This window comes from Gopherus flavomarginatus, chromosome 11 (genome assembly GCF_025201925.1).
Source record: "Gopherus flavomarginatus isolate rGopFla2 chromosome 11, rGopFla2.mat.asm, whole genome shotgun sequence".
Taxonomy (NCBI): domain Eukaryota; kingdom Metazoa; phylum Chordata; order Testudines; family Testudinidae; genus Gopherus; species Gopherus flavomarginatus.
This window is the reverse complement of record NC_066627.1, coordinates 35,507,904-35,652,082: the sequence shown is the minus strand read 5'-3', so window position 1 is coordinate 35,652,082 and position 144,179 is coordinate 35,507,904. Positions and strand designations below refer to the sequence as shown.

Here is a 144,179-nt window from a genome sequence, read left to right as displayed (position 1 = left end):
ATCAAGTGTAACCAATGCAGTGGTTCTTGCATCTACAGATGGCCTGAAATAACATCTGAGAGAGATGTCAGCTACGCCTTTACCTCAACAGGGGGATGACTCTTAAGTCTATCACAAAAGCCAAGTTTTCCTATCATTTAGATGTGCAGCTGTTTATGCATTTGTCGCCATTGTGTGCACAAATTAGGCAACTGCATGTGCCCACAGATAAATAAACAAAGGGCAGAGACAGTGGTGACCCTGAAAATGCCTGCGACTGTTTTTCTCATTGAGTGATTCTAACAAAGTTTCCTTATATCTAAGGGTCATGCTCTCTCCTCTTTAAGTGCAAGCCTCCCATTACCACTGGGGGAGCTCAGGACCAAAATCACAAGCTTCCACCACCTTTGAGCTAAAGGAGTAACTTTGAAAGTACGTATGTAGCAGGCTGTTAACGTTGGGGCCAGCCACACCATGGAAATATGATCATATACGCCAAGTCAAATGTATATAATATACCTGCTGTAGGCTACCTAGTGGGTACCAATGTGCAGCATCTGTTCTGTAGAATAGCTACCGGGAAATGAGTTGCAAAAAAACTCCATACAGTCAATCAGGACCAACAGGCAAAACTCACGCATTGTACAACGTCACCACCACCCTGGCTGAGTGGAATGAGAATAGCTCTTGCCCTTCATCCATGGATCTCAAAGTCCATCCCTCACACTCATTAAGCCCTCTACCCCATACTACAGCTAAGTATTATTGTGCCTACTTATACAATAAAAAAAAGTGACCCTCCTGCCAAATGCAGCAACACTGAGAGTCTAGAACAGTGGTTCTCAACCCGAGTTCTGGGACCCCTGGCGGGCTGCAAACAGGTCACAGGGCGTCTGCCAAGCAGGGCCAGCATTAGACTCACTGGGGCCTAGGGGAGAAAGCCAAAGCCCCACTGCATGGGGCTCAAGCCCTGGGCTCTGAGCCTCACCACTTGGGGCTGAAGTCTAAGAAATGCAGCTTCCTGGGGGCCCCTGTGGTGTGGGGCCTTGAGCAATTGCTCTGCTTGCTACCCACTAATGCTGGCACTGGCTTTTATATGCAGAAAAGCAGTTGTGACACAGGTGGGTCACACAGTGTTTATAGCATGTTGGTGGGGGGTGGGCCTCAGAAAGAAAAAGGTTGAGAACCCCTAGTCTAGAAAACTCTTCAGCTCGGGTCATCTTTGCACAGTCACCCCTGGGAAAGCAGGTGCAAAGTAAGGAAATGAGGACAACTCCTGGCTTTAATAATACGTGTTTGGAGAAAAGACTCAAGACATTGATCTTATTCTCAGCAGTTCAGGGAAGACTTCAAGGTGACCCAAAGGAGTGTTTGGAATTATGCAGAACAAGAATGACAAGCACAGTGAAAAGGCCAGATGCCCCCAGGAGACACTGAAATAGAACAGGAAAGAAAGAACAAATGATTCAGTGGAGAACTCTCAGGCCCAGAGCCTGATCTTGGTTACTCCAAAGTGACCACAATGAAGCTAATGGAGTTACTCCAGATTTACAGCAAGATCAGAGTCTGGCTCATAAGGTGGCTTTTTTAATTATCGCCATTGAAGCAAAACTCCAGTGAAACAGAGACAGCCTATGAATTAGTTTATGAAAAATCAGTTCTGTGGGGGCCAGATGATCAGCCCTTTGCACCAGCTCTCCAGTCAGGAGGTGGCCCTATGTCCCTGAGGAATGACTCCCCTCCCTTAGCATCTCTCTATCACCAGTTACCTGGGCTGGAGGGAGGGGTGGGTGTGGTCCCTATAGCTTAGGATCTGTGCATTACGTACAAAGAGATACTATAACTCAAGGTTATTGCAGCCCTCTTTTCAGGAACTGAGAATCTTTTCCCCGATGGATATTTGGAGATAAGGATGTATTTTTTCTTGCTGGTAGATCTAGGGCAGGGGGTCTCAAACTTCATTGCATCACGACCCCCTTCTGACAACAAAAATTACTACACAACCCCAAGGAGGGAGGACCGAAGCCTGAGCTCTCCCAAGCCCCACTGTCCCAGGCAGGGGCCCAAAGCCAAAGCCCGAGAGCTTCAGCCTCGGGCGGGAGGCCTGTAGCCTGAGCCTCGCTGCCCCTCGGGCTTCAACAAGTCTAAGCCAGCCTTGGTGACCCCATTAAAACAGGGTCATGACCTACTTTGGGGTCCCAACCCACAGTTTGAGAGCCACTGATCTAGGGCCTACTGGTGAGAATCCCTTAACATTTTCCTTTCAAAACCCAGCTAATCACTGTTCAAAATGAAGAGAATTAAGTCTTTGTATAAGAAGGATGGTAATGGTCTGTGGATCCTTTCACTTGTGTCACTGGAGCAAATCCAGCCCAGTTCAGAAGTGATCAGCAACTGCTACAATCTGATAGTTGCTGGACGACCTATGGCAGTCGTTTTCAGCCAGCGGTATGCTTATCCCTGGGGGTACGCAGAGGTCTTTCAGGGGGTTGGTACATCAACTCATCCAGATATTTACCAAGTTTTACAATGGGCTACAGAAAAAGCACTAGCAAAGTCAGTACAAACTAAAATTTCATACAATGACTTGTTTATACTGCTCTATATACATACACTGAAATGTGTAAACAATATTTATATTTCAGTTGATTTATATGGTAAAAATGAGAAAGTCGGCAATTTGTCAGTAACAGTGGCTGTGACACTTTTGTATTTTTGATGTAGTTTTTAAGGGAGGTGAAACTCAGGGTATGCAAGACAAATCTGACTCCTGAAAAGGGTACAGTAGTCTAGAAGGTTTAGAGCCACTGCTCTATGGCATGTGACATTAGGATAGTGGACTCAACCCTGTTCCCAGTCTCCACATCATGATATGCAATTATGATCCACTCCAATCAATGGAAAGACTAATGGGAGTTGGATCAGGCCCTAACTGGCCCTTCGTTGGTCGCTTCAGCAAAGAGGCAGATGCAGAGAAGCTTTAATTTTTGTTGCCTGGGCTCTGTGAATAAAGTGAGCGTAACAGTCTCCTGGCCATCTAGCTGACACTTCTCACCAGTGTTTCATTCCCTATAAAGCATTTTAAAAGACACTGGCACTGGGCCTTGATGGGCATCCTGTGCTAAAAGGGAGAGTCTTCTCACAGTGGTACAAGCTAGGTTGTAAACACCAGCAGAAAGCTACAAAATACTTCGGGCACCTCTACCTTCCCTCCAGCCCACTCACCTACCCATCCATCCGTCCGTCCCTCACCTTTGCTCCCTCCACACCTGCACTCTGAGGCACGAGCACCTGCAACCACAGATTATTTCACATGCAAGGCCCATTTGTCCCAATGAGGGGATGATGCCCAGGAAACACTACCACATGCATTTGCCACTGTTTGAATCTGCCAAAGGTGCACATACAGGTGTTGTGCACAGAAGTGTTTGCAGGTGTAAAATCGCATGCATGCAGGTAGCAGCTGGTATGAAGGAAGGGAAAAATGGAAAGTGGACATGGGGCACAAATGTTTGTACAGCGCATCGCACGATGGAGCCTCCGTCCCTATTTGGGAACCCTGAAGTGCTACTCAAACTCGTAATAAAAACATAGGCCCAAAGCTTTGTTTAAAAGCAAAGACATCAGAAAATTCAGCCCCAAAGATGTATTTTAAAAGGATCCTGATTCCTGTAGCCCACAAGAAAGCATTTACAGTTCTTCGTTGTATGGATAAACGGTTGACACAAAACCAACATTAACACATTTCCATGGCAAAGGGAAAATGAAACTTACCACGTACAGCCTCCAGAGCAGCCATCTAACCATTTTTCAGTTTAAAAGAATCAACTGAGCAGCAAGGAAAGGAAGAGGCAAGTCATCACCATCAGGTAATTTATCAGTTGATCAGCCGAAAACCAACAAGATGTTATGACAGTCAAAAGCATTTGTTGATTGCATTGTGCTCCACAATCAGAAGCCCTAGATCTCTTAGAGCAATCACAAACTATTATTGCCTCGAATACAGTCTGGCCTGTCAACACAACTGATGTATCAGAAGCTGATAACTATTCAATTTATCACTCTCAGATTAGAGATGGAGCTGGGGGGTGGGGAGCGGGGGAGAGAAACAGCAATGAATAAATATCAAGTATCAGAGGGTAGCCGTGGGTATTCACCCACGAAAGCTCATGCTCCAAAACCTCTGTTAGTCTATAAGGTGCCACAGGATTCTTTGCTGCTTTTAATGAATAAATAGTTCATGCTAACCCATCAGCTAATGCTGCTGCACAGCAGAGCTAGGATAGGCTCTAAAAAATAATATTATAATCAGCATATGGCCAGAAAGATTACTGGGTCTTTGGGAAAATAAAGGTTAAACCACTCATGGTGTATGAGGGAAAAAGTAAATATATTAAAAGCAACATCAGACAGAGAAATAATCTGTGCTTATTTCTGGCCCCCCAGACCCTATCCCCTAAAGGCACCAAGAAACAGACCTGTTTGAGAAAAGTAAACATCTGTTTAAAAATAGGAACCAAGTGAGAGACTCCAGATTTTTTTTTTTTAAAGTTATGTAAATATGTATGGAATTGTCTGTTCCTGCAGTAACTGATAAGGCAAAGCAGAGAGAAAATCCACTCAGTTCCCAGCATTCATTCTCTGCTCCTGCTACTTCACATGGCCACAGGGCTGGATGCAGCGCTAACCCACTGGAACCTTCCTTAAACTGCCTCTGGGTTGGGGCTCTCAGTTAAAAGGGGAATTTGAATAAATCCCTGGTCAACTTCATTCCAAAAATGTTATTTCTGCCATCAGCTGGTGCTCCAAAAACATGCAGTGATTATCACACGCGCTGGCTTTTTCTGGGCCCCGGGGGTATTCTATATCCCCTTTCTGTCCCAGGCTCCGCTCCCCTACCCCTTCCCCCAAGCCTCCACCCTTGTCCCACCTCTTCCTGCCCCTGCTTTACCCCACCCCACCTCCTCCCACCCAGTTCCCCCCTGTCCCCTGAGCACACCCGATTCCCCAGCCCTGGAGCGCCCAGGGAGTCAGCGCCAATGGTGGTTATACCAGGGAATTGGCTGGTCCCCGCTAGAAGCTGACAGATGTTTCAGTAACATGAAGCACAGCTCAGACCCAGCCAGAGAAAGAATTCAGACTTCACTTGCTGAGCGTTAGAGCTGAGGTAATTCCCCTCTCCCATTTATTAAAGCAATAGGTTAAGGCCAAGATTTTCAAATATGGGTGCTCCTACATCCTTCCCTAGCCTGGAGAGGAAAGCTGGGCCAATGTTTCAATCACTAGCCTAAGGCATGGGTTCAACTCCCAGCTCTGCCAGATTCCCTGGGTGACCTCAAGCAGGCCACTTTGGTCCAGGTCCTAAAAGGTATCTTGGTGCCTAACTCTCATTGAGATCACAATGGGAGTTGGGGGCCTCAATCCTTTTGAGGATCTGGGCCATAAACTGTCTATGCCTCTGTTCTCCCCCTGTAAAACGGATGAGCATAAATTCCCCACCTCACAGGGGTGTTGTAAGACTAAATACATTAAAGGATTGTGAAGTATTTAGATACAATTCTGCTGGGGGGCATCTAGGTACCTTAGATAGTTATTTAGGCCCAGATTTTTAAAAGTATTTAGGCATTGCTGTGCTCAGCATCACAATGCCTAACTGCTTTAGAAGCCTCTACTTAATTTTTAAAGCGATTTAGGTGCTTGGGAGTCTAAATCCCATTGACATAGTTAAAAGTACTTAGGTGTTGCTGTGCTTCAGCAATCTGAGCTTTCAGAGACAGATTTTTCAAGGGCTGAGAATTCAGCAGCTCCCATTTACTTAGAAGCCCCATTTTTGAACACCTCTTTTTGAAAATCTTATCCTTAGGCTTCTGTGTATTTGAATAAGTGCCAAGAACTCCAACAGAAGCAAATCTCAGGAAACTGACCAGAATTGGCTAACACAAAACTTTGTAAGATACACTTACTAAACCAGGCTTTTGCTACAGCATAGGAAAACTGCATTCTGTCTAGGCTTTGTGCCTCTCAGCAACAGCACAAAAAAAACCCCCTCATCTAACCATCTCTCCCAGCATGAGGGCTGTGTGATTTACTTAGGAGCTGTTTCTGAGAGGGCTGTGTGTCAAATCTGTTTCACTTCTCTGTTGCAGGAAAAAAAAAAAAGTCAAGGACTTCTTTGAGCTAGAGGTTCCCAATTTATTTATTACACTAATCAAGCGACAAGGAGAAAGCACCAAAACACAGAAACACAAAGAGGTGATGACTTGGCAGATCAAACAACCCCCTGTAACTCAAACAGATGGGAGTATTAGACAGAGAATTCCACCTGACCCATACAAAACCTTGGCAAATGTATGCACACAGCACCCCCTGCAGATCCATAATTACCTGCAAATCTCTGGATTTAGTTCTCAAGAATCTGTATCTGATTTCCCCACCCACATCTATTCTACCCCTGCACAGGAGACACTCACATCCAGAATTGCTGGCATTCACATGGATGTCCAATCCATTGTGAGCAAATCAGCAGTAGCCAGAGGTAGATTTTAAGCTGCGTTCCCATACACATGCAGAGCAACCCCATGAGACAGAGCAGAAATCTGGACCCATTATTCTTGGAGAGAAGAAACAGAGAAAAAAAGGCAAAGAGAAAATTCCATCCCAGCTGGTCCCTCTCAGACTGGCTAACCAGTTTCCTATTGGACTCCCGTGGAACCAGCAGGGCTCAGCTGCCTTCAATCCCTATTATAAAGGATGTGTCTGCTAAACAGACTTAAATTATTAACATTGTCTATACCAGAAGCATTTTAGCTCCTGCATCAATATGCTCTAGTTCAAGAGATTATTCTGCTTGGAGTAGCTAAATAAGAAAAATCACTACCCAGATTAATGGAAAACTGCTTTAAATTATGAGAGTCAATTTTCCACTCTCACTGTCTTGTGACTATATATGCTAAAGGCAGCTGTTAGCTCAGCCACCCTTTCTCCTCCCTTCACCATAGAAACTGTCATTTATGGTTCTAAATAGCCGTAATGCTCTACAAATATGCAATGCCCTCCCAACCTGGTAATGATTTATGGTAATGTTAGAGTATTAATTAGGCTCTTGCTATTGGGCATTGAACTAATGAATCCATATTTTAAATGCTGCAGGAAATTATTGCTTAAATATTTCCTCTGCCTAGTTGACTGCTATTTGCTGAAGAAGCATGAGGAATTGCTGCTGTTGCCACTAACTAGCTTGAAGCAGTGATTAAGAGCTGTAACTATTTTACTCCTGAGGGAATTCTGCACCACTGCACAATGCAGGATTTTGCAGAAGTTAACGTGTGCACAGAATATCCTTTTATCCCCACAGAAATGGGCTGCAGAAATGTTGGCTGCCACAAGGTGCTGCTGGACCCAGCTGAGCCCAGCTCAGAAATAGAAAACAAGGCCGGGGGAAGGAAGTGGAGGGTTCCCAGCACACCCTGAAGGAAGACGGTGGTGACATACAGGAAATTCCATGCAAGCCCAGAACCCAGCATCAGGCATTTCTCGCCCAGGATCCCTGAGCTGTACGTGGGTAGGGGTGAAAGTAACTTAAAGGACTTACTAGTATGCAGGGTGGCTGGGGTCCTGGCAAAGTGTGGGGGGCAGCACTGAAGGGGTGGGGCTCGGGCCAGACTCCCCTAGCCATTCCTTCAGCATTGCCTGGCCTATGCCTCCTAGGGCTCCATTGGTCATTTAAGGGGCCCAGGGCTGGGGCTGCTGCCAGGAGGTCCAGGGCAGCTGCCCCCTTTGCCCCCTCACCAGCAGCCCTGCTCATAGGGTCGGCTGTGTACCGGCGGCCACATTCTTACCAGTATACCGTTACCAGACCGGCTTACTTTCACCTCTGGTAGGGAGTGAGTGTCTGGGACCGGGAGGGCCCCATGGCTGAACTCAGGGGGTAGGATCAGAAGAGTGTCTGAGCATCTGGCTAGGCTGGGGGCAAACAGGAACTGGACTGCTGATGGGGTTTCTTTAACTCTCTACTCCAGGGGGATTTTTTTATGGATCTGTATTGTTACAGACATACTTGCTGACAGGTATTTTGAAATAAATTAATAAAATAATTGACACTGATGCAATTATTTAGTTATTTTGACATACAATTTGCAGAATTTTTTTATTTTTTAGCACAGAATTCCTCCAGGAGTACTATTTGCCCCCAGGCAAATACAGCTCACTTAATCGTTCATACATACTTAATACAATGAACTAGTTACAGGTTTGCACTGGCCAGGACATTGCAGACATGTTACCTTACAGCTGTGGAAAGGTAAGCCTGCTCCTTTGGGTTCTAATGAATATGGAATAAGAATTGTTTTTAGAAACACTCACCTCTAATGTACACACCTGCTGCATTACTCCCCTACTCTAGCACATCAATAGCAGCTATTTTCCTCAAGGCTGCAGTTGAATGGAGTCCTAACACTCTAGACACTGCTAGGTAATGAACACATTCCAGGTCTTAGTATCAGCTCTGAAGATGCATGTGCATTGTGGCAGGAATGCAGAAGTGCTACCAGCTTATTTATCCACACATACCCAAACCCTGGTGGAGTCATCAATTCAAACAATGCCAGGGCTGACCCCAGCTACCCTAACAGAGCTGCTTCTGGCTTGCAGCTAAACATCACTCAGCCACGATTATTCTGCGGCACATAGCAATCATGCCAGATGGAGAATAGCTGTCACCTTCCTAAAGGAACAACACAGCAGCCTCACCTGAGACTCTGCTTCATCGCTCAGGGCAAAGTAGTTAGGATTTTTGTATCCTGTGGTAAATCATTGCACACTAGAACAGGCTGACAGCAGTTAAGAGGAGAAACAAAAACAGATTTTTACTACTGCTTAATATAATCAATGGTATCAGAATATGTAAATTAGATGTACAGGAGAGCTGCCAGATATCCCATGGCTCTAACTGCCACCCTGACTGTGACTTTTTCCTGCTTTAGCGATTTCCTGTTAGTATGCACTATATGCTTCTGTATTAAAGGTAGCCTGGGAGGTCTGAGACAAATGTCTGCAAGATGGAGGTAGAAAGCTGCAGCATTTAAGTGCCTCCATTTCACTAAAGAAATGGTTCTACAAGCCAGAACTGGCAAATGCAATCACCAAATAGAGTGAAACCCTGCTATAACACAATGATTGGGGTCCAAAAATTCGATCGTGATAAATGCGGGGTCGTGGTATAGCAAGGTTTACCATTTCAAGCTGGTCAGTTTCTCTTGGGCAGTAAATGACTTGTGTTTGTGAACTGCCCATAACAGTAACTGAAAGGATGCAGCTCCAGCAGTGGGGGCTCTCAGCCATGAAACTAGAGGGAAACACTTAGGGGAGTAGGGGAGACATGCAAGGGGCAGAGGAAGAGCGGGAGCAGCTGGGGAGAACAGCTCTTCTCACCAAAAGGGTAAGTGGTGCAGCTCCAGCAGTGGGGGCTCTCAGCCATGCAGCGAGACACGGAAATACTTGAGGAGAGTAGGGGAGACTTGCAAGGGGCAGAGGAAGAGCAAGGAGCAGTTGGGGAGAACGGCTCTTCTCACCAAAAGAAGCAGCGGGGGTAGGGGAGAAGAGGCAGTGGGGAAGGCACGTTCCATTTTTCCCCCTTACCCTTGGGCAGTGCTCCAGCCTTTTTTTTTCCCCCACTTTTTTGCGCTTCTGCATTGCTCCCGCCACTTTTTTTTTTTTTTTTTTTTTTTGCTTGGGGCAGCTGGAGCCACCTTATCATCGTGTTATAGCTGAATTCATGTTATTGTGGGGCATGTTATAGCAGGGCTTCCCTGTATGTTGTCACCTTCCTCCTGTCAGGATCAGCAGAGGCAACAGAGCTAGGTTCCCCTTGATTTATGAGGGGGCTGACCCTAGACCTTTCTCTGAAGGGCTTTGGATTTCAGAACAAGTTTTTCCTCAGTTCTGAAGTCACCTGGCTGCATCTACAGAACAGAGCTCTTAAGGGGGAATGGGATTTAGGCAGAGTTGTGTAGGCTTATTACTTTTGTTTAGTGATTTATAGCAGCAGCTATTAGCCTTAAAGGGACCTAGTTTTATTTCTGTACAAGTCAAAAGAAATGAGGGAAGAGTGCAGCAACTGCTTAGAATGCCTTCAGGCTAGCTTCTCCACTCCAGCTCAAGGGGTAGAGATACAAACAAATCCAGCTAAAAAAGGGAGACTGGCACTGTTCTCTTCTGAGACACTCCAGGAGTTGAATGGGAAGACAGACCAGTGTGGAGAGGAAAAGCCGGCAACAGGTGCTCTGCAGTATGCCCACCCTTACTAAGCCCTATCTGCTCTGAGGCTTAGGGCTTGGCTACACTCGAAACTTCAAAGTGCTGCCATGGGAGTGCTGCCACAGCAGCGGTTTGAAGTGTGAGTGTGGTCACAGCGCCTGCGCTGGGAGAGAGCTCTCCCAGCACTGCACATACTCCATCTCCTTGTGATTAGCTTGCAGCCGCACTCCCAGCACTGCAGCACTGTTTACACTGGCGCTTTACAGCGCTGTATCTTGCAGCGCTCAGAGGGGTGTTTTTTTCACACCCGAGTGAGAAAGTTGCAGCGCTGTAAAGTGCCAGTGTAGCCAAGGCCTTAGTCTACACATGGAAGTTCTATCAGCATAGCTACACTGGTCAGGGAAGTGAAAAAACTACATGAGATGTTATAGCTGCCCACATTCAGGGAGGTGTTATTACAGCAACAGAAAAACCCTTTGCCAACATAATTACATACCCTTAACCAATACCATATGTCAGAAGCAGGGAGATGAGGGAGCCAAGACACTAAGAACACAAGGCTTCACCACAAGTCTGGCTACAACAGCAGCCCCAAAGCATGCAAACCACCTGATGCTTTAAAAACAAGGAGTCCAGTGGCACCTTAAAGACTAAGATTTATTTGGGCATAAGCTTTTATGGGTTTGAAAACCTCACTTCTTCAGAGGCATCTGTTAATCTTTAAGGTGCCCCCAGACTCATTTTTGTGGATACAGACTAACACGGCTACCCCTCGATACCGGTGCAGGATGAATTACCAGCTCTAAGGCAGTACATACTGACTAGGCCCCAGAACCTTGTTCTTTAGTTTTTTACAGCAACTGAGGCTCTGGCTCTCCTTAAGTTGCCAGTAAGCAACACCTACTTTCCCAGGTGCATGTATTTGATGACCATCCAGATCTGTAAAATAGCCCGACAAAACCTAAATACCTTTTAGAGCACCCAACCACCATGTCAGAATCTCATGCAAAGTAGGTTTTAAGAAAGGTGTCTCCAAGGAGGATGATTGAGGGGTAGTTTTATTTGTCTGAAAACAAGCTGAGAGTTGGGTATTTTTCCCCAATTTAACCATTTAAAAAGCTTCTCAAGATACTGGCATCACCTTATGCCTGGGGTCTGCATTCACCCATGTCTAGAACAGGCGATTGAGGTATTTTGTCATCTCCACAACTGTGGTATTGAGCACCTCAAACACTAATGGATTTTTCTTGACAACATAGGGAAGCATAATCCCCATTTTACACATGGGGTGCTGAGGCTGGGAGATCAAATGACTTGGCTAAGATCCAACAGGAAATCTGCTTAGCACAGCTCAGATTTGAACCGTGTCTAGAGACCCAGGCTCTGCTTAACCACATGACCTTCCCATTCATATACAGAAGCACACACTTCAATCCATTTAAGAAGTTACCTCAGTACTTTGAATGATTTTTAGTACATTATCTTCCACATTACAGCAGCAGGTTGAACCCAGCTTGCATGGAGGTGAACACAGCTATTATGGACACAAACACTTGACGTAGTATGTTACTGCATAAAAAGACATCAAGATCCATAGATGGTCAATCCCTTCCAACGAAATGGCTCATGAGTTTTGAGGCAATACATTTTATTAAAGGAAATGTTTGAAATGAAATACACACAGGCTGAGAGGGAAGGTATTGTACATCTGGGGTCAGGCTTGGGTTATGGGTGGGGGTTACAGATACCGTTTGCAAGGATGAAAAAAATACATACATCTCATAACCAGCACAGACCCAGATTGGGGTGCAAGGGTTTTTTAAAGTATCAGTAAATAAGTAGGCTCGGGTTCACCACCCATGGAATGAATAAGGAGTCCAAGTCAGTATCGGTGGAGCGGATAAAGCCCCTAGGCATCTGTTAAGGAGGCAGGACATGCAGTATTTCTTACTCCACACAGAAAGAGGGAAGCTTGACCATGAAGTCATTGCAGAGCAATGTGGACACAACAGCTTAGACTTGGGATATTTTACTGTCACTTTGGTGAATGTTTGCAATAGTAACAGGAGAACTTTCTGCTACTTCACAGTGCAACTTCTGCTTCCTGCTGACATTGACAACTCCTTCACCTGTCAAGGGAAAGTCAAGATTTAGTCATATGACGTCTGCCTATTTTACAGACTGTTAAAAGCAGTTCTTGTCACTTTGCACTTCTAGAGTGACACATGGGAGTCTGAACCAGGACTCAACCTTGTGTTTGTGTTCTCCACAAGCTAGAATAAGGAACAGCTACTTCTCCCTCCCTATCAGAGCATTTTAAGACCCAATGCAGCTACAGCAGTATATGCAAACTTAGTACAGCAAGACACCCACATAAATCTGCTTTTTCAGTTCATTATGTTTAAAGCTTTTGGAAAAATTAAGACAACTGTTTGCTTCTTCACAACAGACTGAACTTTTCAGTCCCCTGTTTTAAGATACTGTTGTTTCCCAAGATAAAAACAAGAAAAGCAGGGCCATTTCCTGGGCTTGATGTATAAAGGAGGCAAACACCTCGAATGAAGAGTTGAGGCGCACAATACTAATCTTCAACAAAAGCTCTTTTTACTCACTAAAGTTAAAGTTGCTGTTAAGACCAGTTTCAAAGTAATTTTGACTAAATATCATCCTTTTCCCCTCTTAATTGAGCTTTCCACCCACAAGTCCTGTGACATGAGCACTAATCACTAAAGAGGATTTAAATCAAGAGCATCGAGATGCCTAATTCCCATTGAAATCAATGGAGAATTAAGTAGCAGGTGCTTTGGAAAATTTCACTAGGCACGTCTCTGCATCTTCAAGCATTTAATACCTTTTTAAAACCTGACTCATCTTCAGCCTTTCAGGCTGGATGGGACCTTAAGTACTAACAAGTCTGCTGATGACCCACCCACAAACACATCAACAAGTGAAAAGAGCAGAAACCCCAGCCACAGCCCTCCCCCCAAAATAAATTCAGTCACTTTTAACACAGCAGTAATAGCACACAAGCTATTTTTACAGTCAGCTATGCCAATGATCTACATTTTGTTTTAGACTAGTACAGCAGTCTCTGCAGGGCCCATAAAAACATGGATTGTGGTCAATAATGATCAGTTAGAATCACAGAATATCAGGGTTGGAAGGGACCTCAGGAGGTCATCTAGTCCAACCCCCTGCTCAAAGCAGGACCAATCCCCAATCATGTCCAGGTTTGGGTTCCCCCCCCATAACCTTTCTTCAGATATCAGGTTTTCAAAACTTTTTATCATTTTTGTTGCTCTCCTCTGGACTCTCTCCAATTTGTCCATCTCTTTGGACAAAATATTAGCTTTTTTTTTTTTACACAACCACATCCTATTGCTGACTCATATGCAATTTGTGATCCCCTAGACCCCCTGCCTAGCCAGTTATTCCCCACTTTGTAGTTGTGCAGTTGATTTTTCTCTTAAGTGTAGTACTTTGTGCTTGTCTTTACTAAGTTTCATCTTGTTTGATTTGCACCAATTCTCCAATTTGTCAAAGCTGATTTGAATTCTAATCCTGTCCTCCAAACTGCTAGCAACCCTTCCCAGCTTGGTGTCATCCACAAATTTTATAAGCATAACCTCCACTCAGTTATCCAAGTCATCCATAAAAACGTTTACTACTGGACCCAGGACTGTTACCCACAGGATCCACTAGATATCTCCTCCCAGTCTGATAGCAAACCATTGATAACTGTTCCGAGTACAGTCTTTCAACCAGTTTTGCATCCAGTTTATACTAATGTCACATAGAATACATTTTCCTAATTTGCTTACAAGACTCATGTGAGACGTTGTCAACAGCCTTACTAAAAATCATGATAGTTTATATATAGTCACCAACATGTGTAACAATCTTCGAGCATTGAGATGTGAGCAAAAAGCACCCTCAATTGCTGCCTGCCTTCAAAGTAGTCTACATTTATGTGCAATCGTTTTGGGCATGAAACACTGTATATATGTAATTGGTATTTACACAGCAACATGAACAGGAAAAGCATCTCTGCATCTGTGGAATCAGACAGCCTGGCTAAAATGCAAGTTTTGGTCAGCACTGCCGATCTGATGGGGAAAAAAGTTTCAAGTCATCACATTCCACAGAATGACATGCCTTTCAGATTGTCAAACACTTTTTTCCCCCAGAAAAATTAAAGCCCAGTTTACCTTAAGAAGATCCTCAAGTCTACGTCTACGGACAACGTAATAGTCCCTGCAGGAGAGAGATGTTGTACAGGAGAATTAATTGACTTTCCAGGGCTGCTGGCATTTAAAATATTCAGTCTGCATCTTATAAAGGTTATGATCTACAGAGCAGCAAGTGGGTGCATTTGATTGACAAAGGATTTTATAGTCCACATTGAGTGCCACTAGTTCTTAGCAATTCAGTTAGATTGCAAGTATCAAATTATGAAACAACTTTAACAGCAATACAGGAGAGAAGACTTACTGTTTTATGCCATCAATAAATCCACTCAATGAATTATCTACTTATTATTTGAACAAAACCTTCCTATTAGGACTTCATGTACTCTGTAGTGTACACATTTGTGATCTCTTTATGCACACGGCACACCTCCACGCTGCAAAATTTGCCTTCATGCTATATACAGATGCACTAGCTATCACATGCCCTGGCTGTCTGTACAGCCACAATGGCCCTAAAAGTTCTGTACCTGGCACCACCATCATCATAAGTCTGGTTCCGTAAACTGTTATGCAATGCTGGTAACTAGGCCACACAGTTTACTCTACCTAAACCTGGGAAGCTCACATTGGCTTTGCTGTTCACTTTTATTTATAGACTTGGACAGAGCTACTATGGAGCTATTTGGGCATAAGCTTTCATAGGCATAAAAAAACCCTCTTCGAGTGCATGGATCTGAAGAAGTGGGGTCTACCCATGAGAGCTTATACCCAAATGAATCTGTCTTTAAGGTGCCACTGGACTCCTCCAAGCTTCACAGAGCTCTTCAGGTCTCCACAGAAGACACCACCTATCAGAGGCCATTTTGACTGGCCTGCATTTCATGGGTCGTGCATCTGCAGACATTTCTCAGTGCTCCCAGACTTCCACAAATGTTCCTCACTCATGGACCATTTGCAAAGCTTAATGACCCCCCAATCAATAATGTGCCCGCTGCCATCCAGCAACCTGAGCAATTGTGGATTGGCTGGGCCCTGGCTTTTTGTGTTCCTCACCACTGGACATGCACTGCTGTTTACTTGCAGTATTTGCCGCCTATGTGTAAGGCTGGCCGACCTGGTCAGCAACAGACATTTGTGGGCAATGGAGGGACAAGATATTTCTTCAGAAAGGATGCATCCAAAGTGAAAGGGCTTTTTTTTTTTTTTTTAAATGATACCTCAACAGAATGTTTAAAAGCAAAGGCTGCAGTCACTCCTACTTGGGAGGTGCTATGCACAAACTTCTAGCCCGAGAGGCAGATAGATTAAATATCTGCCTTGTCTATTACAGCGTAAACTCTTCAGGGCAGCATCTGTCTACTGTTGTTTGTACAGGGACTAGCATAATGGGGCCCCATTCTCAACTGGCCCTTATGCATTACCGTAATTAATAATAAGTAAGTGGGATGCATGACTGGGTTTAAAGCCAGTCTCTCCTTTCTACGGAGAAGTTATTTGAGATTGCTGTCAGATACTGAAAGATGTTTATTCAGAAACTTACCACTCTCTCCTATTAATGGCTCACAAGTGGCTTGTTAACCAGGGCAGTGGCCTCTCTTTCCAAGTCTGCTTCAGGTCACCATGTCACCTTTCTCTCAGTGAGCCAGGTCACCCAGGCTCATGCTGCTCCACCTTGCTGCCATGGACCTAAAAAGTACAAAGCCATGGGGTGGGATTAATGGGGCGGGATTAATGGGGCAGGGAGGGGAGAGGAGAGGAGGAGGAGAAAGAGGACAGGCCATTCCCTGATGGTGTATCAGACTGAATCTGGCTAAAGCAATGAAAAATCAACACTGTCGCTCTGATGGGGAAAAAAGTTTAGTCATCATGTACACCAGTGAGATCTCAAATGAGGTAGAGGAGGGAAGTGCCAGGGCAGCATGCAAATGACACCCTAGTTTGCATGCAGTTTCAGCAAGACAGACACGTGACCTATGTCGCTGACTGGTTATCTGCACATTAGGTTGGCATGCAACTGTACAAATACACTTTAACAAGTTACCCTAAAGAGTACCAGTTACATGTTTCAGCCAGAAAACAGTGAGTACGTAGCACCCATCTAAATTAGAGACTACAACACCTTAGATGTTACAGTGGTAGGTGCTATGCAAGCTTAAGATAGAGGAGCCAGTTGTTTGGTCACATGTGGGGAAGGGAAAAAAACATGCTGAGAAACAAGGGGAAGAAATGAAACAGCAGCATTATAGGAGCAAGAGAGACAAGGTGGGTGAGGTAAGATAAGAGACGGGCTGGTGAAAGAGCGGCACTTTAAAGATGAGAGCCTAAGATAGCAAAGAGAGACTAGGATATTGGACAGAGAAAGTGGCAAAAAGGATGCAAAATACGAGTGGCTTACATCTGTTGGCTGGGGCAATGCTGGTTTGAGGTGTGACAGTTTACCATGGAGGAGGCCATATAGAGTATTAAGCTACTTAGACTGTAAACTCTTTGGGGCAAGACCATTTTTGTTCTGTCTGTACAATGACTGCTTAGTCCACCTAGCTAGCTCGCTACAGCCACCCACACCTGGGCTGCCCTAAGCAAAGCCTCATGCAGTATTTACATGCAGACACCAAGAAACAATCGTATAAAACAGCAGCTAAGGGTATTTATTCCTAGACAGACTTACCGCTGCCTCCTCCACGAGGGGCAATGGACACAGTGGGTTCATAACTAGAGCAGCGGTGCTTCCTGCTGGTTCTCTCCTGGGGCCGCGCCTGGCCTTGCGCTACCAGGCCAGGTCTCCAGCACATGTTGCTCGCTCCTGCTTGCTGGACCTGAGAAGTAAAAGACCGAAGAGGCGAAAGAGATTTAGCCTCGCTGATCAGCTGGCGGGAGCAAAGCAAAGGCCGCCTCCCCGGGCTGGTGCATCAGACAGAATCTGGCTTAGAGTAGCGAAATCAACACTGTCGCTCTGATGGGGAAAAAAGCTTTAGTCATCACGTGCACCAGCGAGACCCCGGGCTGCGGGCGCACCCCTGGCTGGGGAGCAGAGAGCGGCCAACCCGCTCAGCGGCCACACGCTCCCGGGCCCTCTTCCAGGGGGAGCGACAGTCCGCTGGGGGACGGGGGTGGCGGCCAGCGCGAGGGCAGCCTGCAGCAGCAGAGGCAGCCGCTAGCGAAGGACTCCCCCAGGCAGCGGGGCGCACCCCGAAGTGCAGCCGGCTCCCCGCCGCCCCTCCAGAGGAACACCCATCAATACAGGCCGAGTGCAGCAGTAGGGGCTGCGAGGCGCTGTTGGAGCTAGACAGGGGGAACCCACAGGCGCGGATGGCCGCAGATGACACTGGATTGTACACCCCCCCCCGCACAAGCCACTCACCTCTCCTCTCAGTGAAGAGCACGAGAAAGGGAGGGTCTTCCCGCGCAACGCCCTTATATAGCGGACAGTGTTTGACTGCGCATGCTCCACGCATGTGTACCTGGGAAACGTAGTCCCAGAGGAGCATCTGTGTCCGGCCATGCTCGTTTCACCACGCCAGGGCGCACCGGTCTGGGCTCTCCCTAATCGGGCTCCCTCCCCGCTGGCCAGTGAGATACAGAAAGGCTGAGCGGTTGTGCAAGCCACGACCGCCTGCTCACGGTTTGTAGGAGCAGGAGTAGGAGATGGGCCTGGGGTTAAAGGGTCTGGGTTGTCCCTTCTCTACTGCAGCCACACACCAGGATGGGTCTGGGTTGCTAAAGCCCTATCAAGCAGGTCCTGTGCCAAGGTGGGCCTGAGACCACCGGGCAGGAGTCTGGGCAAAGAGAAAGTGGAACAGGTCCTGGAAAGCAGTGTACCTGTTTCGTTCCAGGCCAGTGCTTTGCACCAATGGCAGTTTTCACGTCAAAAGCACGGAGGACTCTGACATTTAGCACATCAGTAGTTTCTGGGCAGCAACTGGGGCACTCAAGAGTTCAAGCTTGTGCAATGTTTCATAAATGAAACGCTCCCCAACTGTTACACATTCAGTAAATCACTGAGCTGCAAATCTAAGGCCTGATCCTACTGCAAACTGCTGAGTACTCTCAATTCCTGCTGAAGTAAATGAGAATGGAGGGCAGTTTGCACGTTGCAGGATCAGGCTCCTAATGAGATGATTGACAGGCAGAGTGCCCTTGTGCATCGGGCACAGGCTTGGAAGAAAGCCCTGGTTTCGGTTCCTTACTCTGCCTCTGACCTGCTGTCTGACCCTAGAGAAGTCACTTTACCTCCCTGTGCCTCTTTCGCTTATCTATTTATGCTCGTTATTAGAGACAAGGTGGGTGAGAATGTTTTTTATTGGATCAATTTCTGTTAGTGAAAGAGACAAGCTCTTCCTCTGGGCTGCTCTTTGTGACTGAGACTGACTCTTACTTCTCACCCTCCAGCACATCCTGAAGGCAACCAATGTGGCTGATTTTAGACCAACGGCAGAAGTGAATTAGAGTGCAGAGCAGAGGGAGATGCAGCAGGGCCCCCCTACTTGGGAATTCACCCCCCCCCTTTATCCCAAAAGGCCAAAGTCTTGCCCTTCAGGACATGCTGGAGCAGAACCCATCCATTTGTTCAGGGATTTGGGATAGGGTAGGTTCCCTATATTTGGGTGCTGTTGATTCACTGTCTGACTTTGGGTAGTGGGGTGTTTCAAGGAGAAGGGGTGGCCTAGGGTGGTAGGCTGAGGGGAAGGGGCAACACATTGCGTGCTGCTCCCAGGGGTTTGTGAGTGATAGCAGCAGGAGGGCATTGCATCACAATGGGGTGGAGAGGTGGGGCGCTGGAGCCTGCCCACTCCAGGCCCCACAGTGGGGACACTGTCACTGTCCAAGAGACCCGAGCTGCTTGACAGGAAGCAGTGCGACAAGTGAGTGCCCCCCAGCCATTGACCATTGGTCCCGAGCGCACTGCACCACGCAGGCTGCCCGAGCCAGATGCCACAGGACAGGCACTGCTGGTGATTAGAGCCCTGTATGAGTGTATCCGCATCCGATCCATTATCTGCAAAAATGGTCCATGGATATCCATAGATTTGCAGGGCTCTATAACTCATAGCATCCAGTTAGACCTTGAAGTGGACACATCTGTTGAGACAAGCATCAGAAGGGGGATATTTACCACAATCTCTGCCTTCTAAATGGGTCCTGGCATCACATGGGCAGTTTAACATTTGAAATATTAGTTCTTTCTTAACCTTTTTTGAAGACAGGTTGAGATTCCCTTTTCATTAGGAAGACCCCTCTACTCACTGCTAGAATTCAATATTTTGCAATACAAGAAATTCCAAATGTATGAGTCAAGATTATCAATAGATCTCAAAGCACTTTGCAAAGTTGGATGAGCATCATTATCTCTGTTACAGAAGGGAAAATGTAAGGTTCAGAGAAGTTAAGTGACTTGTCCAAGGGCATACAAATGCAGTGAAAAACCTGGGACTAGAATCCAACTATTCAAGTCCTGTACCCGATCCAATCTAGATCGCACTAGCAACTGTATTCCTTCAAGTCTGTATATTGTCTCGTTTTTAGACTAGGTGGTTATACAATTTGTCATTTTATTAGTCCAAGATGAAATTTAGCATAAAAATTACATTTGGAGCAGCTATCCCCTAGCTAAAATTAAAAGCAATGGCAATCAGTCATTGTACTCCAAGGCTTGATAAGGTCACCAACAGAGAACAGAGATAACACCCATTGATAAGTATTACTAGTTTGGTACCTACTGTGGTAGGTTTATACCTTCCTCTGAAGCATCCTGCCCTGGTTATTGAGAGAGAGCAAGCGAGCGCACGCGCAGATACAATGCGGCAAGCTTCTCATGCTCGTATTTTCTGAACCAAAACATTAGAAAATCAGAGCATTGGATCCAAACCCAGTAAATTATCACAACCCTTCCTACATGTGAGAATAGACTCTGTAATCATTTATGATCAAATATTTTACAGTTTACACTATGCAGAACCTCAGGGTCCCACGGAACACAGTTCAGGAGCGGATTGATTTTTCTATTTTGGGTTCTCGCCAAGGATTGTTATTAATTATTTGTGTTATAGTAACATGTAGGAAGTCCAGTCTTGGACCAGGAGCCCCTTAGCAGCTGGACAAACAGAATAAAAAATACAGTCCCTGATTCATTCATTACAAACTCTCAAACTCACTTTAAGCAGAGTCCAGGCAAAAATAAATAAAAAATATTCCAGTTTTCCAAATCGATAAAACCAAAATTTTGAATTAGTTTTACTCAACATAAAAGTATTAATTTATGGCCAAAGATTAAGTCAGATTGAATTTCCCAGGCTTTGAAGTCTTGATAAGATCCCTTTAAATATTTCTCCATTAAATAACGACTCTTCCAAAGAGAAAGGCATCTGTCTCGAATGAGAACAATCTGTCTCATAAATGGCACACTCAGACATGGCTGCATCAGTGATTTTATATCCATGGAGTCACCTTAGCCATGAGAACTGAATGGTCATCCCTCTGTTGCAGAAGTACTTTGACAGAGAGGGCCACATGGCATCTGTGAAAATACACTGAAGGTATTTCTCAGGCTGCATTGCTTGGGCAGTGCAAGCACAGCTGTTCATGTTTAGAAAGGTCAGCCAAGCAGAGTGTTCCCATCCCTGTGATAACACATACATGATAGGGTGGTTTCCAAGGTAGAACTGTGAGTTGCTTCCCAGAATTTCCCTGGTGAATGAAACCTCCTCTGGTGGCCAGGCTAAGATCAACAACAAAAGAGGTGGTGTTGAAGGGATAGTGCAACACAGCACAGCAAGGGGGAAAGCTGAGGAACCCTCCCCATTCATGTTTTGGCTTCCCGTCTATGAGCTTTGAGAAGCAGAGTGATCTACTGGAACAAACAAAGGATTAGGAAGTGAGCAGTCCTGGGTTTCACATCCCATTCTGCTGATGACTCCCTCTATAGCTCTTACTTATGTAACCACTCTGTGCCTCAGTTTCTCTCTGTGTAAAATGAACATTGGTTCTGCTGAGTAACCAAATATAGCCATTTGGATGCTCAGATCTACCAAGTTACAGGAAGCTTTAGCACAATTTGACTTGCCACACTGGTTTTTCAACCAACCAATCAGCCTGTTTCATAACTGAGATTCTCGTGACAGCAGCCAAATCAAAACCAAGCTGAAGGAAAGTCTGTCCCGAAAGCCTAGTGGATGGAGAGGATGGTTTAAGGATGTTATTTAAAATCTGACAAGAGTGCAAGAAGACATCCTGCAAATGTGCGAACTAGGATATGAAAATATACCAATTCTCTCTACAGAGCTAGCCAGAGGAGAAACCCACATGAGGTATTCTGTGCTCGCTCCCTCAGAGACAACCTAACTTACGTGGTTTCACCCATCTCCTTATCTAGGGGGATCACATGGAGATAAAGTGCTGAGTGCATATAGGTGTTATGCAAAATGTTATATTATAAAAATGCCCATTTAAATTCTGGTAACAATTATTGTTCAGTATGACTTCTGTCTGTAGGCAGCTGATTCTGGAAAGTAGCTTATCAGCCAGGACTTGGGGAATGAAGTCTGGATCCCATTAATCCTGGTTTCACAGCACTGAAAGATGAAAAGACAATCAGAGGAAGGACATTTTAAGAGGATTGCAGTGAAAACTAATCTTGTTACACGGCAAAACCGTCTCACATGTGCAACTGAAAAGGAACTTTAAATGGGCATCAGTGTTTCCTAAATTGGCAGGATAGGGAAAGTGGGAGGGGCTAGGATAATCAAACACATGAGACACAGCTACATTGGCTGGATTTACTTGATCTCCCTGGGTAACATTCAAATATTTTCATAGAAATCTCTTTGGCTGGAGCAGCGTTTAAATATGGTTTCTTAACTCGCTTTGGGTTGATTGTAGCAGGGCCCTTAGGAGGCAGAGTAAAGTTTGTAAGTGCATGATAAATGGTCAGAACCCACCTCCGCTCCCATTGTTTTTCACTTTTGAATGCAGACAGAGCTCCTCTCAGAGATTCACTGGCTTCCAGCCAGCTTATGAAAGCTTTGCTGGAGTCCAGCCATTTACCAGTGCATTACCCAACAGAACTCATCTCCCAAGTGACGGCAGCACGGTTGCCAGAGTGCTCACTCAAGGTAAAGATGCTTCTGGGCTGCGTCTGCATTTAGCATTTTAGCTTTGTCTACATTAGAGGTGGTTGTTCTCCTGCCAGTGTGTCTCCACCAGTGGGAGCAATGATAGGAGTGGCTGCTGGCATTGAAACCACTATTTCTAAGCCTGCACAGAGCGGCTCTAGCCAACGGGATGGTTACAAGGCTGCTGGCGGCCTAAATTACACTGATGCTCTCAGTGCTCTACAACAGTGGTTCTACAACACAAGAGGCCTTCAGGGGGTGCACATCAACTCATCTAGATATTTGCCTTGTTTTACAACAGGCTACATAAAAAGCACTAGCAAAGTCAGTACAAACTAAAATTTCATACTATGACTTTATACTGCTCTAATATACTATAAATACTGTACTTACATTTCAGTGTATATTCCAATAGATTTATTTTATAATATGGTAACAAGGAGAAAGCAATTTGTCAGTAACAGTGGTTGTGACACTTTTGTATTTTTATGTCTGATTTTGTAAAGCAAGTAGTTAAGTGAGGTGAAACTTGGGGGTACACAAGACAAATCCGACTCCTGAAAGGGGTACAGTAGTCCAGAAAGGTTGAGAGCCACTACTCTACAATCTGGAAAATCTTCATTTGCAGCTGAACATTAAAAGGATGCGTTTTCAACAACCGCTAAATGTGAACGCCCTGTACTGGCAGACTGTCATTCTTTTGCTCAAGTGCCCAAATTAAGTTTAATACAACAAGAGAAATGTCTGAGTTGCCAAAACTGACCACATTGGTTTCTTTGGGATTCTTAAGTGTTTAGCATGTAAATGGCCAACTGCTAGATATGGGCTTGAATCAGAACCTTGGATCTGAACTATCCCAAACTTGGATGGAGTTGAGATCAAAACAGCAGCTTTGGCCTCTGTGTAATACAAGAAGCTAAACCAAAACCACAGAGCCAAACACCCCCAAACATTGGGCAAGTTCCAATCCAGGTTGTAATTTTACAGCTCAAGCCCATCTCTCCTAGCTGCCTCATGTTAAATCACATGCATTGTTGACTTGAAAGCCATGAAAAATCTCTCATCTGAAAGCAGCAGTGTTGCTAAGGGGCTGCGTGGAATGTTCATAAAAATACACCCGTCAGCATCTTTACTGCACGTTGGGAAAATCTCCATGCAGCTGCCAAATCAGAAACATTGATCATTCAGAATAAGGAAATTGCAAATGCCTAAAAATCATCTACTCCACATAATGGAATAAGGGCAAGTAAAAGAAGCTGCTTCTCTGCAGTAATACTTGAGCCATGAGTCTTTTAAGCTGAAGCTAAGAATAGAAATAAAAGTGTGTCCTAGCAGCACATCAGCAAAACAGACCTTGGAGTTTTGTACCCACTCTTAGATGTGCAAGTATAATAAGCGAATGGTGCACATGAATAAGCTTTCTTCCTTCTGTCCATACGGACTGTCAAGGCTTTCCTTCCCAAAATGATGGAGATGGACCATGGTCACATTGTGACGATAGCAGGATCCTTGGGCCTCTTTGCAACAGCTTGTATGGCGGTCAGTAGCTATGGATCACCAAAGTGTGTGCTTTCCTTTTACCCCTCCTCCCCCTGGCCGCTGGTGCTGCAGGCCCCCCTAGATTCAATCAGGGGTATTTATGGTATAAGTAATGAAAAGGTCAAGTACTGTCATTTTTTGTTTCTTGCCCATGACCTGTCCATGACTTTTACTACAAAACACCCGTGATTAAATCGTAGCCTTACTTTTCCGTTGTAATTAATTTCATGGGTGTTCCTCCCCACCAAATGCAGTTGATAAAACAGAAGGCATCACTCGGGAGGAATGTAGGTTAGTGGCCCAAGCACGGCACTCCTGAGTTCTAATACCACCTCTGACACTGATTCTGGGGGGCCTTGGGCAAGCTACTTAATCCTTTCCAGCTTCAGTTTCCTTATAGCTAAAAGGCAAAACGTAATCATTACCTCCATCACAGGCACGTGGGAAGTGCTATGTCAGTATGGAGTTTCTTGTGGATTTCTAGATGTATAGTCCTGTATTCTCAAATCTCAGCACCTCATTTTCCCCCTTCTTTAAGATGGAGATAACAATGCATATCTACCTTTAAAGCACTTTGGAACAGTCAGAATGAAACGTAAATGTTATAACCTAAGGCACCCAAATCCCATTGAAATTTAGTAGCATTTGGGCACCTAGCTTTATTGGTCTCCTTTGAAAACCTCAGACATAGTTTGCTGCATTGTTTTCCTGAGAAGGGGATGACCTTTGTTAAAGAGCTGGCAAGCATATGAAAATTCAATGTCAGCAATTGTCAGCTTTGGCAAGCACCCCAATTATTTCCCCAGGATGTTTAAATGTGTGTGTTGTGGAGGACAGTCTATTATCCATATTAAAAACGTGGAGGAAGGGTTATTGAGAGATCCACTTATCAGAATAGCTTATTGGTGCTAAAACCTCTAAACAGGTTCTCAGGTTCTGAGGAGAAGGCAAGTCCAATGAGAAAGAAAATTACCTGGAATGTACAGTAAAAATACGATATTAGATGCTAATAGAAAGGTTGTCAGAAGCAATCTGACAGCCCAAACAAGGTAAACGATGGAAAATGAGGTACTTGAAATTAAGAAAAACCAACAGGTGATTTTCCTTCATTATGGGGTTTTTATGCATCCGTTTTAAGTGCAATGACAATATTTATTAGGCATCTGCAGAGTGTTACAGGAGCAGTATTAATGCAGAGGCTGGATTTTAAAAAGCTAGAACGATGGTGTAAATGCACCTCACTTCTCAGGTCTGCACTGACCTGATTTGTATGGGGAAGTGAGGCTCACAACTGTGCACACTTTTTGCAAGCAAAACTGCATGTCTAAGCACTAGGAAAACCTGGCTCTGAGTTGGATCCAAGCCAACGGAAAGACTCCCATTGGGTTTTAGATCACGTCCTTAGTTCACTGGCACCTGCAGTTTATCAGCAGGCACTGCTAGTAAAAGGCATTTATCCAGGGGCAAAGTAAAGACATTATCCTGGATCAAAGAGATGAAGGAGATTATAGAACAATATGGTGAATCAGAAAGGAGTTTAAATCTGAGGTAAAAAGGAAAAATGGTTTGAGCAGAGCCTAACTCACTGAAACATGAGACAGCTTCTTTGTGTCCCATTTACTTGGGACCATCATTTGGCTCAGAATATTGTTACCTCTTTTTGACCTGAGTAACAAGCCAAAGCTCAGGCCCAGAGGATGTTCCAGCTGGGAGCAGAAATTGATGTTGGAGTCTGGTACTTTCTTTGATGCTTTTTAAAAAATAATAATCAAGGAGTGTATAAAGTCCTGTTGCTCCTAACACAAGAGGAACCAAAAAACGGGATAGCTTCTTTGTTTACAGCCTCAAGCTTCTTTATCCAGCACCAGACCCAGAAGTCCCCTCTCTAGTTTCTTCCAGGGTCATACACCATGCTTGTCCAGGCTCTCGCTCTCTCCCAGTATGTCTTGCTTCAGTTCCTGTGCTTCAGTCTCTCTATGCGTTCTCAGTTTCTGTCTGCACTTGTTTGTCCCACCCACTCATGTTTAAACATTACCCAGTTAACCCCCTGCCATCCACAGCTGCCAGCTTCCTCCTTTCCCAAGGGGGCTCAACCCCTGCCCAGTCCCAGGCCCCACCCCTACTCCAGCTCTTCCCCCAAGCTCCAGCCCTGCCTCTTCTGGCCCAGTTCCACCTCTCCCCCTGAGCACAGCATATCCCCGCTCCTCCCCTCAGCACCTCCTGCATGCTGCAGAAGAGCTGATTGCAGTGGGCAGGAGGTGCTGGGAGGGAGAAGGAGCAGCTGATTGGCAGGGCCGCAAGTGGATAGGAGGCACTGGGGAGAATTGGGGGGAGCTGGCTGCAGGTGGGTGCTAAGCACCCACTAATTTCCCATATGGTGGTAGTTTTGGGGCAGACTCCATTATGCCTTGTTTTAGGTGGGGCCTCTTAGCTGTTTCTTAAAGCTATCTTAAGGGTGCGTCGCACTCATCACAGTTTCAATAAGGTTTTTACCCAACCCATAACAATATTGAAAGGAGGCATGTGGAAAACTAAGCAGGTCACAAGAGTCTCCATTTTCAGCATGTGTTCAAGGGAATGTTTTGGTTCAATGAGCAAAAGTACTCTGTGCGGAGGAGCCAGCCAGCCTCCAGCACTCCTGTAGCTAAGCTAGCAATTGCCATCTAATACCTGGGAGTGTTTCCAGGAGGAACAAGCCTCTTCCCCCACCTATCACTAGCCAAAGCCTCTCATTTTCTGCAGGATTACTGTGCGAGCAAGTTCACAGCAGTTGGATTCCATGAAGCTCTTAGCCATCAGCGGAAAGCCAAGCAAATCAATGGAGTGAAGACTACCCTGGTGTGCCCCTATCTTGCAGGCATGTTCACTGGATGTAGAATCAGGTAAAACCATTTACATTCAATTCATTCGCAGACATATCACACCTGTCCAGCTGCAACCAGGGTCAGTTCCTGTTGTTAGGGAACCTGAAAGAACATCTCCAGTTGACTTTGTAGACAACTAGAATCAGCAGACACCCCCCAACGTTTAGCCTTGCAGCAACTCTGCCCTGTTTCAACCGCTCAGAAAATGGAGCAATTAAATTCTCCTTTAATTAGCCTAGCATTCTTGTCCCTTAATATTACTGAATCATAGCAGTTTGGATCACTAGTGTAGAACACTGACGTGTTTTTAAGGAAGGGCAGACAGCAAAATCAGAAGGTAAAGCTGGCATCTCTTGATAAAAGTAAAGAGAACTTGTAAAATCCTTACCTTTCTCTGAGGGGTGGTTGCAAATGTAAGCGTAGGTGAGAAGAATCAGGCTAGAAATGGATTGTCTAGAACAGGCCTGCACAACTCGTAAAGCGGCGAGGGCCACATTACTCCAAAAAAAAAAAAACAGCTGAGGGCCGAAAACCCCCGGCCCGCGGAAACAGCTCCCAGCACTGCCTGGCTCCGTGGAAACACCCCGCCCCAGCGCCACTCGGCCCTGTGAAAACAAACCCTCCTTCCCCAGCGCCGCCCCACCAAAACAGCTGTGGGCCAAAAAGGAAGGTGTGGGGGGGTGATACTTTAAGAATTTTTCAATTAAATCAAACCATTAAAAAATTTTTTTTTTATGAATCATGGAAAAATGAAAAACACCTGTTCCGTTGAAAGAACATTTGTACTTTTCATAATTACCTTGCAGCCACAGGGAATCCTGAGCCCTTTAAATTCCAGCTCCAGCCCGGCCGCCGGAGCCGCGGCTGGGATTCCTGCGGGCAGCCCAGAGCCCTTTAAAGCCCTGGAAGCCCGTGTCCCACTGGGGAGGGGGCCGGCAGCATGCCTGAAAGCCCCACCCCTGCAGCTCTGATTGGGCAGGACTCAGCCACTCGCATTGCTGGCTCCTGCCAGCTGGTAGGCACATCACCGGGAGCTGCCCCAGGAAGTGCCGCCACGCCAGCCCTGGGACTTTGGTGGTGATGGTGAGCGAGTGTGTTTTTTCCTGTGCGTGCAGGATTTAGAATCCCCCCCCGGGCTGCACAGTGAGCCTCCACAGGCCGCATGTTGTGCAGGCCTGGTCTAGAATGATTGGACATGACTAAGAAACCAGGGGGAATCTTAGCAAACTTTGGCAATTCCAAATTGCAGGAGCTGTCAGTACTCACATGTTCCCTCATTAACAAAACACTTCAAACTAGAATGAACCTACTGGATAAGGATACACTAGCATGAAAATAAAGAGTTCCTTCCTGTAAGAGAGGGAGGAACCCTATACCGAAATAGATTTCATTTTTAAGATCAGATCCACATTATAGCACAGGAGGAGCAGACAGGATGCCCTTCTTGTATTACTGACTCTACCACTTTGAGACCTTGGACAAGTCACTTAGCTTCAAGTTTACCTATTTGCACAATCACAGGAGCATTAATTGCAAAGCACCTGGAGGCCCCTGGATGCAAAGTGCTAATTCTGTGCAAAGATTTTTTATTAATGAAGTAGCCTGTATAGAATTTACAAAGAATGCATGATTCTCTGACCAGGGGATTGGGCCTGAATATCGCAGGATATGAGAATAAAAAATTCCAAGTGATGAAACACTACAGGGTATATAGTATTCCCCCCCTTACCCGCCGAAGTAATGTCATAAGCCAAAAGGTGACATACCTTAAGTGTTTTGCAGGGTTGGGGCTGGAGGTTGGCCTTCCCTCTCCAGCCATGCTCACATATAACTGAATTTTAATGCTGAGCTCCCAGTTCATCTGTCCAAAGAGGACAAGCTCCTAGTAGACCAGAACTCAACTAATGTGGAGATGTTCAAAACGAACTACAGCTTGGGTACGAGACCCTCACGTATGGCTTGTCTGCAAAACAAGCGCTATAGTGGTACAGGTGCAGCTAAGCCACTGTCGTGTAAGACACTTGTTACCATGATGGGTTTTTTCCGTTGCTGGAGTAAATCTACTATCTCAAGATGCAGTAGCTAGGGTGATGGAATAATTCTTCTGTCGACCTAGTGGTGTCTATGCCGGGGTTTAGGGCAGCTTAATTCCATCTCATGGGTCATTTGCAGGTTTAAAGTAGTGTAAATGGTGACTTCTCTATAACCTGAAGTCTTTAAACCATGATTTGAGGACTTCAGTAACTCAGCCAGAAGTTAGGGGTCTATTTCAGGAGTGTTCTGTGGCCTGCCATGTGCAGGAGGTCAGACTAGATGATCACAATAGTCCCTTCTGACCTTAAAGTCTATGAATCTATCTCAGGGGAGTGAATTCTCACCCCCCTGAGCGACATAGCTAGGTCAATCTAAGTTTCAGGTGTAGACCACACCTCAGATAGTAAACCTGTATTCATGACTATGGAGAACTACTCTCAAATGTGCACTGTGCTTAATGTTGGTCATTAAATTAAAACTAAACTGACTTTGGATAAACAACTTATAAAAGGACCAGATTCAGCATGCAGCACAATTCCATTAAAAAAAAATCAATGACATTGCAATTGAGAGAGTTGCAATCAACTCCTGCATTTGGCTCAGTTTGTCAGGTGTATCACTTTAGGTAAATCAGGCAACTCTCTCTCTTGCCTGAATGAAGGCAGACTCCCAGAACAGTGCAGATTTGGTCTGCAGAAGCAATGCTTCATTAAAAAAGAGATCACATGACATTGTTCTATTTGAGAGTCAGCACCTACAACACTTTGAATGGAACTAGCATTATTACACAAATTTAAAGGCTCATTAAAAATGACAGTTACCTTTGATGTTAGCATAATATAAAGAACTCCACAATTATTGCTAGTAATCCTCACCAGGAGCCAGAATTGTTTAAATTCATTTAAACCAAGAGCACCTGATGATGTACATCACCCATAAGGGTGATATCTGAGCTAATGCATTGTTATCCGGCATATTGGGGGAATGGGAGTGCCAGTTAGTGAAAAATTCTAGTTAATTAAGAGTTATACTTACCAGTGGAATACCAATTTTCAATGAATTAGAATACAATAAAATGAATAAAATATAAAATAGTATACAGGTACTCACCAATCCAGTAGTTGTACTGCACTGCAGAGTGGTTGGTTTCTTATGACACTACATATCACTATGGGCAGCGCATGGCATACACCCATATCACTAAAAATACACTTAACAATTTAAACTTTGGTGATTCAGAAGGCACTTCAGGATCTTGCAGTGCCTCAGTCATCATCATCAACATCAATCCTCATCGTAGATGTAGGTGTGTAGGAGATTGGGCTGAATCTGTAATGATTCTGATACACCCTGGAAGTGGCTTTTTTGAATAAACCCCCTGATATCAACTTGCTTATGTGTCTTGTGCCTCTTTTGCATAAAAATAGAGTGCAGAATGTGCAATTGCATAATCTCCTGGGCAGTATTACTAGATTGAAGATTTGTATTGGGAGAGATCAGAAATGCCAGTTAACAGAGCTTTCCGGATGATAAAGTGCAGGATAACACAGCTTTTACTGTAATTAGAATAGGTTGACAGGTGTTTATGAACACCTTGGTTTATGAACTCCCCTGGATCTACCTAATATGGTTTAAAAGGAAAGGCTGACACTTTTCCTTTATGCAGTGGTGGTTTCAGAAGGGTTATACAGAATCTAATTTTCCCCAAATTACTGATTATTTCTCTCTTAATGAAACATTTACCAATTGTTTTTCTAGGTGAGAGCTGGATGCTCTTCTCTCTCCCTTAAAACCAGATGACTGTGTGAAGACAGCAATGAAAGGAATACTGAATAATCAGCCCATAATATGTATCCCTAGAATAATGTACTTTGCAGTAGTTTTAAAACAGTAAGTATTTCCACTCAGGGAATTGCAGCTATGTTAATTCATTTTGATGGTACTGTTTCAAGATGCAGTTAAAAGTGAAATAATTGGCTGTAGTGTTATCTGACTATCCCAAAAGGGCTAGAACATTCAGATTTAATAGAAAAGCGTATCAGAAGGTTCTTGGCCTCAACCTAGGGCCAGGGTCTGCTACTTCAGAAACCATGTTCTTCCTGCTGCAAAAAGATTGTTTTAAATATGCAAGACACTGCACCTACATCTTATGTTTGAAACAGCAAAGACAATGGAGGTAAAATACTCTGTCAAAGGCTTCTTCAGATTGTCAGCTACATTACATTTAATGTTCAACATATCTATTAGCAATTTGCAGAATATGTCCTGAGATCTGACAGGGAGAAGATGGATTGTTTAACACTGTTATAGCTTTTACATTTCTAACCTTATAAATTTTTAATATATTAGAATAGTGTTAGTAACATACAAGATTTTTTCTTTCGATGGAGAAGGTAGCATAGATATCCTCTCACGTAAGTTTTGTTCACTTTTTAATACATTTAGATTTAATCCACAGATTCAATCAAGGCCCTAAAAATTAAATGAATGATTTGAGAAAATTAACATCTTTTCCTAATTACTGAAACTTTATTTCCAGCCTCTTCCACGGGATGTTCCAGTTCTTGTTCACAAGTTTTTGGGTATTGATAAGTGCATGCACCCATTCATTAGACAAAGGGAAGCGAAACGCCATCTCATAGCAAAAGGAAGATGAAGATTGGTACTTGCATGGATTTATTAACAGTTTCTGGAACACTTTCTTAATCTAAACTCAACTGGGAAAACCTGGTGAATAAACTCACTTCAATGTAGAAGCACTTAAGGTAGCATCTTATACTGATCCATACTTTATCTTTTGGTCTATGTCTACAGGCTTTCAGGAGAATTCTGATGACACCAAGCATTTATGTAATAGCTACTACACACAAGGGGAGGGCTAGATGAAGGATATAAATACATGCATTAGCACTTGATGCTTAGTTTCTTCACGGCACATAGGCGCTTCTGAAAATCCCATCCTTTAGTCTTTATGCATTAGAGCAGGAAGAGATCAGGTCTTTGACATTGCTCCACAAGCTGGAGTACTATTTTGACCCAAAGTCCCAGGAGATAGCAAGGAGATGAGGAGAATAAGTCTTTCCAGGATTTTTTTTTTTTAATTTATTGTTTTCTAGACTTCTTGGCCACCACATTATAAAGAAGGGGAGAGGTCATGTATTTTCAAACATGCTTCTCTTAGCTGCTTTTGGATGGGAAGTTTTATGCTGTATCTTCTCAGCTGGGGAATATGACTAGGGGGCATTGAAAAAAATCCCCTCATGGAGCTGGATGACTTTTTTTGAATTTTAAAAGTTATGAGAAACAGGCAAATTTCAAAAAAATGATTTCCCTCCACCCTGTTTTTCATCAGCTGTATCCCCTTGGTTGTGGGGATATTCCATTAAAATACTGGGAGAATCTTACAGGATGGCTTCTTGAATGCCCATTTTAGGACTTTATAGGAATACCTTAGTCTAATTGGGACCCAGGGTCCTTGTCAGTTAAAGCTAGGTGTCTGGTAAATACATGCTATGCACATGCTTGTTTTGTGATGTGGATAGATGCTGTGCTAGGGGAAGATCCTCCCGTCTCCAAGACAGTCCCTTTCCCTGGGAACAGACTAGACAATTCTATTTTAGTTGCTGCCTGGACAGGCACTTCACAGATGGGACATTTGTTTACATGCTCCACATCCTGCTGCTGTGAGACAGGGAGAGCCGACAGTTCCAGACATCACTGGTCTGCTCTGAAGTTTGGAGGAAGGGACTCTAATCTAAAGCTGCTCCCATCCCGGTAGGATTTGTGCCTAAAGGCAATGGCTGAAGAGGGAGTGCTTGCCTCAGCTCGAGGCAGACCACTTGGTGACAAGAAGAGGAGACATAGTTGAGCAGATAGATCATCTCAGTTCCACTGCACAGGAGGCAAACCAGTGCTGCGGATACGAGTATGAAACAGATGCCATTTATAAATGTTAGAAGACTCAGTGTGAAGCTTGCCTTAAGAGTGTGTGTTGATTTCGATGCTGAAAGCTGGCATAAATTGAACTCTCTCACCCACCTCACAGGGATGTTGTGAGGATTGGTGTCTATACAGTGCTAAGAACATGTAAAGTGCTATATAAATGCTATTACTACTATGCGAGAGAAAGCAAAGACTGAAAAGAAAGATCACTGTCTCAACTGCTGTTAGTGTAATTGTTAAGAGTCTGATTGGTAGAACAGGACTAGATATTTTAAATGTTAGATTTTCCTTACACTCAGTCGAGATTTGAAAGGCAAACTCAGTACAATAGAATCTGTTATGAACACCAACGTTCAGATCTGACCAGTCAGCACACACCTCATTTGGAACCAGAAGTACACAATCACGCAGCAGCAAAGACGAAAAAAGCAAATACAGTACAGTGCTGTGTTAAATGTAAGCTACTAAAAAAATAAAGGGAAAGCAGCATTTTTCTTCTGCATAGTAAAGTTTCAAAGCTGTATGAAGTCAATGTTCAACTGTAAACTTTTGAAAGAACTACCATAAGGTTTTGTTCAGAGTTACACACATTTCAGAGTTATGAACAACCTTCATTACTGAGACGTTTGTAACTCGGAGGTTCTACTGTATGACTAAATTGAATGACTTTTTGGTCTGCAAAGCTTATCCCCTTGTTGAACGTTTGTTAGGTTCTGGGACACTGATATTGTTATAGTCAGTAACCCTAAACTTAGACAAAAAGATAAACCCAGGAAGATTATCCATTTGCTAGACTGTTTGATTAATGAGAGCAGAAAAGGCTCCTGGACTGGTTCGACTGTTTGTCAAAATCTCCCATTGCGTGAAAAAATTACTAAAACCAATTAAGCCAAGAGTCTGATTCAAAGGCATGTTTTTAGAACTTTAAATCTTGCAGTCTGCTTATATGAGGCTTATTAGCCAAAATAAGACTTACCAGAATTATAGACTTGCAGTGGGATTTTGACTTCAGTGGGTGGAGTTTGGCCAGTGGTGAACACTGTACATTTTAGTCACATCCACGCACGTTTTTAGAGATCTAAGAGGATCAAAGCAATAAGAGTTTAGCATAGAGAAAAGTCAGTGGCAGTGTTTCCTAGTGGATACTGGACAGGGATTCAGAAAACTTGGGTTCTATTTTCAGGTCTGCTACTAGCCTGCTGGGTGATGTTGGGCAAGTCACTTCACCGCCAAGTACCTCAGTTTCACCATCTGTAAAATGGGGATAATGATATGGCTTCCTTCGTAAAGCATTTTGAGATCTACTAATGGAAAATACTATATAAGAGCTAGGTATTTATTATACACTTGTCCTATCCTATTCTGCATCAAGAGTAGGCTAAATAGACATAAAACCCAAGCAATAACATAACAAAGCAGCTCAAGTGAGTACAGCTCCAGGTGAAAAAAATAAAATGCTCTCCGTTTGCACATTCTTGGCCCCACCTACCACCCACCTCCCCAATAATTTGATCTCCTGTTATCTGGCTTTGACTCCAGGCTACTTGGGCCAGGGATCTTATCCTGTGTCTAATGTACCACATACAACTATGGTGCAAGTGCCTCTAGGAAGGGATTAGGTATTTGATAGTATAGACATTTGATATTTTTATGCAGTTTTGTTAAAAGTTCATGTGTTAAAAGTTCACTGTAATACCTCAACAGCTACACAAGCCAAGACAGCCAGAACTGTAGGCTGCCCTGTTCAGATTAGTGAGAAGAGAGTTAACCAACTACATAGTAGAGACTTATGGTGACCACCTGCACCATCATTCAGGTTTTCCATTATAAACGATTTTCCAGGGAATTTCTAAGTTGGTTGTAAGAATTTGCAATACAGAGTCTCAGCCTAGCAAGTCTTTTTTTTTAATTTTTAAATTTACAGCATTTTAGTTCTACAAATGTAAAAAAACTTTACAATGCTTTTTGCACTTATAATGATCAAAAACAACTTTGATTTAATAAAAATTTGGTAAGGAGTTAGTATGGCCCAATTGCTTAATAATGTGAACAAAATAAGGTTTAATATGGCCGAGACATTTAACTTTGAATAAACAGCATGTGCAGTAACTGCTTTTCAGAAGAACATTTACTTCACATACTGCATGTAGATATTTAGGAAGAGCTGCTACAGGTTACCAGTTAAATATACATTCACGGTAATTCACATCCAAATGTTACATTGTTGTGTGTCAGTCTATGGTGCCAATTCTTGCTGCTAGAGGGAAGGTTTGGGGTGTTTAAGTAGTACCCCCAAACAATTACTCTGTGCAAAGCTAAGATTATGACACAAATTACAAGCAAGCAAGAAAACTTAAAAGTAGAGATCTAAGTATTGATATCATTTCAACCTGCTATGCCATGTTGCTTTTCAAAATCATGTTATAATTTTGTAAGACTCCCATTAATGTATTTAAGCTAGACATTGTGGCACCAAAGACAGAATGTACCCATATTACTTTTGAATTTTCTTGACCTAGCCAGTTTGTCAACCTCCACATTACTAAAAAGTACTTATTTATAGGTTATTGATTAACCATTGTACAGTTACTTCATAGTTTTACATTACAGCCCGTACTATATCACAAGCATTACAAATCCTATCAAAAAGGAGCCCCAGTAATGGCATTCAAGAATAAATTAACCAAAATTTTTTTAGTATTACCATTTATTTGAGACAAACACTACGTTTTACTTACATTCCATGGGGAGAAAAAATTCCAGCGTAAACAATGAACTGAAGCAGTACTTAACTTGCAAGGCTATCGTGCTTTACCTGGACCATATGCAAAAAACTTATTGCACACAGAATTGTGCGCAATAACACAACATCAAAAGCAACACAGTTTATATATAAACATAGGTAATTTTTTTCAGCCCTACATGGAGATGTAATTAAACAGTATAAAGCACTCAAGGAAAATCAATCTGCAGTTTTATATGCACTACATTGAGATCATATCCTGTAATGCAGTGAGTTGTGTGCCACTATATATATGTATGTATACACACACATATATATATACATACAAATACACAAACACACAATCTTTAAAAGATAGATCAGAGATTATTTAAACTCCTGTTGCATTCGGGTCCCCCCCATCCCCCTCAAGAAAACTAGAAATTAACCAAAAATCAAAGTTTAAAATTCCTAAAATGTTTAATTCATACAACCGTTGGAGAATTAAGTTAAGTCTGCCAAAGTCCTTGACTTTTTTTTTTTTTTTTTTAAATTGAGGGCACACAATTTGTTTCCAATGAAACTTTGCTATTTCAATAAAAACAAAATAACCACATACATGGATATGATCTTCCCAAGTTAGTTCACAGATAACATCAGTCTCAGAAGACGAAGTTTCTAAACTGTGCTATTGTTCTAGATACAATTAAGAAACTTTTAAATGAAAAATTTATAGTGTCATTTCAATCAAAACAGTATAATGAAACTAAAAATTTATCACTTTGAAGAAAAAGCAACGGTTATGATTTAGATACTACAGTAGGTCGGAAAGACTGTAGCACTCTAAAACAGTTAGGTTACATTAATAGGAAGCATTTGATTTTCTCTGGTGCTTTCAGTTTGGGTCCAGTCAAAAGCCTTTTCAGGCAGTGCTGTCCAGTGTTTGTCCCAAAGTGTTTGAGTTAGCCGGTTTGAGGAGAGGGTCACTTTCCATTTCTTGTTTCACACATCTAGAAATGAGAAACACCATGTTACTCAGAGGATCCTCCTGTAATGCTGTTTTCACTAATATTAACTGTCTCTACAGAGGATGTTATATTCACAAAAAAAATAATTCACGTGAACTAACAGGCAGCCATAATGTTTTTTCTAAATTGATAGAAAGTGTGCTGCCAGTGCCACAATTTAATTAGCTCAAACTTCTTGCAAAAGAACGTTACTTTGATCAGCAAAGGAAATTCATTTACAGTTCCATAAGGGTGACAATTTACATGACAGTAAGCTGGCTAACCTGGATAGTCTGTTTATGGTTACATATTCAGAAGACTTTCTGAAAAAAGGAACTACTAAACATTTGTTAAAGCAAGTGGGTAAGAGTAATTGATTCATGGTGCAAAAGACCAAAAGAGACAGATGATCTAGTTAGACTATCTGTATATATCACGAGCCATGACATTTCACCCAATTACCCCATATCGAGCCCAATAAATTTTCTTTGGCCTGTCATAAAAATGTCCAAGCTTAGTCATTAAACTTGCTCTCTCGCCCTTACCAAGATGATATAGTTTGATATTTTAACTTTCCTGGCCAAAAAAACCAAAGACCAACCAACCATACAACATTTTATTTGCCTGAGGTAAGACTGCCCTTAAAAGCTCAAAGCTGCTTTTACTTTACTGCAAGGGAAAAATATTGGCCAGAATTAATTTCTTCCACTCACACTGACATTGGTCCATTTCCTTGTCGTGGCATCTCTGTACTTTGTTGGTCCAACTCAGACAGCAACTTTAAAATGTTCAGTGCAGCCTAAAGAAAAGAGAGACAGCATTTAGTGTTTTTAATGTGTCATTTCTTTTAGTTCATTTGGGGGAAAACAGGACTAAAAGCCAACCTGAATCTGGGTATCAAAGTAAAGCCAAGTCTAATTTTTTTCCTCCAGTGTAGTTAGTAGTGAGGAAGGATGAAGGTTTCAACTTCTAAAAGTATCTTGTAGCACTATACAGTAGCGGGATGCTGTGGCTTTGGATTTCCTACTGCATTTGTTCTTGGGGGATGGGACAATGGATCCAACAGTGCCAAACATGGCCACCACCACCGGCCTGCTACTCATGTCATTAAAGAGGTTATTACCAATTATTTATTTCTAATCATATTGACACTTGGCACAGATGGTTAAAATGAACAGAATTAAAAAATGCTTTGCAGGAAAAGTGAGCTACTAAGTTACATTTGGATGAAAATATGGATACAAATATAGGTACAGTGTGATTACTATTTAACAGACTATGCGTATTTTGTCACTATGACAAACAGGTCATCTTCTGGGCTGAACTGAAAAGGATTTTACAGTAATTTGATTAGGATCAGACTTGGACTATTCTCATTTTTTAAATCATTGTTTTTTGGTTTAATATTAACCTTAAAGGTTAGTTATGTCGTATGCATAAATTAAAGAAATATATGAACATGTGCAAGAGACATACAATTATTTCGTAAGGCTGGTCTCAAAGTTTCTTCCCCAAATTTACAGTTTTTCCTGTAACATCTGTTTTATGCCTAATCTTATATACATTCTTTGAACAAGATGGGTAAATATCTATGAATACTCCAAAGTGAGGACATAAATCAGGTTAAAAAGAAATCTCTAGAAAAATTTAAGAGATTATAAAATCACTATATAGAATCCAAGTATAAAGATAAATATAATTTAAATCACACAAAAATATATTTTAAGAGTTAAAAAGCTGCCATGCTAACAGTCTGAGGCTGCCAGTTAGAACACAATTCACCACTGAACAGCCCAAGAATGACAAACTTTTTCAAAGTTGTAATGGACTAGATGCATGTTACCAACAATATAAGCACTTTTCAGACTGGTACAAAGACGAGGTCCCTCCCTCAAAGTTTACAGTCTAGGAGAGTCATCCTTTTGTAAGGAACCATTGTTCAAAACCATTGTTAACGATCTCCTTTTAAAACTGAATAGATTTGAGTGTGTCTTGTGCTATCTAATGGGAATGACATTGCTTCCATCTTGGTTTACTTCCTAGCAGGAAGTCTAGCCTGAAGAAATATTATAGAATCAGATATAAGCGTATTTCAGTTCCCAATGAGAAAATATTGATAGGCATTTATGTTCTGAAAGTTCACTGTATACATTTTCTTTATTAAATGATCATGTAAGCTAACTAACCACAGCAAGATAAGAAAGCAAGTACATTTTTATAGGCCAAAATGGTGAGCATGTATTTAGCATTTTAAATGTCAATTCTACACCTGAAGTACATCATCAGTATAGTGTAAATCAATTTAAGTGCTTCTGAGGCTTGCAACATGTCAGACAAAAATTAACCAGACAATTACACAGCACAGATATTTGGCTGTGAAATGACAATCAATTGCACCCCTTGCTCAATGCAGACCAAAGAAGACAGTATATCAGTGATAGTCATCATACCATATCATGGCAAGATTCTACATCCTTTCCAATTCCATGGCTGATCAGTGGTGGCTGAGAGGAACAGTTTATAAGAGATACAAACTCGTTCTTGTTATTTTTTGGAAAGTCTTTGTATTCCACCTAAGGAAAAAGAAAAATGCTTCAGTTATTCTCAATGAACTGTGAAAAAAGAGTCAATGTATTATCTGCCTTCACCATGAAACCATATTCACTCTAACTGAGCAATGATTCTTATAAAAGTTAGTAAAATCACTTATTCTGAAACCTAACTTTGAACCTGTAATAGTTCCTGAACACGTATAAGAGCTCCTAGATGAAAGGTGCTGTATAAAAGTTATTACTGCTGTCTTTATTCCAACCATGGATACTTGCCATTTTAAATTCTTCATAATATAATTTATCCATGAAATTCTGTGTGTATTAATGCAATGCAGTAATTGAAATGTAAATTCCGATTAAAGAGAATATGGAAGATGAATAATTTGTAGCCTACAGCAAGTGTCGAAGTACCCAGGGCTTTTTCAGAAACTTAAATTTGGATCAGCCAGTATTGGTTGGCTGTACATTCTCACATTAAGGAAACACTTTATAAAATGGAACTTCATTCCATTTCTTAAAAATAGACTTCGTAGTAGCACACAGTTAAGGTAGAACATGCATCATAGTAGCACTCAATTAAGGTAGAAGATGCATCAAAGAAATGCATATTTCAGATACTAAAACCTTAAAATTCAAAAGGTTTTCCAGCTGAAGAGAAATATTAATAGGAAGCTGAGGGCAACTTAAGTACTCAAAATCAGAAGCAATTCGCAGAGAGTATTTTATTAAATAATGGTCTAATCTAGTAGGGTAAACCCTATGTAATATTTTTCCAGATATACCTCAGATTGAACAATTACCTGGATTCCCTGAACACTGGAAAGATAGTCCAATTGTTCAGAGGGCCTAGTGAGTGGTCCGTGGGGTACGTGGCCTGATGAGTTGTTATTCTTCAATATGGTCTCAGCAGTAGGAGATGTACCACCATATAACAGCTCTCTAGCAATCATGGCTGTTACTGTAGCCTTGGCAGGATTAGGGGCTGCCCTGTTGAACTCTTTGGTGTGGTGTCCTTGATTGACTCCTACAGCTTGTGCAACCTCTGGGACCATGGGAAGAATTCCAGCAGGAAGCTGCTGATGGCTGAGATAAGGCATCCTAAACTCCTCATCTCTATTAGCTGAAGAGACAGAGGTAATATTAAATAGATTCTAGCCATTTATAAAGGAGCCTTGTCAGCATGCATATAACAATTTATAAATCTCTAAACATCTACAAGTTTTTATTGTATTCCAAAAGTAGTCACACTTACTGAGCTTGATTCATCCCCACTGTTTAAGAAGGGTGGAGCTGCACCCCAGGTAGTATTTGCAATGCTGTGTTGAATGAATTATTCAATGCAATGGCTGTTCCTGCCAAAGGTGCCCCTTTATCCCTAAGTGCCCTGACCACAGCCTCTCCAGTGGGGTGATCTTGCATTGCTGCAGCTAGACTCCAGGTGGCCTTTGACATCAAGGTCTCTTATTTTACTACGTTACTTGAATCACAGTAGCAGCATAGGGAACCACACAATGACCAGACTTCACTGTGCTTAGCACTGTACAGGCAGTAAAAAGGATCCTGGACCAAGAAAGCTTACAGTCTAGGTTATGACAAGACACAGCAAGCTGAGGAGAACACGAGGAGGAACACGAGGTTTGTAAGCAAGCGTGTCAGACAATAAGCAGAAGTCACAGCTCACCGCCTGCCTAACTGCTGTCAACCAATAGTTATTTGTAGGCACCATGGCAGAAGTTAGATTTAAGAAGAGATTTCAAAGAGGATAAGGTAGTGATCTTTTGCAGGAGTTCAGTCCCCCTATCCCCTGACAGAGGCCAATACGGAGTACCATGGGAGAATGTGAGGAGGTGTATTTGAAGGGTAGGTACAGTGGCAGATCAAAGGCAGGGGTCAGCAGCCTGGCAGAACAGATAAATCAGGTAGGGCAGGACTACAGGATGAACAGTAGAAATGGATGAGGGAAGGGGTGACAAAGTCACAGCACAAGCCACGAAAATGATCTTGGAAGCAAATGAGGTTTCATAGCTGGAAGATGGATGTTACTTGGGGCAGAATCAAGCCCCTCTATTAATAAACTTTAAGGACTAATGCACATAAATCCATGCTCATTCATCTGAGACCTCACTAGCAGAACCAGAACCATTTGCAATAAGGCTCATCTAGTACTCCATACACGCAGCAGGCTAAGTGCAGCAATCAAATCAAGAAACAAACATGTCTTGCAAACATACACCTATAATAAAATAAAGGACCAAATTAATTTCAGTAATTTCACTTACTAGCTGAAGTTTCTTCAGTGCCTGGTTCAAAGAAGGTTACTTTTCTTCCATCACCTGGTTTCTTTACTGGCGTCTAAAAAACCCAAAACACCAATAACTTTTCCTTAAAGATTTCAAGATCAAAGTGATTCAATTGTCACAAAACTTTAGAAAAGGATTCCAGTTGCATACCCAGAACTTAATCTTTACATAACCATGCAAGAACAAAATAAATTAAGTGAATCATACACACACTAGGTAGGCAAGACTACATTTAGTCTATGAGTAAGTACCACTGAAAATCATTGTAGCTCAGAACTGGATACTCTGGGTTGGTACTGTTAAACCGAGTGGGCTAAAGTGAATCTAGGCTGAAGATAATAAAGCTTAGTCTGAATCTTTAAAGCTGACTGCACAGCCATAAGAGAGTTGCCTGGGATTACTATGCCTTCTCAAATGGAAATATTATGGTACTGTATCAATTGTAACTGAAAGGATTTGTTAAAAAGCTATCCATTAATTCATGGTTTCAAATTAAGCCAAGTTTTGACCCTGTCCATTTTACAAATCTTGGAAGAGTTCACCACTCCCACCCAAGACATCAAATGCCAAAGTTGTTTGTGTAGGGTTTACATGCAAACAGCTTACTGAAGTACAGCCAGTTAAATGAACATTAGTTATCACTAAGGCTACATTTATGTCACAGAGGTCATGGAATCTGTAATTTCTAGAGGCCTCCGTGACATTTTCTGCTTCAGCCCCTGGGGTTGCGGGACTGGAGCTGGCAGCCAGTGGGGCCCCTGCAGGTTTCCAGCAACAGGTGACAGCCTCCTCAGGGTGCCCTCCTCGGGGTTCCAGCAACCAGGGACAGCCTTGCGGGGGGGGGGGGGGGGGGAGGAGGAGAGAAAACCTGCAGCTCCCAGCCACCGCGGAGGCAAGGGAGACCATAGAGTCGCAGCAGCAAAAGTCACAGACAGGTCATGGCTTCTGTGAATTTTTGTTTATTGCCTGTGACCTTTACTAAAAATAACCATGACAAAATTTTAACCTTATTTATCACTGTCCCTAGAGCAGTAATGATAGACGACACTGGAGTACAAAGGGAGAAAAATAATATCTTGTTAATTTCAAGCCTCATTGTGAAGTATGCTAAGTCAGTAGAAGTCAAACTTTTAAGGTATCAACCAAGGGAAAAACTGTTCAATTGTTTTAAGTACCCCACAGTACCACTATTAAGCTACATAAAAATAATGTTATAATGAGGTCTGATATAAGCCTGCTGAAGCCTAGGTCCTCAGACCAATGACTTTAAATATCTCAGGTTCTGACCCATTCTGTGAAGAGACGGTCCTCCGGCAACATTATGCTTGCATAAGTCAGGAGCAGATCTAGTACTGCCAAGACCCAGGAAGATCTGTATTATATGTGCCCCAACACTACTCTGCACCCAGTGGCTAGTGCATAGGACCATGATTATACCCTTGTTCAGAAACTCACTGGGGCTTTGATACCAACAGGCAGTACTAACAGGCACTCCCTTTCACTCAGTGCATTGTAGCTGGATCACTGCTGCCTCTTGTCAAGTGTGCTGCAGTGGGAAGTATGAACTTGATATACCCTTGCCCCCTGTCAGTCAACATTTCACTCAACGTTTGCTGAAATACCAAGTGGTAGTAAATTAAAAATGTGTTACCTTCTCTTCTGTCTTTAGCGCTGGCTTTGGGGGTTGAGGTTGGGGGACTTTGAAACCTAAAAGCTCCAGCATGTTTTCAGCCGCATTGCGTTTAGCCACTTTCTTGTTCGTACCCATTCCTTCAGTTGTGTGCATGCCAACTTTCACCTGGAAGAAACAGTGACAAAGAAAAAGCAAACAAATCCTTATAAAAGTAAAACCAGTATATGCTCATTAGTGGCCCATTTGTCTCAAATATGGTCTGAGTGATCAGAGAATCAGTTGAACTGATTTATTGTCCCAACCAAGTTTGCCTTTTGATATAACTGATCATGAGCCCCACAGCATAAAGCCGCATACAAATAGAATGATCAGCTGTATTTCATTATCTCACTTTGGCATTGGCTTAAATGCTCTGTCAAGCCAGGAAATTTATATTCAACAAGTCACCAAGTTAAAGTAATTGGTTCTGAATTATGCAGCTTTCTTGGTGCAATGCAAGTGCAGTAAGAATTCACATCCTTCTACATAGTGGTAGTTTTCTGCCTTGCTCAGCATAAAAGACAGAGGGTGGGAAAGCATTTAAGCATTTTAACTACCAAGGGACAGTAGTTAATCAACCACGAATCAGCAGAATACCTACTATCACAAATACTACCAAATTACTGGAATTTGAAATGCAAAGTGAGATTTTGGACCACAGCACTTTTAACGGGAGAAGGAAACTAGTGAAAAAAGTCAAGGGATTCTCAGAGCTATATTTCAATGAAGCCCACATTTTAGACATATGAAGCACCTATCATCATATTCAGCAGCACTCTGTTATTCACGTTAGTTTTATTTGTGCTAAAAAAGAAAATTAGAGCCTGATGCAGGTATGAGAGAGTCTTCCAGCAACCTATCCAGTGTTTTAACAGGACTCAAGATAGGAGAGATTTGCTGTCTTGAGTCCTTATCCTGCTCCAGTGGAGTCAGAGGAAATATTTCCTAACGAGTTCAGTGGAATGAAGGGTGCAATCCTGCTAACTACATTTATCAATGTTGTAAAGTCTGGTAACCCTAAGCTTTAAAAAAAATAAAATAAAATAAAAATAATAAAAAAAAAAATCAAAGCCAGGCAACCAGAGATCTGAAATCAATATACAAACCTGCATAACAAACTCCCTGCGCCTTGGAAGACCACGTTCTGTGATGAGCATGTACTCTGGCTCCTTCTCTTTTTTGGCCTGCTGTATCTGAGCAAGTCTGCTAATGGGATTCATTCCTTGGCCATATTCTGGGCTTGTTTGCAGCTAAGGTGGAAATAACGTTGAAGAAATAAGCTGACACTTGTGAATATTTGAGTACAGTAATCCCAAATGTAGTGTGCCAATTCATTCATTCAACTCTAGGCTTTAGCTTTTCTAAGAAACCACCAAAACCTGCTTTATGAAACACTACAAAGAGCAATACCAATAGCCAAACAGAAGTAGCCAACTTAGTTCTTCGATAACCTGCCACCAGAAAGTGTCACAAGTTCAGCTTATTTTGAATGTTAGGAGACTAGTGCTGAAAGTGCAGTCTCTGAGGGAGGTGGCACCACTAAAACTAAATCGACAAACTGCAGTATCTGTAGATGCTTGAAAATAAGATAAAACTAGTAGTTTATAGGGTAAACATTCTTCCATGTGTTTTCTCATTGCTCTCAAAGCTAACAATTCCTCGTTAGTGCAACACTGAGGCCAGATCTCCATTAACAGTGGATGCAGGTTAACTAACATCTCAGTTGCAGCTTGGGACTGCTAGTTTAGGTGCAGCATTTGAAAAGGTGATTTATAATCAGCTTGGGAATATCCCTCACCCTATGACATTTTACAATAGTTAAATTTGGGTCCACCATAAAGTATTTTTTTTACCTTCACTATTGATTTTGTTTTCTTTTTGATTCGTGGCTTCATTTTCTCAACCATAGGAAGGGGTGGCAGTTTTTTCAGTTCCTCTAGGACCGCTATTGCAGCATTTTTCTTTGAGATCTTCTTGCTCTTTCCTTCACCTTCACCCATAAATTCTCCAACGAACACCTTGGTTACAAAGCTCTTCATATGGGGAGGACCACTTTCCTTTGTCACCTGTTTCAGAGGGAAAAACTGAGTGAAAGCGTGATAAACACTTATTAAAAATGGCAGGGCACACTGGTTATAACAAACTTCACTCACAAAAACTCTCAAATGCAGAACACTCAGATGGAATAGCATTCCTGAAACAATCCAGGTAGTGGCTGTTTAAATGCATTATCACTAAGTATAATGGATATTACCCACCCATCCATAATTTGCTAAGATACTTATATCTGAAAAAGTTTATGCACAGCAAGCTGTAAGTAGACTTTACATCCTACAGACATCATTTAATTTACTGTTTTTACCTTTCAACAGGAAACACAAGTGTTCCTTTTCTGGTATATATTTCCACCCAACTAACATCACCCCATTAAATGGCTCATATTACAATAATTTGAGCAGTAAAAAGTAATTTTTTCGGATCTAGATTCTACTGTGATTTTAGTTCAAAGAAACAGAGCATACTGCAGAAACATGAGGTACTGTTGCCTATAACTTACTAGGTCTTTGAACAGACACTCTCTATTTCCACTCACGCTTTAAAGACACCAAATGCCTATAGATTGACAGTAAAGAGCTCAAAAATAAATAAAAATTTCAACTCAAGTGTGTGACAAGCAGAGGATTGAAAATGTAACAAATCTGTCATTAATCTAGTGTTTCACACAGCAGATTAAAAGCAATTCAGTGATATGCAATTGTATTTTATCTCATAAGAACTCAGGTGTTTGTGTGAAGAATCACTATGTCTTCTCCACATCACAGCAATACGATAAATTAAAGTTTTAGTGCAACAAGATGTTCCTCTGGCAGATATTCATTTAAGATAACAAATAGCTGTGAGAAAGATGGACAAGGAGGTAACTAAGACAGTGAGAAGCAGCAGGACAGTTTATGCATATGAGGCCAAAGATTCTGCAGTTCTTGATGCCAGGAGGGCAATTTTAAGTAACAGTAAACTCATGATGAGTCTTTGAGGATTAGGGTAATATGGAATGGGAACCCCCACCTTGTTTGTTGTTCACATCAGTGCACAAATAAGCAAATGCTTCTGTAACCTGCCTTTAAAGGGAGACTTTAAACTTCCCCTTAACTCTGCTTTTATTGTTCTAACTACAGATGTTATTTTAAAAAAAGTTTAGTGGAAGACCCTTTCAGAATTCATCTTCAAAAAGCATGATATGGGGCCTATCCCACAACAGTACTGCTCACATGTGATGTAATTAGCATAGGGTGTCAATTCTGGGGTGGCAGAATTTTTTTTTTTTTAATGATATTAAAGATTAATATAAATAATCATTAAGATAAAAGCATATTCAGAACTAACGTGAAGTTTTAAAGGTCTGTTGTATTTGTCTAAAACAGAGCCACTTTCTGTAATTTTAGCTTAGTATCCTAACTCTAATATTCTAAAGAATAACTCTAGAGCTTGTAAAATAAACATACCTCAAAATTCACAGGCAAGTTCCTTTTAAGTGCAATCTCAAACACTTGACTTATTTCAGATTTATTGAGATTTTCATCATCTGGTTCTTTTCCATTAACCTAAAAGAAGCATAATCACTTAAATAAAGATCCCCCTAATTGAATTGTCAGCAAACCAGTTTATGCAACTCATAAATCTTTAAGTTGTCTAAACCTTTACTGTCACTTTTGATGAGAATGTACAATACACCAGACGTAGTACAGACACTTAAGCTTAAGAACCTTGTTTAATGAAGAACATGTTTTATGTAAAAGCCTGATAAGATTCACAAGTGTTCACTGAAGGAAGGAAAAAAAATACACCACAAAGGACAATAAACTTCAAAACTATTTTTGGAAGTGTTAAGAAACTCAAGTGTTAAATGACCTGGCTTCCAAATTGAAGTACAACTTGTGAAACACTGTAGTCTCATAAGCTGATTTGACATTTGTAAGACTATCAGATGAGAGAGGCAGGAGAAATTTGAATTACATATGGGACTCTTATGAGTGATGGTTAATTAGTTTCTGGGGTAGTAACATGTTCTCCACATGCTTCTGTTTAATCATTTGCTCTGCAGATGTTTCTAACAGGAGAAATAAAAAAAATTACTACAATGCATCACTCGGAAAATGCCTAAAAATCAAATGACTGAGTTTAAGATTATGCACCTTCCACTAGGAGAGCAATACTACCTTGAGCACATCACAAATTACTGTTTCAAAAGTTTGTTATGGCCTTACTGGACTCGTGTTCTGCACAAGGTACAAAGGTGAATTTGATAGGTAGAATATCAATGACTAAGGAACTCTAGGACTTGAGCTGTCACGCACTGATGTGGAAGGGACCACGGTGGAGAGGAATAGTGTCAATTTACAAATCACTTCAGTTCATAACACCATACGGAAAATGGGTCAGTTTTTTTCAATTGGAAAAATATACTCTGAAGAGGCCTTGTCAGGTTAAAAATAGCTCTAATTAAAAAACAGTTTCCTTACTTGAGTTACTACCATCTTAGATTAAGACATTAAGCATTTAGAAATCTAGTTTACTCCTCACCATTTATGGTCCTACCTGCTATCCCAAGTGAAATATGAGTAAACACTAAAATACTTACCATTTTCATTTGTTTTCAGTCAGTTTTACTTTCTCTCTCTCATTCACTAATACTTAGTGTTTGAGTTACAAACACTCCAGAGGGATGTGTAAATCTCAACATGCTTTTCATAATAAAAACATCCAATATTTTTGGTTCTCTCAGTACTATGTACATCATACTGGCTTCCAGTCTTCCAAGTTCAAACTACATACAGGCATGCAGGTATGGACTCTATGTTCGCAAAGCCTGGTCCACACAATGGCACAACTGGTAGAGAACTGAGAAATGTACTGTGTGCCATAGCATCTGACAGCTGTTTAGGCAGTATCAGTACTAGTGCTAGAAGGTTCATCTCTTGGAGTGCACCCCAGGAGAAGATGTAGTTAAGACATTTGACATTTCAGATTGACAGCAGTACTCAAAAGGATTTTACATCAGGTTTAACACTTTTCTGATTTCAGATTCATTCATTTTGAGTCTACCATGGTGTGATAGAACCGAAAGGAAAGGACATAGAATGACCATTTCAGGTCTTAACCCATGCCCCTAAAATAGTGCAATGTGTTCCACTTCAAACCCCTTAAGTGTAATAATTAGTTCACCAGTGCCACCTCTATTGATGCTGTTTCAGTGACTTCACCTTTTAGTTTCAAAATATAAATTAGCATAATAGTTTTAACCTCTAGTTTCAGATGCATTGAAGCATTCCCTGCTCATAATTTTGAAACTTTACAAACTTTTCCTTGTTAAGAGGACCAGATTTTTATTTATTGGACTAACTTTTCTCCTATTTTGAACTGCCAACAGAGGACAAGCAAAGAAATATCCCGTAACTTATTTAATTGGTAACTATGTTATTGTTTGTAGTTTAGAAGTGTTCAAATGATTGAATACATAAGAAGAACGTAAAGAACAGTTTACACTTCATGAATATAGTGAAAAACAAAATTAATGAAAAATGTACAGAAACAATTCTGCCTTAGTATTTGCTATCTATTAAGGCAGACATACGCAGGTAAATTGGTATTTCTCTAAGTCTAGTACTAAAAACCAAACCAATGCGTTGTCATCTGTGGCCTTGTATACTACAAGCTAATTCATTCCGGCCCCTAGATTCTTGCTTCCAGTCCATACAGAAAACATAGCTTAAATCTCTCTTATCTCAGTCATGTCACTCAGTTCAAACCACACTGGATTCTCCCTCCAAACCAAGTTAAAGCATTTCTTCCTCACCTTTGAAGCCCTGCACATATCTGTTCTTTTTTAAAATATATATTACGCATACACTGTTGCTCTGGGTACTTAATATACAAGTTTAAGCATAAACATTTCCCCAAGGCATACCTAGCAATGCGCCCCACAGCAACACACCCACACCTCTTCCATACATCTTCCATCCAATTCCTTAATCTCCCAACAGCCTCCCTTTCTTCTAAACCAGGGGTCAGCAACCTTTCAGAAGTGGTGTGCCAAATCTTCATTTATTCACTCTAATTTAAGGTTTCGCGTGCGAGTAATACATTTTAACGTTTTTCAGAATGTCTCTCTCTATAAGTCTATATATTATATAACTAAACTAGTGTTGTACTGTAAAATAAACAGAGTTTTCAAAATGTTTAAGAAGCTTCATTTAAAATGAAATTAAAATGTTGATCTTACGCTGCCGGCCCGCTCAGCCCGCTGCTGGTCTGGGGTTCTGTTCACCTAGGCCGGCAGCGGGCTGAGCGTGGCCTGCGGCTGGGACCCCGGCTGGCAAGGGTCCGTCAGCCAGAACCCCAGACCAGCAGCGGGCTGTGCGGGGCTGGCGACCAGGACCCAGAGGGCTGGAGACTGGGCATGTGGGGGGTGTAGGTGTCAGGGCAGAGGGGGTGCTGGGTATGGGTGGGGGTGCCAGAGTCAGGGCTAGGGTTGCGGGGGGGGGGCGGGGGAATGAAGGAGTCAAGCACAGGGCTGGGTATGTATGAGGGAGGTACAGGGCTCAGGGCAGGGGCCTAGGGGATGTGTGGGATCAGGGCAGAGGACATGGGGGGGCAGGGGTCAGGGCTCAAGGGAGAGTGCTGGGTGACTGCCCCCCTAAAAAAAACTCTCAACTCCGCTGCTCCTTGTCCCCTCACTACCCCCCCTCCTGGGACCCCAGCCCCTCTCTAAGCCTCCCTGTTCCTTGTCCCCAGACTGGACTCTACCTCCTACCTGTCCCCTGACTGCCCCGACCCTTATCCACACCCCTGCCCCAGCCAGACACCTGGGACTCCCATGCCTATCCAACCACTCCCTGCCCCCAGACAGGACACCCAGAACTCCCAACTCATCCAACCACCCCGATGCCCTGCCTGCCCAAACCCCTTTCCACACCCCGGCCTCCTGAAAGGACCCAGAACTCCCAACTCATACACCACCCCTTTCAGAGACCCCCCATCCTAACTGCCCCCCCCAGGACCTCCTTGCTCCCGGTCCCCTGACTCCTATCCACCCCCTGCCCCCTCACAAACCCCGGAACTCCCATGCCCCATCCAACCCTCCCCCCCCACCCCTAGCCACCCCCGCCCCCCAGGATTTCACCCCCCCCATCCAACCCACCCTGCTCTGTCCCCTAACTGCCCCCACCCCTTATCCAACCCCCCCAGCCCTGGGCCCCTTACCATGAGGTTCCACACAGAGCTAGATACGCTGCTCTGCGGGAGCACACAGCCCTGCCCCTCCGGTTGAACAGGGAGTGTGTCTGCCTGTCCGCGGAGCTCAACGCTGCCCTCGGGAGCATGCAGCCCCAACCCCCAGAGCTCTGCCCATGGCGGCATGGCTCCAGGGGAGGGGAGAAGGTGGAGGAGGGGCCGGCAGCTTGCTGCACGCGGCCTGGCGCTTGGGCCTGGGAGTGCGGACCCCGTGGCTTACCGTGCTGGGAGAGTGTGGCCATTTGCCTACCCCGTGCGCACGACTATGCTTCTGCTCCCTGCCCCTGCAGGGGAAGTGGAGGGCAAGGAGAGCGCACCAGGCTGGGCAGGATTTTTAGTGGCATGCTGGAGTCCCGGCAGGCTCCAGCGTGCCATTAAAAATTGGCACGCGTGCCATAGGTTGCCAACCCCTGGCTCTAAACCTTTTCAAAATTCTACAGTGTATATCCACACTCCTGGCAAAACTCCTACATCATGTTAAACTCATACTGACACTATGTACTAGAGGCATCTGAACTAAGCTGCAAGTCGCATGTGAGAGAGCTCTCTCGCCATAGGTTTGTACAGCACCAAGCACACTGTCAGTTAAATATTAGCAGTTTATCTGTTCCTGCTGCCTATCTCCCATCAGGGATCAATCTACTGGTGACAATGCTACAGGAATTTTGACAGCACAAAGCAATGAATATGACCTCATACAGGGAAACTCTGATTGTGTAGATGTAGTTCTATTTGTCCTATAAGTGGTTCCATTAGATACAAGCATTAAGCCATTAAAATTAAGTCTTCCAAGAAGTGCAGTTGCTTTTTAAACTAGCAAAGAATATTTAAAACTGCATTTCAACTTCTAAGGTACCACAATTAACTTCAGACATTTTCAGGTTAATTCCTACCTCTGGTTTCTCAGGCAGGGGCTCATTTTGCAGAATTTTCAGTGCTTTAGCAGCTGCATCATGCTTAGCAGCCTGTCTTGTTCTTCCTTTCCCATGAAACTGCTGTCCTCCAATAGAGAGCTCAACTTGATAAAGTAAGGGTCCAACAGGAAATGGATAAAAGTACCTAAAATTAGAAAGGCAAGTTTGCCTGATTAAAAATTGCTGGTAAGCTACAAAGTCAAGATTTAGGGTTAAACATCATATATTAATGAGTCTCAGAAACTGAAGCTCAACAATAAACTCCTATAGTAGAGAGCCAATTTGAATATATTAACTGTTAGCTCTGAATGACTTCAATGTAGGATTTATTACATTGTAAAACTTACAAAATCTAAACTGTAAGACAAGGAAAAGTTCAAAAGTATTAGAAATGTGTTTAAGCACAGAATGATAGCATAGTAAATTAAGTTTTTATAGATTTGACAAATTACTAAGCAAGGAACAATGGATTTTTATACTCAAGTATTTTAGACCAAAGTCAATACTTAAAGGCACACAGCCAACTTCAGAATAAAACATGTCTAAAAATGTTTTCCCTATTTTTCCTCAGACCTAACATTATAACTTAGAGGAAATTTTTTCAGTTTATTTAGTGAAACAATGAATATGTTCTCAACTGCACAATTTCACTGTTTAGCTCCTCCCCCGTCCCTCTGGATTTTTTCCACACAGTAAAGAGAAAAATTTAAAGAAAATATGATAGAAAAAACAAACTTGCAGAGGTACTTGGGGCAGGAGAGTTCCTGAATAACATACTGGCTAAAGTTGAGTGTCCTTTTAAGGCACGTTTTATTTTCAGAGATATTTAAAAAAAGTCTCAGCAGCAATGCATGCACATTAAAGAAAGGAACTCAAGAGTATGGGATTGATTACAAAACTGAAAAACTGTAGTACATACCGTGGAGGATAAGCACCACCTCTCATATTATAGTTGTAAGTAGATCTCATCCCTGTGTAAGGGTCAATAGGTTTGTACATAGGTTTCTTTCCCAGCTTCATGCAAAGAGCATTTAGCTCCACTGTGGGGGTTACACTATCTAGATAAATAGAAATATAGAATATAGCTGTCCAAGTGTCAAGGCAGAGTAAAATCAGGCAAACTCTCAAACCAGGACAGGCTGGCACTAGATTCTTGGTGCACACATCAAAATAATCAGTAGTGAATTTGTGAATATGAATATGAGTGAAAGCATGTACAAAAAGTTTACCATATATATAAAAAATGGATTCCAGAGCAATCTAGTACTGCTATTGGACTGGCGAGTCTTGTTACAATCAATTGAGCTTTCTAGGTTCTGATAAACTGTGAGAATACTTCCTTTATTTTTCCCAAACAGTATGGGAAACCACACAAAAAAAGCTGGTTTCTTTCCCCATGAGGTACCTTTTTATATTAACAAACAGCTGTATAATTTTACCTTTGGCATTTGACTGGAAAGAGATATTTGGAGATTATGAATAAGCTAAGGAGGGCCTTTACAGTTCTCCATTTCCAAACAATGCAGTTGGTTTATCTGGAAGGGACGTATAATGGCATTAAGAGGCACAACTGTTTGCTTCCAGGTGGGTCCGGCCAGGTTGAAGATTTGCTACATTATCTTGCAATGTTTATTGCCATTTAAGAAATAAATGGCTCTCTAATTTTGGACCCAGTGAAACAAAGCGTTTGGGCAAAAACTAGAAGACAAAGATAATTCCCTTATACTAACAGCAGGTTTTTCCAGATGCGTGGTCTCTATCTCTATTCCACTGTGCAAATGTATGCACTCCATATGTCTGGAGCCAGAGAATTTTGAAAGCAGCATCCCTTCATCCGCACATGTGCTCTTGTTCACCTTATGCCTCCAACCAAGGAGATACAAGGTCAAGACAGTTATCCTCTCTCCAATTCATTCTCCATTGCAAACGAAAAGATGATCCAAAGCAGAGGTGGGAGGAGGTAGCAGAATACAAACAGGGACCACACATCCAATTACTACAAGGTAATTTCTCTTCAAGTGCTGGTCCCTACATGTATTCCACTGTGGGCGATTGACATGCAAGAGGACAGTTAAAGATGCAGATGGCGGAGCCAAAGGAGCACTACTCCTAAGGATGCATTAGAGGAGTCCTGAACCAAAGCACAACGTCTCAGAAATGTGTGGCTAGAACTCCATGTAACTGCTTTGCAAGTATCAAGTAGAGGCACTTCCTGAAGTGATGCCATAGATGTCACTTGCACTCTTGTGCAATGAGCCCTTACCTCATGGAGGGAGGGAGGGAGAAATTAGACAACTGACAGAGCAAAATACAATCTGAGATCCATTGACAGATTCTTTGAGAGGCTATAGCCTGACCCTGAACGTTTTCCACTATGGCGACAAACAGTCTGGGAGACTGATTGTTTTTGTCCCTTGCAGGCCAAGGCTCACCAAATGCAAAGGGAATGGAGCCTTCTTTCCTCTAAGGATGCATGAAGTTTTGGAAAGAATACAAGTAAGTGAATTGACTGGCTCAGGTGAAACTCTGAAACTATTCTGGGGATTAATTTAGGACATAAGGGTAATGAAACTTTGTCCCTATGGAATATAGCATAAGGAGCTCCACCATCAGTGCTCCAAGTTCACCAACCCTCTTGGGTCAGGTGATGGCTACCAGGAATGCAACCTTCATGGATAGAAGAGACATGGAAACAAGAAACTAATGGTTTGAGTAATGAAAGAACAAGTTTTAAATCTGATTAAGTAGGCTTTTTTTTTTTTTTTAAACACACACACAGGTTCTAATTATGCCTTTCCAGGGTTTGCTAGTCAGTGGATGCATGATGATCGAGTAACACGTGAAGGTGGATAGTATGCACTAACTGCTGCCAAGTGGACCCATAAGGAGTTAAGACAAATCTGGTGTCTTTAAGGAAAGAATATAATCAAAGATAGGAGGAACAGCCGCTGCTTCTGAGGGCAGACATTGTCAGTGTGCCCACACAGAAAAACACCTCCACTTGGCTAGATGACATTTTCTAGTGAACTCCTTTCTACTACTAGAAAGATGCTCTGTACTTCTCCACAACATGATCATTCTATGGATGATGCCCATCCAAAAACTACACCGAGGTGAAGCGGACGGGTTGGGATGCTTGCTCTTGCTGTTTCCTTGGGTCAGGAGATTGGAAAATGTCATAATAATCAGTGCCCAAGATGAAATGCACAGGAGGCTCGTAAACCAAAACCATCTGGGCCAGTTGGGGGCAATGATGATAACTCATGCCCTGTCCTACCAAATCTCCTGAAGACCAGAGGTAGGAGTGGTAGTGGAGGGAAGGCATAGTTCAGATGGTCTGATCTCAGAAGAAGTGGAGTGTCGCCCTGTGAGCGGCAACCTAAGCTTCTGGAGCAGTATATTTCGTTCTTCCTGTTCATTTGGTAGGTGGACAGGCCCCTAGTGGGGGTCTTGTAGAGAGCAAAAATATGGTTCAACCCACAGTTGTGTGGCACCAATTTGTGACCAACAGCAAAATGTCTGCTGAAAGAGTCCTCTAGCACATTCTGATTTCCCAGCGGGTAGACTGCCCACAGGGTGATCTGACTGCTGATGCATCAGTTCCACAAACTAACAAGTTCTGCTCGCTGCTGGACAGGATTTTGCTCCCCGCATTTGTTGATGCAAGATAGTCATGATGTTGTCCTACACTGAAGGTACGGTGACCTTGAACGAATGGGAGAAAGGCTTCACAAGTCTTTCAAACTGCTCACAATTCCAGAACATTGATGTGCATCCTGGATGCTCGCAATGCCTAAGTGCTCTGTCCTATATGGTTGTCCATGTAAGCTCCTCAACTCAACAGGGAGGCACTTGTAAGGATTGTCCTTGTCTAAAGGAGAGACAAGAAAGGAAATACCCACACATACCTGAAGGGGATTCTTCCACCACAGTCGGGATGATATTTTGGTGGGAACAGTCACTATGGAACTATGATTGGTGGTTTGATGAGTACACGGTTAGAAGCCTGCAGGTAATGAAGGTAGAGTGTGGCAAACAGCATGATCTAAGCACATCAAGTCATGTGACCAAGGAATGAGAAATCATGACAAGTGCTCAAAGGATCGCTTATGACCTGGTCTCTCAGATCATTTGTAATCTGAAACCTGTCCATCGGCAGGTAAGCCCTTGCCACAATCAAGTTTAAGGATGCACTGATAAAGCCTAAAGTTTGCACTGGGGTGATGGACTTTTCAAAGTTTACACTGAGTCCCAATAAGGAGAGGGGTTGAAGCATTGCCAAAGTCAATGCACAGGCTTCTTGGCATATAGGCTGTGTGTCTGATATAGGCTGCCACTATAGAGAATACCTTGATAAAGACCCTGGGGGCAGAAGCAATGCCAAAAGGGAGTACTTCATATAGAAAGTGGTTGCAGCCCACCATGAATCTGAGAAAACGTTTGAGCAGGGTAGATGTCTATGTGAAAACAGGCATCCTTCATATCAAGAGCTGAAAGCCACATTCTCTTTTCCAGGGATGGGATTATAGATGTCAATGTGACCATGCGATTCTTGAGTCTGCAAATAAAACTGTTGAGATGGCGAAGATCGAGAATGGGTCTCCGATCACTCTTCTTTTTGGGTACAAGGAAGTATGTCCAGTAAAAACGTGGTACTGAAGAGGAACCTGCTCTGTCACTCTTCACTCTAAGATGAATTCTACTTCTTGTTTGAGAATCTTCTCATGACAGAGGCTTCTGAAAAGAGGTAGGGAATGGGGTGCACAGGGTAGACACAAACTATCATACAGCCAGAATTGACAATGTCAATACATTGACAATGACAATATCATACAGCACCCATTTGTTCATTATTGCACTCCAGGTGTGGAAAAAGAGACAACCCCCAAAGAGTACGTGGGGATTAACAGGTGTTGGATTTAATGGTTTGCAGCTCTTGAGCGCCCATCACAAACAACACTCAAAGACATATAACTGGGAGGAAGAACCTGCTGAGGAAGGTGTGGGGAAGTACGGCTTTTGAACCCACTGCCTCTTATGGGATGGCTCAAAAGGTAACTGGTGGCAGAGTTGTTGAGCCATCAGTCTAGACTTGTATGACTGCCTACAAAATTTTCATTTTGGGACAGGAGTATATATTCCCAGGGAGCAGAGGGTGGCCCTAGAATCCTTCTCATCTATCTTCTGCTCAAATACATGAGTCTCACCATAGGGAAGGTCCCCAATGGTGTTCTAAACCTCCCTGGGAAACCTCAAAGCATGAAGCTACAATTCCCTGTATATTAAAATGGCAGTAGCCATTGTCCTTGAACATGCATCAGCTGCATCTATTGCTAATTGAGGAGCAGTCCTGTCAACCATTTTGTCTTCTTTTGCAAGAGCCTGGAAATGAGTTCTGTCCTGCTGCAGTAGCTTATCAGCAAAGTTGGCAATTTTTAACCAATTCAGGAAATCGTGCGTAGTAGCGGGCTATCCTGAACAGAAACCTAGAAGATGAAAAGACCTTCCCCCTCCCAAAAAGTTGAGATGCTTACCCTTCCTATCAGTTGGGGTAGTTCAAGGGAGTTGCTCTCTAGATCTTTGTGGTGACCTGGACCACTGAATAGTTTGAGGCAGGATGAGAACACAAATTCTGCCCCTTTGGCTGGGACATAGTAACAGTTCTCTGCCCTCTTAGGAGTAGGCGCACAAGGGCAAGACTGCTCTAGCTGGCTCTAGGATGGCTTCATTAACAGGTAGAGCTATTCAACTGGAATCTGAAGACTGCAGGATATCCAGAAGTTTATGCTGAGGATCCTGAACTTCCTCAAGAAGAATACGCAGCAACCCTGCATTTTTGAGGAGTTCTTGGAACAGCTTATGCTCATGGGGGAGGAGGGGAGAGAAAGGATGAAGACAGAGCCACAGCCTCATCTGAGGACAAAGATACAAGCTTATTGATTCCGGAAGAACTGCTGAATCAGGCATGTACTACTCCTCTTCAATTGGATCTGGAGGCAACTCCGGTTGCCCTCTTAGAGGGGAGGGATGAGACGATTCCTTAACAGAAGGGACCAACTCTGCTGCCGTCACTACGGCTAATAGGATAGACTGAATGAGGGTTGTGGAGGTCCCCATGGCATAGGCTAACAGTGGCTCAAAGGCAGGTGATGAAGTGCAGGCTGATCCCAAGCTGGTCCAGGCCTCCTGTCTGGGAAGACATCTTGGAGGATGAAATAGCACTTCATCATGCAGTTCAGAATCTCCCAAGGAAGAGAAAGCCAATTCCAGATCCAATGGCAGTATCCATGGTGCTGGTGGAGGGAAGTCATAACCCAAACATGGAATGGGAGACAGACTCCTCCCAAAAATTGGCTCATGACTGGATCTTTCTTGAGAAAGAGGAACTTGATGGAGCAGGAGACATCAGATCTGGGAGAGCAAAGACCCTTCAGGAGAAGCACAGGACTTGGCTTTTCCTGGAGTTAGAACATAAGAACGGCCGTACCAGGTCAGACCAAATGTCCATCCAGCCCAGTATCTGTCTACCGACAGTGGCCAATGCCAGGTGCCCCAGAGGGAGTGAAGCTACCAGGCAATGATCAAGTGATCTCTCTCCTGCCATCCATCTCCATCCTCTGATGAACAGAGGCTAGGGACACCATTCTTTACCCTTCCTGGCTAATAGCCATTCATGGTGGCTAAGCCCATAAATTTATCCAGTTCCCTTTTAAACATTGTTATAGTCCCAGCCTTCACAACCTCCTCAGGTAAGGAGTTCCACAAGTTGACTGTGCGCTGTGTGAAAAAGAACTTCCTTTTATTTGTTTTAAACCTGCTACCTATTAATTTCATTTGGTGACCCCTAGTTCTTGTAGTATGGGAATAAGTAAATAACTTTTCCTTATCCACTTTCTCCACATCACTCATGATTTTATATAACTATCATATTCCCCCCCCCCCGCCCCCGTCTCCTCTTTTCCAAGCTGAAGAGGCCTAGCCTCTTTAATCTTTCCTCGTATGGGACCCTCTTCAGACCCCTAATCATTTCAGTTGTCCTTTTCTAGTGCTAGAATCTCTTTTTTGAGGTGAGGAGACCACATCTATACACAGTATTCGAGATGTGGGCGTACCATGGATTTATATAAGGGCAATAATATATTCTCAGTCTTATTCTCTATCCCCTTTTTAATGATTCCTAACATCCTGTTTGCTTTTTTGACCGCCTCTGCGCACTGCGTGGACATCTTCAGAGAACTATCCACGATGACGCCAAGATCTTTTTCCTGACTCGTTGTAGCTAAATTAGCCCCCATTATATTGTATGTATAGTTGGGGTTATTTTTTCCAATGTGCATTACTTTACATTTATCCACATGAAATTTCATTTGCCATTTTGTTGCCTAATCACTTAGTTTTGTGAGATCTTTTTGAAGTTCTTCACAATCTGCTTTGGTCTTAACTATCTTGAGTAGTTTAGTATCATCTGCAAACTTTGCCACCTCACTGTTTACCCCTTTCTCCAGATCATTTATGAATAAAATTGAATAGAACTGGTCCTAGGACTGACCCTTGGGGAACACCACTAGTTACCCCTCTCCATTCTGAGAATTTACCATTAATTCCTACCCTTTGTTCCCCGTCTTTTAACCAGTTCTCAATCCATGAAAGGACCTTCCCTTTTATCTCATGACTGCTTAATTTACATAAGAGCCTTTGGTGAGGGACCTTGTCAAAGGCTTTCTGGAAATCTAAGTACACTATGTCCACTAGATTCCCCTTGTCCACGTTTGTGGACCCCTTCAAAGAACTCTAATAGATCAGTAAGACACGATTTCCTTTTACAGAAACCATGTTGACTATTGCTCAACAGTTTATGTTTTTGTACGTGTCTGACAATTTTATTCTTAACTATTGTTTCGACTAATTTGCCCGGTACCAATGTTAGACTTACCGGTCTGTAATTGACAGGATCACCTCTAGAGCCCTTTGTAAATATTGGCGTTACATTAGCTAACTTCCAGTCATTGGGTACCGAAGCCGATTTAAAGGACAGGTTACAAACCTTGGTTAATAGTTCCGCAACTTCACATTTGAGTTCTTTCAGAACTCTTGGGTGAATGCCATCTGGTCCCGGTGACTTGTTAATGTTGAGTTTATCAATTAATTCCAAAACCTCCCCTAGTGACACTTCAATCTGTGACAGTTCCTCAGATTTGTCACCTACAAAAGCCGGCTCAGGTTTGGGACTCTCCCTAATATCCTCAGCTGTGAAGACTGAAGCAAAGAATCCCTTTGGTTTCTCTGCAATGACTTCATCGTCTTTAAGCGCTCCTTTTGTATCTCGATCGTCATGGGGCCCCACTGGTTGTTTAGCAGGCTGCCTGCTTCTGATGTACTTAAACATTTTGTTATTACCTTTGGAGTTTTTGGCTAGCTGTTCTTCAAACTCCTCTTTGGCTTTTCTTATTACACTCTTGCACTTAAGCTGGCAGTGTTTGTGCTCCTTTCTATTTGCCTCACTAGGCTTTGACTTGCACTTTTTAAAGGAAGTCTTTGTCTCTCATCGCTTCTTTTACATGGTTGTTAAGCCACGGTGGCTCTTTTTTAGTTCTTTTACTGTGTTTCTTAATTTGGGGTATACATTGAAGTTGGGCCTCTATTATGGTGTCTTTAAAAAGGGCCCATGTAACTTGCAGGGATTTCACTTTAGTCACTGTACCTTTTAACTTTTGTTTAACTAACCCCTTCATTTTTGTATAGTTCCCTCTTTTGAAATTAAATGCCACAGTGTTGGGCTGTTGAGGTGTTCTTCCCCCCACAGGGATTTTGAATGCTATTGTATTATGGTCACTATTTCCAAGCGGTCCTGCTATAGTTACCTCTTCGACCAGCTCCTGCGCTCCACTCAGGATTAAATCTAGAGTTGCCTCTCCCCTTGTGGGTTCCTGTACCAGCTGCTCCATGATGCAGTCATTTAAAGTACCGAGAAATTTTATCTCTGCATTTCATCCTGAAGTGAAATGTTCCCAGTCAATATGGGGATAATTGAAAACCCCCACTATTATTGGGTTCTTAATTTTGATAGCCTCTCTGATTTCCCTTAGCATTTCATCATCACTATTACTGTCCTGGTCAGGTGGTCGATAATAGATCTCTAATGTTCTATTTTTATTAGAGCGTGAAATTTCTATCCATAGCAATTCTATGGAACATGTGGATTCGCTTAAGATTTTTACTTCATTTGGATCTACATTTTCTTTCACATATAGTGCCACTTCCCCTCCCGCCGCACGACCTGTTCTGTCCTTCCGATATATTTTGTACCCCGGAATGATTGTGTCCCATTGATTGCTCTCAGTCCACCAGCTTTCTGTGATGCCTATTATATCCATATTTTCCTTTATCACAAGGCACTCTAGTTCACCTATCTTATTATTTCAACTTCTAGCATTTGTGTACAAGCACTTTAAAAACTTGTCCCTGTTTATTTGTCTGCACTTTTCTGATGTGCCAGATTCTTTTTTATGTGACTGTTTATCATCTGATCCGACCCTTACACTATCCTCTTCCGTCCTCTGTTCCTGACTATAACCTGGAGATTCCCTATCATCAGACTCTCCCCTAAGAGAAGTCTGTGTCCGATCCACATGCTTCTCTGCACCAGTCGGCTTTCCCCCATCTCCTAGTTTAAAAACTGCTCTACAACCTTTTTAATGTTTAGTGCCAGCAGTCTGGTTCCACTTTGGTTTAGGTGGAGCCCAGTTCTCCTATATAGGCTCCTCCCATCCCAAAAGTTTCCCCAGTTCCTAATGAACGTAAACCCCTCCTCTCTACACCATCGTCTCATCCACGCATTGAGACTCTGAAGCTCTGCCTGCCTACCTGGCCCTGCGCGTGGAACTGGGAGCATTTCGGAGAATGCCACCATAGAGGTCCTGGATTTCAGTCTCTTCCCTAGCAGCCTAAATTTGGCTTCCAGGACATCTCTCCTACCCTTCCCTACATCACTGGTACCTACATGTACCACGACCACTGGCTCCTCCCCAGCACTACACATAAGTCTGTCTAGATGCCTCGAGAGATCCACAACCTTCGCACCAAGCAGGTGAGTCACCATACAGTTCTCCCAGTCATCACAAACCCAGCTATCTATGTTTCTAATGATCAAATCTCCCATTCGATCATTAGAACAGAGCTGCAGTAAGGACAGTTTGTGCCACAGCCATGGAAGACAAAGTTGGCACCATGGCTAGCCAAAGGTCTCAGTGATCACTCTTCATCAGTGCCAGCACACCCCAGGTTTGTGCTGGGCGATATTGAAGGCACCACTGCTGCCAAATCATAATCTGGTGCCAATGGAGCCTTGGACTTGTGGGCTTTCTGGTCATGCCCCTGAGACTTAGGACATCCTAACTTCTCTTGGACTGATCTTAGATACTTTCATCGGTTTAGGCAGAATCCTACTTCGCCTCCAAATCCAATTAGGATTTGCTCTCATGCTTATAAGAATGCTCCCTGCTCTCCTGATCAGACCCTGAGGACGGATCTGTAGGGGTAGACTCCTTGGCTCCTGAGCTAGACTTTGTGGCAAAAGGCATGTTCTTTGCTCAACTGGAACTATGTCTGGTGGGTTTGCTGGTCTGGGTCCAATTGCGGTCTTAGGGACCTCTCCATGAGGTGCTTCTTAACACAAAATTGATGCCCTTCCTGGGTACAACTGGGAAATGAATGGCAGATACTACACCTTGCTGCGATGAGGGTTTCCCTGAGGCAGTACAAGCAGCGTTGGTGGTCATCGTTGACCAAGAAGGAGTGGGGGCAGGAAGCATAAATTTTGAAGCCGGAGTCCTGCACATAGTCCAGTATGCAAAACAGGGCATGGGGGTTGGGAGGGTTCCCCATGTCAGGGAGGCTTACTAAAAAATGCTAAAACTATCGGATAAAGCTTTAAACTCTAACTTTGAAAACGATGTACAGATCCATATTCACAGATTAAGGCTAAACCAAAGCTTTGGACACTGGAGGTTCTGACCTGGACTGTACGAGGTCAGAAGGAACTGTAGAGGCAGGGTCCACTGCATCCTTTATCTCTTCAGTCAAAGGCTCAGGAAGCATGAGTGGATGGATATTGCTTTCAAAATTCTCTGGCTTCGGGCACATGTGTACCCACAGTGAAATACACAAACACTCAGGGAAGAATATTTATTAGGTAGTGATAATGTGTTGGTTATATGAGCAGTTGCCCTATTTGCATAGGCAGTGACAAATACAAGGAAAGAGCTGTGTGAAATTCATCTTCTTTATGGGCTAAATGACTCAACTTATTCATGAGTTTTATCCTTTCATTATAGTTTGTAGAGCCCAGCACAGATACAAAATTTATATCCATGGATGCGGATATCTGCAGAGTGCTGTACCAGGAACCGCAGCATGTTGATCCATCGCTTGCAGGAGTCAGCGCCCAGCCCGGGCAGCTGCAGCGTGGCTGTACCATCTCAAGCCCTGCCCACTGAGGCAGCCAGCAGGCTCATTGGAGCTGTCCCTGGTCATGCTGGTGTGTGCAAGAGCCTCGCATGTTCCCAGGTAGGAGTCCCTTCCATGCAGCGGTGCGAGTCTCTTGTTTGGGAGCATGCAAGGCACTTGTGCACACCAGCATGACCAGGGACAGCATGACCAGCTGGATGCTGGCTCCTGTGACGGACGGTTCGACATGCTACTGTTGCCGCTGCAGTTCCTGATACAGCACTGATGCTCCACTGATATCCGCTTTATATCCACAGATATAAATTCTGTATCCACACAGGACTCTAATTGTTTTATAGAGTGTTTTAAAAGAAGGGTTGAATATTTTTTATCTTTTGTATTGTGATTTTAAAATCTGTACTAATGTTGTTGATTAATCATCAAGATGTTACACTAATATATTAATCTGACTGGAAAGCCTTGGATACAGAATACATAGAAAATAAAGCTAAGTCAAGAGCATGCAGTAAAAGATAAGATTATTCAGCTTCATTTTACCAATTACAAAAAGTTCTTACTACAGAAGCCTAGTGAAATCAGAACATTTTTATTTTCAAACACACAGGTCCCAATTAAATGCTGACTTTGCAATTTGAAACCTTTTAACTGAAATGCCAACTACAATAATTTTACATCCAGTACTACAAATTTTATGCATGTATTCTGATTATATTTGGAAGTCCTCATAAAATCCTTCAAAATGTACCTGATAGAAAATGTTGTAGAAAACAAAACTAAGAAAAACTACTATGTAGCTGCAAAAATCAGGCTTTCAGGATTACCAGATGTTTATCTGCCCAAGCAAAAAGTCTTATTACTTACCCTCACCATAATTCAATTACAGTAAAAAAATTCTATCCATGGGCAAGTCAATCTTTACAAGGATACTCTAACTGAAGAGTTTGATGGCAATACACAAAACAGTAAACTTGAAACTGAAGTTTCTTTAAACTTACTACAATGCATATCTAGGTGTAGGGAACAAATTACACTTCAGAATAGCCTCTCGTGGTCAGAGGCATTTGAACAATTCCACATTGCATACAGGTGACCTTTAGATTAAGATGAAGATCTCACGTATTTTGACAGTTGCCACTGACTGTACAGAATGTCACTTCAAGATCACCAAGCAAGCACAATCTTAAGCAACTTATACATACCAAGTTCAGATGTGGGTATCCTATACACATTTTTAAAGAGCCTGTCCTGGCAAATACCTGGATTCTTTCCTTCACTACGAGACGGGCGAGCTGTAGGTTTAGGAAATTTTGTCCCTTCCAAAGCTTTGGCAGCTGCCGCATGTTGAGCTTTTTTAATACTAGTTCCTTCAGCTTCCCAGTGCTGGTCCCCAAGAGTCAGCTGCACTGTAAATACCTACAAACAAGAAGTGCAAGTTCTTTATTATAGCCAACACCACCATTTCACATTATTTGTTAGGATTTCTTATGTGTTTAATATGCCTTCTGCTACAATCCGAAAGGTTTTTTATTACTAAGTACAACTTAAATAAAGCCTTGTCAACACAGTAACTGAAGTTACGCTTTTGGTTTCCTGGGCTATTGAATGCAGGGACTAACAAAAAGTATTATAACAGTACTAACCAAACAGCTCCCCACTGCAAGACATTTGGGGAGTTTGCATTGAAGGATGTGCACATAAGTTACTGCGAGAAATTTGTGTGATTTTAATGTTTATAATGTCAACATGATTCTCCTAAATCTTCTCAAAATGCAGACTGCTTATGCAGAATTACATTTTTATATTGGATAAGTCAGGGGTCCCCAAAGTGTGGTACATGTACCCCCAGGGTACACGAGACACCTCTGGGGAATGCAGGAAAAACTGTGTAAGGGTGGATTTTATTTACTGAATTTTCATAATAAGCTATTCCAACGAAACTTTACAACTCTGTGTGGGAAATTGTTATATAAAATACGGTAGTTAGTTGACTTCAAGATATACCAATAAGAACACAGTTGCTGACATACAGAGCCCTCACCCCCAATCACTATACAGTGTGGGTTCAGTTGCCCAGCAACTGCCTAGTCTAACTGAGCTCAGAACTTACTCAGGGTTGTGGGGGGTGGGTTCGGTTGTATGTGTGTCACAGTAACTGTATCTGTAGGTAACTGAAATATGGACAGATGGCTAAAGATAGGTAGTGTTAGGAAGAACAAAGTATTAGTGAAACTTTGGGGTACACGGGCAGCTGGTAGATCTGGAAGGGGATATGCAGTAACAAAATACTTTGGGAACCTCTGGTATAAGTCATTCACTTGTTACTTTAAACTTTCAATTAGGTTACATTTTTCAGAGGTCACAACAAAGATATGTGAGGCACTAAGGCATAACAGTTCTTTGTTGTCATAGGTCAGTGATTCCCAAAGTGTGGGGCATGCCCCCGAGGGGGAACATGGAGGAATGTTTGGGGGGTGACACACGGTGGGGCCCAGGCCAGGCCCTGACTAGAGGAGGGGGAAGGAGCACCACCCAGTCCCGGCTCCAGCCTCAGCTCCCAGCTGCAGCCCCAGGTGAACAGGTTCCATTATGGGTAATGGGGGGCCGGGGGGAGTATAGAAAAGGTTTTGGGGAATCACTGTCATAGGTGCATAGTTTTTCAGACCCGTATGGTGATAAAAGTTATTTTACACAAGTGTAACAACTACAGAAACTTTGTAATACGTCACCGTAAGTGAAGTGGCGTAAGGACAGACCTATTAGCTTAATTTTCACAAGAGAAACAAATCCACAGTAGGTTAAGTAAGTTTAATTTTGATCACAACAACAGTGCAAAGAGTATATGCCTTGATTATTCTTCCAAATACTCATTTTTAAAAAATGTAACTCTTTCCTGCTCTGCACATGGAATCTTTGGCTTAAGACACTAGATAAAAATTAATGGAACTGTCTTTATCTTGGAACAAAATCAAATTTAATATGTTTTAAAAATAATCACACCTAAGCATATTCTCCTAGGGCAGTGGTTTTCAACCTATTTTCTTTTGCAGATTCCTAAAAAGTTTCAAATGGAGATGCAGACCCCTTTGGAAATCTTAGACACAGTTTGCAGGCCGCCTAGGGGTCCACGGACCACAAGTTGAAAACAACTGTTCTAGTGTGCATATGACATTCACAATCACTACTACAGCATAGGCCTCTTGCCTGAAGCACCTTAAACAGATAAAAACATTCCACTAGATTTTCCCTGTAGGTCTTAGCCTCAGGATCCACGCAATGCAGAGCTTTACTAAGGAAAAAAAGTTTAATTTTCTAACTTTTCCTTACACTCCCTTTGCAACATCAGAAGCCTCCTGTATATTTTCTACAACCTTTTAAGGTAGGCATTTGAATGCTAACAGCACACAAGAAACAAAAGTATTTACTACAACCTGCCAAAATTATGCTAGAATATTATGGCACAGAAAGTACACAAAAGGATCCATGCGAGCACCACTAATTCCATAAGGCACTGAAGACATTAATACTAAAGTAATTTATTTCAAAAGTGGATTAATGCCCTATGAGATTTCACTATATTGTGTATTTGCAGTTAAGTGAAAGTTACTAAACTCTTGCTCTCAACCTTCTAGAAAGCAGGGTTCTAGTAAATTGCACTTCAAGGTCAGTTACAACAGGGTACAGTAACTCCTCACTTAAGGTACTCCTGGTTAAAAATGTTTCTGATCAATTAGAGAACATGCTTGTTTAAAGTTGTGCAATGCTACCTTATAATTTTGTTTGGCAGTTGCCTGTTTTATCCACTGCTTGCAGGAAGAGCAGCCCGTTGGAGGTAGCTGGCAGGGGCTTGGAACCAGGATGGGCCAGCAGCCCCCCTATCAGCTCCCCACTCCCTTAAGTTCTCTGTGTGGCAGCTGCCCAGCAGGCTATCAATTGCTTGGCAGTTCAGCTGTCCCTCACCACACTGCAGTGTGCTGCTCCTGCCCTCTACCTTGGAGCTGCTCTGGGGAAGTCTCCTGCTTGCTGTGCAGAAGGCGGGGAGGGGGGAAGAGGGGTGCTTGTCAGGTTGTCCCCCACCCCTTTTCCTGTAACCCCCCTCCACAGAGCAGGGGGTGGGGGTGGGACACAACAGGGCTCAGGAGGGAGGGAGCTTGCTGGCAGCAGCTGCTGTCTCAACTTGCTGCTCTACTTACAAAAGGCAGTATACTTAGAGTGGGATCAGCCTACTTAAAGGGGCAATGTGCGTGTCTCTCTCTCACACACATGGTGTGTGTGTCTGTTTCTCTGTGCCATGCTGTCACACCTCCCTCCATTTGTGCTGCCTTGTAGAGAGTGAGGCTACATTAACAACAATGGGTTAACCCTTGAGGGCTCAGCCGAATGCTTGTTCATCATTTAGTAGTAAAAGCAGCAAAGAATCCTGTGGCACCTTATAGACTAACAGACGTTTTGAAGCATGAGCTTTCGTGAGTGAATACCCACTTTGTGGGATGCATGTAGTGGAAATTTCCAGGGGCAGGTATATATAAGCAAGCAAGCTAGAGATAACGAGGTTAGTTCAATTAGGGAGGATAATGCCCTATTCTAGCAGTTGAGATCTGAAAACCAAGGGAGGAGAAACTGGTTTTGTAGTTGGCAAACCATTCACAGTCTTTGTTTAATCCTGAGCTGATGGTGTCAAATTTGCAGATGAACTGAAGCTCAGCAGTTTCTCTTTGAAGTCTGGTCCTGAAGTTTTTTTGCTGCAGGATGGTCACCTTAAGATCTGCTATAGTGTGGCCAGGGAGGTTGAAGTGTTCTCCTACAGGTTTTTGTATATTGCCATTCCTAATATCTGATTTGTGTCCATTTATCCTTCTCCATAGAGACCTTCCAGAAAACACCATCCTAGCCACCATGGATGTAGAGGCTCTCTACACAAACATCCCCCACACAGATGGAATACAAGCTGTCAGGAACAGTATCCCTGATGATGCCATAGCACAACTGATTGCTGAGTTCTGTGCCTTTATCCTCACACACAACTATTTCAAATTTGATGACAATATATATCTCCAGATCAGTGGCACCGCTATGGGCACCCACATGGCCCCACAATATGCCAATATTTTTATGGCCGATCTGGAACAACGCTTCCTCAGCTCTCGTCCACTCACGCCCCTTCTCTACCTATGCTACATTGATGACATCATCATCTGGACCCATGGGAAGGGGATTCTGGAAAAATTCCACCATGATTTCAACAGCTTCCACCCCACCATCAACCTCAGCCTGGACCAATCTACACGGGAGGTCCACTTCCTAGACACCACGGTGCAAATAAGTGATGGTCACATTAACACCACCCTATACCGAAAACATACCAACCGCTATGCCTACCTTCATGCCTCCAGCTTCCATCCCGGGCACACCACACGATCCATTGTCCACAGCCAAGCCCTGAGGTACAACCGCATCTGCTCTAACCCCTCAGACAGAGACCAACACCTACAAAATCTCCACCAAGCATTTTTAAAACTACAATACCCGCACGAGGAAATAAGGAAACAGATCAACAGAGCCAGACATGTACGCAGAAGCCTCCTACTGCAAGACAAACCCAAGGAAGAAACCAACAGGACTCCACTGGCCATCACATACAGTCCCCAGCTAAAACCTCTCCAACGCATCATCAGGGATCTACAACCCATCCTGGACAATGATCCCACACTTTCACAGGCCTTGGGTGGCAGGCCAGTCCTCGCCCACAGAACCTGCCAACCTGAAACATTCTCACCAGTGATTGAACACCGCACCATAGTAACTCTAGCTCAGAAACCAATCCATGCAACAAACCTTGATGCCAACTCTGCCCACATATCTACACCAGCGACACCATCACAGGACCTAACCAGATCAGCCACACCATCACCAGTTCATTCACCTGCACGTCCACCAATGTAATATACGCCATCATATGCCAGCAGTGCCCCTCTGCTATGTACATCGGCCAAACTGGACAAGAATAAATGGACAAATCAGATATTAGGAATGGCAATATACAAAAACCTGTAGGAGAACACTTCAACCTCTCTGGCCACACAATAGCAGATCTTAAGGAGGCCATCCTGCAGCAAAAAAACTTCAGGACCAGACTTCAAAGAGAAACTGCTGAGCTTCAGTTCATCTGCAAATTTGACACCATCAGCTCAGGATTAAACAAAGACTGTGAATGGCTTGCCAACTACAAAACCAGTTTCTCCTCCCTTGGTTTTCACACCTCAACTGCTAGAACAGGGCCTCATCCTCCCTGATTGAACTAACCTCGTTATCTCTAGCTTGCTTGCTTATATATACCTGCCCCTGGAAATTTCCACTACATGCATCCCATGAAGTGGGTATTCGCCCACGAAAGCTCATGCTCCAAAACGTCTGTTAGTCTATAAGGTGCCACAGGATTCTTTGCTGTTTTTACAGATCCAGACTAACATGGCTACCCCTCTGATATTTAGTAGTAAGGCATTCCATGGGAAATATCCCACCCTCTTATTTCACCACCTCAACTAAGCCTCACAATGATAATTGCTGTGTACAGCATTACATTGTTTGTTTAAAACTTTTACAGTGTGTGTGTGGTCTTGTCTGGCAAAAAAAATCCCCTGGAACTTAACCCCCCATTCACATTCATTCTTATGGGGAAATTGGATTTGCTTAATACCGTTTCACTTAAAGTAGCATTTTTCAGGAACATAACTACAACGTTAAGCGAGGAGTTACTGTAGCTGCAAATAAATGAAATGTGGGAGAGCCACTCAAAAACGCAAATCTGAACATCAAGTGCCTTTAGGCATTATTTCAGACTGTTTAATGCTTGAGAATAGACTATTAAAAGCTGTCACAGCACTTCTAATGCACTGCATTACCTGTGATAAAGGTGAAGTGATCTGTAGAAAGCAAGCATTGGAAAGGCACTACCTTAAATGAATATTGACACTTTGCAGAATGCAGCAAAAATTCTAGGGACCCCATGGGTCTCTCCCCATAATTCTTTCCAATTCTAATTTTCTGGAAAGCTTTGCAAAGATTCAGTTCAGACAATTCTTCGAGATTAAACTGTTCGTGCAGAAGTAGCACAATCTGGTCAATGAAAATGCGCAGTTATGTGCAAGGGACTGTTTTTACTTCTAAAATTCTAAGTAGCCAACTGAATATTCCCAGAAGTGATTTTCCTATTAACGTACTATTCCCATACTGAACAAATGTACTTGAGTTCTCATTAAGGACTACTTTTCCAAAGGGGGGGGGGGGGATGACAATACATTTCAGCCATCTTTACTGCATCTGAAGGTAGTGTTTTGCAGAATGGAATTTAGCTCAAACTTCAAAATAAAATCACTGTCAAGCAGGGAGAGCATGGGAAATTTCAGCACAAAAACATATTTGTAACAATTCAAAGTTGGGTATTATAATAGAAACTGATTGCTAACACGTTCTCCATTAAACACTGTATGTTAAGGCCATGACCACAATGCAGACAATGGAAAAAGTAAGTAGTGTACAGTTAAGGATAAGTCTCAAACAATATGTTATGCATCTCCTGCAACAACAATCACAAGCAGCTTTAAAAACAATTAATTAGCATTGGAAAAGTTTTAACCCCTGGGATAACATCCCCAGCTCAGCCTTAATATGCTTCATCCATACTCAATCGGGCTGTACTAAAGAAGCTGGACAGCAACTGGAAACCACTTAAGGCTTTAAATTGTTTTCAGTGTCCCATTAAACTACCCATAACTCTATTACTGTAGATTATTTTGCACAAGAGCTAGACATTTTGCCTTTCAACTCACAAAGTTACTTGTCAATATAAATGCATACATGATATGAGCAATATTTACCTTAGAGTGAGCTGGACCTTGCTCGCTCAAAAGCTTATACTCAGGCTGAATCTTGTTGAAACGGGCTAACTCATTCACAAGACACATTGGGGTTTTCTCTTTGGGGTTTGCCATGTTAGAAGGAGCTGAATAAGGCAAAAATCACAAATTATTAGATCATAATTAAGACGACTGATATTCCAAAATTTAAAAAGTTACCAAAGATTCAACAATTAATTTTCTGTATCTTTATGGAAGTACTGATAGCTTGCAATCCATGCTGGTTCAGGGGGAAGACGCTACTTTACCGTCAGTTATTTTCTGAGATAGAGACCTTTAACCATGTCTCAAACCAGTGAAGCTGTGGATGTGGAGATCTCTAACCACTGTGTGTAGAATGGAAAGTATTTAAATTCGAGATCCAAGAGCAAATGCCATAATTGTGGCAGAAACTAAGAGGAAGGATCAAATGGCAATTTGCTTTCAGACATCTATCCAGGTACATGTCAATGTGGTTTAAAGTTTAGGAGGCTGAGGCCTCAAGTCTGACCTACGCAACATACATTAGATGTTCTCTAACTGTGCATCGTCATGTTCATTTGTTTGAAAGATCAGTTCTTATTTATAAGCTTTTCTGTTTCTGCCCTTGGGAATCTATTTTCCTATGTTACTCTGGTCTGTATTCATTCATTTTTCCTCCATGCAAACTCCATATTAATTTTAACCTACATATGCTATGCATTTAAACAAAATCAGGATAAGTTCTCTAGCATTTAATTTAGTTCCCTAGCCATATCACCCTTTCTACTTCAGGTCTGTTCCCACTTTTTCAGGAAAACCCTTGTTAAGTAGCTCCCCTTTTTCAAAAAGTCTGATCATTATGCTATTCATTATCCAAGTGCAATGAACTCCATTTATGAAGAAGGAAAAAAAAATCAAATGTACAATTACAAAATGGGGAATAGCTGGTAGGGAGTCGCACTACTGAAAAGGATCAGGGAGTTATAGGGGATCACAAATTGAATGATTTATACTACAATGCAGTTGCAAAAAAGGCTAACATTCTGGGGTGTATTAACAGAAGTGTTTGTAAGACACAGGAAGTAATTGTCCCACTCTACTCAGCACTGGTGGGGCCTCAGCCAGAAGTTTGTGTCCAATTCTGGGTGCCACATTTTAGGAAGAATGTGGACTAAGGTTTAGAAAACCTGACTTATGAGAAAAAGTTAAAAAACTGGGTATGCTTAGTCTTGAGAAAGGAAGACTAAGGTGGGGACCTGAGAACAGTCTTTAAACATGTTACGGGCATGTATAAAGAGGATGGTGATCATTAGTTTTCCATGTCTACTGAAAGGAGACAAGAAGTAATGGGCTTAATCTGCAGCAAGGGAGATACAAGTTAGATATTTGGGGGGAGAAACCTTTCTAAACATAAGGATAGTTAAACACTGGAATAGTCTTTCAAGGGGGAGTGCAGAATTCTCATTAACCTGTTCTTAAAGACCTCCAGTAAACAAACACCTGTCAGGGATGGTCTAAGGTCCAGGTCTTTGCTCACACACCAATCCTCCTGCTGTTATGTGTGAATTGAAGACATGCTGTCAGTTTAAAATGTGCTTCAAGTGAAATAGACTGTTGTAAAGAACACTGATTGAAATGTTGCTGTCAATTCCTTCAACAAAATCTAGTTATTATAACTTTAGATATTTTTAATTCCTTCTCAAAACTTTTGAAAGCTATTTTTTGATCTGTTTAAAACAATTTCACTTAAAACTATGATCTTAAAACAGGGATAAAACATGGAAGCCAACTCAGGTGGCAAATGTAATGTTTGTAAAACAGTTCCTATATGTCTGCAACCTGCTGTATCAGACCACAGAACAAGGCTGAGAAGTACAGACATTCATTAACATGCTTACCTGCAGCTGCACTGGTGGATGTAACAGATGCAGAAGGTAAAGCAGAGTTTTGAAGAGGTCTACCTGCATTTTCAGATGGCAGAGAACTACTGGTAGAAGGAATACTCAAAGGCTGCGAAAGAGATTGGTTCTTATTCAATATTTGGCTCCCTGAGAGAGCAGCAGATGGATTCTGAATTTGAACTTGAGACATGTTCACTTGCAACCAAAGCGAATTGCTGCAGGTAGACAGCTTTGAATGCAGGTTAATTCAGTGTGATGGAGCCTAATGGTCTACCTAAAAGTTGTAAGGAAGAAAATAAAGATTATACCAAATATTTAAGTTCCAATAATTCACAAACATGATTGTAACATCAGTTTGTATAAGAAGTTTATAACTGGAAAGCATCTATTAGATTTATTTCTCTATTATTAAAAAGGAGTCCAAACATTCGTCAAGCACCCCACTGTTTCCATTTTGTACACAAAAACTCGTCTGCATCCCAACAATTTTAACAAAATATTTCCAAGTGCATAAGCTTCACATTGGTTTAGTTTACAAAACAGAAAAGGACTGTAGTTGCATTTATTCTTGCTCATTTAAAATTACCTAACCGCCCATCTCTTTTTTAACATCATTGTTGAATCCACTTTCAAAGCAAATCCAGTTACCCGAGTTGTTGCTAGCATACAAAACAGAACTTTCAAAATTATATTACATTTCAGATTTCTTGCTACACTTCTACCCAGATAACATGCTGTCCTTGGGAGCCAAAAAAATCTTCCTGCATTATATCAAACTTGCTTTGATCCGCCAGAGTGCGCAGCCCTCTCCCGCCCCCCGAGCGCTGCTTTACCAAGTTATATTGGGTCACATTATATCAGGGTAGAGGTGTATTTGGAATTAGTCTATTCTCAAAAAGATAACCAATAATGTGGTCTTTTAAAAAGAACAGTTGCTCAAAGCAAGTACATGCCATCACAACCATATACATCTCTACCTCGATATAACACGAATTCGGATATAATGCGGTAAAGCAGTGCTAATGTATTGTACACACACACTTCCCAGCTGTAGATTTCTATAAAACCTAACTTGCTGGCAAAGGTTTATGTCTCTATAACTTTAAGATGAAGAATACAAGTGAAACTGCTCACCCAGAATCCACCAAGGTGCTATTACTAGCAATACAACTATCCACATGTTCCGCAGGCTTCAAATTCTGAGCCTGTGAAGAGACTTCCAAATGTAGGAAGGAAAGGGGGATGACTCAAAGGGTATGTCTATACTGCAAACCACTGGAGGTGGCATGTACTGTCTGAGTAGCTACATGTCACAGTGAAAAGCAAGTTGCATTCATGCAGCAGCATGCATGTAGCTAAACGTGTCAGTGAAAGACTCTGGTAGGGGGGAGGCAGCAGGGAAAGGTTTTGGCAGCAGGGAGCTGCCAGAGCCTTTCCCTGCATTGAGGAGGAAGTGGGACAGACACTACATGGCTAAGAAGAGCAGTAAGTGAGAACTTGTATTCATGAATATACAAACACTGATTATTTTTTTTTAAAAAACAATTGAGGAAAGAAACTTCTAGAAGGCAAAGTGATAATTTTGCAAACTAATTTCCATTACCAATCCAGTAGACAAAGTTGTATATTTCAATACTTCTATTTGGTGGCATTTTTGATAAATGGATCTCAACTGGAGGTTTTTGGTCTACTAAACTCACTGATCTGGATGCTCCTCTTCATATTCCTAAACTTTTTTGTTGCATTTCCATTAAGTCTCTCTTAAATACTCTTGATTCCGATTCCATGCCTCAACAAAGGTAGTCATTTTTTCTTATCTACAATTGATCATGAATGAATTAGGTTTAGACAACGAGAAGTAACATCTTACTTAAGTATGCATCTTTCCTTATGTTAGTAAAGGTTACTCTGGCAAGAAGGAAATTTCCTCTTTTCAGATCCAAGTATCAAGATTTTTGTTTATTTTCTACTGAAGTGGGAACATTCAGTCTCACCTGAATGACTTAATATAGTTTTCATATTTGTTAAGAATGGAACTTTGAAAACTATCATACTGTTAAAAAGCTTGTGTGGAATTTCTTTCTGGGATTAATAGTTAGCTTTCCTGTTATGATTTATGTACTCCCCATGTGTGTCTGAGGATTTTCTACAAGACTGCTTGTGTCTGATGCAAATTACTTGCCTGCATATTTTCACCTTGTTTTGTAGTAGTACACAGTTACATTTCTTTAATATTTACAGATACACACAGTGAACGATAAAAAGGTTCCAATTTCCATTATTTTAAAAATGGAAATACTAGCAAGCATAACAGGGACCTTATGGCACTTTATAAATATTCAAAGCAGTTTAAATTCTGAGGGTATGGCTACACTTGAAACTTTAAAGCGCTGCCGCAGTAGCACTTTGAAGTGCGAGTGTGGTCACAGCACCAGTGCTGGGAGAGAGCTCTCCCAGCGCTGCACGTACTCCACATCCTCTACGGGTGTAGCTTGCAGTATAGCCATGCTCCCAGCGCTGCAGCACTGTTTACACTGAGGCTTTACAGCGCTATATCTTGCAGCGCTCATGGGGGGTGTTTTTTTCACACTCCTGAGCATGAAAGTTGCAGCGCTGTAAAGCGCCAGGGTAGCCATGGCCTGAATCTCTGAAGCACACTTCTCCCTCATGTTCTGAGGGCTAAAAAAAGGATTTTCCTGCTAATTCAACCTCACTTTAAAAGTTGCCAGCATAAACTCGAAAATGCTATGAGTGATTCATTCTAAATGCTTTAGCTCGCAGAAGAGAAAATTAGTTCAGAGAGACTAGTTTTTCATATATGCAGCAAATGGTCTTAAATATCTGAGAGCAAGCGCTGTATGCGCCTATCAAACTTAAAGAATTTCCACATTCGGTACACCACAACTGTAGTCAATAACTTGTCAGTGTTTATAAAGAAGGACCTGGAGGTTGAGAGAAGGCAAGATGCAGTAAATTTAGAAGGTGGCTCCAGAGTAATGACATTATAACCCTTCATCTAATTACAAAGAGTTTCGGCGCTTTCAGATATATAAAGACTTGACTTTAAATGAAAAAATAATTGGCAGAGTGAAACGAGATCCCAAGCTTAACACAACTAAAGAGTAACATCTTACAGATAGAAATTATTGAATCTTCTCTTCCTTTGGTCTTCCTGAAGTAATACCATGCCCCTTAAAACAACAATTTACACCACTTTTCTGAAAAGATAAAAGTAGAAACCAAGTTCTAAAGTGCAGTTCCTTCACTGAAAACTCTGCCCACAGCTCCCATATGTTTAAACCAGTGCACTATTTTTCAGTTGAACTTCACTACTGTGGTACCAAATAGGAAGAGGGAATCTCAGGTAGCTAAGCTGCAAAACGAACACTATATAGTACTTTGAATTAAGCTAGAAGCAGTGCAGAAAATAGAAAAAAATTAATTCCTGTGGGTAACTGCTAACTAAGGTTATGTCTACACTAAAGATTTTTTCACACCCCAAGTGACGTAAGTTATGCTGACAAAAGTGCTAGTGTAGACATCGCTTAGGCGAGCCACCAAATTCATCTCTAGCGGCTGTTTCCAAAAGGTCTTCAAGGGTAAAGCACAGTCCTGTAGCAGGTACTTCACTATCTAAAATGTAACTAAGCTCTGATTTTTTTTTTCCTTTAATGATTTTTCTGCTTGGTTATTGTACTGCAAATACACTAGATGCTCAAAAAAACAAACTGAAATGCTGGTGTTCTGAAGACCTTTCGGCTTGCATTGTCACAGTAACAAATACTGTTAGCACATAAATACTAATGAGGTACAATAGTTAATTTAATTAGGAAGTAACCAAAGCACACTCCATGCTTTTATCAAGGGCAGACTGCCTTCCATAATTCCCCTCATGGCTTGCTATTTAGTCTATTTTGCTCAATGGATGATGACTAGAGTTTAATTTTATAAGCCTATTTCTAAACTTTTACACTGCTCATTAAATATTTCATAGGTTTTCAAGTCAGCATTAAGATCGACCAATGAGCATAATTTAAGATTTCAAAGAGACTGGCTAGCTAAATTCCACAAGTATAAAAACTAACCTATTCAGATGTTTTGTATGTCCCCAAAATTACTGGTTTAAAAACACCATGCGATTAAGTACTGCAAGAATGCACTACATGCTGTAACCCCAAAGATTATAGCAGCTTACTAAAATGGAGTTTATTTTTAAGCAGATTATGAAACAATATTTTATAGAAATGACGGCATCTTTCAGCCTAAAGAACGTTCATACCAGCACAAACGCTGATTGCAACTTTTCTGGACAGATTCTCAGTCCTTGCAGCAAAAGAGAAAGTTTGACTTTTCTTTTTACAAATGTTAAAATATACATCACTAACACATTCCTCTCTGTAACAAATGTGGCTTGTTAGATGTTTGTGGATGCCAAATCTAAAATTTGGTGACATTTTATTTTTAGTTATACAAACTTAAGACTAGAAAAAATAATGAAATTAAATCACGTCAATACGTACATTGATCACACTTACACTTTCAAAGCAACCCAATGGCTCAAAAGTTAAATTTTTCTAGAAATAGGAGATATTTAGGCAAAAGCTGCTGAAATTTGTACCAACTTCCTGCCATGCATTCACAGCGCCATTCAACACCACCCAGATTTCTTTTTCTAGGTGGTCATTCTTGAACAATTTCATAGGTTACTTGGTATAAGCCTCTGGGGGTAATAGCAACACAAGCCTGTTACTTCCTAAATTACTGCCTGGTTCAGAATATTGTTAATCACTGCCATGCTAAAAGCGCTGATCCATCTGGGTGCAACCAAGATAAAAATACAGCAGAATGCTACTTTAATTCTGTGTACATCATGATCTACTGGGATCAGTACTTCCCCAATCAATACACTTTTGATAGTCAGCGACATCCATTAGCAGCCGCACTGCCTCAAAAGTCAGCATGTACTTAACAGGATTAGCCAAAGTTTTCATTTGACTTATTATGTCCGAGTTCTCCCCATGTTTCGTGGTTTAGCTTAGAATGTTATGGCTCTACTTCTCCATACATTTATTCCTGTTCTCTTCTGCTCCTTTCATCCACAAGGTGCTCACTACTTAGATCTTCCAAAACTGCCCTAGTATTTTTTGCAGGGAAGCAAGTCTCTGAGTAGGATACTAGTTATTTTCTATAATTACTGTGGAGGACAAAGGGATGGAGTGTCACACACAATCATAGCTCAAACTAAGTTCTACGTGGATCAGTCTCCATCAAGAGTCAGACGACAATATTAAGCCCGAAAAAGCTTCCCTAGAGAGAACAATGCTTAAGACAGAGAATTCAGCCATTATCCTAAAATTCTAGAGAAACTCCAGCACATGACCTAGGACTTAAAGCAATAAGATTTTAGAAAGTAATCCAAACGTGAACAAATTTCAGCTCTTCACATTCCAGAACCAGACAATAAAATCACTGTAGACACGTTCATAGGGTCATAACTTGCTGCTTCTTTTCACCCAACGAACCAACTGCTCAAGTTTTAGACAAAGGCCTGGCAGAGTTTACGAAATGGCTGCTGAAAGTTTACCTCTTTGCTTGGAACAACGTTATGTAGTTTACCTCCCCTCGGTGCACCCCAACATCCACTCTCTCAACTTTCAAATAAATAACTTGAAAGAGCTCAGCCTTTGTTTATGCTCTGGGAATCTGACATGAGATTTCCAGCCTCAGAAGAAACCAAGTAACGGCATTTAAATTAAATGGAACCACACAGCATTTTTCTGTGCCTCAATTTCCATATCTGTAAAATAAGAACAATACCATCCAATCTTCCTTTGTAAAGTGCTTTGAATCTACAGATGACAAATGCTATATAGTATTGAACATTATTATGGAGATCTCCAGTACACAATGTTGGCAATTTAGCAGGCAAGAAAAATGCACCAAACAAAATCATGAGTGCTCTCTCTCTCCCATCACTGTTTCCAGGTGGCAGTAAAGTCTGCCCAAATTGGAGATTTGAAAGAATCCATAATGAGCTAAAACTTCACTTGAAGAATAATTGCCAGCTTGTGGCAGTAGTCATCTCTTAACATTTACCCTATGCCAGCCAACTGCTTGAATATATGAACCCACTGTTTATTTCCATACCTCAAGATAAATTTGCTACTTTTAAAAAAAAAACAAGATAAAACTGAATTGTGTTGCAGGTGAAATTTTTCTAATTAACCTATCCTTTTTATCTGTGTTACTATCAACATACACAATGCTTGTTTGTACATAGATATAACTTGTCTGTTTGATGCAATTGTTGTTACCTAGTTTGCTCCTTCAAGCAGAGCCCATTTATATTTATAGTCCAATTGCATGATGTCTGTGCATCTGGCAAGGTATTACCAATCTGGAAATATTTCAGCATCAACACTTATCAGAGCAGGGAAAGCCTAGAGAAACTTGTATTCAACGATTAACCTTTCTTGTGAAGCAGATATTTTAACTAATTCTATAGGGTTTTTTTCAAGATCTCTATTTATTTCATTTCTGGTACTGCAAACAATAAGAAATATAGGAATGGCCCACAGATGACTTCAATATAACATACATATACACACTTTGTGAAATCAAATTTGAGAAATATTTTGACAGAACTCCAAACAGTGCACAAAGCAAGGTGTCCATTTATTGGTGAAATTTAAACTACTCAGGTAGCCAAACTACTATAACTGATTTGTACAAGGTGCTCATTAAGCTACTGTGACTGACATTCCCTACAAAGCAAAAGCTTAACTATAGGCCATATTTTAGCATCTATAAAAAATATAGGCAATAACCTTTATTAAGGTGAAATGTGTCCTGTAACAGAAATTTAGACTGTTTTAGGTTGCCACATACAATAGAAAACTTGAGACTGAGGTTGATACTGACATTTTACAACTGAAGTAGAAAACTAAGAAAATACTCATGTATTAGGTGAAAAAAACAGATAATTGCTTGCTAGCTGCATTCAAAAAATAATTAAAAACATTTTGAACTCCTATAGGACCTTTTGCTTGATGGCAAATACCTTACAAACTTTAGGTGACCCTTGTGAGATACAGGTAGCAAAACTGAAGCCTAAAGTCACAACGAACAGAGGCAGAGTACAGAAGTGAACACAGGTGGTTTTGCTCCCAAGCCCAATCCTTTTCTCATTAAGACACTTTTAGATCAGAGAGTCATACTTCTCAGCTTCTGTATGCCAACCTCATTGCACACACCAGGGGCTTCTTGTATTGTCCATTCCCCCACCCCTACAGTTCCAATTTGCCACTCTAACATCCCCACCTCCCCTTCAGTTCAGGGACATATGTAAATAGCTTAGGTGGTACTATTTGTAGTTTATTAAATTCGTTTTCTTTCTGCCTAGGAGATAAGGCAGAAAGAAGAACATTTTAAACTCCATTGGAATGATGGGCAGAGTTTAGATGGGGAATGTTGTTATACTGGAAGATGCTGGTAGTTTCCATTAACCAGTTCTTTGTTCTATAAACAGTTAGAGAGCTTATTAAAGTTGATGGGTGTGCTAATCAGATGCCAGGGACTGTATCCCACTCACCCACACACAGAGTTTCCTCCTCATGGTTTTCTAATTTTTACCAAAATCAATAGGATTCTGTCTATTGATGCCTATAATATTCCCTGAAATTCTGGAAGTGTCAGGAATGGTAATCTAAAGTTATGTTACATCCAGAGAAATATTATCAAGTTGAGTTTACGGCCTCATTTCACTCAGCCAAAAATTGTCAGATTTCTGTAAGAAAAAGTTATGCAAGAAAGTAACTTTTTCAGGTAACTTCTTTTTTGGGTAATTTCTTTAATGCCAAAATTATTAGAGGTGTTTCAGATAAGTTAAAATATGCAGGGGGAAAGAGAGCTCTTTTCCATCGTGTAACAGAATATTGCCAGTTAATAACCTCCTTGAATATTAGGTTAAAAAGGTAGACACTATAAGTGATAAAAGTTATTGAATCATAGGTTTAATGTTTCCTCTACCTTTAGGTGATCCAGGGACAGTGAAGTTTTGGTTTTAGTTCCAAGGAGGGTATTTATGATGGAGAAAGCCTAGGAAGAAAAAAATGCAGTGTTAATAATTTGCTTTGTGAAGCTACTGACATATTTTAAGGTATTCTATAATTAACTGATCATTGCTAAAAATCATCATGAGGAGCAATGAAGAAAACTCTGAATATGAGGGCAAAAAATTGTCCAAAGTGTAGCTGAGAGTGAAGACTGCTTGACAATTTTGGAATTCGTTTTCAGAAAAATGATAACTCCACAATATTTTAAGTTTCTGAGGCTTGTTTTATAAGATGACTTCAACATATGCATAATAAGTATTTAGGCAGGGAATTTCAGAGGGGCCTAAGGGAACTGAGTGCCTAACTCCCCATGACCACTGAAAATCTCAGCCTTAGACAAAAACCTACATAAACATTATAGTCTCACAGACACATTGTTTACAAATGAGCTTCATTTTTTACCATGCAGAACTACAGTTTGATTTGACAACCCTTCTCTTCCTGTTCCCCTTCCCTAATCCCAACTAACCTCCCTTAGGAATGCCCACTGTACTGATACTATATTGCTATAGCTATACTGGCACAACCATGTAGTGTAAATGCAGCCTACACTAATGAAGAGGTTTTCCCGTCCATATACAAGGAACACCACCTCCATGAGCTATAGCAGCTACGCTGATGGAGGAATTCTTTCATCGACTTATCTGCGTCTAAGCTGGGTATTCTGACCTAAACTCCATGTTCGTCAGGGGTGTGTTCCCTTCCCATCCCTGACTGATACAGCTATGTCAAACTACTTTGAAGTGTAGACCAAGCCTTAGACTTGGAGGAATGACTGGAATCATGGAATCAATCAATCCTGCTCTTCGCCTGGCCATAAGGGTTGCTTAAGAATATGATGTACCCCCTCCACAGCAAGGTCTGATCTTACTGCCATGTGATCTAACACTGGAGGACTAAGATCAGATAAGGAAACAGAATTTATGCCTCCTCCACAGAACCAATGCATTGCAATACACTACACAAAGAAACAGATATCTGATAGCCTTATTCAAAAATTAACTTTTGCAACCATCTTTAAAAGTTACAGTAACAGCTGTGCAGACAATATTATCAGATAAAGCGTTCGTTCTGGCATTGTGCTGAAGAATTTTTATAAAGTCTGGTTCAATAGAAAAAGTTTAACAACTATGAATCAAACGCTGCAGTCCTTACTTACTACAAGGTGAGTTTTATATGACTATTGACTATCAGGGCCCAGGTCAGGCTCCTTAATATTTCTGAATAACTTCTTGTGCTATATCCTGATATAATGCAGTAGAAGTAAGAAAAGGAGAAAGCAGAGATACCAATTAGTAAAAGTTCCCTAAAGAGTTAATGTCTTATATATTTTGTTAAAGGTTTAAAACTTAAGTAATATTAAAGCAATAATTTCAATGTTCAAACTTGGTCATGTCTCATAACTAAAAATTATGTAGTTAAATGCCAGGGTGTTTTGTTTTTTTTTTAAATAAAGAAATGCTTTCAGTACTAAGATCAAGTCAATTTTAGACCAATCCTACCCAAAACATTTTTTTTTATTATTATTAAACAGACATTACACACAGCATGCCCCCAGTTTTGCCTCTGGGATCTTGAAAATTAAAATTTATATCCTACTCAGTTATTTCTTACTATTTTATCAGAGAAGGCAGATGGTCTCTTGGCACTGCAATGATTTTTTGACATAAGGTAAGACAAAGTAAGTCCCAAAGTAGCATTTCAGTCCCTACCATAAAAGTCTTACAACTATCTTACTAGAGCCAAAACTTTAAAGACAGGTTTAAGTTCCTCTCTCTCCATAGGATTTTCACCTGGATAGTACAAAAAAAGAGGGAGAAAAGTATCCTTCCATTGCAGCAATACAGCCTCTGAGAATGTACTTTGCAGGATGATTGTAACCATTTTCAATAGCTGGATATTTCTTAAATGCTTGGACTTGTTGTCCTTTAATCCCCTTCTCACTGTTCTATAAGTGACCTTCCTCAAAATCCAAATGCTACCATCCCAGAACATTGTGTGAAGCAGTTCAAGGGTATACATCAAGTATTAAATTTAAAATTTTACGTAAAAAATAATCAATCATGTGAAGGTTTGACCTTCAGTCCATGCACCATGTGTAGTTTTTAGTATACTGCACTGTGTCTAATTGTAAACAAAGTGGGATAGGGACAATTTCTTCTGTACTTATACCACAAAGCAGTAAGCAACAGAAGACTGAAAAAAAGAAAAGATGAGAAACAGGCTGTGCAATAAATAGTAGCGGACAAGGAATGTTCAATTTACACAAATGAAAATTGTACAAGACATACTAACATTTCTAGCCACCTTTTTTAGATGAAAAAAACCCAGTTTATTCTACACTTAGGATATTTTGTAAAAAAACTAATCAGAAAAATGTTAGATACAAATAATACAATATCTTACAGAGCCCATCACACTAAATTGAGATGTTATAGTCATATTCCCCAGAGATATTTAAAAACTAAAGGAATTCTTCAATCACCCTAAATATAACAAGAGTCAATATATTATGAACATCTGTCACCTGTGCAGTGACAATCTTCAGAGTGACCTATCACAAGGTAGAAGAATAATTACTTTGGCAAGTTTATGAAGTTTAACATCTAATTGATTGATTTGTTTAAAAATCATTCTGAAAAATATGTAAGAGGTTATAGAAAGGTATTTGTCTATTTTTAGTTCTTAATTTCAAATGACTAACACAAAACCAACATAGCATCACGTTGATAACATTATCAAATGTCCTCCGATTTCTGTTTGTTTAAATATCCTCTCCATTATCATACTTGTCTAATAGTTGTAAATCAAATAGCTTCTAATTATAAAGAACATAAATCTACTAGAACAGGGGTGGGCAAACTTTCTGGCCCAAGGGCCGCATGGCATTGCAAAACTGTATGGAGGGCCGGGTAAGGAAGGCTGTGACTCCCCAAACAGCCTGGCCTCCGCCCTCATCTGACATCTCCCACTTCCTACCCCCACTGCCTCCCTCAGAATTCCCGACGCATCCAACTCCCCTGACCCCATCCACACCCTCACCCCTTGACAGGCCCCCCAGTGCTCCCATGCTTATTCAACCACCCCATTCCCTGTCCTCTGACTGCCGCCTGGGACTCCTTATCCATCCCCCCCGGCCCCCTTACCATGCCGATCAGAGCAACATGTCTGGCAGCCGTGACGCCCACCTGGAGCCAGACACGCTGTTGCGCTGCTCCGCAGGAGCGTGCAACCTCGCCACCCAGAGCACTGCCTGTGCGTCGGTGTGGCTGCAGGGGAGAGGCCAGGGGCTAGCCTCCCTGGCCAGGAGCTCAAGGGCCAGGCAGGATGGTCCTGCAGGCCACATTGTTTGCCCACCTCTGTACTAGAAGCTAGCTGAAATGCGCATGTTTCTAGAAACCCATTTCTTGAATGTGTGTCTCCTTTCTTTAAAGGGGGTAACTATTTTTCTTATTTTAAATACTGTATTGGTTTTCAGAAACTAAGTGAGGGAGGAAAAATAGTAACTGATTAATAAGGCACAGTAAAATAGACTATTTTATGTGCTACTGTACTTTAGCTAAAACTAAAGTCTAAAAAGTATGAGTTATTCTGTAGACAGAATAATTTCTTCTGATCAGCAACATATTCCTGTTCAGTGGTACAAACGGGAAGACAGAAGCTTTTATAAAATGAAATATACAGAACTTCAATTCAAGATCAGGAATAGTGGTGTTTTTGCCCATTCATACAAAAGACATAGTGAACTTAGGTTTAAATAAATATCTTATCTATCTTAGGCACTTACATGGCCCCTATTATAACAGTACCTACCTGCCTCACAATCTTTCACAAAGTCCCTGTGAAATACAGAGTGTTATTATCTCATTTCATAGATGGGGAACAGAGAGGCTGTGACTTGCCCAAGGTCTCAGAGAAAGTCTGCGGTGCAGCAGGGTTTTGGTGACATCTGCAATTTTGAAGGAATGGTTTTCATATCACATTGTTTATGAATTATTAGCACTCTACACTCACCATTTAAAAAACTGAAACTTGCAATCGGACACTTCTGAAACCTCAGTAGAAATAGTGGTGATTAACGTAAGCCCAAAAATTGAGGTCTTGAAAAATGTACCTGCCATCCACATAACTAGAATACTACATCTACCAGCCTACCCCAATCAGTGAGAACAGCCACCCCAAACAAAGGCACTGAGATGAGGAAGGGTGTGGGAACTCATACAAAGCGCTGTTCCTGAATCCTGCTCAGGGCTCCCATCTCTTATTAAATGAATACCTTAATGCCATGAAAAATTATACAGGTTTTGTCAATGTGTATGAAACTATGCTTGGGTCTGTCAGAGATCTGTACAATATATTAGACGTGCCCAAGATGCAGAAGTGGGATGTTTGGGAATTTATTCAACGTTCACTTGTCGTTATTGCCCATTTTTAACTTGATGACTGGTGGCTACCAAGAAAGATGATATTATTGTCTCCAATATCAGCCTCTGGCTAGTAAGGGTAATACATATCAAACCCCTTCCCCTCCATCATCTCAAGCCCCCTTACTGTACAGAAGGATCCATTACTTTACATCTCCTCCAGACTCCTCACTGCAGTGACCAGGGGCACTGTCATACTACCCTTCACTCAGCTTCCTCTTCTGTTTTCTCCTTCTTTGTGAATAGTTACAGCATCCTGCCCGTTCATAACTTTTCCAAGTAGCAGTGACAAAGACATCATCAGTTTCACGAATGCTAGTTAGAATCCCATGGTAACAGTGAAACCGATTTAAGTCTGCTGTCTGCAGACCCAGGAAGACAGAACTACACTACAAAATGTGAGTTTTCCTCACTACCATAAAGGCTACACACTTTTAAACATGGAAGGTTAAATACTGCTAAACTGATGGCTTAGCTGCCTCTGCTCCTTTCCAGTCTTCCCCTACACCAAATTATTATTGGAACTTCAAGTACAAATTTCCATGTACTTAAATAGCTTTGTAGAGTTAGGTCATTTTATAAAATACTCCATGATAACCCAATATCAGGGTGTGTCTACACTTCAGTAGCACAGCTCCAGCTATGCTGCTGTAGCATAGACACTTACTACAGTAACAGAAGAGCTTTTCCTCTCACTGTAGAGGTGGTAGCTAGGCCAATGGAAGAATTATTTTGTTGGCCTAGCTGCATCTACAGTGAAGGAACTGACCTAACTGGGTCAAATTTTTTCACAGCCCTGAGCAATGTAGCTAGGTCGACCCAAGTTTTAAACGTAAACCAGACCTCAGTGACAATGGCTTGATAACCTACAGTATGAAGCAGCTCTGATGTGGCTGATTATTTAACTTTTATAATTACACCTCTACCTCAATATAAAGCTGTCCTCGGGAGCCAAAAAATCTTACTGCATTATAGGGGAAGCCACGTTATATCGAACTTGCTTTGATCCACCAGAGTGCACAGCCCTGCCCCCCCAGAGTGCTGCTTTACAGCGTTATATCCAAATTTGTGTTATATCGAGTCGTGTTATATTGGGGTAGCGGTGTAGTATTAAAATAGGATAACCAAATATTTGTTATTGAAACGTTTAACTAGATGCCACAAAAAAGGCACTAGCCCCTCATACTCTATCAATTACAGGAAAAAATGAGTGATCAGAAAGCAAAAACACTCCAGCTGAGCAAGGTCGTGCTCCTGGACAAACTTTCTATAAACCACAAACATGTCCCTCCTACAAGACCTTGATTAGCCAAGGAATAACTCAAAGCTAATATTTGTGGCACTATAAGATGAGGCTCAAAATAATTCACGTAGCGGATAATTTACATGGTGCTTTACAAATACAGTAAGACACTCCAGGAGAGAGGATGTGGATTCATGATAAAAAAGAGAAGCAGGTGATGAAAAGCCTAAACAGGGATCTGAAGGAGAAGCAGGAGCAACACTGTGATTTAAAGACACAAAACCAAGAGCAGAGAGAGATGTCATTAAGGCAAATAACTGAGATAACATGTACACCTTTAAATGCTAACAGTTTCCACTATAACAAAAATATGCTAAATGAAACTTTATTTATTTTTGTATAACATTACATGGTTTGAAAATACACACTCAAGGCTAATGATTGTAGTTATCAAAAATACCACACAGGTCTTCTCTATTGGTCCAGTCCACTAAAATAATCAAGACATACATGCAGTGTAAATATCAACATCTTCACATCTAAGAGAAGTTGTCAATGCAACTGTTGAGAGTACTGTTACAACAGGCAAAATGAACTCCCCTTTTTGGAATTATAAATGTGTAAAAATATAGTCAAACTACTTTCAAAATTTCTAGATTTACCAATAAAGACTATTAGATGGGGCTCTAAAAATCCAGATACCTGCAGAGTAGAATTTATATTATTCAGTGACAGAAATACAGGCAGCCCATTTTTTCAATTTATCTCTGATCCTGTAGTTACATCAGCACAATTGCACAGACGTAGGTAAGCCTATGCGTAGATTAACTTCTACACAGATTGGCTTGACAGATGCTCACACAAGAAAAATTTTAAAGATATGAAAGACTTTCAAGAAGTTGCCATTTATTTTAGTGTGGTTTATTTTATTTATTTACACATAGACACAGCACAGAGCTTTATTTTGTTAAAATAAAATTCTACAACCCAATGAGGATTTTGGACTGGAAAGGGTATGTATGTGTTAAGGGGGGGGTGGGGTGGTGAGAAATCAACTATACAGTATATGTCTACACTAAAGTTTTTTAACTGACTGTCAATTAACTCAAAATAGTTAACACCTTTGTAAAGGCTAGTCTGGACACTTCCCAAATGCTTGTGGTTTTTCTAAGCCAATTCCTAGAGTTTACCTTTACCAGCTAACACATGTTAAAACTACAACTTGTCTCATCTATGCTATGATGTTAACATCACCATTAACACATTTAAAATATAGCTTCTCCCACCCCCGGAATATTGCTACAAGGTACTGTAGTTGCAAATGAGAATTATAGGAATTTTAAATAAAATTCAGAAGACCACTGTGTCTCTTTTATAAACTTACTACCCAAGCAGTGGATAAAGGATTATATTGTTGGTCTGGCATTTTTATTTGTTTGTATCACTGTGATCTTAACCTACCCACTGATGACGTGCATTATGTTCTTCTGCCTCTTCAACAGGCAAAAAACAAACATAAGGCTGTTATCTGTGTATCAGGTTAAGCTATCGCCTATCGGGGCAGCAGGTATGAACTAGACAAATGCACCTGTCCCACAAGCTCTAAAACGGGCAGCAGGGAAACAGCTCGCACAGGAACCTGTTGCTGTTACATCTACCAAAAAAATGATGATATGACGGGAAAATGGGGGTGGCTGATACCCGCCTTGGTGTTACAGGGGATGAGTGGGAAGGAGGGAACCTGGCGCTTTAGTTACCACCTGCCGATGCACCTGGGGGTCGGTCTCTCCGACGGGGCAGGGCTGGGGATGCTCCTCTCAGCTGCCTCCCTCGCGGACAGGGCGGCGATTCCCACCCAGCGCGGCCTGCTCCCCCTCAGAAGCCTCAGCCAGGGCCCGCTCTGTAACCTGAGCCGCCCCCCGCACACACACCAGGCCAGGCCGACTCCCCCCAGGGCCCGCCTGCCGCTGCCCCTGAGGGCAGGGCTCCGGCTCGTCCCCAGGAAGCGGGAGGCGAAGGGGAACCCTGCCCCTGCCCGAGCTAGCGGCGCTACTACCTACCGAGCACCGACTCCCATCCCCGCCGATCAGGGCCCTGCTGCCGGCCTCGCACGCCCCACAGATGGAGACAGCAGAGCCGCCGCTCCCCACTAGGCCCCGCCGCCGCCGCCCCCCCGTGGGCAATCCGGAGCCGCCCCCCTCTCACCTGGCTGCCTGGGCTGCGGCTCCCGGGCCGGCTGGTGCTGCGGGCGGGCAGGCGGGCGTCTCAGTCCATTGGCCGGGTCCCGAGGCGGGGAGGGGGGGCCTGGGAAGGGGGGGGCTAATCGCAGTGGCAGAGGGAGGCGGCGGACACAGGGCAAACACTAAAGAGAATGAACGCCGGGGGCAGGTCCGGCCGGGGAGGAAGTGACGGCACCACGCCTGAGTAGAGAGTGAGCCAATGAGAGTGGCCACAGAACCTTATAGCACCCGCCCATTTTAGCGTTCGCTGCCAATCCGCCAGCGGACCGACTCGAAGCACAGTCCTTATCCCGGACTGCATCTCCCAGCATGCACTGCTTACTCAGACCGCCTCATCTCCAAGGAGACTACAGGTTCCGGCATGCATCGCTCTCAGACCCCCAGATCTCCTAGGGAACTACAGCTCCCGGCATGCTTGGCTTCGTTGGGCACTCCGAGTTGAGAGGTACTTGAACTTGGTCAAACTTTCCCAAGGAGCCAGTCCAAGACGGGCCCCAGGCTGGGGTTCCTGGGGCCCCAGGCTGACCTTAGGCCAGAGACCATTCAGCAAATAGGGCCTGAAGCCTCGCTGAAAGTTGACTCAGACTCTGGTTGCCATTGGGGCCGTGCAGGTTTACCCTACCGCCCCAGGGGTGGGGGGCAAGGATCCTATGTTGGGGAAGGGCAGGGGCGCTGCTGCAGTGTTTCTGGTGCACTTGGTGTGGTACAGCCCTTGCTCCCCATTTGGGCCCTTCTTTCAGGTAGCTGGGAACCCCCCGCCTACACTGTCACTAGGTGAGAAGGCAAGCAGATGGGGTTTGTGTGTAGTGTGGAGCAAGAGCAGGCCCACTTGAGTTCCAGTTGTGGGCAAACCAGAGGGTCAGGCCCGCTTGGCTTGGCAAGGCGAGGCATCCCACTGCTGGGAGCAGGGTCCCAGGGTGCATTTTGTTTGAGAACATAAAAACAGCCATACTATTTCAGACTGAAGGTCTATCTAGCCCAGTATTCTGTCTTCCAACAGTGGCCAAAGCCTGGTGCCCCAAAGGGAATGAACAGAACAGGTAATAATCAACTAATCTATCTTATTACCCATTCCCAGCTTCTGCCAAACAGAGGCTAGGGCCACCATCGCTGCACCTGTCAGCTACTAGCTCTTGATGTACCTATCCTTCATGAACTTATCTAGTTCTTTTTTGAACCCTCTATAGTCTTGGCCTTCACAATATCCTCAGGCAAGGAGTTCCACAGGTGGACTGTGCATTATGTGAAAAATTCTTCCTTTTGTTTGTTTTAAACCTGCTGCCTATTCCTACCTGAGCCAGGACCGCTACAGCTAAGATGGATGTGAAGATGAGATCACAGGCATCCTATCAACTACAGCAGTGGAATTAATATTCACTACTACATAAGGGAGAAGTAGTTCCAATGTAGCAGTGTATTCGGAGTTGTCTCCTTCGATGATCTAAATGGAACATTGCATAGGGGGAGGTGGAGTTGGTCCACCCCAATCTCTAGCTCATAAAACAGCATAGGTGACAGCTGCTCTAATTAATCCAAGTGATGTATAGGCCCCCACCAGTTTCCAGAAACAGTAGGTGCTCACTTTCACTAGAGTAGAGTTGTAGTCCACAAAAACAACAAGGAGTCCGGGGGCACCTTGAAGACTAACAGATTTATTTGGGCATCAGCTTTTGTGGGTTAAAAAAACCCAAAACCTTCAAATGCATGGAGTGAAAATTACACATATAGATACTGCATCTGTAATTTTCACTCCATGCATCTGAAGAAGTGGGTTTCTTCCCATGAAAGCTTATGCCCAAATAAATCTGTTAGTCTTTAAAGTGCCCCCGGACTCCTCGTTGTTTTTGTGGATACAGACTAACATGGTTACTCCTGATACTTACTTGACAGCTGTAGTCCGGTGGCTCTCAACCTTTCCAGACTACTATACCCCTTTCAGGAGTCTGATTTGTCTTATGTACCCCCAAATTTCACCTGACTGAAACCTACTTGCTTACAAAAATCAGACATAAAAATACCAAAGTGGCCCAGTACACTATTACTGAAAAATTACTTACATTTCTTATTTTTACCATATAATTATGAAATAAATTAATTGGAATATAAATATTGCTTATGTTTCTGTGTATAAAGGAGTATAAACAAGTCATTGTATGTATGAAATTTTAGTTTGTACTGACTTTGCTAGTGCTTTTTACGTAGCCTGTCGTAAAACTAGGCAAGTATCTAGATGAGTTGATGTACCCCCACAAGACATGAGTAGCCCCAAAGCTACATGTAGCCCTGGTTAGGAACTACTGCCATAGACCAAAGCTAGGAAGAGAGTTTATATTCTAGACCAAGTTTCACATACTCCAGAGTGATTTTTAAGCTGTTTAGTTTGAATTACTCACTGTACCATTTAGCATCAACAAGGTCCCCGAGCGGGGAGATGAGATTGTAAACTCCGCACAGAAGGAAGCAGCATTTTGGGTTTATTTTGTTGTTGTACATAGCCCACAACAGCATCCTGGTCTACCAGTAGTGACCCTTTATACTATTGTAATACAAATAATTAGTTTAAAACCATTTAAGATCCTTAAATGGAAGCAAGTGCTGCACTGTAATTATGTGGGTGTTAGGGCACAGGTTTAAGGCCAAACAACGCAACATTAAGTGTTCATGTTCCTATCCTGCTGAACTTTATACCTGCCCGCCCCACCAATAAAATAGTAAGGAACTTTTTTCTAAGTAGGAACTTTTAAACACTGTTACTGTATACTTCAAGAGAATGAAAAACTGCAATAAGGAAAAAATATAGAATTTAACTGGTCTCTGCTGAGGAGTTTTAAGGATTGGAGAGTTTTAATTTGATTTTGAAATAGCAGCCAGTGTGTTATACACTCTCTGACTACAGAGCTCCTGCCTCAAAGAGCATACAGTCTTATACACACATGAATGGTAGAATATTAAAAAAATAAGGCCTATCAGTTTACGGAGACTTCTTTTTCTCTGCGTATTCAGTATTTGAAGTTGAGAGCCAGCATCAAAATTCCGTGTGCTTCTTATGAGCATAAGATTTTTGGTGGAGAATAGCGTAAGGGGAACATGGTGATACACCATACTTCTTGTAAAGTTTTGCCTACAGTAAAATAAAACTGATCAATCATTGTAGAAGTTGGTATGCACACCCTCGGTCGTAGCGAGCCGAGTAAGTAGGGGGAGAACTTAACGTTTCTTGCTCCAACCCAAGCATCAGAGTAAACTCCAAAGGACATAGGAGTTTCAGGCAGTATTTCCTGCATTCCTTGTGTAAGACCCAGCTCTGAAGAATATACGAGAACGGGCAAATAGTGGTACACAAGGCAACAGCGTGTAAATGGGCACCTTCGTAGAAATGTTCAAAAGGAAGCAATCTAAAGATGATACCTCCAAGGAAGGACTGGAATCACTGCCTTTTGTTCATGAGATTACTCCTTTTGACCAAATCTTGCAAAAATACGGGCACAGTCCATGGATCGAACAGGTACTTGCAAATGTCCAGACTATTTCATATCTAGAAGATAAATTTGCCAAATATATAATGGTATATAAACCTTCAACCTCAGCAGAAAGAGATTCAGCAGCAATTTAGCTACTATGGGAGGCAAGCAAAGAGTCACAGCTCTGTCTGCCTGCTTGCCAAGAGGAGAATGCCTCCCTGCAGAAGTTTTCCCAAGCAGAAAAAAAGATCAAGAAATGGAAGGTACTGAGAACAGGATGCAGAGTTAGATTCCCTTTGGGACACATTTAGAGAAGGGAAACAAAGGGGAAAAAAGTTAGCAGACCAGGACTGGAAAAAAAATAAGATAAAAAAAATTAAGTGTTACAAGAAATGGTTAAAAATTAACTTTAAAAACAAGGCAGAGGCCCTGCCAATCATAAATCGCACTGAATCCCTTATTAAACACCTTAAGCAAACATTGGAATTTGCAACCCACCAAGTAGCAGTGGTAACAGTAGGAAAATGGGGTGACAGCCCAGAAGATGGCACCCCTAGCTGGGATAAACCATGGGATCCTTGTGAAGTATGGGATGGAAATATTTGGAACAACAATTCTAAATGGACAGGACTTAAAAACCCCGTCACAGCCATAAAACAAACTGTGACCACCAAAGAAAGAGACCGGGGGAGCAAACTCTACCGACACCACAATGCCTCTATCTGCCTCCAAGCCATGTCAAAATGGTTAGAACCCCTAACTCAAAACATTTTTTCTAAATGAAGTTTAAATGCACTCCAACTTGCAGATCAAGAAAGTCTAAAAGTAACCAAAGTGCGGTGCCTAAGAAAGATCTGTGCCGCACCCAAAATTCGGGGGGGAGGGGTCATTAACAGAATGGTACAGGGGTCTGCAACCTTTCAGAAGTGGTGTGCCGAGTCTTCATTCATTCACTCTAATTTAAGGTTTCGCTTGCCAGTGATACCTTCTAAGTGTTAAAATATCTCTTTCTATAAGTCTATAATACATAACTAAACTATTGTTGTATGTAAAGTAAATAAAGGTTTTTAAAATGTTTAAGCAGCTTCATTTAAAATTAAATAAAATGCAGAGCTCTCTGGACCAGTGTTCAGGACCCAGGCAGCGTGAGTGCCACTGAAAAATCAGCTCGCGTGCCGCCTTCGGCACCTGTGCCATAGGTTGCCTACCCCTGAAATAGTATGTGCAGAGGACACAAAACTCATAATGCTGACAGCTTTTGCGGAACAGATGGGCTGCTGCCATTTAATGGCACAAGCGGTACTAATGGCCCAAGAGCCCAATGAGATAAGCATAACTATACCCTTTGAACCTAAACAACACGTTTGAAGCATGGGTGTGCCCTAGACAGCTATTTCCTATTTGTTTAGTTTGCATATATGGTTTCATTTTGCACTAATAGTCCATTTCCCGCCCCTCCCTCCCCCCGGAACTGTCTGCCTATAACCATCACTAACAAACTTAGTTTTGTTTTGTGTACTTGTGACACAAATTGTACCCACTTGACTCTGAAATTAACACCTGGAGTAAGTGTTCTTATTAAATACTGGTACTCTAGCAGACAAAAACAAGGTACGAGTCTTTTGATTTTACAGATTCCAAGCAGAACACCACTATCTGAAAATTTACTTTTCTGTATAACATGGCAAGAGTCTACAACCTTTCATAACCTTAGATTTGCCATAACATGTTGAGCCATTAAATCCAATGCTGTCCTTCCAAAAATAGCCACTAACCCTGTGTTCCAAAAGAAAGGCAAAAAACTGGCATCATTATGCAGCGGACCAATTGTGCAGGGTTGTACTGGAAGCTTTTTTCCCTAAGCCACTGTAAAATCAAACTTACAATCAGAATGGTGCATGAGATTTAACCATCACTACCAAATGTTATGCATAATCACTAATACCTACAGGAGGCTAAACTCCTCAATCCGTAAGTCTTTTGGGGGTGATTAAGCAGCAGCAAACTGCAGAACAAACATAAAATGATAATAAAATTATGGTGTGATGCCAAAAATAATCCTTATCGTCTTTTTCTGGAAGGTAAAATGCCAGCTAAATCAGGTCAATCTGTTTTGCCAGAGAAAGGTGTTGGGAGGAATTTTCTATTCAGAAATATTTATTCCTTTTTAGTACATCAGGTAAAAAAAAGCCCGCATTCAAAAGTTACAGTGTAACATTTAAGGCCCTGTAGCATTTAACTCCTTCACTAATCTAAAATTAGTTATTTTTGCCTCTGTTTTGCTTGTAAATTGAAAAAACCCTTGCAGGCATTCTGCATCATTCAACCATGTGTAAATAGCTTAGTTATAAAGTGTAAAGGATTGCATACAGGAATATATAATTCAATTACAAGCCCTTCATCAAAACAAACAGATGTGGAGCTTTCCATACATTACTCAATTCTACATTTATTCTGAGGATGCTTTCCAAATAAACCATAAGGAAAATATATTGTACAGCTTTAAGTACAGTGACAAGATGACCTTTAAAAGATCATTTGCCAAAATTAAAATATTAGACATCCATCCCATGTTTATTTAAATACCAGTTCCTATTTCGTCTTGATCTGTTGTGTAGTAATTGCTGTGTGCTGTTAAGATATCTTTGGTACTCCATCCCCGAGATGGTTGCAGTTCAGCAATAGGTGAAATTATAGGATTTACCTGTTTATTATTGTGAGGCTTAAAGGTGACCCACATAAGAAAAAGCAATTGTGTGCACTTTTTGGGGAGAGGAGGAGGCTGGTTTATGATATAGGAGGGATGTTAATTTTTTCTGATTAAATTTTTATATTAGACATTCAGATTTTACCTACATTGTTTTCCCCAAAAGACTATGGACATCTGAAGTAATAATGTGGAAGGGGAGAAAGGATGTGTAGCCAGATTACAAAAGCTGAATTAAGTTTTAAACAAATAGCTATGTAATCTGAAAGTCTAAAGCAACAGATGGGAGCGTGTCAGATATCTAACATGTCCAACTCTTCAACAGAGGGCTAAAGTAGCTTTGACCCCTCAAGTAAATACAAGATTATATTCCTAGAAAGGTAAAGCAAGCAGAAAAAGTTCTTTATAAGATACCACTCACAACTTCTTTATGCATCATTAAGCAGTAAAAATAGGGCATGGATCCATTTCTTTCATTCGCAGGTCACAGAAGTAGTTAAGTGCCTATAAAGCTCTTTTTGATATCCTTGCAAGGAGGTATTAAGGAAACAGTACTGTAATCAGCAATCATTTGGAATTTACCATATAAAGTATTGTTGTAATTTTATCATGCAGTCATTTATTTAGATACTTGCTTCAAAGTAGTCTAGTACTGACGTAACAAAAAACGGGTTGCACAATTCATCTTATGGTATTTGAATAATAATAATTTTCACCAGGCAGTTAAACATGTGAAGAAGCTTTGCTGGCTGCACTTTTTTTTTCTTTTTTTGCTGTTCTTGTTTTTCTGACACATTAGTAGCTTGTAATACATTTTCATCTCACTTCTGTCACTTTATATTGCACTGTTATGCATTATTTTAAAAACACAGTAGCTTAGGTTTTATAAGGTCCAATCATTTACTTCAAACAGTGGGACAGTATCTCAGGCTCTCACTAACTTAAGATTAATTTCTATTGTATGCATTAGGAACATCTCCACTCTCCCTTGCATTACAGTAAACAGTAATACTGACTTATCTTTATTGGTCATAAGGGATTTTAATTAAATGTAAGCTCCAAAAGAAAAAACTTTTTCCCTTTTTTGCTGCATAATTGGGCTAAGGAATTTTTCAAAAAGATTTTCCCTCTCCCCAATTACAAATATTAGGTGTGGGATATCTTTTATGAGGGAGGACTTGCAGGATTATATCGCAAGACTGAAATCTGAGAACTGACAGTTTTGGTTTTGTTAACACCTACTTAAGTCTGACTTACTTGAGAGAAAAAAATCTTAGGGTACGTCTGCAGTATGAAATTAATTCTAACTTATTCTATTCGAATTTTCGAAAGCAATTTTATACATTTGGTGTTGTGTGTCCCCACTAAAGCGTGTGAATTCGGTGGAGTGCATCCACAGTACCGAGGCTAGCACCGAATGTCGGAGCGGTGCACTGTGGGAAGCTATCCCACAGTTCCCGCTGCCCATTGGAATTGTGGGTTAAGCTCCCAGTGCATGATGGGGCAAAAACACTCTCACGAGTGAATGAATCCACCTCACATGTCCTCTTGTCTTTCTATCTACTCTTTTATCTAACCATTTCCCGCCTTTTTTTGGCTACCATGAACCAAGCAGCACAGCTTCCACCGCAAACTCTGCTCTCCCACTCTTGCATCGCTAGCTAATTTTTCCATGTTGTCAGTCCTGGGCTCCCGTGGAAGCTACAGATGGCAACAATTCCCCGTTTTTCGGCCATCGTGAACTGAGCCGCACAACTTCTGCCGCAAACTCTGCTCTCCTGCTCTTGCAGCTCTAGTGAGCTTCCCAACTCCGTGAAAGCTACAGAAGATAACCATTTATCGCCTTTTATCGGCCATCTCGAACTGAACAGGTCTGCTACGTTTCGTGCCCTTTTTCCAGGATTACCCATGCAGGTGCTATAGTGCGGCAATCATGGAGCCCACTCAGATCTCCGCTGCAGTTTTGACCATTGTAAATATCTCGCACGTTATCCAGCAGTATGTGCAGTACCTGCACAACAGGGCAAGGATGCGACGACAGTGCGATTACTATACTGATGAGGACATGGACACAGATGTACCTAGAAGCATGGCATGTGGTGATTGGGAGATCATAATGGCATTGGGCCAGGTTCATGCCATGAAACGCCGATTCTGGGCCTGGGAAACAAGCACAGACTGGTGGGACTGCATAGTGTTGCAGTTCTGGGATGATTCCCAGTGGCTGCGAAACTTCCGTATGCGTATGGCCACTTTCATGGAACTTTGTGACTTGCTGTCTCCTGTCCTGAAGACACCAAAATGAGTGCAGCCCTCACAGTTGAGAAGCGCATGGCCATAGCACTGTGGAAGCTTGCAATGCCCGACAGCTACCAGTCAGTCGGGAATCAGTTTGGAGTGGGCAAATCTACTGTGGGGTCTGCAGTGCTGCAAGTAGCCAATGCAATCACTGACCAGCTGCTATCAAGGGTAGTGACTTTGAGAAATGTGCAGATCATTGTGGATGGCTTTAATGCGCTGGGGTTCCCTAACAGCGGCGGGGCAATAGACGGAACGCATATCCCTATCTTGGCCCCAGCACACCGGAGCGGCCAGTACATAAAACCGCAAGGGGTACTTTTCCAAGGTGCTGCAAGCACTGGTGGATCACAAGGGACGTTTCACCAACATCAACATGGGATGGCCGGGAAAGGTGCATGACGCTCGCATCTTCAGGAACTCTGGTCTGTTTGAACAGCTTCAGGAAGGGACTTACTTCCCAGACCAGAAAATTACAGTTGGGGATGTTGAAATGCCTATAGTTATCCTTGAGGACCCAGCCTACCCCTTAATGCCATTGCTCATGAAGCCGTACACTGGCACCCTGGACAGTAGTAAGGAGCAGTTCAACTATAGACTGAGCAAGTGCAGAATGGTGATAGAATGTGCTTTTGGACGTTTGAAAGCACACTGGTGCAGTTTATTGACTCAGTTAGATCTCAGCACAACCAATATTCCAATTGTAATTGCTGCTTGTTGTGTGCTCCACAATATCTGAGAGAGTAAGGGGGAGACATTTATGGTGGGGTGGGAGGTTGAGGCAACTCACCTGGCGCCAATTTTGCACAGCCAGACAACAGGACCATTAGAAGAGTGCAGCAGGGAGTGCTGCGCATCAGAGCTTTGAAAGCCAGTTTCATGACTGGCCAGGGTATGGTGTGACAGCTATGTTTGTTTCTCTTGAAGTTACCTGCCCTAATATTATATAGGGGGGCAGGAAATAAAGTCAAAATTGTTTAAAAACTTATTTGTTGCGCAAGACATTGAGAGAAATCCGAAGGTAAACCGAGGGAGAGGGAGGTATTGGGTTATGGGGGTGGAGGAGGAGGGAAGGACAAGTCCAGAAACCAAATCAAAAGTTGGCATATGCCAGCTTTCTGCTCTGGGGTTGAGTGTGTGGGACCCCATAGCCTCGCCCATTGTGTTCTTGGGCGTCTGGGTGAGGAGGCTATGGAACTTGGGGAGGAGGGAGGCTGTTATACAGGGGCTGCAGCAGCAGTCTGTGGTCTTGCTGCCTTTCCCGCATTAGATCCACTATACAGCGGAGCATATCAGTTTGCTCCCCCATGAGCTTGACCATAGCGTCCTTCCTCTCTTCGTGTTCCTGTAACACTTTACAGGACTCGGCAATTGTTTGCCTCTACCATTCAGCTGGTCCCTATCAGCGGAGGACTGCATGAGCATGGCGAACATGTTGTCCCGAGTTTTTCTCCGCATTCTAATCTGGACCAGCCTCTGGGACAGAGTAGATAGGGGCCACGTTGAAACATTTGCACCTGCGGGAGGAGAAAAAGGGAGGGTAGTATTTTAAAAGATACATTTCAGAGAGCAAAGGGGACACTTTGGTGTGAGTAAGTCATCACACATGGCCAGGCAACAGAATTCAGTTTGCAGGCAGCCTAAGGGCACGTGGGCTTCTGCTTCTTCTACATTCAATTCAATGCTTTCAAACTGCTGGGCCCCCTTTCCCATAGCATGCAATGCCTGGTGGGTTTGCCATATAAAAGGAGGGCCTGTGGGCTCTCTGGGATGGTCACTTCACAGAACCCTGCCCCCCCCCCCCCCGCATGGCTCCGATGAGGCTCTAAGCAGGGATGAACCCTTTAAACTAAATATAAACACCCCAGTGCAGCTGGCTTTCCTCCCCGCCCCCACCGCCATGTGGTTCTGATCAGGCTCTCACTCGCCAGAAGTACCTTCTCCAGAGTCACGGTCTGGGAGCCCGCCTTGGGACTCGGGGGAGGCTATTGGCTCCAGCGTTTAGTTCCTGGTTAGGGGGGAAAACTGATTCCCCACTTGCCGCCTGTGCACTGTCCTCCTCCTCCTCCTCTTCATCCTCCAGTGACTCTTCCTCCTCACGCCATGCAACTCCCCCCTTGCAGGTGTCCACGGACAGTGGTGGGGTAGTGGTGGCATCACCCCCTATAAGTGCATGCAGCTCATGGTAGAAGCGGAATGTATGGGGCTGTGACCCAGAGCACCCATTCGCCTCCCGGGCTTTGTGGCACGCTTGCCTGCGCTCCTTGATTTATGTACAACATTGCTCTGTGTTCCTGGAATAGCCTCTTTCCGTCATGGCCCTGGAGACTTTAGCTTACGTATTTGCGTTCCTTTTTTTGGAACATAGTTCTGCCGTAACAGACTTGTCTCCCCAACATGCAATGAGATCCAGTACCTCCCGTTCGGACCATGCTGGAGATCGTCTGCGAATCCGGGACTGCGTGACTTCCTGTGATGGTGGACTCTGTATGGTTGCCTGTGATGGTGAACTGTGCTGATGGTGACCAAACAGGAAATGAAATTCAAAAAGTTCCTGAGGCTTTTCCTGCCCACCTGGCTAGTGCATTGGAGTTGAGAGTGTTGCCCAGAGCGGTCACAAGGGAGCGTTCTGGGATAGCTCCAAGAGGCCAATAATGTCAAATTTATCCACAATACCCCTTAAATCTGGGATTGCGATCTCGATTTAAGCGCTATTCCACTTGCTGAGGTGGAGTACAGAAATCGGATTAAAGAGCCCTTTAAATCGAAAAAACCAGTTTGGTTATGTGAGCGGAATAATTTTTTTTTCCGAATTAACTCGGCTAATTCCGAAATAACAGACTAGTGTAGACCAGGCCTTAGAGATTCAGCATGCCTTCACCTGAGGTCTGAGAAAGCACACATACCTGTTTCCTGGTTGTCCTCATCCAAAGAAACTGGCAGCAAAAGCAGAAGAGACAAACCCTGTATTCCTGCCATTTTGCAGGTAAAAACAAGTAGAACAAACGTTTGGAAGGGGAAAGTCAGGCTTTTTTATATACATTATAAAAGATAATCCTTCCTGCATCATTAAAGTTAACTTAATTACTTTAAAGCATCTTACCATATAAGGTTCTCCTCTTACTCGAGATTGTAAAATCTTTGAAGCAAGGAACCTGTTTAGCTATTTTGTAGAGCACCACGAAAGTTAGTTATTTTAAGGTTATTTTCTCATAACAGTGGTTTTCAACCTGTGGTCCGTGGACTCCTGAGGGTCCATAGCCTATGTCTAAGGAATCCATGAATGGTTGTCGTTACCATAGAGCAGCAGTTTTCAACCTCTGGGCTGCAGACCCTGGGGAGGGGTGTCTAAGATTTCCAAAAGGTTCCACACCTCCATCTGAAACTTTCTGGGGGTCTGCAAATGAAAAAAAGGTTGAAAACCACGATTCATGGCCACTTCCGTGGCGTAGGCCGACAGCTTGAACCATGCGGCTTTGGACAGATGTGGAGAATGAACAATAGTTTCTGTGCAAGTTTTAACTGAAGAATGACAACCCCGCAAGTACATTGTTCATTTGGTAAGCCAGGCAAGTTAAAAACAACTTGCAAATTATGCTTCACACAGTTTACATTAACACTGTTGCATTATATATATATTACACTATCTATCAAAGACCTGCCTAGCACCTTTCTGATATAAGATTATTCAAAACAGACTGCTTGGAAGTGAATATGATGCATGGTCCCTGGCTTTTGTCAGGTTATTGTTTAATTGTCAGGCCATAAAAAGGAAGCACAGTGTTGTGATTAAAGCCCAGAAGGGGAAATGAAGAGACCTGGGTTCTATTCCCAGCTGTGTTACAGATTCACTGTTAGTCTTGGGCAAGTCACAATCTCTTTGCCTTAGTTTCTGCAGGAAACTTTGGGGGGAGGGAAGAGGAAAAGAAAAGGGCCATGGAGAAAAGGGCCACGGAGAATCAGTTATGTAAAGTGATTTTAGACTTTTGGATGAAAGGTGCTAAAGAAGTAAACACATTAATATTTAAAACCATACACAATCAAAGTGTCAGAAACACATTGTGGTTTTAACGCAATATAACTTTCATAAGTTCATAGATTCCAAGGCCGGAAGGGACCACTGTCATCATCTAGTCTGACCTTCTGCATAATAGGCCATAGAACTTCCCCAAAATAATTCCTAAGGCATATATTTTAGAAAAATATCCAATCTTGATTTAAAAACGGTCAGTGATGGAGAATCCACCACAACCCTTGGTAAGTTGTTCCAATGGTTAATTACATTCACAGTTAAAAATGTACACCTTATTTCCTGTCTGAATTTGTCTAGCTTCAGCTTCCAGCCATTAGATCATATAAATTCCTCTGCTAGATTGAAGAGTCCATTATTAAATATTTGTTGCCAGTGTAGGTATTTATAAACTAAAACTGTCACCCCTTAACCGTTCCTCTTCGTTAATATAAATAGATTGAGCTGTTTGAGTCCATCACTATAAAGCACATTTTCCAATCCTGTAATAATTCTTGTGGCTCTTCTCTGAGCCCTCTCCAGCCTATCAACATCCTTCTTGAATTGTCGACACCCAGAACTGGACACACTACTCCAGCAGTGATCACACCAGTGCCAAATACAGAAGGAAAATATTCTCTGCTCCAATTTGTGATTCCTATTTATGCCTCTAAGGATTGCATCAGCCCTTTTGGCTTGGGTCTCAAAAAAAGGGAAAAAAACAAACAGTTACAAAACAAATAATCAGACAATCTAGAAACTTCTAGAAGTGGACATAATTCAGATTTGTTGAAACATAGGGATAACCAGATCAAATCAGTATTCCATCTATTCCAATATATTTACCATTTCCTGTACTAAGTGCAAAGCATGCCTCTTCAAATTTGACTTGACAAATTAAAGCACACAGCTCCTCAAAAAAATAAAATAAAATAAGGCCGTTCCCACATGCAATACTCCTCCTGGAAGGGTGAATGGAGGCACCTCACATACCATCTGGTAGTCGCATTGTTTATGCCTCATTAGCACTTAGATGGATGCAGACCAAGAACTTGGATAGAACTGTATCTGTCTGTGACAATCCCCAGTACCAGATGATTCAAGAGGTAAAAGCAAGAAGCTATGAAGTAGGCAGGTTTATTCCTGTCCATAAGAGAAGAAACCCCTTATCAAAGATTGCCTAGTGCCCCAAAAGCATGAGAATTTATCATCTTATCCAAGGTATTAAAAAAACTAAAACTAGTATTTCCATGTTCCTGTAGTGATTTACGTAGCCACTGTGGATTCTTCAGGAAAAATTTTGCTTTCAGTAATTTGCCGCCAAGCATAAAGGCCCCTGGATTTTATTTTATTCCTTAAAAATTTACTTCTTCCCACCCCTTACCCCAAGACACTGGTAAAGTTCCGAGGTGGTCTCTCTGGTTCCTTTTTGCACAGTTCCCTGATCCCAGTCTCAGGAGTTCAAAGCCAGTTTTATTTGTCTCACTACAGTATTAGTGCTCTAAGGGCCTGATTTTCAGAAGTTATGGGCATGCAAATTGAGTATTTGAGAATACAAATGAGCAGAGCATTTAACTGTACATTTGCATGTATGATCATGATAAAGTTAGGCATAGACTGAGATGCACCTAAAATAAACAAATTTCAATTTTTTCAATATAAATTTGAAGGGATGGGAAAAACACTTTAAACAAGTGCACAAAAACTGTTTTATATGACTGCAATTTTAGTACAATCCATTAGTAAAAGCCCATTTAAAGAAAAGAATCTACTAGTTTTAAAAATGTAAGATGGTGGTTTTTGTTATGTTTTTACTACATTATGCTATTATTCATTGCCCAAAAAGAAGGGGTGCTTTATAACCACAATTACCGCTTCCTACTTCTATTTTTATTACTAAAAGAGCAATACCTTGATTTGAATTGTCCTCCAAATATATTTTTAGTTTTGTTTTCAAGAGTGCTTAGAGTTAGAAGCACCAAAAAACCCCCAAAGAAACCTCCAAAACTTTGAAGTCCCACTATTATTATGTGTACTAAATGTTAGTTATTTTCTGATTATTAGTTTACAACAGTAAATGCACGTTTCTAGACATTTTAAACAAGTGTTTCTTATTTATTCACAATTTAGACAGTTTAAAGAAAGACACAAAAGAAATACGAATGACAACATCAAAATGAAAAGGAAGTTTAGTGACAGAAAGTGACTTTCTATAGCCAGTGCTCTCCATACATTTGAAAAGATTATCCAAACACTGCAGATGCAGAACTCAAATCAATGCCACACGATAAACTGCTGTTACTATTCTCTTTGAAATTAAAATGGAAATGGAAGTTAGCTGCCTCTTTATGATCACATGAACCACCTAATTTTCCATTTCTGCTTAAAGTAATATTTAATATCTTTTACAAGATGAATTCTGCAATACATTTTGAAGTAGCAACTTCACTTTGTCTGAACTCTGCTTAAAAGAAAGTCAGTGTCAATTCTCTTTTTAAACAAACAGTTTTCAATCTTGCTTGTCAAACATGCAATTCAGAGCAGTGTTACACTTGCGGCTTGGAGGTATCCTTGGAGATACTGCAAGGCTTCTGCATTCAGACTAGTACTCAGCATTGATGGAACCTTAAACATAAATAAGACAGAGGCATTAATATGTGCATGCATTAACCAAATACCACTATATTTCAGGATTCCATCAGTCTGAGGGTATAAGATACGGAGCTAACTGAAGTCCTGACACAAGGAGTTTTGCAATGTGAAAGCACTTCCTGCAACAGACATGCCATTGTCTGCCAGGCCAATAAATTAGTATCAGAGATCTTAATTCCTAGCATTTTTCAATATTGCATCTTGAAATTGAAATTAACATGAACAGCTTTGCTTATATTGTTGTATTACCAGTTTGGGTAAAATGTGAAAAATGAAAACAAACCAATTACAAAAATTAGGTGCCTTACACAGTAAGCTGTACCCTGATCTCTCTGCTCCTTAGAAATCTTGAAGAATACTAAGAGTTATGAAAACTTAAAAATATTATATAGTTTAAGGTATATTTAACTGCAGCCTATTAGTATGTCCAGGCACGAGACTATTCATCCTGAAAAGGTGTTTTCCATGACAACAGTAACAGAATTTGTGTTTTTCAAACCGTGGGTAGGACTCAGTACTAGGTCACAACATGTAAGGCACTGTGTCGCCTTGCTCTGATCAGCACTGCTGACCAGGACGTTAAAAATCCCTTCGGCGGTGCTGCCCAGCTAAGGCAGGCTAGTGCCTACCTTTCCTAACACTGCGCTGCACCCTGGAAGCGGCAAGCAGCAGGTCCGGCTTCTAGGCAGGGGGGACGCAGGGCTCTGTGTGCTGCCCCCATCTCAAGCACCGGCTCTGCACTCCAATTTCAGGACAATGGGAGCAGCGGGGAGGGGGGAGGGAGAAAGAGGAGAGAGGGTGCCTGTGGGCGAGAGCTGAGCACCTCCGTCTAGGAGCTGGACCTGTTGCTGGCTGCTTCTGGGGCACACCACGGTCCGCAGTACCAGGACAGGCGGGAAGCCTGCCTCTGCACCCCAGCTGCATTGCTGACCAAGAGCCACCGGAGGTAAGTCCACGCCCCAACCCTGTGCCCTAATCCCTTACCCCAGCCCTGAGCCTCCCCAAACCTTGAACCGCTTTCTTGCACCCCAAACCTCCCATCCCTGACCCAACCCCAGAGCCTGCACGCCCAGCCTAGAGCCCTGACCCCATCCTGCACCCCAACCCTCTGCCTCAGCCCAGAGCCCCCTCTCACACCGTGCACCCTTCATTCCCAGCCTGCAGCCCTCACCCCTGCACTCCAACCCTCTGCCCCAACCCTGAGCCTCTCCCACACCCCAAACCCCTCCTCCCCAGCTCTGTTGGGTTGCAGGCATCAACAATTTTATTCAACTAGGTCCCCAGAAAAAAAGTTTGAAAACCACTGACATAGCTGAAGATACTGATTTGGAGCTTTCCCATTCTATTTAACTCATTAGTGGCACTGGATGTTTTCTCTGGATTCTGCTTCGAGTCCAGGCATGATCTTCCCCAGAAGACCAATAAATGCATTAGAATCTAATTCAGACGAGTTTTTTTTTCTTCAACCTACCCTTTTCCCAAGAGAAGATAGTTTACCCTAAGAGGTGGCAACATTTTAAACTCTTCTCAGAATCCAACAGAAGTATCTGAGCCCTTATTAGCCTAGCTAAGTATACCTTACAGAAAAATACTTCAGTTGCAAACTAAATGAGTGAAACATCCACTCAGTTTTTCTGGCTAGCAAGACAACTTGCACAAAATAAATCCGTTGTCAAAAGAGTATCTTCTCTCTGCAGAAATGGAGATTAATGTGTCATACACTAACTGTTACCTACCCTGCCTGGACATGCTGTAGATAGTTTGTGAAGAGACTGTGCCAGGTGGATTTTAGGATTGTTCACCATTTGACCCACAGGATCATGCTCTTTTTTCCCAGCAAAGGCAAGCTGAGAGAATGCAGTCTGGTATCCTGGAGTATCTTCTATATCAATGAAGTGTTCTTCATCAGGGATGGTATCATCTTCAGGCAGTTCAAAGAGACCAATTAGAGCCTGCAGTAAAGGAGTCCTACCACAGGACGAAGGAGAGTAAAACCAGAATAGACACACATTATGTCAGCATGGATGAATTTTAAAAGAATACTGAAAACTCAAATTTATCTGAACCTGAGTGAGAACTAACAAAGGGCCAGGTGTTCATAGATTGCGTCCTGACTTGAGCAAATATGGGCTGCTTAGGTGTAATGGATGTGCACAAAAATTTACAGGCACAACTTGGGTGCTCTTATTAAAAAGATGGAGAATGTATTCATCTTGGATTGTCTCAAGTTCTCTTAAAGTGTCTAAGGAAAGCAACTCTTTTAGACTACTTCATTCATGCTGCCATTTAATTTTCTCCTAATATTCTAACATTGAGATCAAATCATTTTAACTATAACTTAAGTTACTTGCCATTTGGACAATAGAATTTCTATGAGGCTTGATGGCAAACAAGAATTTTATTAATGGAACAATGGCAACATCAGAACTAAAGTTATACATAGGCTCAATTATGTTGCCATTGACCAATGAGTCAAAACCTGGCTTGATTTTTCATAAATAATGCAAAGGTAAAGGAAAGAAGTATTCTCTCAAGCAGGATCCTAGCTGAACTGTCCAATGGTGCACCCCTGTCAGAGGGGTAGGGAGAGCTCAGTGGTCTGAGCATTGGCCTACTAAACCCAGGGTTGAGAGTTCAATCCTTGAGGGGCCATTTAGGGATTCAGTTGGGGATTGGTCCTGCTTTGAGCAGGGGGTTGGACTAGATGACCTCCTAAGGTCCCTTCCAACCCTGATATTCTATGAATACAGACATCTGCTCTGGAAGGAGCAGTGTAATATTTCTCTTAGTAACAGCAAACAGGCCTGAACACTCACTCCATATTGCAGCAAGCATATTTAAGACCACAAAAGAATAAAATATATATTTTTAAAAAGGGATTTGATTAATTCAACTGCATAAGCAACACTATCTTCACCAACAAACCTTCAGGAGTTGTTCTGCGCTTACCAGAGTTTTGTGTATTCTGTGTCCATCATGGGAGGACACTCCGTTAGTATTTTAGTAATACCAACAGCACAGATTTTCTTCTCTACTTGTCCAGATACTTTCTGTATTTCAGGAATTATAATTTTCTCCAAAACCATTCCAAACATCCTATTGTGATGTTGTAAAACGGAAAAATAAATATAAATAAAAATGGTGAAGGGGAAAAATCTACCAATTATATTTAAAATAAACATATACTAAAACTGTGTATGTAATCTTCAGGGAGCGATCTAAAGAAAAGCAATGCTATGCCACCACAGAGGTGACCTGAAATGGGTTCATTCAAAAATCCAAACCAAGTTAAGTTTAATTTCCTAACAGGAACAGAATCAAACTTCACAATTCCCCACGATCTTCAGTGAAGAGATCTAACAAGTTCATTCAATAGAAATCACATGGAAAAGTACGTTAGATACACTAGGAAGAAAAGAAAGACTAGAGGATATGAGAACTACCCAGCCGTAGAAAACAAAATTAGGACAGCAACAAGAGGCATCAGAAAACCATACAAAAAAGTGGAATCTAGCATGACAGAGCATTCCCAGAGGACCCAAGCTGGAAATTGTGTGTAGGAAGCACACACTTCCCATGGATCGAAGTGAAACAGGGACTACCTCTTGCCCCCTTCAGGGGATACTCTTTGGCAGATACTCAGACAATCAGAATGATTCAGGAGGAAACCACAATCAGCCAGTCTCAGCAGAAGAAAGTATTACTGCTACATGGAGCCTTTGATATGATAGCAGAAATCTCAGAGGATAACCCCTCCTCCAGGATGGGGGGTGGGGTGGGGTGGGAGAGATAAAATGACTATTTAGTTGAAAGGACAAGTAGCCAACCAACTATTTCTCACTTACAAGTAGTAAATATACAAAAAAGTTTTACGTAAGAATGATACTAACTTTGGCTGTATGCTGTCAAATATTTCTTGAAGCGCTAATGCCCCATATTTTACACAGTACAAATTAATGAAGACTAGGAAACCTATTGAAAGAAAAGGATCAAGTTAAAAACTATCTAAAGAATATTTGTACATACTACTGTATAACAAGAGACTTCTCTGAACAAGCTTTAGAATGAGAAACAGACTGCACCATTACTACTCAACCTGGCATAACCATCTGATTTCAAAAAGTGACATTTTTTTGATAAGATTAGAAATGGTGATCCAAAGAATGTAAAATTTTAGTTATAGGAACTAGAGTCATTCCAGTTATCGAGATTTGTTCAAAAAGAAAGGCACAGGGTACAATTTTAGATATCTAAAAAGAAATGAACAGAGATTGATTTTCTCATGCAATGTGTTAAAGCTCCTGCCATAATTAGATAAACTAAGAATTAGAGCAATTGTAACACAACTGTCAACCCTCTTTCCTATCTGGCTGTTAGGAAAATCACTTAATTTCAGTTTGATGTAGGTTGTTATAACAATCATACCATTCTCATTCCTGCCAAAGACACACATTTAACTATAAGACTAAAGATTTTGTGGCATACTGTATGATTTACATAGTGAAAGAACACAACATTTTACACTGAGTAACTATGATAATCTCTAAATTATGGTACAAATCACCAAAACACATTTCACATTTCAGTTATTTGCCATACATTTTGTTTGTGTAACGCAAAACCATAACAATGACCACAGTTGTGTTAAGGCAGAATAACTTCCCAAATACATGAAATGTGAGAGTCCTATGTGCTGATCTGTTGATATAATTGACATACAAGCACATCAGGTCACTGTACAGTTTCTGCTTTTAGAGTGCAAGTTTGATGAAGCTGGAATACATATTGCTTCTCAGTATCAATTTGAGATGAAAATGAAAGTCTTATGGAGTGTTTTATCAACAGTGGAGTCAGCAATATGAAGGTGGAAAGGAACACACAAGTCTTTCCCCATAACTTTTTATTTCTCTTATTTTAAGGTTTTGGATGGATGGAGTGCAACCTTAACTGCCTCGAGATGTAGTTTTTGTTTGGTAATGGAAATAAGTTGGTATAAATCACAGAAGTTCGAGATGCAAAAGACCTGTTAGGTCATGTACTCATCCCCCTTAACCACTGCAGGATTCTTCCCTATGGTAAGTTCACCCAGTCACTTTCTGTGTTCCAAGTTATAGGGATTTCTGTATATCAGAATTCATATATGACACAAAACTTACTTTTGATAAACTTTGTTGTTTTGGAATTTTGAAGTCTTTGGAATAGTAGAATGAAGATTTGCTTCCTGTACTGGTCAACTGATTCTCTAGAAATTTAAAACAATAATTCAAGTTACAACTGTAACTTGCTAATGTAGTTTATAGAAAATGTATATAAGAGTTTAATTTAAAATTATGACATCTGATTGAATTTAGCACTGGTATCTTTCAAAGTACATAAATATGTCTGGTCTTCAGTAATTAGGCTTGAACCTAGTTTCACAAGTTATACTCACGGAGGCATATGCTCTATAATACTGTTGAGAAGATAGAAGCCTTGATGGTCATTAGCTTTAGAGGCAATCAGCTTCTGGAACACACCTAATAATCCAGGCTGTAAGTGAAACAAATGGAAGACAGCATTTTTCTCTGGTGTGACTTAGCAGATATGAGAAGAACTAGCAAAAGTCATGCACCTATTTTCCTAAAAAGTATATCAAGGAGAATCAAATAAATCAATTTAACAGACAATTTCATTTCTGCAGTTAGGGACAAAAAGATTTAGCAAAAGAACATTGATGGAACCAAGTGTTCAAGAGTTAGAGCTAACTTTGAAAACTACATGAAAGTCAATCTTAATTCAGAACATGGCTGCCTGCCTGTTCAATGGCATTATTTGCTCAGGCCTGGCTCTCTGAGGCTGGGTGGTGATGGAGGGTCAGGATACGCAGAACAAATCTGCTGCTGGAAGTTGCAGGGAGAAGCATGGAGAGCATATTTGTTCCTCACTATTCCAATACTCTTTCTGGGAGAAATCCTTGTCCTTTCCTGTTCCAGAGCTCTACCGAGATGCACCAGCTTCTTCCATCTCACTAGCAGAACTGGGGAAATCTATTTGCATGCAGGGCCGGCTCCAGGCACCAGCATCCCAAGCAGGTGCTTGGGGCGGCAATCTGCAAGGGGCAGCAGTCCATGTGTTTTTGCCCCCAAGCAGCGCGCTGAATTGCCGCCGCGGACGGCGGGCGCAGTCCATGTGCCTTTAGGGCAGCACGTGCGTTTCCGCAGTGGCGACAGCTTTTATGTTCAGCTGTCCGGCTAAAGACAGAAGCTGCCTCCGAATTGCCACTGCGGCGGAAATGCGCATGCCGCCTAACGGCACATGGACAGCCCCCGCCGTCCACGGCCACAATTCGGCGCGCTGCTTGTGGCGGCAAAAACAGTAGAGCTGGTCCTGTTTGCATGCCAAGAGCAGCACGGACTGGGCACAAGAATTCTGCATCTACAATGGTTAGCTGTGTGACAGAGTGGTTGCCATTAATAAAGAAAAATGGAATGAAGAGGATGTGCAGTGTACATTGTGTTGTGTACATTATTCTTCAGTTTACTGTGTGAGAAGTTTGAGTTTACAAAGGGAGTAAAAACTCTGCATTAATCTTGCTATCTACTAAATTTATTAAGTTTTGGAAAGTGTGTCAGTATCTCATTTGTCTAAATTGAAAAATGCAGTGATAGGCATGTTGCAGTCAAATTAACCCAACTTACAATTTTGTCAGCTGCAGCACTTGCTATTGTACTGGCACCCTTCTCTAAGTATGCCTGGAGGAGTCTCACCAAAGGAGGAATGTTTCCTGTCCTTTCCCACAGTACTGGTTGGAGGAGATGAGGAAACAATGCCATGTAGGATGACGGGATGTCATTTTTATGCATTTCCAATAGCAGGGACATCACTTGAAACACGTATGGAATAAACTCTGTTATGAGGGAGCAGAAAATGACATTTACATATAGTTGAAAGGGTCACTCTCAATTCATAGAAACATATTTGTCTGAATTATTTTTAAACCTACTATTGTTACAAGTACCTATTGTTACAAGTTACCTAAGATCCCTGTAATGAAACCTATGAAAAAAAGCTTTTCTGCCCCCACATATACTTATTTTATACATTTGCAAGCATTTTGTGTATAGTCAAATTCAAATTTTCTCCATTTGTCAATCTTTCACAATGCAACAGAGAGGAGAAAAACTTGAAGCCTATGTAGATGTTAATTTTTGTAGCTTTCTGACAGGATGATTTTAAAAAAATAATTGCAATTAATCATAATTAATCACACTGTTAAACAATAGAATACCAATTATTTAATTATTGTTGGATGTTTTCTACATTTTCAAATATATTAGATTTCAACTACAACACAGAATACCAAGTGTACAGTGCTCACTTTATATTATTTTTTATTGCAAGTATTTGCACTGTAAAAATACAAAAGAGGTGAATTGAAAAAAACTATTTAATGCAAGTATTGTAATGCAATCTCTTTATTATGAAAGTTGAACTTACAAATGTAGAATTATGTACAAAAATACTGCATTCAAAAATAAAACAATGTAAAATTTTAGAGCCTGCAAGTCCACTCAGTCCTACTTCTTGTTCAGGCCATCGCTCAAACAAGTTTGTTTACATTTTAGAGAGATAATGCTGCCTGCTTCTTGTTTACAATGTCACCCGAAAGTGAGAACAGCCATTCTCATGGCACTGTTGTAGCCAGCATCACAAGATATTTACGTGCCAGATCCACTAAAGATTCATACGTCCCTTCATGCTTCAACTATGATTCAAGGGGACATGCTAATGATGAGTTCTACTTGGTAACGATCCAAAGTTCATTTTCATTATCTGAGTCAGATGCCACCAGCAGATGTGTGATTTTCTTTTTTGGTGGTTTGGGTTCTGCAGTTTCCACATCGGAGTATTGCTCTTTTAAGGCTTCTGAAAGCATGTTCCACACCTCGTCCCTCTCAGATTCTGGAAGGCACTTAAGATTCTTAAACCTTGGGTCGAGGGCTGTAGCTATCTTTAGAAATCTCACATTGGTACCTTCTTTGCGTTTTGTCAAATCTGCAGTGAAAGTGTTCTTAAAATGAACAGCGTGTGCTGGGTCATCATCCGAGACTGCTATAACATGAAATATATGTCAGAATGCAGGTAAAACAGCGGAAGACATACAATTTTTCCCCATGGAGATCAGTCACAATGAGTGTCATCAACATGGAAGCATGTCCTCTGGAATCGTGGCCGAAACATGAAGGGGCATACAAATTTTTAGGATATCTGGCACATAAATACCTTGCAATGCCGGCTACAAAAGTGCCATGCAAATGCCTGTTCTCACTTTCTGGTGACATTTTAAATAAGACAAGGGCAGCATTATCTCTTATAAATTAAAACAAACATTTGTTTTAGCAATTGGCTGAACAAGAAGTAGGACTGAGTGGACTTGTAGGCTCTGAAGTTTTACGTTGTTTGTTTCTGAGTGCAGTTATGTAACAAAAAAAAAATCTACATTTGTAAGTTTTCACTTTCATGACAAAGATTGCCCTACGTACTTGTATGAGGTGAATTGAAAAATACTATTTCATTTATCATTTTTAGTGCAAATATTTGTAATCCAAAGTAATACACACTTTGATTTCAATTACAACACAAAATATATATGAAAATGTAGAAAAACATTAAAATATTTAATAACATTTCAATTTTTTTTGTGCGATTAATACTGCAATTAAGGGTTAATCAGATGTGTTAACTGCAATTAATTGACTGCCCTAGTTGTAAGTTACCTATGTTGTTTTGTTTTTTTTTTAAATTGGTTAAATTTTCAGTTGGCATGTCCTTTATGAACAAGGAGATATTGGGATACTGTATTTTATAAATAAACCTCTTTGGGACCGTAGACATAATATGTAACTCAGAATTACTGCATTAACAAATATGTGTAGTAAGTCATTGCACATTACATACACTACAACATAGGATGGGAACACAGACAGCTACTTATGGCTTTTAGTTACCTTGCACATCATTTTGTAATATCTCAGTAAACACCATAAACAAAGCCTCTTCGAAGCTTCCAACAGCAGCAGGATTTGCTTTGCAAGTTATCCTTATCGATAAGCATATTGATTCAAACATGTAATGGTTAAAGTGAGGTTTGCTTGGGTTCTAAAAACAAGTTATGAATAAACAATCAACTTAGACTTTGAGCCAAGTCAGTTAACACAATAACTTATATTTAAATAGAAACCTAAAGCTTCTTAATCTAATTTTAGTCAAAGAATATGTGCATTATGCTATATTTTTCTAACAATAATTCCACTGACACCATGGGATAAAGCAGTAAGATCCACTAATATTCATTGTCTAAGTTTTTATCAGTTTTGGAAATATACAATACAGTTTTCATAACTAGACAAACCAAACAAATAAAAAAAAAGAAACAGCATAGGAAAACATCTACTGAAAAAAAATAAATATATTTTGCAGTTACGTAACAATGTTCATTCAATTCTTTATCTATACAGAATGTCCTTTATTCCCTACAGCAAAATGTAGGCTTTAAAAAAAAAAAAAAGTTTATTTGGTTAACAGTTGAAGGTGGCCTGTAGTCTTCACAGGATTGTCTATATAAAGTATAGCAGTCCAACTTGAACTGAAAAAATCTGTTAGTTATCAAGAGATTTAAACATATCAAGAGTTAATTTCTTCTTTTATGTATAACATTTACTGCCTCCATATTTCATTGGTTTAAACAACTGCCTGAGAAGTCCCGAATACAAAGGAAAACCAGACAGACAGTTTTAAGATTTATGTGACTATCCGTGACAAATCCAGATTTATATACAGGCCATTTGTGTATATACAAAAGCTTGCACTAAAATAATTGTTATATTATAAATACACTTAAAAAGTTTTTTTATAAAGCTTGTATTTCAAATGAAAGAGGGGAAACTCTGCAGGAACCTGTGTCTACAAAAGAGGATGATATTTCACTGTTAGGTATGAAGAATGAGTTCCTACCAAATGTAGAAGAGCTACTTATTATTTTAATTGGCAATTTATTGTGCAACAACCAGTATTTTAACAAAAAAAATCATTTTTAAGAAAAACAAAAGAGATTTCTGCCTTAAAAAGTAGAAGCAGCAGCTAATAGTGAAGTGAACATTGTGCTCGGATAGCCTTCTATTTACCTTACTGACAGCCAGCAGTTTCTGTGTAAGCTGAGCGATGAGAGAAGGGATGTATGGGATTATAGCTTCCTGTAGCAGAGAAAAACTTCTCATAACAGCTGTAAATAAATTAAGATAGAGAATTTTACATCCCTGAAGATGTGCCAGCTTGCCAGTTATACATATAAATCCTTTGATCTTGTATTTGTATTATAGTAAAGCCCAGAAGCCCCAGCTACGATCAGGGCCTGTTGTCGTAGATGCGACACACACACACACACACACACACGCACGCCTTGTCTTGAAGAGTTTACAATCCATAGTCAAGACAAAGATTTGGGCAAATGATCATTATCCCCCCATTTTACAGATGGATACAGAGAGATTATGTCATTTGCCCAATATAAATCTGTTGCAGAGACAAGAATTAAACCCAGATCTTCTGAGTCTCAGTCCAATGCATTAGCCACGAGACACTGATACATTTGAAGTCTACTGTTATATTTCCCAGCTAGCCTTCAGAACGAGGGACATGCCCCATCTGAGGCCTTGCTACGTTTTTGTCACATACAAGCCTGTTATAAATACTATATTTCCTGGGTTCCACATTTGGGACATGGCAAAATTAGCTATGTTAACCTAACTAATAAGCACCTGCATTTAGTGTGTGTATCCACTTTAAAAAAAAAAAAAGTGGCATAAATCAGGAGTTTCAAATCAGACTTTGAGGCCCATAGCTAGAGTAGCTTCTTACCTCCTCAAGTTAAATCAGTTTCTCAGTGCACCGTATGGAATTTCTTACCTTTCATAATATACTCATTTTCAGATGAGCCAGGAAATGTCAGAGCTTTAAAAAGGTTTGTTAGCAGCACTTCTACAAATGGTGCCATTTCTGCAGCTGTAATGCTGTAAATGAAAAAAGACAGTTTTGCAACACTTCAATGTTTTATTCAAAATGCAATTTCTGAGCAACTTAGGTTATTCTGATATGATGAGAAAAAAAATCCCCTAAAATGATGATAAAAACCCAGAAGTAAAATTACTTCTAACTGAAAACTTACAGTGTCGCATTGTTAGTTCCTCTCATGGTAAACAATCTTTCAAGAGCATGGGCTGCATAAGTATGAACCACAATACTTTCTGCTTGCAGGTGATTGATTAAGAGAGGGATAGACACCAAAAGTTGTTCTTTAGGTACCTACAAAAACATAGTGACAACACTGAAATTGACATTTTAGAATCAGACACCTGTAGTTTGAGAAAACATTCACCCTAGAATCTGTTTCATTGTGACAACACAAGTTCCGCAGGAGATCAGAAGGAATCTCTGGCAGGCTTCTCCAGTAGTTAATATCACACCCTGACCACCTGATATCCAGAGGGCTACTACCTTGTTCCTGTCATCACCTATGTATTGCTCCCTATCAATATACTAAGATTTTTTAAAATAATATTTTTCTTCAGCATTTTATTATGCAAAGAATCTCTAAATTAAGATCTTAATATTTTTTCTCCTCAACTGTCTGTATGATGATCATTTTTATAGACTTCTCTAGCAGCATTTGATATACCTAAAATACTTTTCTCCCCCATTATTAAATGAAAAACAGCTCTCTGATATCCCCTATGGTATCAATTTGATCAGGAATGCTTGGGGAATAAGGTACTACTCAACATGACTAAGGTAGCAGAATCAGGCTGTCTGATTTGATTTTGGGGCCCAATCCTGCTCCCATTACAGTTAATTAAAAAAAAATCACATTGACTCCAATGGCGTGGAATCAGGCCCTTTTGTCTTTTGAAATAATACATAGCTGTGAGTTGAAAAGCTCAGCAAAAATAAGAGTATACAACTGAAATACCTAATGTCTTCTCTTGCTACATCTCAAAAGTCAAAGGAGACAGGGGAAAAATTATTGTACTTCCTGTAACAATGTCATGACAAAGGCAACTGGGCAAGCCCTAGCTAAAAGTCACTTCTCTTCTCTGTGCACATGGAAGGTTACAAGTGGAAAAGAAATCCTAAATGTTCCCTATTCTAACAGTAATCGAACATTAACAAGCTTTTTATACCACTAATATTCATCTTCAGACATGGAACATGTGGTTACTGAATATCTGTTGAAATAATTTATTATATGTTGTGTGGAAATTAGTTCATTAGGCTTGGTAAGTATAAAATGACTGCAAGCTAAATGACACTAGTAATGGAGGATTAAGAGAGCAACTTACTTGGTTCCTGAAAATCATGATATACTTGATGCCATCAGCTTTAAGCACAGGAAATTCATTCACTAGAAATGAAAGGGATGTTTAGTGAGCGTTTGGGCATTATTGTATATGGAGATTATTATTTAACAAAATTACATACAGAGTTGACAGCAGCTCAAAGAATTCTTCATGAGCTATCTGTACATTTTCAAAATTGTATTAACGTGGACTTTGTTGTAAGCATGTAGCAGTTGTAAGACCGAAACAGCACTCTCCACATTTGCTTTTTTTTTTTTGCTTCTTATAATTTTACGATCAGATATGTTAAACTCTGGATTTTGAGTTGGTCTGATCAGTTATTCATAGCCCTGACCTACAACAATATGATATGGCACTAGCCACCACACTGATGGTAGGCCATGGAACTGATCAAGATAACCTCGTGACACAGTTTAAAGAAGTACTTCCCCCCCAAAAAATCAAAGGTAGTTTGTACGTGAATAGTTAACTGTATTTCTAGGCTGAAAACAGCAGTCTATCATGAAACAAATGGTGTGGGAATATGAAAAACCTCCCATCCTCATCCCCACCAAATACTTCCATAGAATGAATGGCTGCAGCAGCAGAATACAAAACATTCAGTCTCCTATAACCAAATTTTTAACTTTGCTACCTTATTCAAAAATGGGTGGGTATACACTGCAGGCAAGCCATCAGTATTGTTACTCTTAAAACTTTTGTGCATCTGAAAAATCAATAAAAGTTAACGGCCACCAAAGAGGTTTTAGGTATGCTACAAAAGGAGCATTATGGGATAGATAACCCTGAGCTTACCATTAGCAGACTTTAAGTCGGGTTGAATATGATTCACAAAGAATTCTGTCAGATTTACAAATTCATTGGCTTGTGTTATTCCATGCTAGAAAAAAGAAATCAGAAAAATCTTTATCAATATTCATCTATTTTTTTAACTTATTTCCAAGTGGTTTTACAGAAAGCACCCAAATTTATCTAGTTATTTATAAAGTACTCAATCACCACAGTCTAGGAGCTACATAGATACTCTGATTCAGAACATCCTTTCCAATTATTCTGCACACATTTGTTTTGGGGTCATTTATAGCTGCAATTTTAAATGTTCAACATAAAATAGCCCCTAAACTGAGAAAGTATTTATGACACTTGCTAATCCTATAACCCCTATATAGAGCTGAAATCAAGTTCCTCTTAAATCAAGTGGAGATGTGTTTCATGGCAGTTTTGTAATCCTTGTAAGACTTATCTATATCATAACCATCTAATGCATCATAATTGAGCACTGCTCTCCAGATGCTCACAACTGGAAAGCAAGAGAGCTATGGAGCAGAACTGGGGTTCTTTGGCAGAACAGCAAGAAAGAAAGATGCATAATATTTTTCACTATGCTTGATTGCAGACAATTGTATTAGTCTCTCATAAGGCCATTCTAATTCATATACGGTGGGCCAAATTTTGATCAGTGTAACGCCCTTCCCTTCAGTGAATTTACTGCCAGTATATACCATGTAACAAACTCCATCAACTTGTGGTACATAATAGTTTAGTCTCCTGTGGGCTGTAATACTTTAAACTCAAGGACCAAAATCAGACAAATGTGCAAGTGCTGGGTGATGGTAGTGGTCTGTGATATGTAGGAGGTCAGACAATCCAGTGGTCTCCTATGGCCTTTAACTCTATGATGTGTGTACAGATACATTATGGTTTAAAATAAAAGGCATGTAAAAGTACCTTCTGCGTCTGAGCTTTGGATGCCAAAGATGTTACAAGGTAAATGGCTGCGTCTTTATGCTTCCAGTTGACAGATGGATTCTTTGCATATTCTTGGAGCATGGAATTAACATAGCCAGAGAAGATCCCTGTTACAGGTCCTTCAAAAAACTTGCATAAGCCTCGTACTAGATCACAGGCTGCTCTGCGTCTGGTATCAATATCTGTATAAAAAAGAAATAAAAATATTATTTGCATACGAAAGAATGAATGGCTCTAGGTCACATATCTACCTAATATAGTTTATACTGACTACCAACAACTATTGCCATGTACAGTATTAAGTCAAATATTTTACTTATTGTGATGAATATAGAATGGAGACGATTAAATCCATGCAGAAAATTTAATCTACTGCTTAATAGAGCGTTAAACAATATTCTGGGATATAGGCAAAGATATGTAACACTGCTGATAGCATGCTCTCCATATTTACTGCCTAATGAAAATTTTTCTGACAGGCATGCAAGGAGTTTTCTTCTTCATCATAATTTTCTCTTTACCCTTACAATAAAGTGCCTGGGCTAATAAATTTGCATGACAATGTTGCAAAATTTTCTTTTTGTTTCCAAAGAGGACATACACACACTGAAGCTTGTTCTAGACCAAGGGTTGGCAACCTTTCAGAAATGGTGTGCCGAGTCTTCACTTATTCACTTTAACTTAAGGTTTCGCATGCTGATAATACATTTTAACAATTTTTAGAAGGTCTCTCTCTATAAGTCTATATTACATAACTAAACTATTGTTGTATGTAAAGTGAACAAGGTTTTCAAAATGTTTAAGAAACTTAATTTAAAATTAAATTAAAATGATCTCACGCCGCCAGCCCATTCAGCCCACTGCCGGCCTGGGGCTCCATTCACCTAGTTTGGCAGTGGGCTGAGCAGGGCCTGCGGGACCCCAGCTGGTAAGGGGCCGGCAGCCAGGACTCCAGACCAGCAGTGGGCTGAGCAGGGCTGGCGGCTGGGACCCCAGACTGGGGGTGCAGGTGGGAATGTGGGGAGGGGTGCAGGAGCTCCCGTTTGGTGCTCAGGGTGGGGATGTGGGGGGGTGCAAGAGTCAGGGCATGGAGTGTGGGGGGCTGAGTATGTGTGGGGTGCAGGAGTCAGAGCAGGGGCTGGAGGTGTGTGAGGGTGAGGGGGTGCAGGATTCAGGGTATGGGATGGCTGAGTATGTGTGGGGGGTGCAGGGGTCACGGCAGAGGGCTAGGAGCATCGAGGAGGTGCAGGGGTCAGGGCAGAGGGCTTCGTGTGTGTGTATGGGTTGCCGACCCCTGTTCTAGACAAACTCGATATGGAATGAGCTTTTAAAAAATGGATTAAAAATTTAAGGTTTCCAACTAGACAACACAAGTACCAAGTAACAACCTACTTTCCATAACTGTTTGCAGTTTATTTGCCCAACTGGTCTCCAACATAATATAACTAAGGTAAACGACATCAGAACCACATTCAGATGCATCAGGCTGTCTTCCTAGTATCCCAAGTAGCCTCAAAGTTCATGTAAAATGTAACTAGTTGCCTAAATTTGGTAAGAATGGTATACAAGTTCATAAGAAGTCTCTCAACAGTCCTGGACCAACATGGCTACACCACCACTGCATATTATATCACTGAACTTCAGGATCATTATGAATAAATGCTAATAGTGGAGGCAGTGTTGCCTAGTAGATAAGAGCTCAGAAGACCCAGGCTCTATTTCTGGCTCTGCCATGGACCTGTAAGGTGACCTTGGGCAAGACACTTCACCTCAATGCCAGTTCCCCATCTGTAAAGTAAGGATAATGATATTGACCTCATTTGTAAAGCATTTTGAGATCAATGGATGAAAAGCACTACATAAGAACTAGGTACTAGGTATTATTACTGTTGTACATCTGAAGTGTGGCTAATTCCAGATAAAAATGGTAGTATTTAAAACTCTGCTATGTCTTTCAATTGCAACACATTGACTTTTAGCCACTCTCTTTCCCATTATAATTTAAGGAAAAACTGAACAATTGTTCTTTTGCATGACAGTCAACTTTCTCAAGATTTGGATAAAGTCTCTTTAGAACTGATTTTGGAAAGGGCCTTCCAAGTATAAAAATAAAGATATATAAACTTCAGAAAACTATTTCCGTTCTTTGGCATTATGTTTAAAAATGTAAAATATTCCCAGTATATCTGTGCATTACCAGATCCTTCCAAATCCCTTCTTATATATTCTTCAGAATTATCTTCAAAAGCTTCTTCATCAGCAGCTGCAGAGAAAATAGACCATGAGATACAATAATGAATTCATTTGTGTGTTTGGTTCTTAGCAAAGAATTGAGATACTTTGTGTCAACAACTATGGTTTAAACAGTGTTCTGTGATATTAATGGGATTAAGAGATCTTGCCAGCTACTACACAGCATATTGGGCTTGATGCATAACAAGTGACACAATGAGCTTTAACTGTAACTCCTTTTCTTTCATGTTCATGAGCGGTTATACACTGGATGTAGAAAAGATGGGGGACATTCATAGAATAATAGATTATTAGGGTTGGAAGGGACCTCAAGCAGGGCCGGCTTTAGGAAGTGTGGGGCCCAATTCGAACACTTTCGGCGGGGCCCTGGCAGGGATGACTTAAAAAGAAAAAAGTGTAAAAAAAAAGCCTTTCATTTCTTCCATGTATTATTTACTTTCCATAACTATATAAATAATAAAATTGTATATGATGTACATTGCATCATATATGCTGTTGATTGGTTATTAATGACTGCCGTTTCACATGTGTGGGTCCCCGCCACTCCCTGGGGGTGTACACATGTGTGGGTCCCTGCTGCTTCCTGCCCCCCTCATTGAAGCAGGTGTGCAGGTTACTGGCCTGGGAACTGCAGGGCAGCAGTGGACATGGGGCTGGTTCGAGGCAGGGCAGGGGCTGACTGGAGATAGGGTCTGGCTGCAGGCAGGGCAAGGGGTGTGGGGCTGGCTGGAGACAGGGGAGTGTGGGGCAGGCTGGCTTCAGGCAGGGCCACAGGGTGGTGCAGCAGGGGTTGGCAGGGCTGGAGACAGGAGTATGGGACTGGCTGGCTTCAGGCAGGGGGATGCAGCAGGGGTTGGCTGGAGACAGGGCAGGGCGGGCAGTGCAGGGCTGGTGCAGGCAGGGGTGTGTGGCAGGGGTCGGCTGGAGACAGGGCAGGGGGTTTGGTAGGGGCTGGCTGTGGGCAGGGGGTACAGAGCTGGCTGCAGGCAGCGGGGCTGGTGCGGGCAGGGCTGGGGGTGCAGCAGAGGCAGCTGGAGCCCCGGCCCTTTAAAAAGCACCCAAGCCCCCCACTATCCCAGGGCTCTGGGGGCTATTTAAAGGGCCCTGGGCTCCCCGTTTCTACCCCGCCCCGGACCTTTTAAATAGCCGTGGGAGCCCTGGGGAATGCATGGGGGTGGCGGAGCTCCAGTGGCAATTTAAAGGACCGGGGTGGCAGAGGCGGCTGGAGCCCTGGCCCTTTAAATAGCCCCCAGAGCCCCCTGCTACCCCAAGGCTCCGGCCGGGGCCACGGGGCTTGTCGCGCTCCTGGCCGGAGCTCCAGCTGAGAGAGCAGGGCTGTGGGGCAGCTGCGCTCCCCCGGTGCTTTGGTCAGGGGAGCGGGGCCATGGAAGACCCCGGAGCAGACAGCAGCCAGGGTAAGTAAAAAACTTTAAAAGGCGCCTAAAGCGCGGGGCCCGATTCCCAGGAATCGGGCGAATCAGCCTAAAGCCAGCCCTGACCTCAAGAGATCATCTAGTCCAACCCCCTGCTCAAAGCAGAACCAATCCCCTAATTCCTAAATGGCCCCCTCAAAGACTGAACTCACAACCTTGGGTTTAGCAGGCCAATGCTCAAACCACTGAGCTATTCCTCCCCCCATATACACCTCTACCCTGATATAACGTGATCCGACATAACACAAATTCGGATATAATGCGGGAAAGCAGTGCTTGGGGGCGGAGCGGGAGGGGGGGGGGGAGGTTTGCACACTCCAGCAGATCAAAGCAAGTTCAATATAATGCGGTTTCACCTATAACGCTGTAAGATTTTTTGGCTCCTGAGGACAGCGTTCTATTGGGGTAGAGGTGTGTATTTTAAGTGTATTTGAACCAAGAGGCTTTCAAACTCATGCATTAGAAAGAAGGGAAGCTTCCAACTGGTGCAATAAATTTTTGTTACAAGTTAAGTCTTGCTGGCCCCAGGATCAAAATGATTCAGATTAGCCAGACAGATGAACTACTAAAGCTTGATGGGGTAAATTCTCCATGCTCCACCTCGTTACACAGCCTGAATTATTCTGGTGTTTGCACTAATAACTTTAAAAATTCAAAGTAATAGCGCAACTTGAAATTACAAGAGAAAGGACTGCTATCGTTCCTTACCGGATTGAAATTTTCTCACATGATCATTTCCACAGCAACTCAACAGATTAGCATACTATCAGAGAGACATGGTTTGACTCTTGTGCAAGGGTGCATAGGGTCCAATCGTGCAGCCCTTACATTACTATGAAGGTAACAACAGTTATCCTTTACTGGTCATAATTGCTACTAACATGCCTTAAAAAAAAAAAAATAGTTACCTCTAAACTCCATGTTGGGAACAATAACTTTTTCACAGATGCTTGTCAGGGTATTCTGATCTTCAAACAGATGTTTATAATGTGGTCTCTCACAAACTGAGGCCAGAAACTGGATTGCATTGCTTACCAACTAGAACATAAAATGGACCCATTTTTAGCACAACTGAACCGTTTATTCTAAAATTGAATGGAAATATATAACAACTTACCAAGTCATATTTAACTTCCTGGCCTGTCGTGACCAACAAATTCCAGATCGCTGTGACAAAACGAGGCAGGTAAGGCTGGAATTCTTCGTCATATTTTTGAGCATACAAAGCAGCATTATCACAAATTTGGGATTTCAATAGCTCCAATAATCCAGCTTCCTCTTCATCCTCATATAAAACAAAACTAAAAACTCAAACATGCAAATTTCAACACTAGTGAACAGTCAGCTACCAAAATAAAAAGAGGAAGGTATTTTATAATGCTGTTGTATTGGTGTTTCACAATTCTAAATATAAGGAAATATAGGAATAAATGTACAGTTCTCACAATAGACAGAAGGTATCTCAAGTATCTGTACAGGGACCAATGTTGTTTAACATATTCATAAATGATCTGGAAAAAGAGGGTGAACAGTGAGGTTGCAAAGTTTGCAGACAATACAAAATTACCCAACAGCTGTCTATGAAGAGGTGCAGAGAGACTTCAGAAAATTGGGCAACTGGGCAACAAAATGGCAGACAAAATTCAGTTCTGATAAATGCAAAGTAATTCATATTGGAAAACATAATCCCAATTTTACATACAAAATGATGGGGTCTAATTTAGCTGTTACCACTCAAGAAAGATCTTGGCATCACTGAGCAGATGTTTTCAGAAAACTATCAACAATGTGCAGCAGCAGACAAGCTAACAGAATGTTAAGAACCATTAGGAAAGAGAAAGATCAGAAAAAAAACCATCACAATGTTACTATATAAACCCATGGTATGCCCAACACTTTGAATACTGTGTGCAGTTCTGGTTGCCCCATCTCAAAAAAGATATATTAGAGTTGGAAAAAATACAGAGAAGGACAACAAAAAACGATGGAGTCCGGAACAGTTTCCATACGAGGAGAGATTAAAAAGACTGACTGTTCAGCTTGGAAAAAGAGGTGACTAAAAGGGGATATGATAGAGGTCTATAAAATCATGACTAAGGTGGGGAAAGTGAACAAGGAAGTATTATTTACCCCCTTCACATAACACACAAACAAGGGGGTCACCCAATAAAATTAATAGGCAGCAGGTTTAAAACAAAAAAAGAAGTAATTCTTCACACAACACAATCAACCTGTGGAACTTATTGCCAGGGGATCTTGTGAAGGCCAAAACTGTAACAGGGTTCAAAAAAGAATTAGATAAGTTCACAGAGGATAGGTCCATCAATTGCTCTCTCCCAACGCTGTGCTGTGACTACACAACCACGTTAAAACGCTGCTACAGCAGCACTTTAAAGTTGCCAGTGTAGACAAGTCCTTAGTCACTCCTTCCCCCTGCAAACAGATTTGAACAGAGGCAAATTTTATGGAATACTTACATCAGTTTGTAAAAGTTTGTTATCTAAAGTTAAAAGACTATGAAAATTTGTCATCCAGGTTTCCATGTGATCTTCAAAAAACTCAGGAAGATCCTGTGAGGAGAAAAAAGCATGAAAGAAATGCACATTTTAAGTTCATTCCTGGTTATACTAGTTTGGCAGCTTTATAGTTACTGTCCACTGTTCATTAATTTATTTTCTCAGAAAGGAAGGACATAGGAAATCATGCAAGACCCTGACATAGAGACTTCACACTATAGCTTCTATCTCTAGTATTTGTTTGTAGACGCCACTTCAGGAGATATTAGGAGCCATGAGAGATTTTCTCCTCTGAAAGATGGTCAGAGAGAGGCAACTCACAACCCTTTTTGTCCTAACGAAAGACACTCTCACTCCTTTTGCCCCCTTAGCCTCAAAACACAAAAGCACAGGCCGCCCCTTTTGCTCAATCCTACTCTTCAGTACAAAAGAAGGAAACAGGAGTGGACTCCAACAGTCTCCGGGGACTTTATCACACTTCAAGGGCCTGTACTCACAAGGGTGCTTTGCACTGTATAAAGAGTCTAAAAGTTTGCTTTTTAGCATGTTTTTAAACACAGATATGCTTGTTTTATACCTTAGCAATTCTACGGCAATAAAAAAAATAGTGAAATTATGTTGCTATCAAACAAAGTTAATAAAATCCCTTCTCATTTGATTTGCTTGAGACTGTTTACAATTGTTTTCTGTCAACGCTTATGAGACATGCAAAATAGTTTGACACTTGGGAAACAACGTCCACTGAACCTTCACCACCACCACTGTTCTTGTAATTAAGGTTGAACACTCCTAACAAAACCAGAAAAGGCCAAAATTGACATTCTTGAATGTTTTCATTATTGTTTACCTTACCATAAGCAACAAAAGCTTTTCAGGCTCCTTTATGCATTAAGCAGCAGCAGAGTGGCCACAAATTCAGGGTTTTTGTTTTTAAGAGTCTTTTGCAATTCACCTGTAACTAGCTATCCTTGTATTTTTGCCTCTCTGATCTGCTACTTAGAGTTTACCTAGATCAGGAAGACAGACTAAAATTAACTATAGGTTAGCAAACATGTTAGTCAATCCCAACCTCTGCCTATTCCCTTGTGTAGGCACAAGTTAATACTTTTTACCTTAACCAGATAATATCCTCCAGAGGGGAACTTTTAAATTGATTCTACAGCAAAAAGCATAACAGCTTAAAGCATAACAGCTCTGTCTCCTTCAGAGCAGACCCAATAATTCGGAACAATAAATTAAGATTCACCTGAAAATTTAAACTGTAGAACAATTTTGCAATCTGAATTAGAGAAGAGAAGAGAACCTTCAAAGCACTGGCATCGTTTGCATGCGTACTGCAAAGTTCAATGGTGGCCTAGAAAAGAAGAAAGGGTTAATAGGAAACATGAACAGAAATGTATTGGGTGTATTGCAAGTGCCATGTAATGTTACAATTACAGAGTACTGATGACTTTAGAAACGTACTAAATTTTAAACTGAAATCAGGATGACAACTAAACAACTATTTCTAAATAACTTGCATTCCACAAGAATTCACAAGTAAGTCAATTTAAAGTGTTAAATCATCCTTAAAAGAAGCTCAAACAACTCTCAGAAATAATCCTGTACCTTAAAGAGATTTGTCAAGGGCTGTGCAAAGGCATCAAGGACAAGTTTGATTTCTGTCCACAGTTCATTTGATTTAAACTCATGGCGGTATCTGGCAAACGAAGGCAGGGGGAGGAAAAAAATGGTCATAGCACTTCATTCCAATTTAACTTGCATCTAATTATTTATAAATGAACTCTGAACCTTGAGACAAGTTCTTGCATTTGCTTGAATGACTAAATGCTACAGTTAAAACTCTCCATGAAAGGTATGAAATCCAATAACCACTTAAATAAAGCTACCAATCATTATCAAGTCAGTAACTTCAATCAGAAGCCAAAGACAATTAACACAACCACAGAATTCAGTTTAATAAGCAGAGGTATGTGCATTTTAGTAGAAATTCTGGAATTCATACACTAATCCCTTAATACCTTTTAAATAAGGAGTGTGCAGTGCGAAGGACTCCATTAATGACATGGAAATCTCCACTCTGAAAACGATTCACCATTTCGGTCAGCAGGTCTGGCCATTTCTGAGGGAAGTCTTCCCTGCCAATAATGCTAATGGCATCACTTAACTGGAAAGGAAATGTAACCATTATATCATACCATTTGTGAGCAGCATAGTGATCAGTACTTACATACTACTTTTACTCCTGCGGGAATTTTGCACCACGGCTGGTGGCTCCTACCCTGCTCCCCAGTCCACCCAACACCCATGCATCTGGACCACCCATACCCAGAGCGCCCCACACACACCCAGAAACCCCTCAGTCTCCTGCACCCGAATCCCCACCGCAGTGATTCTCACCCTCCCTGCAACCAGACCCCCACCCCTGCATCCACACCACACCTGCTGAGCCCCAACCACCTTCACCTGGATCTCCATTGCAGAGTCCCATTCCCCCAGCACCAGGAACGCTCCCTTCAAACCACTCACATAGAACCCTCACCCCACACCTGGATTCCCACTGGGCTAACCCTGCTTGCCTCACACCTGGATCGGGGCCAGAGCTAGGCATGCAAGACTCTGTCACCCTCTCACTTGCTACCCTGGTACATATGGCATGAAGGGGCAGGGCCCTGGGGTGTTTCCGAGGCAAGCCCGGCCCTTGCATTGTGTTAGGGTCTGGTGCAGTGTCACCACTGAGTCTGTGTCCCGAGGTGCAGGGGAGCTGCAGGGTGATCTCCCACCTCCATGCAGCCAGTGGCCTATGCTCCCCACTACCATGCTGGAGTCTCCACATTTATTTATTGATGAATGAAATATGCAGAATTTTAAAATATTGTGCACAGAATTTTTATTTTTTTGGTGCAGAATTCCCTTAGGAGCATACAGTGACTGACATGACAAATACCTAGATACTCACTTTAAGCTAGTTAAAGAGGAAAACATTTGTTTTATCCACTCACTTTAAGCTAGTTAAAGAGGAAAACATTTGTTTTATCCACTTGTTCTCATTGAGAGAGAATGAGAATGAATATATACATATACACACACACACACACACACACGCACGCACACACACACACAGATTGTAAACTCTTTGGAAGACCCCAGAGCACGACTCTGATCTCCCATCAGGGCTTCTAGGCACAACATCCGCCCGAAGATCACAGTTAAGCAATCTAAAAAACCCCACTTCATTCTGCCATCTTACCTGTTTTTGAATTTGTTCTGGACTGCTAAGCATCAAGTGTATTATGTTGCCTTTAATAGCTATCCTGTCTGTTTCACATATTTTGTTTGGTTCATCTTCAATCTAAAAGTAAAACATTAATTAACTGAGACATCTGTTACTCCTCTGTGCAATGGAAAAAAAATACTCCAAATATTTGAGTGTTCTTTACATAAGTTGAGCATGTTGCACCACAATAAAGAAACCCAGTGAAGAAAACTGAGTGTTTGCCAACGTCTTTATTGCAATGATATACCTCTGCCTATGCTGGAACCATAATGGCAATCTCTGCAGATAAACCAAGAAAATGAAATGCTTCTATAAAATCAGGGACTACACTTTCTCCTTCAAAATTACTGGTTTGAAGAGGCTGACCAACCACTTGAAAATAGACACCTATAGGCGAATTTGAATTAAATGAAGGTATTTCTCAGCTGGGTGGGTGAACTTAACTTGGAACCCAGCAAACTTCTACCTACGAATAAGTAATTTCAAAGCTTACACAAAATAAAACTGAAAACGACTAGAGAAATGCCCCTTCCCCTTCTCTAATCTGTAATTTATCGTTATTGACCTCTTGCTTAGCAGTAGCAGAACTCAGGGCCTTGCAAGATCAGCTTCCTATTTGGAGCAGAAATAAGTGAGAGTGAACCTCTTAATGCAGTTTGTTTATTTACAAGATGCACAAATCCTGTTTCCTTGAACAGGACTTATAATGAGCAGCGCATAGGCATCTCCATCTTACAGCAGCCCCAGAAAAGGTAGCTCTGCCCTGTCGCCTGAAGCATCTTGTGCCTCTGGCTCTCTTCTCCAAGGCCTATCAAGTTTAAAGCCTGGTCTACACTAAAAAGTTATGTCAACATCGCCATTTTGCGTCACCCTAGTTGAATGTGTCCAATTTTGTCTCCTACTGACAAACTCTCCATTATGCTGACACAGTAACACCACCTCCCTGAGCAGCACTGAGCCATGGTCGATGTACTGAGGTTGACACAGAGTGAACGCAGACACTGCATTACCTACGTAGACCCTAACGGTCCTCCAGCCGCTGTCTCATAATACTCCACTGCCCAGGCATCACAGAGACCCGAAGCACATGCCCACCCTTAAAGTCCTCCAATTTTTTTAAATGTCTTTTCCTGATTGTCCATCTTGGTGAGCACAACTACCAGTTTTCCACTGTTGTGTACAACTGCACAGCTCATCACATCAGCTACATGCTCCAGACGTGCTCCAGCCATGAGCAGACAGGACTGGATTTCCCGGGCCTGAGAACATACTGTGCAGTCACAGCTACAGACCATCCACAGAAATGTGGACATCTGTGAGCAGATTGCACAGGGGAGGCAGAAGGGGTATGACAGGGAGCAGCACCGAAGCAAAGAAATGGCGGTAGACATACCAGAACGCCAACGAAGCCAATGGTTGATTCAGTGCCAAGCTGCAGACCTGCTACTTTTACAAAGAGCTGCATGCCATATTTGGTGGATACACCATCATCCCACCCTCCCCCACGGATACCACTGAGGAGCCCAAATCACAGGCCCCCGGTATGAATAGCAAGGATGAGGACGACCACAGGGGACATGCAACTGGGGAGGGTGTCCAGCTATGCCACAATTCAGGACCTATTTGAGACTTCACTGCAGTCCAGGCAGTTGAGTAAAGGCAAGCCCATGCCTGTGTAAAAATGGTGCCAGTATTCAGTGCCATTGCACTATACTCATAATTTTATGCAACTGAGCAATTCCCTCCTTCATTTCCCTCATCCCTGGCAGGGCATACCATGGCTGAAGCTGTGAGTGATGCTGTGCACAATCACTCTGAAGCAGAAATGTCAACCTCTTGTTTAACATTTTAGGGGAGCAAGGGAAGGCAGTTCTGAATCTTAACTTTCGTTTTCCATTGTGACTATACTGACAACGGTATCTCTGTGTGTTTTATCTGTAGCTGCTGTAGTTGCAGCAATCAGGGGTTTCCCTTCCACACCGGTGAGTGCGTGAGCCAGAGGAGGAAGAGAAAGAGGACTTGAGATAACATTTTCAGTGGGATCCTGCAAGCCAGTGCTGCATCAGACTGTGAACAGAGGACCTGGAGGATGAATATTGCAAGACTGTAGGGAGAAGGAAAGATCAGACAGGGGAAGAGCCCAGGAGTCAGAGAGGGAGATGCACCAGGTCATAAAGGGGCTTCTCTAGCAACAACAAACATAGATGCTGCAGACTCTTCTGGCCCTAATGATTCAACAAGCCCAGGCTCGCCTCCCTCTGAAGGCCATGGAGAACTCCAGAATACTCCACATTCCACGTGGTATCAGGGGCCACATCCCCACCCCTACACACCGGGGGACATTAAAGACAACCACAACTATATATACACTGACCTGTTAAGAGCCATGACTGCTGTATGTGAAGCTAAAATGGAGATGAATGTTCCTTCCCCTTCTTTAAGCTCTGTTCCACAAGTCTATTAAGGTTTTAATGCATTTAGTTTTAACTTTTAAAAAAAAAATTGACGTTTTCATTTACTCAAGAAAACAGCATTGTTTGGCAAATAATTCATCTTTATTAGTTTCCAATATATTCCGCAGTATGCCTGGTGGCACTGAAAGCACCCACTTTGTTGTTAGAGTACATTGTAACACAATTCATAGGCTCCATGAACAAAGTGTAATCATCAGATGTGCACCAAGTACCACACAATTTGTAACAATCCCACAAACTATAGGGCTAGGTAGAGCACTATACACCACAATGCATTACTGTGGCTTGCTGTTAATGTGCTCTTTCAAATCCTCCTTGACCTATATAGCTCCATAGTGAGCTCTTCCGATAGCCCTTACGTCTGGCTGCTAAAACTCAGCAGACAGCTACTGCACCTCTGCCCTCTACCCTAGCAGGTACTATTCCCCCTTTGCTTCACAGATATTATGCAGGACACAACAGGCAGCTATGACAATTGGTATATGTTTCTTACTGAGATTCAATCGCGTGAACAAACACCAGCACCCTTTCAGTCTACCAAAAGCATATTCATTCAACTGTCAGTTTCCAACTGCTAAGCCAGTATATGGCTTCATGAACCAGGGGAGTAAAGAATAGGCTGGGTCCCTCAGGATCAGTATTGGCCTTTCAAGATCCCTAATGATCATCTGCCGATCAGGAAAGAGTCCTTGCTTGTAGCTTTCTGAACAGTCTTGTGTTCTTAAAGATACACGTGTCATGCACCTTCCCTAACCAGCCAACACTGATGTCAGTGAAGTCCCTGGTGATCCACCAGCGCTGCATAACCATTGAAAAACAGCCCCTTCTCATGATGTACTCTATGGCAAAGTGGTCTGGTGCCAAAATAGACACATGCATGACATCTGTTGCTCCACTGCAGTTCAGGAAACCACTGCTGCAAATCCACGCATTATGTCCTGCACACTGCCAAGAGTTACAATCCTGCATAGCAGGAGATGATTAATGGCCCTGCACACTTGCATGACAACAGTCCCCGAAGTTGATTTTCCAACTTCAAAGTGACTTTGCAAAGACAGCAGCAATCTGGCATTGCAAGTTTCCACAGTGTAATCACCACTCTCTTCTCCACTGTCAGTGCAGCTCTACTTCTTGTGTCACTGCTCGGCACACAGACCCAGTAACGCGGCCTTGCACATCCGAACATTCTGCAGCCAGTGCTCATCACCCCGAGCCTACATAACAATGCCATCCCATTAGTCAGCACTTGTTTCCCACAACCAGAAGCAGAGTTCCACCACTTGCACCTGCTCCATGTACACCAAAAACAATCTTGAACTAGTTCTCACTATGTCCCACAGCAATCTGCTCTTCAGAAAATCATCACATTCTCCGCGGCTCTTCAAATACCAGAAGATTGCCTGTGCCTGCAATATTCATGACAATAGTTCAGAGCTGTGCATGCTCCAGGCATGTGTTAGAGATGGCAGACTGCAACAAGTTCCACGTGGGTTCATGGGATTTTCAAAACAGGCACGAAAATTATGGGATAGAGATGGCATTATGGAGCAGAGAAAGTCGCACGATGAGAACCTGAACTCCATAGTCCCAGTCACTCCTGCGTGACTCACTCATACCCCACCATGCTGCAATGCCAAAACTTTGCAAAACAGTGCACTGAATGACGGGGAGTTGCACACTTGGATTACCTACCCATGGCACACCGCACTGTTCATCAAAACAAGCATTCCTAGCGCATACGTACAGTACTCACATAAGGAGCCAAGTGTGCATGTGCACAAGTGATAGACTAACTGTGGCAGCTTTATGCAAGCATAACTTGTGCCGATAAATGTTTGTAGTGCAAATGTGACCGATATGCTTGATAAACTTGGTGCCTTTTTCCTCCCCCAGTCCTTGAGCTTTATACCTGGGAGATACCTAGCCCAAGGCTGCTCACTAAGACCGCATGGCCTAGAAAGGTGAACCTGAGCACATACTCTATACAGCTGCTCTCCAACACAAGTGAATCTTAGCATTTCAATTGCCAGACAAAGGGAGTGCTTGAACTCATACAGCATCCTTAATGACTCTTTGGATGCACCTACTACATGGCATCTTTATCCCGAGTGCTTGTACTAATAAGGAAACCATTAGCACCTTTTGCTATAACTGTATGCTGGGTACTAATTATGTCAACAGCAAATACAATATTTCATACAAAGAAGTGTGATATGACAGTGTCCATTTAAATTGCAGTAAGACACCCCAAAGGCCTAAAATTTTACATCACTAATACAGTCATCCCATTTGTAATGGGAAATTCACATTCTGATTTAACAGCTAATTTGCATTAATCGTAAAGCATTTTTTCCAGCATTATAAAATTTATACATTGAAGATTTTCAGAGACACAAATGGCAGTTAGGCATTTAACTCCCAATAACTTTCAGTGGGAATTCAGCACTTAGCTGCTAGGTGTACTACAAAAATCTCCACACATTGTCAGGGTTGATAGGTTCCAAATGTAGTTGTTTTATCCATAAATTAAATTTCACTACAGCTGAATATTTTGAACAAAGAATGCTCCAGGATCTCCAAAATAAGAACAACTTTAAGCTCCTACATCTCTGTAAGTGAGAAACTAAAACAATATAATATCCAAGTGTGGACACTCTTTAAATTGGTTAGCGTTAACCAGTTACAACCTCACCTAAGCTAAACTGATTTAAGGAGTGTTCGCATACAAAGTTGTATTGGTTTTAAAAAAACCAAACCAAACCAAAAACAACACCTTCTTTAGTTGAAATGAGGCAACTTTGTGTTTAGACCAGGCTTGCCCTACTGAAATGTGAATATCAAATGTTATATTCTTCCTTCACCATTTCATTATCCTACTCTATTCTTATGATCCAGCAAGGGAGTGAAATTAACAAGAATCTGACTGTCTTCTCTCAGGCTTCAAGAACCCAAATACTGTCAATTCCTATCCAGTCAATAAGTCAAGATCTGTACTTGTTTTGATCCATCTATCATCTCTCAAAGCATGGGTATGTTAATGTTCTCCATGATTACTGTTCACATAAGAATATTTTACTGTATATCAGACAGCTTATATTACATTTTATCACAACTATTCACCAAAATACCTACAATTCTCCAGTTTCTTTTAATATAATTCTTGAAAGTTACAGAGGCACAGACTTTGATGACATTATCTTGCGACTTCTCCAGCAGCGTTAAGAGTAACAATGGGTAATTCTGGCTTCCTTCAACTGATTCGAGAAACTTCTCCGCTGTAAGATAATATGCTAAGTTAACAAAAAATGCATTAGCTTTTACAGAGCCCTATCATTCTTCAACACTGAAATAGAAAACAAAGCACCATTTAGTCATTAGACTAATATTCATATGAGTGTGTCTCAAGAAGAGAAGTATGTAAATAGACTGCATTTTTATTTCCACAAAAACTGACAAACATTAAGTGATGGTGGTGCTAGAGTGTTTCCACTACAAAAAAAAGTTTTGAATGCAGAGCAACCTGTGGAAATATTGCATCCTCACCATTTCTAAAAACCTCTGAACACCCAGAGGCAAATCTCGGATTTTTCATTAGCATTAATTTAATTAGCATTATCTATGTTTGGAAACAGCATTGCTTCTTTTCATTGAAGATATATAAGAGAATATGAAATGAGGAAAAGAAGGGAAATGGAAGAGAAGGAAAACAGGGATAAAAGTTATGGATAGCTTTTATTTACACACTTTGTCACGGGGTTCCTTCAAAGACTCAACTGCTTCAGGGTATGTCTACATCTACAATTTTGCAGCGCTGGTTGTTACAGCTGTATTAGTACAGCTGTATAGGGCCAGCGCTGCAGAGTGGCCACACTTACAGCAACCAGCGCTGCAAGTGGTGTTAGATGTGGCCACACTGCAGCGCTGTTGGGCGGCTTGCAGGGGGGTTCGGGGAACGCGAGAGCAAACCACGGGGAAGGAGACCTGCTTGCAGGGGGGTTCGGGGAACGCGAGAGCAAACCACGGGGAAGCAGGTCTCCTTCCCCGCAGTGTGCTCCGGTGTTCCCCGAACCCCCCCGCAAGCAGGTCTCCTTCCCCGCGGTTTGCTCCGGTGTTCCCCGAACCTCCCCGCAAGCAGGTCTCCTTCCCCGCGGTTTGCTCTCGTGTTCCCCGAACCCCCCCGCAAGCAGGTCTCCTTCCCCGCGGTTTGCTCCGGTGTTCCCCGAACCCCCCTGCAAGCAGGTCTCCTTCCCCGCGGTTTGCAGGGGGGTTCGGGGAACGCGAGAGCAAACCACGGGGAAGGAGACCTGCTTGCAGGGGGGTTCGGGGAACGCGAGAGCACACCGCGGGGAAGGAGACCTGCTTGCAGGGGGGTTCGGGGAACGCGAGAGCACACCGCGGGGAAGGAGACCTGCTTGCAGGGGGGTTCGGGGAACGCGAGAGCACACCGCGGGGAAGGAGACCTGCTTGCAGGGGGGTTCGGGGAACGCGAGAGCACACCGCGGGGAAGGAGACCTGCTTGCAGGGGGGTTCGGGGAACGCGAGAGCACACCGCGGGGAAGGAGACCTGCTTCCCCGCGGTGTGCTCTCACGTTCCCCGAACCCCCCTGCAAGCAGGTCTCCTTCCCCGCGGTGTGCTCTCGCGTTCCCCGAACCCCCCTGCAAACTGCGGGGAAGGAGACCTGCTTGCAGGGGGGTTCGGGGAACGCGAGAGCACACCGCGGGGAAGGAGACCTGCTTGCGGGGGGGTTCGGGGAACGCAAGAGCAAACCGCGGGGAAGGATACCTGCTTGATTACCAGAGAGGCTTCCTCAGGTATGCTGGGATACCTGCTTATTCCACGGAGGTCAAGAAAAACGCTGGTGAGTGTCTACACCTGATGACCAGCGCTGGATCACCAGCGCTGGATCCTCTACACCCGAGGTTCGACCGGGTGTACGGCCAGCGCTGCAAACAGGGAGTTGCAGCGCTGGTAATGCCCTGCAGATGTGTACATCTCCTAAGTTGCAGCGCTGTAACCCCCTCACCAGCGCTGCAACTTTGTGGTGTAGACAAGGCCTTAGAAACTAACCCAAAACAGTTTAAGGTAGGAAAAAGATCACATCTAACAAACATCAGTGGCAGTTCAGGCAGACAGAAGAACTAAGCAGATACTATGCTTTTCACCCAAGCACTATGCATTTTTAACTACTTTACCTGGACGCCGTATAGAAGGATCTGGATCTAGTGTCTTCTTCAGGTATTCTGTTAAAGTCTGTAAATTGGCATCACTGAGCTCCATAACTGAAGAACCTAAAGATGCATGAAATATTTGGTTAAGAATTCAGAGTAAATAATAGTTTCTATGCAATCTATTTACCAGCTCAATAGGCTGTGCATACTATTAGTTAGGATTTACATTTTCATTTGAAATTTCAGAAAGTGCATTCATAACCTGTATTATATCCAAGCTAAGCTGATATGAAATGAAATATATATCTAAAGCAGAAAGCATGACATTTTTCTCAATTATGTATGACTGCTAACAACTATTTTATTAGTTAGGCCGAGCACCTAGAGAATTGCAAACAGAACAGTTTTAAGTTCTTTGGAGAGCTGACTCTTGTTTAAAGGCACATTACGAAAGAAAAAGCTGGTAAAGAACTTGCAATATAAAATTCTTACCCTGCAAACAGAAAGCTATTTCAAGCCAAGCCAACCTACATTACTCTTCCTCTCCTCTCATTGTCTTATACATATTTCCAGGTTCACCTTGGTGAGCTGTTACCTTCACAGCTTAGTTGAGATCATTCAAGTGACTATCATCACTCGACCAGAGTCAAGACACATTTCAATTTTGTTCAAGCTCTTTTCTTCCCTCTCCTTTTCCCACGGTGGTCTGTTTTTCTTTGCTGTTCCAAGCTGCACTCTCTTATCCTATTGTTTAGGCAATAATTAGATTGGGCTAATCTTCAGTGAGAAGATGTTTCCCTTCTCAAAAAGGAGATGGTAGCAATAATTAAAACTAACTACAGAATTTATAATCTGCTATGAGAACATATACTTTGCCACTGGAGTATCAGCAGATACTTCTGTAATCCAGACTGAAGTCTGGGTGTCCCATTTGAGTATTGATCACCAATTCACAGCAACTTCTAACGTATCTACAAATGCATCCAACCTTAATCTCGTTGAGCTAATTTTTGCCTAATGGTATAGTATGTACTTATATACCTTTTTAAAGAGACAGTAATACCACAAGAGTTTCATTTACCTTACTGTGGATAAGTATGCAAGTGACCTTTGCATGTTGTAAAAGAATACAATCCTGCCCCAAAACAGAAAGGTCAGAGGCATCACTTTTTCCTGCAGTTTTCAGCTGACCTGACTACAATCACATTCATTAGCTCATATTAGCTAACAAAACCCTACTAAAAGGTAATATTTAATGAGAGAGTTTACCAGCTCTCTGACAAAATGCCCTCATCCACCCTTACTATGGTAAAACAAATATTTGATGCATCCATAATTAAAAATTACTTACTTCAGGCAAGTGTAATTTTGCAAGGCCAGGGAATCAACCAATACACAAGTCATTCAGTTTATCTTTTGAGTCTGAATGAAGTTCAGTGCTCATGAAACAAATGGATCGCAAGTACTAGCTAGGGAGAGTCTGGCCTTAGTAAGCAGCTGTATAATACAGGCATGTAGACATACTCCACCCTAATTAAACTCAAGTCACTTGTGAATTATGTAGACTTGATACATGGCTGCAGTGGTATGAAACGAACCCATAACACACACACACACACACACCCTTTCCAACAGTCCCATAGTGGATGGAACTTACATTAGCTACAAGAATGTTGCTGATTTTTCATCTTTACAACTTTTTTCCTCTATTTCTCACTCCACCTCTCATCTACTACTTTCGTCCTTTTTCTGTTACAATCAGGAAATAAAACACACTTTAGCCAAAAAATGTTAGCTACTGAATTAAGATTCTATTCCCTTCAGTCTGAATCTATTTGATTTCTTATCAGAGATTTTCTTTGGAAAACTGTCTGTTGAAACAACTCTGAACTCAGATGACTATGCTTTCCTTCTCTGAGCTCAGAGCAGGAGTTTAGAATTTCAAAGCCGTTTCAGTTGCATCTGGCATGTCAATCAGTACCTGGTCCTGTAGGACCACAGGAAATCCTCTCTCTCAGCCTCTCTTATTTCTGCAAAGATAGAATGGGCTCTTCTCCCTGGAGAGCTTACTATAAAGTTATAGAAAAACCTCAAACAGAAAGAAACTGAAGTCTGTTTTCACAGTCCTGTTTCAGACTCTGGGACTAAATCTTGCGTACTTTACATAAATAATCCCACTAAAATTAATGGGCCCATATCTGCTCCAACCAAAGGCCAATGAACTCATTCACATATTGTGAACTGGTGCTCACTTGGTAGCTGTGGTGCTATATTGCCAGCAACTTTTTTCCCCCTTTACATTAACACACACCAGAAAGCCATAATAATGCATCTTCCTTAACAGACTGCAATTTTCTATAGAGAGAGAAAAAATGTTTTTAAGTTTTGACCCAGGCAAGTGTCTATGCTGACAGACACTAACATAATTCACATATTAAGGAGGGAGACAAATTAACTGAGGGCAAGGATTATTGTGTCAGAAATAAGAAAAAAAGACATTTCTCCCCACTCCACTTTCATGCAACACTGTTAAGAACCTTTGAGAACACTGCATTTCTGCTCTAAATTGTTAGATCACTTATCAGGCATGAGTTCCATTCACAGGAATATTATTTCCTTAATTTAGTGAAGAGACAGTAAGTGGAATAGCAACTGACTAAACCACAATACTTTGGAAACAAGTACTAGCTGGGATTTTACCTGAAACAAGACAAAGTGAGGGCAAAGTCAAGAGGTGCCGTGTGCTATGATTTACTGTTCCAAAAACCCATCTTCTCTGCAAACTTCCTCTACCACAAAACCCACTGTGAGGGCAATGGAAGGGGTTTTTCTATCCATGTAGTAAATCCACCTCCTTGAAAGGTGGTAACTTGGTTGACAGAAGAATTCTTCCATTAATCTAGCCGTACTTACACCAGGTTTAAATTGGGTTAACTACGTCCCTTGGGAGCATGACATTTTTCACACCACTGAGCAAAGTAGATAGGTTGACCTAAATTTTAGGTGTAACCCAGCCCTCAGTTGCAGATATCCGTACATAGAAGGGCACAATACCAATACACATTGAGGTAATGGCTGTCTCATGATCTGGTATCGCCCATTCTCTCAACCCCAACTTCTCTTAAGATTGTAAGCAACCAGTTACTTTAGCAGCAGAGCTCTTGTACCCACTTTATCTGGCAGTGAGCAGGAAAGAGATGGAGGAAAGAAAGGAGTTAAATAGATAGACGTCCACATACGTTTAAAGTAATTAGGCCTAGTATGTTTTCCAAATCACCACTACTCCTTCACCATCCATTCCAAGTTTTTAAATCCCTGCTTTTACTACAGTGCCCAGAGTATTACACAGATGTAAAGACTGCTCCTCCTTCCTCCAAACACCTCAGCTCATTTTCACTCCTTTTTAATGCATCCTAACTCCTCTCTTCCCTTTCAACTGTAGCTGGTAACCAGGCATAGAGTTAAATTAGAACAAGGACTAAGTCCACACAAGTATTTTGCAGCAAAAGCTGGTGTCTTCCAACAGGTACAGTGCTGGGAAGCGAACCCAGCTTACATCCAGGGAGGAGTGCCTGAGTTTCCTTCCTTTGGTTGTACTAACCAGTGAGTGTATAGCATGCACAATGAAGAGGGGGAGAGAGGGGAAAAGCACGCAACCCAACAGTGAGAGGGAGAAACTCAGTGCCACAGACTTCTGCAGCAAAGACCCCACCTATGTGGTAAGGCTTCCTCCAGTTATCATCCAGCTACCTCCGAAATACTGCTGTGCAAATCACCTCCTGTGCTCCTCTACCCATCATACCGCAGTAAAACCAGATCACGTGCCCGAGGGACAGAAGAGCGAGAGATGCCCGTAAGTGAGGGCAGAGGCTGCCCCTTTATCCCCTCCCTGCAGCGATCAGAGGACGGCGGCTGCTCCCTTGCACCCACCCAGCCTGTGCAAGAGGGGCCGGGGAGACTGCTCCCCGAGCGCCTGCCGAAGAGGGGGTAAGAGGCGACACCGCCACCCTCAGTCGCTACTGTTAAGTCGAGGAGCCGGGGTACGCTGCCCGCCAGGCCCTACCGCCAAGGGGGCGCGCTCAGGGCCCCGGAGAAGAGAGACTGAAGCGGCACCCACCCTCCCTCCCTCAAACTAACTCGCTACCCGCCAGAGATTGACAGCAGCGCAGACCAATCAGCGCGAACCTTTCCCTACTACTATGGCCTAAGAACCAACGCTGGCGGGTGCAAGCGAAGAAGGCGGGCCCAGGTGGGCCCAGCACGTTCAGCTGCGCCTCCTGCTGGGCCACGGGCCCAGAGCCCATCCCCAGTCCGGAATAAACAGGGAACCCCCCATGTCAGCAGCGAAGGGGACCCGGCCTACAAGCCTCGCCCGCAGGGGCCCTCGCGCTGCGCGCGCGCGGCTGATGCTCACCTGGAGGGTCTCCCCGGCGGCGGCGGCAGCAGCTCCGAGAGCTCCGGCTCCGCTTCACATTCAAACCACGGTGAGAGGGCGCGACGGCGGCGGCGGCGACGCACTGATCGCATCACGCTACGCGCGCGGCGGTGAGCCAATCAGCAAAGCCTTAGCGCCTCCGGTTTGGGCCAATCGCCGACATCTTCGCTCCTTGGACCGCTAGGCCAATCGCCAGCCTCCTCCCACAATCCACCGCGGGGCGTGTGCCTGTGAGGGGTCCGGGCCTGGGTCAGCCCCGCCCCAGCCCCACCCCCCCGGCCCGGCTAGGCAGCCGCCGGTCCTCATCCCCACCCTCCAGGCAGGCGAGCGGCTCTACAGGGGCCTTGACGGTGCGCTTCTCTTCAGAGTTCACGTTCCTCAGCTTTTCTCTGCGACCCCTAAGGGCTGGACATGTACATTAGCCCCTCCCCCCAGCTGTGAGAGTCTCACCGTGTTACATGACACCCCCGCCAGAGCGTTAAGCCATTGCTACTACTCCTTCCAGGGCAGGGGGGGCTAGTGCAACGGACCCCTCCCGCAACGCATTTAGTCCCCAGCTTCAGGAATCAAGGCTGCCCCCTCACATCTCCGCTGAGCAGCAAGCCAGCCAGAGCTCATCTACCACCTAAATTTCTTCTATCAGGCTTCAGGAATAACTGGCACAGCCTGTTCTTTTGTGGCCAAGTGACTAAGGATTGCATGGAATTTACATGCTTCTGATGAAGTGGGTATTCACCCACGAAAGCTTAGACTCCAGTACATCTTTTAGTCTTAAAGGTGCCACAGGACTCGTTGCTTTTTCTGGAATTTACAAGCACCTGTAAATAAAAAAAACAAAAAAAGGAAACTGACAGCATAAGCTTCCCACTTCTGTTCAACAAGAGCATTTGATCAAACCTGCCACTGTAAGTAGTAGGGTGGGTGAGGGAGGGAATCTCTTTTATTGGACCAACTTCTGTTGGTGGCAGAGACAAGTATTTACATTTACACAGAGTTGGGGAGGGAGAGGAGAAGCAGCTTACTCAGGGCTTGGCTACACTCAAAGCCTCAAAGCGCTCCCACTGCAGCGCTTTGAAGTGCAAGCGTGGTCGCAGCGCCAGCGCTGGGAGAGAGGTCTCCCAGCGCTGCAGGTACTCCACCTCCCCATGGGGATTAGCTTGCAGCGCTGGGGCACTGTTTACACAGGCGCTTTGCAGCACTGTAACATGCTGTGCTCGGGTGTGTTTTTTTTCCACACCCCTGAGCAAGAAAGTTGCAGCGCTGTAAAGCACCAGTGTAGCCAAGGCCTTAGGAATTTTAGCTCTCAAACTCAAAGTGGGTACAGGTTTCCTTTGCAGAGAACTGAGGTCAGATGGAGTAATTGCATTGTGAAATATGTTCACCCACAGCTGATGCAATGTTTTTGTCTTATTTTCCTGTGTGAGTTTGAGAGCATAGTGATTGATTTCTCACACACAGCTTCTATGGAGGGCATTTAGTGTACTGGAGGAAGAACACCCACATGCTGTGATAGGCATATGTATAAGAACCCTACATCCAAAGCAGCACAGAAGATACCCCCTAGTGACACTGAAGTAACAGACTCCTGATCACCTTTCCTCAGCCCCTTGCCAGTCCCTGTCCCAACTCTTCTCTTGGAACTGCCTAGCAAAAGCAGGGCGCGTATGGGAACCTTTGCGAAAAAGAAATTAGTTCTAAACCCTAATCATAAAACTGGATGCTATAGAAATCAGATTACACAAAGGGTTCACATATAGACCATTCTAGTAGCTTTACAGCAGTATTAAGGAATGCTAGAAGAAACTAATAGCAGACAGTACTATTTTAACCTGTAACATTTTTTGGGAATTTTGTCAAACTAAGATGGTCATTCAGTGCACTTCTCACGTTACTGATTCCACAGACTACTAGGCCAAACACATTAATTTAATGTACTATTTTGTGTGCTCAGATTAATTGTGTATATTAATGTTCTCCCACTTGCACTAAAAACTCTGATCCCAGGCAAAATGTTTAAGATGAGATGCAGACCCATGGCACCATGGGAGTTTGTGTTATACCCATTGTGGATATTCTATTTCTCAACTCCCATTTGTATGCAATAATTGTTACCCTGTGGTTGCTATTACACCTTTAGGTCTCATTTTCCTTGAGGGAGAGGTGTTTTTCTTGGCTCTCCAATTGTGGCACACACAAAAGATCAGTCTGTCAGCTAGTGGCAAAATAAGAAGTCAACAGAAAACTAGACTAGTCCTAGAGACTAGACTGGCCATAATCTAACGCTAATAAGGAAATTCACACTCAGGCAAATCACATCAAACTAAGCCTCAAGGTTCCACCTCAGCTGACATTGTGCAAGCTAGGCACCATCTGTCCAATTTGGACAGATTATAAAATGTTATGGCCTGAATATGTTGCAAATTAATGTAGTAGGAAGAGTTTAAGACTATTGTAGAGGTTTTACTATAATTGCAGTAGTACTAAAAAGCAGAGAAAAGTCTATACTACACCCCAATTTAAAAACCCATACATCTGTCACCAGATAACCCACGACTTCTATTCTCACTTCCTACAGTAGAAGAGATGGTTGTAGTTTATAGTTGTGCCCAAAAAATATTTTAAATCCATAAACATCAGATGAGCATCAATGAGGATTAAGTCAATTTATTTGACTTAAACTTAGCTGAACATACAGTGCTCATGCAGGAGCCTGCTAGTCAGAGGTAGCTTTCATAATATATTATTCTGCCTACGCAGGCACTCCTAGCTTCTGAAAAGCTACTATTCAGATGAGTAGTAGTGGCAGTTAAAAATTATTGTTGTGGAAATCAAAGTGATAATATTCTGATTCCTGAATTACCTGTTCTCAACCCTTCCTCTTCTCCCTCTTCCCCCAAAAAGTAGTAAGAACACTAACACGTACTCTAACCTGGAAAAGGACTCTTCTAATCATGGAAGCATACATAAGAACTTGTACTTCATTGCTCATAGAAGAATTAAGGAATTCACAATAATGGAATGGAATTCTCCTGCCAGTGACCCCCGCATCCCCTACATTTAACAAAACAAGAGATATGAATAATAGTGGACAATTCTCTCTGTTCTTTGTAAGTTGTCACGGATAGAGAACTCCCTCATTGAAACTGCCCCAATTTAAAGTTAGCACAATTTTTCCTACATATACCATTACATTCATGTTTAAGCAAATCACTTAGGTTAACAAGACTGCATAGGCAACTTTATGCGGACAGCCAAGATGTATCTGCCTTCTCTGAAAATTTGTCAAGTGTTTTGTTTCGTTTTTTAAAAAGCGCATTACCACTATTTCTATTTGTTACCATACACCAAAAGCTTTGTTGTTCAGTAGTTTGAAAACAAGAGTGGTTACATCTCACAAACTGGATATACCACAAAATAGTTTCACATAAGTTTTAATTACTACATTAAAAACCACTTCACCTTTTTAAAACTTTATTGATTTACCACCTGATTAAAGCATGGATTATAACAGTATCATACACAATATTTTTATGTAGAAAACTTTACATAGTTTTTATTATATAATTATTTTCTGCTATTCTCTCAAAAATGTATACATCCATTGGGCAAGGAACTCTTCTCATTAAATTACTGATATTAAATGCACTTAATATGGAGATCTTCAAGAAAAAGTAACTAGTTACTAAACTTAGGCATTTTACATACATAAAACATACATTGTGCACAGAAAGTACATGTTGTTTGAAGTGGCAGAAGTGATTGAACAAAATTTAAAGAGAGTTTAAGTGAGCTGTACCTTAGAAAGCTTGTAAATTTACTGCAGGCCAAGGACAGAATATTCCTTTTAAAACATTCATCAATATAGCACTACAATGTTAGATTTTTTAAGCTAGAAGAGTTGTACTAGAATCTTGTTGTGTCTACATTTTAGAAGCTACAGAAATAAGTGAAATCATATAGGGAGAAAAAAAAACAAGGTTCAATATAATATTTTACTTGCACCATAACAAGCAATAGAAACACCAAGATGAGGGTAATTTTGAGGGTTTATCCTAATCAGCACATTAACAACCCTCCCACTGTCCACCACTTTCAAAGGGTTCCAGTAAAAAAAAAAAGTAAAATCATAAACATGCAGGTACTCCACATTAATATCATTAAATTATAAGACTACCTGTCATTTGTTGCATAACATTTAAAATACATCTGAATACAACTGTGTACTACACACAGAGGCCTAGATCCTTATCAGCATATGCTAACATGGACCCCTGTGTGGAGTCTCACTGAAGCCAGTGAGACTCCACACAGACAGTGGGAGTTTGTGCCAGCAGACCCTGGTTCAGGATCAGAGCCAGAAGGTAATTACTTTTGGAGTTTTGACTGAGCACTCTTAGCTTTGTTATTATGATGTCCATGGGTTATGGCCTTTCCAAAAGGTACAGAGAAGCAAACAGCTGGTGTAAAATTAAGGGCTTCAGACATTTACTAATGCACCATTCTCTATACAATCAACTTTCAGAAACCTCTGAGACAGGAATAAGGCTGTTACAGTCTCTCCTCACCGCATATACTACATGGTAAAGCTAGAATGTTTCACATGTCATGTATGATCAAATATCAATTTTTAGCAGCTTTTAAATGGCATATAGACCAGTCAAATCCTTTCATAAGGAATCAGTCTAAGGAAATAGTCACTCAAACCTCAAGCTGTGTTAAAAGGCT

General features: G+C 42.0%; 2 protein-coding genes, 2 long non-coding RNA genes and 3 other non-coding genes across 13 annotated transcripts; 1 reads left to right on the top strand and 6 right to left on the bottom strand.

The window, feature by feature from the left end:
* Positions 1–11,829: 11,829 nt before the first annotated feature.
* On the bottom strand, positions 11,830–17,369 carry LOC127031386 (uncharacterized). Its single transcript, XR_007768536.1, has 4 exons — positions 17,092–17,369; positions 15,964–16,109; positions 14,442–14,487; positions 11,830–12,362 (listed from the first exon to the last, which is right to left on the bottom strand). It is a non-coding gene; the product is annotated as an uncharacterized LOC127031386 (long non-coding RNA).
* On the bottom strand, positions 14,286–14,379 carry LOC127031998 (small nucleolar SNORD12/SNORD106). The gene has a single exon (XR_007768696.1). It is a non-coding gene; the product is annotated as a small nucleolar SNORD12/SNORD106 (small nucleolar RNA).
* On the bottom strand, positions 16,210–16,301 carry LOC127031997 (small nucleolar SNORD12/SNORD106). The gene has a single exon (XR_007768695.1). It is a non-coding gene; the product is annotated as a small nucleolar SNORD12/SNORD106 (small nucleolar RNA).
* On the bottom strand, positions 17,324–17,415 carry LOC127031996 (small nucleolar SNORD12/SNORD106). The gene has a single exon (XR_007768694.1). It is a non-coding gene; the product is annotated as a small nucleolar SNORD12/SNORD106 (small nucleolar RNA).
* Positions 17,416–34,793: 17,378 nt separating this feature from the next.
* On the bottom strand, positions 34,794–88,762 carry STAU1 (staufen double-stranded RNA binding protein 1). Of its 6 annotated transcripts, none has more exons than XM_050918125.1 (16): positions 88,595–88,761; positions 80,637–80,705; positions 72,606–72,882; positions 70,708–70,832; positions 64,033–64,246; positions 52,287–52,425; positions 51,347–51,512; positions 46,667–46,765; positions 45,017–45,247; positions 44,270–44,413; positions 43,143–43,289; positions 41,471–41,543; positions 39,992–40,311; positions 39,090–39,212; positions 37,353–37,438; positions 34,794–36,642 (listed from the first exon to the last, which is right to left on the bottom strand). In XM_050918125.1, the coding sequence occupies exons 3-16, from the start codon at positions 72,796–72,798 to the stop codon at positions 36,555–36,557; spliced, it is 2,148 nt and encodes a 715-aa protein (XP_050774082.1). In that variant the 5' UTR covers positions 72,799–72,882; positions 80,637–80,705; positions 88,595–88,761; the 3' UTR covers positions 34,794–36,554. The 6 variants fall into 6 exon arrangements, with proteins under 6 accessions (XP_050774082.1, XP_050774085.1, XP_050774086.1 ...); XM_050918128.1 differs by having other exon boundaries at positions 45,017–45,229; positions 88,595–88,760; XM_050918129.1 differs by having other exon boundaries at positions 64,090–64,246; positions 88,595–88,760.
* Positions 88,763–89,010: 248 nt separating this feature from the next.
* LOC127030764 (uncharacterized) lies at positions 89,011–110,419 on the top strand. The gene is made up of 3 exons (XR_007768470.1): positions 89,011–89,074; positions 108,676–108,831; positions 109,729–110,419. It is a non-coding gene; the product is annotated as an uncharacterized LOC127030764 (long non-coding RNA).
* On the bottom strand, positions 103,189–139,643 carry CSE1L (chromosome segregation 1 like). 2 transcript variants are annotated; one of them, XM_050917277.1, is made up of 25 exons: positions 139,434–139,643; positions 135,044–135,139; positions 132,983–133,125; positions 127,350–127,451; positions 126,121–126,266; positions 125,708–125,798; positions 125,346–125,453; positions 124,061–124,153; positions 122,701–122,868; positions 122,492–122,621; positions 120,095–120,160; positions 117,877–118,079; positions 116,944–117,028; positions 116,131–116,192; positions 114,960–115,096; positions 114,701–114,804; positions 113,920–114,017; positions 112,744–112,894; positions 110,434–110,642; positions 109,188–109,285; positions 108,913–108,998; positions 107,647–107,728; positions 106,706–106,852; positions 105,493–105,724; positions 103,189–103,729 (listed from the first exon to the last, which is right to left on the bottom strand). In XM_050917277.1, exons 2-25 carry the CDS (start codon positions 135,126–135,128, stop codon positions 103,640–103,642), a joined length of 2,916 nt encoding a protein of 971 aa, XP_050773234.1. In that variant the 5' UTR covers positions 135,129–135,139; positions 139,434–139,643; the 3' UTR covers positions 103,189–103,639. The 2 variants fall into 2 exon arrangements, with proteins under 2 accessions (XP_050773234.1, XP_050773236.1); XM_050917279.1 differs by lacking the exon at positions 139,434–139,643 and adding an exon at positions 136,677–136,778.
* Between the last annotated feature and the right edge of the window lie 4,536 nt (positions 139,644–144,179).

Coding starts and splice junctions, on each gene's coding strand:
- CSE1L (XM_050917277.1), bottom strand. CDS start 135,128: ATGGAGCTCAGTGATGCCAATTTACAGACTTTAACAGAATACCTGAAG. Junction 120,161..122,491: donor TCCCAACATGGAGTTTAGAG/GTAACTATTTTT, acceptor TTTTCTCTGCAG/CTGCTGATGAAGAAGCTTTT. Junction 114,018..114,700: donor AAATGAGTATATTATGAAAG/GTAAGAAATTCC, acceptor ATTTATTTACAG/CTGTTATGAGAAGTTTTTCT.
- STAU1 (XM_050918125.1), bottom strand. CDS start 72,798: ATGTCTCAAGTTCAAATTCAGAATCCATCTGCTGCTCTCTCAGGGAGC. Junction 51,513..52,286: donor GGTGGTGCTTATCCTCCACG/GTATGTACTACA, acceptor TTCTAATTTTAG/GTACTTTTATCCATTTCCTG. Junction 41,544..43,142: donor CGCTAAAGACAGAAGAGAAG/GTAACACATTTT, acceptor TGGGTTTTTTAG/ACGCCAGTAAAGAAACCAGG.